General features: G+C 52.2%; 1 protein-coding gene across 1 annotated transcript; it reads left to right on the plus strand.

Moving 5' to 3' along the window:
• Nucleotides 1-17,919: 17,919 nt before the first annotated feature.
• On the plus strand, nucleotides 17,920-117,655 carry LOC308057705 (hydrocephalus-inducing protein homolog; the record flags this gene model as incomplete). Its single annotated transcript, XM_080411762.1, has 64 exons — nucleotides 17,920-17,927; nucleotides 18,882-19,044; nucleotides 20,678-20,797; nucleotides 24,201-24,335; nucleotides 30,985-31,184; nucleotides 36,674-36,798; nucleotides 39,376-39,577; nucleotides 42,785-42,968; nucleotides 47,607-47,706; nucleotides 49,218-49,336; nucleotides 51,392-51,615; nucleotides 51,872-51,939; nucleotides 53,900-54,135; nucleotides 54,943-55,043; nucleotides 56,295-56,430; nucleotides 56,915-57,079; nucleotides 60,371-60,523; nucleotides 68,744-68,982; nucleotides 71,346-71,601; nucleotides 72,704-72,847; nucleotides 74,601-74,744; nucleotides 75,572-76,006; nucleotides 81,458-81,880; nucleotides 83,821-83,925; nucleotides 84,587-84,796; nucleotides 85,669-85,806; nucleotides 87,489-87,666; nucleotides 88,187-88,317; nucleotides 89,036-89,169; nucleotides 90,174-90,310; nucleotides 91,153-91,280; nucleotides 91,366-91,554; nucleotides 91,956-92,105; nucleotides 93,180-93,419; nucleotides 93,695-93,879; nucleotides 95,083-95,183; nucleotides 95,808-95,981; nucleotides 97,132-97,253; nucleotides 97,812-97,913; nucleotides 98,236-98,419; nucleotides 98,850-99,048; nucleotides 99,914-100,073; nucleotides 100,845-101,474; nucleotides 101,925-102,098; nucleotides 102,424-102,626; nucleotides 102,805-102,987; nucleotides 103,232-103,351; nucleotides 104,567-104,855; nucleotides 104,960-105,132; nucleotides 105,646-105,844; nucleotides 106,705-106,804; nucleotides 107,682-107,781; nucleotides 108,278-108,446; nucleotides 108,647-108,963; nucleotides 109,286-109,400; nucleotides 110,044-110,248; nucleotides 110,606-110,841; nucleotides 111,454-111,605; nucleotides 112,566-112,758; nucleotides 113,300-113,408; nucleotides 113,994-114,257; nucleotides 114,842-114,984; nucleotides 115,326-115,547; nucleotides 116,726-117,655. 64 exons carry the CDS (start codon nucleotides 17,920-17,922, stop codon nucleotides 116,888-116,890), a joined length of 11,508 nt encoding a protein of 3,835 aa, XP_080267888.1. The 3' UTR covers nucleotides 116,891-117,655.
• Nucleotides 117,656-120,934: the final 3,279 nt, after the last annotated feature.

The raw sequence follows: 120,934 nt of genomic DNA on the forward strand, positions 1-120,934 counted from the left end.
AGTTGATGGGCGTGGGTATGTCCAGCCCGGGGTCTGGCAACAGCAGATAGAGATTTGCCTCCATTACATGTGAGAGTTGGGATGTGGGAAGAGGAGCGAAGGAGAAAAAGGCTTTGAAGTCAAGGTGTATGCATTAAAAAAACAAACAAACAAAAAGCCCCCCAAAACTGAGCATGTTTCTCTCTGTCCAGCATGCTTGAACTCCCCTGTCCCAGGCTTCTCTTGTACTGTGAACTCTGTTTTACTTCAGGTTGAACCTGTCTAAGATAAAAAATAAACTGGCTAAACTTTGTGCAGAAATCTCTAAGATCCCGATGGGTCTTAACCTATATGAGAAAACAGAGTGAAGTAACCCTATTGCAATGTCCATGTGGTAAAATGGGGGTGAGCAAGCTGACCTGTGATCAGAGGCTGACGAAGGCAGGCGCTGGCTGGGAAGAATGGTGGGTCCTGCCTTCCCTGCTTCCCTGCCCTGCGTTTGCCTCTGCCAAGTAATGACTGGCTCATCTCGGTGGCAGTGTAGGGAGCACAGGCTAAAAGTGAAGTGGCCCACGGGTAGCATGTAACTCTGAGATCAAAGTCCGGAGGGAGGAGGGTGAGCCCTGGCTGTGCTCGTGCTGAAGGCACCGGAGGGTGATGTGCTGCACATCGGGGTGCCTTTTTATTGCATGCCTTTGTGTTTTGTTGCTCAGTCCTTGGAAAAGACTGTGCTGAGGATCAGACGTGGCCCCGTGTCCCTTTCCTGTACCAGGCTGAGCCTTGCCCGAAGGGCTGCAGTTACCCAGGATTGCAATGCTCGTGTTCCCAGGTGCAGTGCGATAATGGCTGTGGGCCTTCTGAGGTCCAGTTATTTGGGCAGAAGCCTTTTTGAGAAGGAAGTATGGGGAAGATTAATATACAACACAAATTCTTTTTGGATGATTATTTCACACTCTGCGATCCCATGGCATATGCCCAAGGCTCAGGCTTTGAGGTGTCCTGCTTGGCTTCTTGATGAAATACCAGCGATGCTTCCTATGAAGTGGGAATAAGTCTCCAGCTGTCTGATTTGGAAGGGCTCTCGTTTGCCATCTTATGCAGCTTCATGTTTCCACTGTGGTCTCACCAGCCAAAGAAGCAGTCCTGTCCTCCTAGCTGGAGGAGCCTCTGCGTCCTTGAAAGGAACGTGAGGGATTCAAACAACACTCAGCAAGCACTGACCTCCCTCGAGCCCTGTGTCAGGCCCTGCACAAGGGCAGGGCAGAGGCGCCCAGGTGAAGTGCGTCTGTCTGAACGGACCACCGGTGTGCCTGGTGCCCGAGCTCCTCAGCGAGGGCGTAAGGGCACCTGTGGGCTCTGTCAAGAGTTGAGAGCTGTGTGTGATGCTGTGCTTAGCAGGGTTTGCTGGCTGCGGTGCTTCCCCGAGAAGGACGGGTCAGTTGTGCTGGTTTGTGCCCGGGTGTGAGCCTGCGCCGAGAGCCCTGCCGCAGGCAGGCTGCGAGGGGTGCGGTGGCAGCGCAGCGGGTGAGCTGCTTGAGCTGGGGTCCAAGTTATCCCAAAGTGAGCAGGCCAGAAGAGCAGCTGGTCCCTTCTGAGGGCAGTGCTGGCACCTCTGTGGGTTGTGTGGCTTGATTTTTAGGCTCTGTTGTCATAGTGGGTGTTTCCAGGTGGCGTGTGGCTCTTTGAGTCTGGAGTGCTGGCTTGCTTTCTTAGCCCCGGGGGAAACCCTGTGGGTCCTGCCATGAATTTCTCTAAGGGCTGCCGTGTTTTGGGGTGAGACGGGCAGGGCTGTGGCTGTGCTGAAGCTGGGAGGGTGTGTTGGAGGCAGTGTGGCTGCATGCTTGCTGTGGGCGTTGCACGCGTTCCCTGAACTGCTGTTGGTGCTTGGAGAGCAGGCTGTGCTAGCCAGGCCCCTGCAGTGCCTGTGCCCAGCAAGTGCAGGGAAGCGCGGCTGGTTCCAGGTGCCCTGGGGCAGGGGTAAGTGGGAGCTCCCTGCTGAAGCCGTGAGCTTGTGTGGTAGCTGGGCACAGCTGGGCTCCTGTTTGTGGGTCCCCCTGGGCTGGCAGAGGCTGGGTGGGAGCCGGCTGGGTGCTGAGCATCCCTGCAGCCCTCTGCTGCGCCTCTCCGCGTCCCGGCCGTTGCCGCGGTGGCATCGGCCACTGTCCCTGCATTAGCCACTGTCCCCGTTGAAGTGGCAGCCGGGACAAGGGGCTGGCTGTCAGCACCGACGGGCAGTGCGCGGAGCGTGCGGAGTGCGCGGGTGTCCCTGCGGCCCCGCCGGGTGTCCCTGCGGCCCCGCCGGTGAGGTGGTGGGTGGCTTTCGGTGCCGGGGCCACCTGCGGGTGGGAGGGCTTGGGAGCGGGGCTGGGGGCAGCTCGGAGCGGGGGACGCAGAGGCAGGGCTGTGCCTGGGCCGGGGTGACACGGCTCCTGCCAAACGCCTCCCGGCAGGAGGTTGTGCCCGTCTTCCGGCGGGGTCTGTGTCCCTGCAAGGAAGCTGCTTGTGGGGGGGAGGGTTTGGGGGATGTGGCTGCCTGTGTGTGTGTGTGTGGGGGGCTCCTGAGGCACCTGGAGGCTGCAGACATCCCTTGCCAGGCACCGGCAGTTGGAGCCCCTTCTCCTCCCCTCCCGAGCCGGACGGGGAGCGAGCTTTGCTCCCCCAAAGAAAACTTGGTTCTTCCTTGCTTCCCGTTCCCACGGGGTGTCGATGTGCCTGCATCCGGACTGGGTTAACCGTGGAGGGGATGGAAGCTGCCTGCTTAGCTGCTGCTGCTCTCGCCCTCCTCATCTTGCTTTCTCCCTGTGTTGCCCCGTCTGTAAATGAGGGGTGAGATGAGTTATTCTTGCTCTGTCTACAAAATGCTGTGAAGGCTCGCGATGAAAAATCGGACAGATGGCCCAGGTAGAAGTGACTGCAAAGCTCACTGCTTTCCTTGCATTTTGAATCCATAGGTGACTTTCTGAGAAAAAGCAATTTGTGTATACATCTAGAGAAAATGCAGAGGCTAGAGTGCTCCAGGAGGGAGCAGATGATTCTTAACAGGCTGTCCAGCCTCACCCCTTCACTGAAGGATGAGCAGTAACTTGGTGGTGAAGCCAAAGCTTCCTCTGTAACACCTTGGGGTTGCAGCCAGTGCTGTAGTATTACAGCAGCAACCCAGGAAATGCAGAATATTTACTCTTCTGGCAGCCAGTAATGTGTGTGTGTGTGCTGGAGAAGCAGGCAGAAGGCTGGAGCCAGCCCAGGCCGGCTTGGGGGGTTGTGTTTCTGCTTTTGGTTGTTTCCCTGCCTCCACTCTGGTGTCTTCAAACTGGGTTAACGTTTATGCTCTGCCAGAGGTAGAAGCTCCTGTGTGACAACTGGGCATGAATATACGTAACTTTTCACTGAGGAAGTTTTGAAGACTGAGATTCTAACACTTTGGGTTGGATTAAGGCTCGCAGGAGCATTTTGGACAAGTCGGCTGATGCCCGAGCTCTGAGGGCCCTGGCAGGTGAAGGCAGCTGGTGGGTACGTGAACACCGTGCAGCCTGTGCTGTGCGCTGCGAGTCGATGGTGCAGAAACTAAGAGATGGTGCAGAAACAAGGGGAGTGAGTGGTGTTTAGGGCTGCTGGCAGTGTCACTTGTTCCATCTTGGTGTGCACTTAAAGGGTGGATTAACAAATTCTTGCAGATCAGCAGAATGGAGGTTACTGGTCTTATGCTTTTTCACGCTGCCCAGGGAAGAGTCCCTGTTCCTGGAAGTATTGAAAAGGCACATAGACGTGGTGCTTAGGGACATGGTTTAGTGGTGGACTTGGCAATGTTAGGTTTATGGTTGGGCTCAATCCGAAGGGTCTTTTCCAACCTAAATGATTCTATGAAATGCGGTCGGGGTGCCAGAAAAAGAGTAAATAAAGAGGGAGTTGCAAATCTGCAAAGCTAGGGTAGCGGAGATCAAATGCTGGGTGAGGCAGCCTGGAAAGGGACAATAGTACTGTAAATACTTCAGGCAGGAACCAGAGTTACTGTAAATGATAGTACGTGAGGCTAGGGATCTCCAGCAGACCCTTGGAAGTGAGCTTGGTTGCTCTCACTGTCAGCTGGCAGCTGAAGTTTATTGAAAGAAATAACAGGAAGGTATAACATGAGGCTCCTATTAATTATCTCGGCTATGGCAGAGCTTTTGTAATAAATTGCAGGATGGCAGAATCAAAGTGATAAATTAGAGGTGGACTGGAATATAAAGGTGACAGGTGAGGCTTCCTGCATAGCAAGGCTTGATTTAGAAAGCACTCAACCACTTAGCAGCGGGCTGGAGGGGCAAAAGAGTAGTCTTGGAAAATCTGCTTCTCCTTTCCTGGCTTCCTTGAGATGCTGTTGATATGGTAATTATAGGTAAGCAGGTGATTTCTAAGCAAGAAATGTGATGATGCTACTGAAGCCTGACCAGGGCAAGATGGTTTAACTGAACAAAATTGTTCAATAGCATCCTGATTCTCACTTTTAACGGATCTCCTTGTCTTGCTCTTCCAGCAAAGTGTAATAGGAAAGCAAATTAAGCAGTTGCTCCAGAGAGAGATGGTTTATCTTTGCGGAAGGAAGAAGAGGATTTATTGTGTATGCCAAAGCAAGACTGAGCCACCAGTCTGTGCTCCTACCAGAAAAGCTGGGCGTAGTGTGTTGTAGCGCAGTGTGCGGGTCCATCCCCAGCCTCTGCCTGGAGAGCAATCGGCTGGTGTCAGACCGGCTCAGAGGCTGGTGGTGCTGCTGCTGCAGCACGAGTGACGTGGGGTCCTTCGGAACAGGAGCACTGACACATGGCATGGTGACAGCTGCAGGATCTGTATGGACAGAGCTGTGCCTTTCCGTCAAACTGCCCTTTTTCTCCTAGTGGGCATTAAGGATTTTGCTGTTTGTTCTTAATTTCCTGTCTTGTTTGAGCACAGTATCATCAGAGAGCGGTTCAGTTTCATTTATAGAGGGAAGCTGTTGGACATGCACACAAAGGGATTTGGATGCTTTAGGGCCATATCAAAGTGTTCCTCAGCACAGCTTTTGCCAAGCTCACGGGTGCTGAAGGGCCACTCTGTGCCTGCATTGGTTGAGCTTTCTGACTTTTCAAGACATGAAGCCCTGCCTTGTGCCTGCAGATACTTTGGCTGTACGGCCCTAGCCCGTATCGTGAGCCAGGCAGTGTTCAGAGGTTAATACTGCTGCCCTAAGGAGAAGAGGTGCTTTTATTTATCCTTAATGTAGCTCATGGCCAAAACACTCGCCTGGGAGTAGGATGATCCTGTGCAGACCCTTCTTTTCTGCCTAACCTGACTCAAGGAGTCTCTGTAGTAGCTGTGAGCCCACATCATGAAACAGATCCTTTTCTGTCACCTTGAAGATTGTCCTGATCTTTTTAATTTTTTTCTCCAGAGGCTCCTTATGTGCCGCACATGAGTCATTAGCTAAAAGACTTTGTAACCCAGGGAGCAGAGCCCCCCCAGCCAAGGGTTTTCCTTAGCTCTCAAGCATCCTAGCTGCTAGCCTGCAGATCGAGCTTTTTCTCACTTGCTTTCTGGAGGCAGCATTGCTAGGAGACGTGGAAGTGATCTTGTTACCGAAATCTCGGGATGAAGAACTTATCGACACCAATGTGATGTAGATAAGCAGACACTTTTTTATTAACGGCCGGGTGCGTGAGCGAGTCCTCTCACGATCAACGCACACCAGGTCCCAAACTCAGATTCCATATATAGAACTTATTCATACATATTCATTAAATATTCATGCATAATCATAACGTTTCCCGTAGATCATTAACATACTCTCCTCCTATATCCGATTCTGCGCAGTAAAGCTTAGAAAGGTCTAGAAATGGGTCTGGGGTACCATTTGGGTAGGTGGTATGTGAGTCGGTGGTCGCGATCTCCCCCTGCCGGAATTACCTTTTACTAAAGTTCACGGTTTCTTGGCAGGCACCTACAAGCTGTTCCAGTCGACTCTCCCCAGTTCCCATTCATCTCATATTCTGACGTTTCAATACACCTCTGCGTACAGAAGACTGGTTAAGTACAAAGGAACCTTTCAACCCTAGAGTTATTACCTAAGTTTTAACAATGGTTCCAGCCCCTTCTTCTAGCCTTGGTACAGGACGTACAGAAGATCTCATAACAACTTTTACTGTGCAGCTATAAGTTTCTTATAAGATTTTTTCTTATCCTTCTATATTTTAATTTTATGAAATGATTTTATAAAATCAATTAATCAATCAAATAAAATCAATCAATCTTAACTTATTAACAAATCAATAACATTTCCCCCCTTTGAAAGTGTTGAAAATCATTATTTCAATACTTTCACATTATTCATATATCTTTTGTTTCAACATATTTTGGTAATGGATCATGTCTTGGTGAAATAGTTGGTACTTCTCTCATAATCATACGATTCACTGCAATTCTATTGGTAAACTCTTTCTTGAAACATGCATATGCTAGCATGCTCATCAAAAAGACAACTAGTAACAGAAACAAAGTCTTAATTATAGATTGTATCCAAGAGCTCAAATTCCATCCCAGTTTGTTAAAAATTTTCCCAAGCCAATCTTCTGACATATCCTTTTGAATTGTTTCAGTTTCTTTTTCAATTTTTCCCAATAGGTCTAGATCATGTTCCACATCCTGAGTGACATTTGGAATGTGGATACAACAGTGGTCCAATTTATCCTTGAGATACCCACACACTCCATGTTCTTTAAGTAGGAGCATATCTAGTGCCATTCTATTTGTAAAGTCATTCTGGAAGTTGCCTGTAATTGTATATTCAATTCCTTAAACCCTTTTTTGGTAACGTTTGCTAATTTTTCCACTTGACCAGTTAAATGATAGAGCCATACTCTGTTTCTATATGAAGCTGTAGGATTTAAAAGTGATTCCAGTGCCCAGCCAATTTTCACTCCTGTAGATGGTTCATTCCAAATATCATCATTTATCCCAGATCTCTTTATTGGTTTCAATTCTAAATTCTCTAGAGATCCTTTAAATGGTGATTTCTTCCAGATTGGACACAATGTTGGCATGCCTAAAGTGATTTGTTTCACCTTACCATCTAATGGTAAGTGTGTTGTCCAGGTTCCATCACTTAATGCCCAAACTAAATGTCCTGGACTTCGAATAGTAGATTTTCTACAACTAAACAAAGTTCCTCTTCTGACTGTAAGAGTGCTGGTTAAATTGAGAGTATTCTTAAGACCTCGACAAAAACAACCATATTTCAAAGCAGCGGCCAACGGAGGAATTCTTTGGATTACTAAGTCTGCATTACTACAATCATACACTTTTTCACATTTCCACCATGGCACTATTTTATTTTCCTTCTCTCCCAATGTAGTTGACCTATCATCAACCCAGGGTAATACTGAAAAAACCTTTCCATCCCAGGTAAAACACCAAGAAGTTCTTGCCATATACTGAAAATGGGAAAATATGGACATAGACCATATAGAGTCCCACTGGTCTACTAATTGGGTGCTTTGGCCAGTTTTGTTACACTTCCATTCCATGACACTTTTGCTCACATTGATTTTAAATTGTTCATCATGAGAACACCATCCCACAGTCTTAAATCTCCCTATTTTGGTAAAAACATGATTTAACAATTTTTCACAATCCGCCAGACTACCTGGAGTTTTCCACTGTTTTCTAATGACTTTCACTTGCTCGTACCATTGAGTCACTGGCCTTTGTTCACAATAGTTGGTTTCATTTTTATGTTCCAGGTTAGTCAAATTCATAGTTAAAATTCCCCATGGAATAGATTCACCTACTGCCCTTGGTATTGGCAAACAAGCAGTGATCTGCGTGACATTTTGTAAATTGGCAAATTCTTTAATCAATCCTACCATCAAATTTTCCTCAGCCATTTGTTTGGGAATTTCAATCACTTGTTCTGTTTCTACTTGTCTTTTGTTCCTGTCCACCAAGCTGGCCCATGATCCTACCAACACTACCGACCAAAATAAAATCCAATATAAAAATTAGACATGTTTCAGTGTCAATTTTGAAGTCTCTGGGTCACGATTGACAATCTTCCATGGAGTAGGTGCTTTCTTCACTCGAGTATAATGTATCCAAGCATCTGATTCAGCTATCTTGATAGCCATAAAAGTGGTTAACAGTATCTGGAAAGGTCCTCTCCAGCGCTCCTGCAAAGGTTCGGAGGCCCAGGTCTTCACATAGACATAGTCTCCTGGTTGGAAATAATGCACGGAATTTTCCACGGGTAAAGGTCTATTCCAAATTACTACACTCCAAATCACAGCCAAAGTTTTCCTTAGAAAAAGCAAATAGTTATACACATCTTGTTTTCCTTTTACATGTATGTTTAGATTTGGTTCTGGAGACTCATATGGTTTTCCATATAATAATTCATAAGGACTGACTGAGGTTCCACTCTTTGGCTGTACCCTGATTCATAATAATGCCAATGAAAGTGCCTGAGGCCACTTTAGACTGGTTTCTTGACAAATCTTGCTTATTTGTCGTTTCAAAGTTTGATTCATCCTCTCCACTTTCCCACTAGATTGTGGTCTCCAAGACGCATGCAAATCCCAATTAATACCCAATACTTTGCTAACACTTTGGACTACTTCAGCCACAAAGTGTGGACCTCTGTCAGAGGAAATTCCAATAGGAACTCCAAATCTCGGAATTATTTCTTGTAATAACCACTTCACAACCTCTTTTTGCTTGTGTGGTGCGACAGGGAAGGGCTTCTGGCCATCCTGTAAAAGTATCAACCCTTACCAGGATGTACCGGTACCCATTTTGTCTAGGTAACTCTGAAAAATCTACTTGCCAATAATCTCCAGGTTCTGTACCAGACTTCAGTCTACCCATTTGAACCTTTTTCTTAATCACTGGATTATTTTTCAAACATACTTCACACTTTGCAGTTACCATTTTAGCTATTCCCAACATCTTAACTGATATTACTTGCTTTCGTAAAGATGTTACTAAGGCTTCTGCCCCCCAGTGACATTCTTGATGTCTCGTTTGAATTATCTCTCTCATCACAAGAGGTGGAATTACTACCTGTCCATTAGGAGTTATCCACCATCCAGCTACGTTTTTCTTAGCATTTAATAACCGACCCAATTTGTCATCTTCCTCTGAATATCTCGGTTTTTCCCTAGGAAGGGTTACTGTTTTAGAAGGAATTATTGCCATTTGCAATGCTTGTTTCTTTGCTCCCTTTTTTTTTTTTTTTTTTTTTTTGCGCTGTTCTATCAGCTAAATTATTCCCAGCTATTATTTTTGTATTCCCAATGTGATGTGCCTTACAGTGCATGATTGCTACTTGATCTGGCTTTTGAACTGCTTGCAATCATCGTAAAATTTCTGTTTGATGCTTAATGTTTGATCCTTGAGAGGACAATAACCCCCTCTCTTTCCACAAAGCTCCATGGACATGCACTACCCCAAAGGCATATTTTGAGTCAGTCCAGATATTTACTCTCTTGTCTTTGCTTATCTCTAAGGCTCGAATTAAAGCGATGAGTTCTGCCTTTTGGGCTGATGTGGTACTCGCCGATGCTCCTGCTTCTATAACTGTAGTCTCTGTTGTTACCGCATATCCGGCGTATCGGACTCCTTGTTCCATAAAGCTGCTTCCATCAGTACACAGTTCCCAGTCTGGTCTCTCCAATGGCACATCCTTCAGATCTTCACGACTAGAATAAACATACTCGATGGTAGCCAAGCAATAATGTTCCAGTCGTCCTTCTTCCTGTATGGAACTTAAAAACACTGCAGGATTTACCAGGTTGGTTGTCTTTAGAATCACATAATCTTGTTCAGTCAATACCGCCTGGTATTTCATCATCCGGCTGGGGGACAGCCAACGTCCCTCCCCCCTTCTGTTCTAGGACAGTTATCACCATGTGTGGAACATAGACTGTTATTGTTCTTCCCAAAGTCAATTTCCGAGCTTCTTGTATGAGCATCACTGTTGCAGCCACTGCTCGAAGGCAGTTTGGCCACCCTTTACTCACTGTGTCCAGTTGTTTAGAGAAATATCCGACTGGTCGTTTCCAGCTTCCTATCCTCTGGGTTAGTACTCCCAGTGCCAGGTGTTGCCTTTCATGAACAAACAGCTGGAAATCTTTGGTTAGATCCGGCAGTTCCAAGGCAGGTGCAGACATTAAGGCACGTTTCAGTTCTACAAAAGCCTTTTGCTGTTGTGGGCCCCATACAAAGGGAGAGTTCTTTTGGGCCTCGTACAGTGGTTTAGCTATTAGCCCATAGTTCATGATCCAAAGGCGACACCACCCAGCCATTCCCAGAAATGCTCTGAGTTCATGAATATTTCTCGGCTCAGGTATACTGCAAATAGCTTCTTTGCGATTTCTTCCTAATTGCCGTTGTCCTTTTGAAATCTCAAAGCCTAGATATATCACAGTCTGGCAGGCTATCTGGGCTTTCTTCCTGGACACTTTGTATCCATTTAGTCCCAGAAAATTTAAAAGGTCAATAGTCACCTGCATACAGGTAAGTCTTTCTTCTGTAGCAATCAGTATGTCATCTACATACTGTAGGAGTAAATGTCCAGGCCTTGATTTATCCTGTTTCCAGATTTCAAGTTCCTTTGCTAATTGATTTCCAAAAATAGTTGGACTGTTTTTAAATCCTTGGGGTAATCTAGTCCATGTCAGCTGCATCTTTCGCCCAGTTTGTGGATTTTCCCATTCAAAAGCAAACAGTTTTCTGGTTTCCTTTTCCAAAGGTATACAAAAGAAAGCATCTTTTAAATCAAGCACTGTAAACCACTGATAAGTCTCCCTTAATGCTGTTAACAGTGTATAAGGGTTTGCTACCACAGGATAAATATCCTTAACTATTTGATTTACTGCTCTCAAATCTTGTACCAGTCTATATTCACCCGAAGGTTTTCTGACTGGTAAAATAGGAGTATTATACTCAGATTCACATTCTTCTAAAATTTTATACTCCAAAAATTTATCACTCCATTTCTTCAATTCCTGTCTCACTTCTGGTTTGATTGGATATTGTTTAATTCTCACTGTTCCTGCGCCTTCCTTCAAATCTATTTTAACCGGTTCTGCTAGTTTCGATTTGCCAGGATTATCTGTCTCCCATACAGTAGGGATCACTGCCAAATCCACCTCCGGTGGAATTTCTTGTTCCTTTACCTTTTCTTGTATCATCAAAACTTCTCCCGTTTTTGACTTGGGAATTTTCAAAAAGAATTCTCCTTCGTCAAAAACAATTTGTGCATTTAATTTAGATAACAAATCTCTCCCTAACAAAGGTACCGGACATTCTGGTACATATAAAAATTCATGTGTAATTATTTTATTTCCAAATTTCAAATCTATGGGTTGTAGGAATGGCCTGTTTTCTTCTTTCCCTGTTGCTCCTTTTATATTGGCTGTCTTTGTTCCAATTTTTCCTTTACAAGTATTTAATACTGAAAGTGTCGCCCCTGTATCTACTAAAAATTTAACTTCTTTATCTCCCAGCTTAATTTTAACCAGAGGTTCAGCTGGGCTCCCCTCCGGTCCCCTTCAGTCATCTAAAACCATTATTTTGGCAAGGTCGTGAGAAGCACTCCTGTTTCTGGGGCAGTCCTTTTTCCAGTGTCCTTCCTCTTTACACAAGGCACACTGATTTATTCCTAAAAGGGTATTAAATTTCCGATCACCACAATTCATATACCCTCCTCGTCCATTAAATCCTCGTCCTCTTCCTCTGCCCCTTCCTCTATCTACTGTTCCTGCCATCACTGCCAATAAATCTATTCTCCTTGTTCTTCTTTCTTCTTTTTCTCTGTTATTATATACCCTCCATGCCACTTCCAACATTGCATTTAAACTTCTTGAATTCTCTCCCTCCAGTTTCTGGAGTTTTTTTCTTATATCTGGTGCCGATTGCCCCATAAAAATCAAAGCCAATTGTATCTGTGCTGCCTCTGTTTCCACTCGCAAATCAGTGTATTTTCTAGCAGCTTCCTTTAATCTTTCCAAAAATGCTGAGGGAGATTCATTTTTATCTTGTCTTACTTCATATAATTTAGACCAATTCAAAGATTTAGGCATGGCATGTCTAATCCCATACAAAACCCACTTTTGATACCGCTTCAATCTTTCTCTATGTGCCACATTATTTGGATCCCACTGCAGATCCCCAGATGGAAAATTCTGTTCTATTGTTCCACCTGTTATTCCACTCATCACATCCAACTCTGCCTGTGTTTTGCCAGCTTTTAATACCATTTGTTTCTCTGTATCATCTAACAAATTATCCAAAATCACCTGTAAATCACTCCAGTCTGGATTCTGTGTTCTAATTATAGTATCTACCACCTTGCCCACTTTTTCAGGATCTTCTCTATAGTTTCCTGCTGCCTGTTTCCAAGTCATCAAATCCGTAGCTGTAAAAGGTATTTTCACATAGACTGGTCCGTCGCTGCCAACTCCCTGTCGCAGGGGAGCTATTGTATGGGTCTGTTGCCGAGTTCTCCGTGAAACAGGAGTATGAATTACAATCTCCGATAATCTCTCTCCCACATCTCCTGTTCCACTGCTATCTGGTTCAGTCACCGGTTCTTGTATCCTTAATTCTCGACCCTGATTCATTTCTCTCCTAGGAGGGGATATATCTAACTCTGGTCCATCGTCATTCTCAATAGCAGTCCTTTTCTTCAAACAACCTTTCCCAATCTCACAAGTTGTACAACACTTTTTCACTTTCTTATTATCAGCGGTTACAGCCATTACTAAATTATCTCCAGTAGTTAACTTACATTCCTCCTGCCAATCCTTTCTTTGTCTCAAGTAAAAGAACAAATCCACATATGGCATTTCACTCCATTTCTCTTCTCTTTTACAATACAACATTAACTGCAAAATAGTGTTATAATTCAGTGTCCCGTTCATGGGCCACTTTTCCTGATCTTCTAGTATATACAAAGGTCACCAATTATTACAATACTCAAATTATTACAATACTCAATCATCTGGCTCTTTTGCAGATCATCCTGTAAATTTCCCCAACGTGCCAATAAACATCCCAACAAAGAATTTTTTGGGATTTTGTCATTTACAGCAAGATTACCCATGCTTTTACTTTTAAACGACCGAGTTAACTTAGTTGCCATGGTGTAATTACTCACAATACAATACACAATTATTCAACTCTGTCACTCCGATCCGCGGATCCACACTCCACACTCGCTTTCGTGCTCAATTATACGTCTCACACTTACAGCCACACTCACACTTTCCCACAGTTACTTTAAACAAACATATAACACAATATTATACCTCTTAATTTTCTTCTTAATACACAAACTCACAAAACAACAAAAAAACCCAAAAACTTCTTCTAACTTCTTGTTAGAGGCACTACCTTAGAGAACACTATAGCATATAGTTTCTCTTGTCTACACTTTTGTCCAACCCTGCAATAGCTTTCGTTATGTCTTACGGGCAGACTCCTAGTCCTACCCTGCGCAGCTCTTTCACCGCGTCTGACAGGCAGACTTACTCAGTGGCACTCCAACCCACTGGTGGGACTCCATCCCACTCTTTCCCATACACTTATTATAGTGGGACTCCTACCCACTTCCTCTAGTGCACTTACTTACTACAATTAAAAAAGAAGTGTCTTACCCAAAAATCCAGGGAACGTCGTGAAGAGCCTTACGGATCGGGGATCGATGGGTATCCCCGAGAAATCCTCGGTGCCGGCTGGAACCGATCAAGTCCCCGACTCCTCCGGTCTCCTTCAGGGAGGTCCCATATGGGTCGCCAAAACTGTTACCAAAATCTCGGAATGAAGAACTTATCGACACCAATGTGATGTAGATAAGCAGACACTTCTTTATTGACGGCCGGGTGCGTGAGCGAGTCCTCTCACGATCAACGCACACCAGGTCCCAAAATCAGATTCCATATAGAGAACTTATTCATACATATTCATTAAATATTCATGCATAATCCTAACATTTCCCGTAGATCATTAACATACTCTCCTCCTATATCCGATTCTGCGCAGTAAAGCTTAGAAAGGTCTAGAAATGGGTCTGGGGTACGATTTGGGTAGGTGGTATATGAGTCGGTGGTCGCGATCTCCCCCTGCCGGAATTACCTTTTACTAAAGTTCACGGTTTCTTGGCAGGCACCTACAAGCTGTTCCAGTCGACTCTCCCCAGTTCCCATTCATCTCATATTCTGACGTTTCAATACACCTCTGCGTACAGAAGACTGGTTAAATACAAAGGAACCTTTCAACCCTAGAGTTATTACCTAAGTTTTAACAATGGTTCCAGCCCCTTCTTCTAGCCTTGCTACAGGACGTACAGAAGATCTCATAACAACTTTTACTGTGCAGCTATAAGTTTCTTATAAGATTTTTTTTCTTATCCTTCTATATTTTAATTTTATGAAATGATTTTATAAAAAATTAATCAATCAAATAAAATCAATCAATCTTAACTTATTAACAAATCGATAAAAATCTTGTCTGGGCTGACGAGCAGGGCTGAGGAATGGATTTGGCCCTCTCCATCTCCCTGGGAGGGCGGAAAGGTTTGGGCTGGAAAACCAGAGGAGTTCAATGGCAGGGACGCAGCTGAGTGTGGGAGCAGGGTGGTTGGGTTTGAGAGCAGGCTGAGATGCCAGCATTGGATGCTGAGGTGCTTGCAGGCTTTGCACAGGTTCCATGTGGCTTCTGCCATGCAGCTCCATGAAGGCACTTTGCAGCTAGCGGTTTCCCTTGCTAAGCACCTGCGGCTGCTTTGTCAAGTCCTCTTGTTATCAATTTGTTAATAAGTTAAGATTGATTGATTTTATTAGATTGATTGATTGATTTTATAAAATCATTTTATAAAATTGAAAAATAGAAGGATAAGAAATATTTTTAATGAAACTTATAGCTGCACAGTAAAAGTTGTTATGAGATCTTCTGTACGTCCTGTAGCAAGGCTAGAAGAAGGGCCTGGAACCATTTTTAAAACATAGGTAATAACTCTAGGGTTGAAAGGTTCCTTTGTATTTAACCAGTCTTCTGTACGCAGAGGTGTATTGAAACGTCAGAATATGAGATGAATGGGAACTGGGGAGAGTCGACTGGAACAGCTTGTAGGTGCCTGCCAAGAAACCGTGAACTTTAGTAAAAGGTAATTCCGGCAGGGGGAGATCGCGACCACCGACTCACATACCACCTACCCAAATCGTACCCTAGACCCATTTCTAGACCTTTCTAAGCTTTACTGCGCAGAATCGGATATAGGAGGAGAGTATGTTAATGATTTACGGGAAATGTTATGATTATGCATGAATATTTAATGAATATGTATGAATAAGTTCTCTATATGGAATCTGATTTTGGGACCTTGTGTGCGTTGATCGTGAGAGGACTCGCTCACGCACCCGGGCGTTAATAAAGAAGTGTCTGCTTATCTACATCACATTGGTGTCGATAAGTTCTTCATTCCGGGATTTCGGTAACACTCTGAGTGTGAAGCCTGGCTCCAGCTGTGCTGCTTGCCTGCAGCAGGCAGGAGTCACTTCTGTGCCGAGCCGGGGAGGCTCTGGCATTGCTTCTGAGGTGGGGGAGCGGTGGGCAGGAGCACGTGGTGGCAGCCCTGTGAGTGCATCTGAGGCCAAGCGTGAGAGCCCTGATGGGTCTCACCTTGACGTCTGTCTTGGAGTTCTGCCTTCTGAGGCAGGAAGCATCACCCAGCGTCCGGTTCCCTTTCTTTAGAGCGCGTCTGTCTTGGAGCCTGGAGCGCACCGGGGTGTCATATCTGAGCTCTGCAGGTCCTGCTCAGGTTTGTGTCTGGACAACATGTGGGACACGTGTTGCAGTGAGCTGCCACAAGCTAGCTGGCTGGAGAGCCAGCTTTTATCTTCCCTGACCGGACTGTAAAGCTCCAGATAATGTATGCTGGTTTTCCAGCGGAGGGTTCCTGGTTCCCTGCCGAGCAGATGTGCTGATTTGGTTTCCTTGTGGCCGTGAGTCTCATGGGAAGCGTTTGTTTATGCCGTATGCTGCGCTGAAAATGTGTGAAGCTCCCTGGCAGCCGAGATGGCCTTGTAAGTTGGATGTCCTCGGCTGGCGTGTGTGTAGATGTGTGCACGGTTAATTGGAACAAGCTCATTAGGTGGCTGCTCACCAGGTGCAACAACAGAGGACACCCCAAAGGCATTGTTGGAGCTGTGGCAACACGGTGATTTGCCTGTTCTCTTTTGCGTTGATGTGCTTGGGGTCCTCCCCAGGCAAGCAAAATAGGAATTAAGTTCTTGCTTTGTAAGTCAGCGTGGAGGTTTTTCTGTACTCCTTAAAGAAATGAGTAGCTTGTCTGCAGTGTCTGGATGAATTTACCTGAAGCTGGGATCTGTGAGTTTTTGCTTAATTTCGGGATGTCAAAAAGTGTTAGGGTAGTGCCGGGTCTTTCAAGTCCCATAAAATAAGAAGTGGGCAAATCCATCCGTCCCTTGGTCCAGTTAGCCAGGAAGGGAGGGGAAATGATTTCTAGTCCAAAGTAGTGCTTAGTAAGTGCTGTACAGACCTCTCTTTGATTTTTGTCGGTGCTTGAGACCCGCTTTCTGGGGGTGTTTTCTCCTCTTTCCCTTTCTTGCACCCGCACTTTTTGAGATGCAGATGGAGAGGTCGTCAGCAGGCTGGTGGTAGAAAAAGAACGGCCCATGGACCTGTTGACCCATGCAGCCTGCAGGATGAGGATGCTGGAGAAGAGCTGCCATGAGGATAGCCTATAAGTGGCCCTGCTTTCACATACGTTGCGTTTCTATTTGAGCTAATTGCTCATGCAGCTTGAATGGTTTCATGCTTTTCTTTCTGCTGTTACAGCTTCAAACGCCTGTAGGGAGCCTTGAGTTTGGGTGTTAATAAGTGAAAAAAGGGGCCCTCGTTCTCCATGGAGAAAGGTTCTTGGTCACTGTGGCAATTTCATGCCTGGAGGGAGTCCTATTTGCTGGATCATTTTTGCAACTTAACCAAATTAGCTTTGAGAAACCATAGTTGATAATCAGAGTACTGAGCTCTGTGCTCCATTAGTTAAAACCATCACCAACCTCCTTGCACAAAGGGTGGGCATTTGGTTTGCAAAGTAGGAGAGCCGTCTGATTTTCATGCTCGGGGCAGCAGCGATCCCCGGCTTTAAGGTTGTTCCTAATAATCTGAGCGCTTAGTAGGGTCAGGCGCAGAGTCGCATTGGGTCAGCTGCTTTTGCAAAATGAAGCAGTGAAGTGACATTTCCCTTTTGTTCCCACCGAAAAACTTTTGAAGAGTAATAAAGGACAGTTTGGGTATTAATCGAGATTTGGATAAAAATTCCAGTAAATAGTTCCAAAACAGGTGGAAGTTGGGGGGAGAAGGTGAGAAATGCCAGCAGGCTCTGATGTGTGCGTGTGGCTTGTGAAAGGCTGTTTTGGCTCAGGGAATGTTTGTTGTGGGGTTTTACTTCTATCAATCTTCACTCTTCTGCTTCAACATGGTCTAATGATGAGACAGGGTGGGGAGGCCGCCTGCTGTCCAGTTATGAAGGATGCTACAGCCTGGAGACACAGCTGTCTCCTTTGGGTCTGCCATGAAGGGGATTCTGGATTTTCAAAGTCCTGTTGTTGTTCCTTGCAGGTCAACTGAGGCATGGCCACCGGAAAGCCCCGCTGGTTCACGGGGTCCTCCAGGATGGCCACTAGATTCCCGAGGCAAGTGGTAGTGCCTCGTAATCTGAAGCTAGCCAGAGGGACAGAGAAGCCCGCAACTGTAAGTACCTGCTGCGGCCAGGTAGGAGCTGTGTAAGGCTGGAAACTGCCCCCGCGTCCTTCCTCTACCTGCCCCTCCTGTTGTCTGGCCGCACTGTGAAGCTGGACACCACCTCCCCGTCTCTCTGCTGCCATGCTTCTGTCGGAGGTGGCGATCATGGTGCAGTAGGGGATGGACTGTGTGCTGCTTCAGGGCAAGCCCAGAGTCTGTCTGGATGTGCCACCGGAGCCAATTTAAATGGACGTACCGGGCATTGCACCGGAATAGCTGAAGCGTGAGCGTGTGCTTCGTTCTGTCCCCTTTGTGTGGGCAGCAATGTTTTGTCACGTCGGGATGCTTGCCAGCGCTGCTCTGACCATACCTGCCCTCCAGGCAGCTGGGCATGTGGTGGGCTGCTCGAACTCTGCCCAAAGGCTTTGAGAGGCATGGCTGGTCCCAGATGGAACAGGTTCCAGACCAGTTGTTCTGTCCTGTATCCCGTGTGGAGCACAGACCCAGCGCTGCAGGCAGCAGCGGAGTCAGGGCAATTCCTCCTTCCCATCCTCAGACGTCCTTTGCTGACCAGAGCTCACCTGACTGAAGGCGACCTGGTGCTGAGGCTCTGTCGAGGAGATCTCTCTGCATACTTCTGTGGAGGGGTCTCGGAGGCCAGAACAGAGAAAACAAGTGCTAATTCAAAAGAGATAACTAAAACTTGGAGCCATTCCTCTCCACCTCGGTCTTGGCACAACACTGCTTCTCTGCTTTCCTCTGACTCACCCAGCAGTGACGTCTCCATGCGTGTGGTGGTTGTAAGCGTTGTGCAAGGATGGAGTTAGGGGGTTGCTGGTAACTCCTCCCGACCTTCTTCAAAGGTCACTGGCTCAATCCAGCAAATCTGAAGAGGAAACAAATGCCCGAAGAGCCAAATCCCCCAACATGTCACATCAAATCACAAAGGAGAAGCTAATGGGACAGAGCCACTTGGTTGGAGCATGTGTATTCTGCTCTCTATCATTACTTTACTGATGTTAAATATTTCAGCGGGTAATTATGGGGCTTCCAGGACTATCCTAGTGGCTGTGATCACAAATTATTCATCGGTGGCTCTTGAACAAGAAAAGCCTTTCTGAATGAAGGCAGTTCTGTAGCTCTTGCTGGTGTTTTGCATTTCAGCTGACTCCCTCTGCCCTCCTGAAGGAGATGACTCTTAGCACCAAGCAGAGGCTGGCCAGCACTCGGGACATGCGGCGGCCCCAGATTACCCAGCTTCTCGACGTGAGCGAAGCCTCCCGTCAAAAGGTAGCCTTTTCTTGCCCTTTTCCTTGCTGTTTGACGTGACATTTGAAGTGGGCCGATGCTTGTGACAGGCTTGCCTCCAGCTTATCTAAATACTTTGGTGACTAAGTCCTGTTGTCGTTTCAAACTGCTGCTGGTGGTGGTGGAGTTCCTTCTGCTGGGGGAAAGGTGAAACGTTTTCCCCCAGTGAGCTGTTGAAGTCCTGGCCTGCACTAAGCCCATATAAAGCACCTCTGCTGAAGTTGGTGGCTTTTGCTGGAGACGAGCTTCTGTGGCTAAAGCATGATACTGGAGGAAGGCTGGGGCGGGACACAAGGATGCAAGCTTGCAATTTCCCACCCTCCTGCTGAAATAGGCAGCCCTTGGTTGGGTGTAGTCTCTGTCAAACGCTTGGGGTCATCGGATGCCCTCAGTGGTGGCTGCGTTGGCCTTTGGGGGCTGAGGGCCTACGGTAACTACTCAAGGTGTAGCTCAAGCAATTGCATGAATGCTTTGGGTTGGAACAACGAGTGGGACCCTTACGGGGTGTTAGATTTTGCAGGCTGCCAGGTACACAGGGGAATGGCGCTGGGCAGAGGGGAGCGGGTGTGCTTTATCTGGATCAGTGTTTGTTTACACGTATGTTGAAAGCTGCTCTTCTTACACATCTGCTTAGTGTAACGCACGTTCCAAAGGGGTAGATGACTGAGGTAGGCTGTTGAGTGGAAAAGTGCCAGCAAGAGACCTGTAACAAATTGGTTGGGGATTGCCCTAGACAGCGTGTGAGGTTGGGAACGCCTCGGACGAGCACGCACAGAACTGGCCGGGTGCTGTGGCTCCTGGCTTCAGCACGACCCTGACTGCTGTGCAGAAGCAGGAGATGTGCCTGTGTCTTGTGAGTGCGAAGAGTTCAGCTGGAAGGGGGGAGACAAAGCAGGGAGGGATTTTCTCCAAGTAATGCCTCTGCGCTGTAAGCGTTTGCTGTTTCTGTGTGTCGTCAGGCACGCTTCGGTGGTGGTACTAACTGACATGGCAATAATGGACTGCAATGAAGCATCCGTTGAAAGCTCATGGGAAAAGGAGATGCCAAGTCCAGCCTTACTCAAGTTGAGCAGTAGTGCTGGGGAAGGAGCTGAACCTTATCACCTCATCTGTTGCTTTCTTAACGGCGGTGTTCCTTTTTGGCCTGTCTTCTCTTCCTCATGGTTTCTAGGCTGTGTATCAAAAAAGAGATTTGAGGATGGGTTGGACTTGGTCACTGTCTCAGGGTAAAGATAATCCCCAGACTGTTTCCCATGGAGTCTCCTGTAAATTCTTGGCTTTCACTTGCTGCACGAGTGCTTACGGCTCTCGCAGTAAGTGCTCTGGAGCTGTGTGACTGTTAGCCCAGCGCTCTGCCGGAGGTAAGCGCTGCCTTGCCTTTTGGAGCAGGAAACCTGGAGAAACGGCCAGCAAAAGAGCTGCTCGCTTGAGCCTGCTCGGTGTGGCCCAGAAACTTTTGATCTGCTCAGAGCACAGGTGGGTGAGCTGCCGTTCCCCTGGCGTGAGCTGGGCAGGCGTACTCACCGGGAGACTGTACTTCACTGGGGACCGACGTAGTATTCTCTGATTGATGAATCTTTCTCCCAGCGGCTGAAACTCTGTTTTGCATCTGCAGTTCTCGGCACCTTCCCCGAAACAGCACTCGTTCCAGCCTTTCCCGTCAGAGGTGGTATTCCAGAGCTACGTCCCCTACGAGGTCTATGAAGTGCCACTGATTCTGAGGAACGAGGACAAGGTAGGTGCTGGGATGTGGAAGTTTAACCCTGTGCTGGAACTGGAGAGCAGTGTTGTCCGCGCGGTGCACAGCACAGCCAGTCACCTGCTGCAGCACAGCGCATCCGGAGTAAAAGGTCTCGCCACCTTTATTTTGCAAGATGGTGGAAATCTTGCCATGCTGAGGTTTCTTGCCCTGGTTTTGGCTGTGTGTTGGTAGTACCTCGCTGAAAGGAGCTTTTCTAGTCAGCACCTTTCCCCGTGGAAGCCCTGCACGGATGGGAATGTTGAGGGCTGTACAGTTCTTCCCTGCCCTCATGCTTTCCCTCGAGTGTGCACCGCGTCCTGGTGGCTCCGTGGTTAATCTTGGTTTCCACAGGGCACCTCTGCCTCTGGGTGAGCTGCACAGAGAGCTGAACGGGCTGTCAGAGCTCGGGGTGGGGTCTTCTCCACTTTATGCTGGAGTAAGTTATAATTAGTGGTAACAGCGCTTCAGGAAAGGCGTTTTGAAACAGCAGTGGAAACAGACTGATGTAGCAGAAGCAGTGGGAGGCCTTTAGGTGCCGCTTCAGGCTCCTGCTAAGCTTAATTGGGTTCTGCTCAGGTTTTTCTGAGGCAACGTGATGCTCTGTTTTCCCTTTGGAGAGCCACAGCACGTTCAGAGTCAAGTGCCCTCGGAGGTCTCCACCTTTGCTTGAAAAACCTGATCATTTTGAGATTTCCCAAGAAAGTTGCAAATGGAAAAGTTGGAAAATGTCAGCAGTTTTGTTCCACTGTAAAGAGGGAAGTTGAGACCTTTTGAATTTCAGTTGGGGAAATATTTGCTGGAATGAGGCATGTGCCAAGAGCAAGCTGGTGGGAAAAGGCAGAGGGAGGAAAGGAGCTGAGCTCGGTGTTCTCTCCCTGCGCGCTTTCCTACACGCAAGGGTTTCTCTTGATCTGTAGCAGTAAGTGCACTGGCAGCAGAGAAAGGTCAGGAAGAGAGGTGTAATTAAGGGTACTCTTCTGTAATGAAGAATAAGAGGTATGCGTGAGGGGAGGGTGGGATGGGAAGATGGAAGTGTGCGCAAGAGCCAGTGAATTCCCCCCAGATTTCCAGATTTACCTGCTGGGGGGGACAAACAGGTGGACAACAAAAAAAAGCTGCCAAGGTGTATTGCGGGTGGAAGGACAGCGGGAGAAGTCCAAGAATCTCCTGAGAGAACAGGTTTTGACAGGGATGTGGGCGAAAAGGGAAGACCCTTTGGCTAGGAAGGATGCGTGTGTGGTCCCTCAGTTATTCCTGGAGAGTACTGCACCATTCCTGGTCTGGCATTTAACTTGGGAACGTGGATAAGATGTGGCATGGGTGCCTGCACCCAGGGAATGCCACTGGTGTGGTCTGCACTGGGTTTTGGGCACCCCTTGCTGTAGGTATCTTCTTCCCCAATTAAAATGTGCCTCAGTTTCTCTCTTCCTACTCTCTGCTTCGTTCCCACTGAGTCTTTTGGCTTCAGCTGCTCCATTATCCATGCAGCACTTCAAAATGGTTATCTTTGCCAAGTACCAGCCAACAGGCAAACAGTTGATTTGCTCTGTTCATGCTTCCTCGGGTGGAAAAGATCATCTGCATAACATTTCTGCCCTTCCCAGTAAGGAATAATAAACTTGTCCAGCTGCGCCTTGGGATTTACGTGCCCTGTAAAGGGGGAGGCAATGTGTGAATGTGGGTTTTTTTCCAAACCGAACTAGTTTTGAAGCCGGTAAGACCTCAACCATTGGAGAGCGTGGGTGTAAAAGTAAGATCAGCTCTAAGGAAAATCCTTGGTATGTTCTAAATACAGAAAGGTAGAGATGATAATCCTGAGAGAGTGTTCTATTCTAATTTTGTTGGCTTTTGGCGATGTCCTGGAGAAGAGCAGAGCAGTGTTGTGCTCTGTCTCAGAGTTTTCGCGCTGGTTTCCCAGATTCTTCTGAATCTTATACTGCACGGCAGCCTGAAGTTGTTTGCCCCCTAAAAATCCAGCTGACAGCAAAATATATTCCAAATAGAGGCTCTGTAATCGTGCAACTACAGAAGTGCTTCGCTATATACTTACTGCTCTTACCTGTGTTGTACAATTGCTTTTCTGTCTTCAGGCTGTTCCTCAGCACCCTCAGGTGTTCCGGGTGGCTTTTGCTGAAGGTCTTAGCCACACGTGCTCCTCTCCTAAGGGACTTGGTGACCAAACTGCTTGTGTGCACTGTGAAACTGGCTCCTGGAACCCGCTGCCCCAGGACCCTGCTGGGTTCCAAGGGCGTTTGGAGAGTTCAGGACTGCCTTGGCCACGGGTTACCAGGCTCGGGTGGGTGGTGCAGAACGAGCCTCCATTTTTTCCAAGCCTCCTGTGGGTTTGTTGTTTGTCAGTGAAGCTGCCCGTCAGTCCAAATCACCTGCTTTAGACTTTGAGATTTGGTGCTCAGGCGTCGCTCTCAATGTGCTTGAGAAATGCCTGTGTGCTGTCTGTGTGCTGGTGGTGTCCCAGAGGGCAGAACCGTGCAGCAGGGTGCCTGCAGGGACTGCTGGGGGTGGGCAGGGGTCCCCAGGGATCTGGCTTGCCTGCGCTGGCAGCTGCCTGGCTACGGTCACAGGCAGCAGGAGCCTCCAGAGAGCAGAGGTTGGCTTTTAAAACCGAGACTCCAGCGCCAGTCAGTGCCGGTCATGTATCTCGAGGCAGAAGATGCCTTTGGAGCCCATAGTTGATAGGCACAGCCTGGGGGGGGGGTCGCCTGGCTTTCCATCACTTTGTCAAGTTGCTGGCTCTCATCCTCTGCATCAGCCTTTCCTTGTAGCGTATTGTGCTTCTCCCTTGCTTCTTTACAGCTCCCTGTGAATTTTCCTAGCCATCCTCAGTTTGTGGGGTTGTCTCTTTGTCTTCCCATGGTCCTCCTTTTGCTCTTCAGGCCTGCTTTTATTCCCAGTGAGGCCACAGTATGTGTGGTCTCCTCCTCTTGCTGGTCTGCCCGCATGACTGTAGCACCGCAGCTTGAGTGCCCCGCTCAAACGCAGCATGTTAAAGTGCATTTCTTCCTTCCCCCAGGATTAACACGTACTGTTTGGCCTTCAGATAACACAGTCCCCTTCTAGGGGCATGACTGCCTGGATGTGTACGGGCAGAAGACGGCAGGTTCTTTGGGCTTGTTGAATACACGGGTGGCTTGATTCAGATATTATATCTCGGTGCTGCTGGTGTCTTCCCTGCTTGGCCCTTCCTTCATTGCCCTGCTGCCTCTGGCCGTGAGCTGTTTTGCCCAGGCAGAAGGGATTAATGTTGACTCTTGTGTATTATGTGCACGTACCTCCAGAGCTAAAAGTGCTTTGGAAAGGTGGTTAAGGAAGGCTGTCGGCAGGTCTCTTCTCCTGTTTCCACGAGCTGCAAAATCATACTTTCTTACCTTTTCTGCAGGTTCCTCAGCTGCTGAAGGTCACCTTGGAGAGGTCACCTTATTTCAAGTTGATCAGCCACCATGCCGTGTGCCGCAAAGTACCGCCTGGCATGCTTGTGACTTTCCACATCGTTTTCACCCCCAATGAGAACAAGGTGAGACTGGAGGTCCCAAGAGACAGGTGCCTTCAGCGGGAGGCGAAGCTGCGGGGCTGGGTTCAGAACAGGGCGTCTGCTGTGGGTTTTGCGGCACTGCTAATATCTGTCCGTTGCTGTATGGTTATGGGTTTGTTCTGATAATTATAAATAACAAAAGCCTATTTAAAATTGACCTGTTGTTTGGAGGACACGAAGTTGAGCCTGATCAGAGTGAGGACCACCACCTTTGAAAACTGGAGTCACTGGAATGTGTATCACGTTGGACACAGCAGTGAGACAGCGGAACGTTCTGTCTGAAGCCGGCACTTCCCTTGCGCACTGGTTATAACCCGTGCCGTGCTGCAAGGTTTGCTCTAGGCTGTGGTCAGGCAGCCTGGCTGGCAGCACCATGCGATGCCACCGCAGCAGGGACTGACGGGCTGTGCGTTCCCTCCCTGTGCTTTCCTGGGCATTTGCAGGGGAAGGTGCACGTGTGACAGTAGGAAAATGGCCAGGAGGAGTGTTGATGTTTAGCCATCCCACCTCTCTACTCAGTGTTAGGGGCTTAATTATGACGGAAAAGACTAGAGGAGTGAATAGATGCAGAGAGCTTTCCTCTTTCCCATCTGGCAACCAGTTCCCTTCCTCACCCTGGGCTGGAGCGAAGGTGATGCTTTTTCATAGCCTCTGTGTTCCAGCCTTGCCGCTGTGCTGCCCCTGAGGATACTTGCCTGCCTGTGCTCCAGCTGTGATTCTAGGGGAGAAGATGCGCTGTGCTCGTGGCGGGGAGCCAGCCTGGCACAGCCGCACTGAGCTCTAGATGTCTTTAATCAGCAGGGGGTCGGTGTGCTGCAGATGACAGAGACATCTGGAGCACACCCAGGCATTGAAGGGGCAGGTAGAATCTGCAGGCAGACACTTACCCCGGAGCCTTTGGGCAGTCACGCTGGTGTGGCTGTGCCTGCGTGCATGTGGCTGTGGCTGCTGTGTCAGCTGGCACCTATTCCCTGCCCCATGTGCCATGCTTTTGCTCGGAGGTTGGAGCATCGGTGCTGTGGCCCTGGCAAGCCTTGCACTGTGCCGTGATGTGAAGGGGTGACAGTGTCGTCTGGAGGCTTGTTAATGCAGAAGAGTTTAGCACATGGCATGGAAGGGAGGAAGCATCGCAGGGGAACACAGACAGGCTGATTCTTTGCACCAGCACTCTGCTGCCTCTTGGCAGGGTTCTTTGTGTGACTTTGTGGGTGATGCAAGGTGAGGGGGTCGCTCTGAGCCAGCTGGCGTTTCCGCACCAGGCCAGAGGCGCAGGATCCCTTTGGGCACAGCTGTTCTCTCATCTTGCGTTCGCTGCTTAGATTTAGTTTAATGCCCTGTCCTATCCTCAAACAGCGTGGCTGTAGCAAACTAGAGAGGAAATGCCCTGCGGTCCCTGGCTCCCTGAGCTTGTGAAATGATCTGTTGCTTTGGGGAGGGACTGAGAAATGGTTTTACGTCATTCGTATGGAAGGTAAAAATGATGTTGGCCTAGGGCAGTTCTCCATACTGCCCAAGTGACACAAGAGCTTAACCTCACTGAGGCATGCTTTGCAGAGGACGCTGTTTCCTTTAAAATGTGATTTATTAGTATGAATTAGCATTCATTTTGGGTGTGGAAGTAAATTGGTTCCCATGAAGGGCAAATTGCTGCTCTTCAACTAGAGAGAAGCAGCAGAGCAACAGATGAACATCACCCCAAATAGAAGTAGGGTGAGAGAACCCCCAGGAGCACTCATGTCCAGTACTTTGTCCCTTGTCTTGCCCTTGAACTGGTGAGTGTGTGGCATTAGGGAGCTGTGCCAGCAAGGTCCTCTGCACAGCTGCAGCGACACCACGGTGGTTTCTGCCAAACTGGGTTTTGTGCTCCTTGCAGGGCATTGGGAGAGGGATGCGTGCTGCTCAGTGAGGAGCACATGGGGATTGTACAGCAGAACCAGAATTTTGTACAAACGGAATGTTTTGGCTCATACGTGATGGAGTGTGAATCAGCGAAGTGCCAGAGTGCTGTAGCTGAGCTAGAAATGCATCCACAGCGTGGTCAGGAGGCGCAGAGCACCTTGCAAAGCCCTTGGCCAAGAGGCAGGCTTTGGGAAATGGTTCTGTAAAGCCACCTGCGCTGGGCTTGCAGTTGCTTGCCTGCAGAGTATCTGTGTGTTAGTTGTGGAAGGCTCAGGAGTGCTGCCTTTGAACAACCCCTACATCCCTGATGCTGCACGATCCACAGGGACTGTGGGTAACCCAGTGAACTGGGATGCGGGTCTTCCTGATGGGGAGTTGGTTTGTATAATTCTCTTGCTTTGAATCTGTTCTTCCCTGGGGTAAGTCTGACTTCAATGAAGTCACTCCTGATTCAGAGGAGTAAAATTGTGGCTAAGCCCTAAGTAATTGGGCCATGTGAGTTGTTAGTGGCTGAAATGCCACGTAGCCCTTTCTTGGAAAATGAGCAGTTTCCTACTGTCTCGCAGTCATTTGGGAATGTGCCACGTGCTCGGACTGTCAGAAAATAAATAAACAGCTGACGTGTCTGTTGGTTTATTGGCACTTGTGTTATAAATGAACTGCTAATTTTTCTGCTGGGCAGCGTTTCCACTTAGTTACTCTTGCTGCTTCTGATTTGCACGTTTCTGTTTTGTGGCTCCAGTTGTACAGCGTGGGTGTTCTTGTGCCAGCCCACATTCCTGCGTGTCCTTGCATTATGGTCTGACAGTCTCTGCTGAACTGGGAACCATTGTGGCACTGACTGGCAGATTAACAACAGAGAGAAACACTTCCATTTGTGTGTCCTTCAGGCTTATTAATAGTTTATTGTAAAGGAAGAAGGAAGGAAGAAGCATATAAAACCAGCACAGCTTATTCTGTTTTGCCCTCTTGCTCTTTTCACTGTAGCCATACATTATTTTCCGGCAATGCCAGCTCAGTCTGTGAGGTTTGTGAAATTCATTACTGGTGCTCGGTGGAGACTGAATTAATGCACATTGATTAATATGAAATACGACAGGACAGTGAGTTACTGCATCGGTGAAATTAAGTCCTTTACAATTCAGCGCAGCCCTGTTAGATGCTTTGTAGCGCCCAGAAGCTATTCCAAGTATACTTTCCAGATGGCTCGTGTGGGGAGGAAAGGGGCAGAAGACCAAGGCAAATGGCCCGGTGCCAAACGAACCTGGAGCTAAGCGACTCATTTCAGAGTGCTGCGAACCGGCAGCTGAGGGGGGCAGGCGCAGGGGCACCCCCTTCTCCTGCGACTGGATCTTCATCCTCCGGTCCCTCCTCTCTTGTCATGGCCCTTATTTTCCAGCCTTTGATATCAGGGTTTCAGCGGGAGCTTTCCCTGCTTGGCTTGCCATGTGACCTCATGCTACAAGGATCTTTTCTGTGCAAGTCGTCTGCTGCAAGGAATTCAGTGCAGGATTTAGGATGGGTTATGCAGGAAATCTGACATCCGAGTGTGGTGTTGTGGGCAGCTAAGGTTGATATCGCTGTGGCAGTATTACCGTTAGCCCCTGAGTTTGCAGAGAGCCTGAAACAACATCAGAGATGAGCAGCTGCTTCAGTTCCGGCGGGTGCCAGTTCAGATGCCAGTGGTGATACCTGGAAGGCCAGAGCTTGTAACTTCCTGCTTGTCACAGGGGTGTGAGAGAAGGGGAACCATCGTACAACTGTCTGTCATCCTTGCAATGGAGAGGGGAGTTGTATGAAGGATGAAGTCATGTTTTCATGAAAATCTGTAGCCTGAAGCTGTGTCTAAACACAACAAACTTTAGAGCATAGATGGGTTGCAGCCCCTCTGTCATCCAGGCATGTCTATTTAGAAACCTGGTCTTAAACAGTCTGCTAAGGGTTTGCAGTTGCGAAGCAGAACGAGATTTTGAACTGGTCTCAACAGTTGCCCAGGCTGTAAGCAAGCGTGTAGCAGAGGTAGTGTCCCGGTAGCACGAGGCAGTGCTGCAGGGGAGACTGCAACCCGTTCCCCCCCCAGGGGGGCAATTCAGCTTTCAAAAGCTTAAGGGACCATGGGTCCACAGCGACACAAGCAGCCAGCTTCTGCCTAGCACCCCTCTGCCTTGGCTTTCCCCCTGTTTGGGCTGACGCTGCATTCAGCCTGGTGCAAGGTCCCACTTTGGTGGGGTGGTAGAGCGTGGCTGAAGGGTCAGCCCGCTCTGAAGTGCTGAGTCAAGCCTTGCACGGGATGCCATGTCCCACGGTGTCCCTGGAGAGGGGGCTTGGAGCATAATGTGCATCTGCGTGAATGGCGAGAGGCAGCTTTCTCTCCCAAGCTCGTGGTTTTCTCTGTGAAACCAAACCCTTGCTGCTTTAGCCTTGCCCTCAGGTCCCTGGAGAAAGAATTCCCTTTCCTTGTTCGTTGCTGTGCAGGTGGTCCCAGTGCCCCTCACCAGCAAGGGAGCTGGGAAGGCTGCCAATGCTTGCTTTTGGGGGGTATTTATTTCTTGGGCTCTTAATTGCATTGCTGTTGATCCATTTGCTCCTTAGCAATGACAATGACTTGACAATTACTTCCTTTTACTTCCCTCAAATACCTCCAATTGTTGAAGTTCCTTTTTTTTTTTAATCTCCCTGCTGATCTGTACTTGCATCCTCCTCTGTCTACCTGGCATCTGGAAGAGAGAGGTAAGTAAATATGGCATGCCAAGACTGACTAAGGCAGGTAGCTTTCAATTGGACTTGCCTTTGTTACAGTAGTGTGGCCGAAATAACAACAACAGCAAAAGCAAATGGCACTCTCCATTTGCTAATGCAGTTTCTGAGCATCTGAACAGTCTGGGAGGTGAAGTACCCGGGAGATAATGGGTGCTTTAAAGTCATATGGGCTGCCCATAGCTTTTATTTTAGAGGGCTTGGGCTGCACGATTGAGTACAAATTTGCTAATTCACAAAGACTTGCTGAAGATGAAACCCTTGCCTGCAATATGATGTTAAATCCTGCAGGTTGCTTGCTGCAGTTCCCTTGCTAGTATTTTACCTTCCAAATAGGAGAAGCAAAAGCCCTTGTGCAGTTTGTAGGGTGACTGTTTGAGATGTCTAGAAAAAGAGATCCTTCTTTATTCTTTGTGCCTTGGATGGGGCAGCACCTGTTTTGGCAACCTTAGCGGTGGGCGAGGCGCTGGGTGGTGGGTGAGGCGCTGGGTGTCAGCTGTTGTGTTGGAGCACTGGGTACGTGTCTGTGCCTGGGCTGGCTGCCTTAGGGCCCTTCCAGGAGGGGATGGGAGCAGGAAATCCCAGCCGTGGAGGAATCCGGATCAGTTCTGCTGAAGGGAGTTTGCCGCTGTGTGCGGTTCCTAAATCAAAGCGCTTCCTGCTTCAACAATTACAAGAATATCAAATGAGTTAAAAGCACCGGGGCAAAAATCAGGGCAGCCAGTGACTGATGAGAAGCAGAGCTTTGATCAGCTCATCGATAAGAGCCTGCTGGGGGCAATGGCTCCTGGCCCTGGGGCAACAGTTTCCTCACTGATTTCAATGGGGGCAAGGTGGTACTTGCAGCGCAGCCAGCGGTGCCTGCCATCCATCTGGGGTCTGATCTGCTCATCCCTACAGTAACATGCTTTTGGTAATTTGATTTGCCTTCCTGCTGCTAAACGCCAGGCAGCCGGGGTGGGGGGGGATTGCCTGGCTCTGTTCTGCAGAAGGCAGTGGCTGGGACTGCACAGCCGGCTTTGCTCTGGCGGGGTGTCTGAGTGTCCCCCGTGTGCAGCTCCCGATGCCGCCTGCCTGGGGTGGGTGTGCTAACCAGGCACCCCGTCACTTACTCCTCTAGAACAGACCTTACAGAGGGGTGTGATTAAGGCATCAGCCAGAGCTGTCTCTGTGTCCCCTGGGGCTGGGGTGAGATGTAAAGGGAAACTGAGATTAGGCAGAGAAGAACTCTCTTGAATTGCAGTGCAGAGCTGGCGTAGGCTGCTGGGGGCAGGGGTGGAGTTGTTAGTGCTTTGAAGTACCTGTGAAACATCTGGAGGGACACTTTGGGTGCAGAGCTGAGCCGGTTCTGGTGTGGGGAGATGGGTCAGATGGCTTTTGAAGGGTGCGTGTCCCCAGCCTTGGCCCTGTAAGGCTGTGGGAGGGGGTGAGAAATACAGCTGTACCCTACACTCACCTGGCATCGCAGCAATTACCGTGTCCAGCTTGTGAAGTATTTCACCAAAGACTGACCGTTGCTCACGTATGTGGTGAAGTCCTTTTGAAAACGTACCTGAGCATCCCCTGCCGAGCTTCAACGAGGTCGCCGCGTTGCTGGCATTGGAGTTAGTGCTGTGGCACAGCTGGGTTCTCAGTGGTGCTTCCAATAGTCTGCGGTGGCGATTGAAGCAGGTTCCATTAGTGCTGTGATCCCTTGCGTGAAGCGACTCTGTTTTGGTGCCTCGGAATCAAAGCATCAGGTAATTGTGGTGCTGCCAGCTTGCTGCGAAAGCGGGTGAATCAGTGGGCTTGTTTCTTCTTTGCAAGTTAACGACCCTGTGCAAGTCATGCTACTGGAATGAAAGGTCATGAAGGTAAAAGGTACTATTATTACGTTATTGAATGCTACTGCAACAGTCCTAGAAAACAGCAGTTTTCCTTCTGCCGTGGGAATGGTGCTAAAAGCATTGTGCTGAGATTGTTTCTTTCCCTGCAGGATTATTTCCACGAGCTCATCTGCATCACAGAAAGGGAGAAGTTTGTTGTGCCTATCCGAGCTATAGGTGCCCGAGCTATCCTGGACTTCCCCGACCAGGTGAACTTCTCAGCCTGTCCCGTCAAGTACAGCACCCAGAAAACGCTGCTGGTTCGCAACGTTGGTAACCGGGTGGCCCGCTACTGCATCAGCACGCAGAGGTAGGGAGCTCATCTCTTTTTGCGCAAAACACTGTGGTGTGATAATATAGTTGGGAAACAGCGACAAAAAGGAACCAGAGCATGTGAGCTGCCGTGCTGCTGCCGTGGCTGGAGATGGGCAGGGCACATGGGGTTTGCTGTTGATTATAGTGTTTGAAGCATGGCGCAACCTCTGCTTAAACTCTGCAAGCTGCAGAGTGGAGTTTTATAGTGCAACGGTGTCTTCCGTGCACAGTCGTGCAAGGCTGATTCTGTTAGACTGAAAGAGCAATTGTAAGAAGGCAGCTGGACTGCCCTTGGGCTGTGGAAGATCCTGCAGGGCAGACGACAGCTCTAGGAGCTCAGTTCCTGCAGACCAAGGGCAGTGTTAAGAAATGGGCAAGCTCTGAGCTGGTGGAAGAGACATTTAAGAATTTATCAGCAGCTTTATCAGCAGTTTGTCTAGAGTAGCGAGTGCAATCAGAGATGATAGATCAAAGCAATTGGTATTGAGACCCTGACAAAAACCCTGTGGGGTCCAGAACCTGGTTTTCCAGTAGGTTTGATCTGGTCCCTGGGATCCAATATTCCTCATTAGAATGAGCTGTTAAGTGGAGATGAGCTGGCAGCAGCTTCAAAGCTGCACTACAGCCCCAAAGAGGAATGCCTTACAGCGGGGGCACAGGCCAAAGATGCAGCAAATACCTGGTGCGTGGGTTGGGAGCCTCTTGTAGAGCTTTGTCTCTCTCAGATCTCCTGGAAAGTGCTCTAGCACTTTGTAGTAGCTACCGGCAAGCTCCTTGATCTTCAGTGCCTTCTGAAATGGGTATGTGGCCCTGTTGGCCAAATATACACGTTCCTTGGGAGGCCACAAGCACGTGGTATTTGGGCAGTCTCCTGGTCAAGTGCCTGACATGTGCGGTGTTGTGGACAGCCTGTACTGTTCCTGTTGGTCTCAGAAGACAGTCACTGTTTTTCCAGTTTGCTGAACTGGAGAGGGTAGTGCCTTTTTGACACTGCACCTGCAAGGAAACCAGTTCAGCTGGCTGGTAGTTAGCTCCGAGTTGCTTGGTCCCAGAGGTCTTGGTGCAGGAGCTGAGGTCCAGAACGCAGCAAAGACGTGCCGTCTGCCTTAGTGCACCTGAGTTGCTTCAGTTTCTTCCCCAGGAAAACAGGGGTCAAGAGAAGGCTCTTTGCTCTTTCTCCTGGGAAGCGTGAGGGTCCAAGAGGCTCCTACCAAAGCCTGGCAAGGCTGTTGAAGCAGGCTTCCAGGATGCTATTCAAGCAGGCTGCTGCTTGTCACTGTGGAAATACGTAGGCAGGACCTTGTAAATCCCTGTGCAGCTTCCCTCTGGGATTTCCAGATCTAGTCGTCACCACCAAAACAGATACCCAGTCGTGTCTGGCATCTCTTGGCAACGTCCTTGCCAACTGTTCCGTTGAGTGATCCAGCGTATGTTGAATCCTGCTTGATACGGATTTTATGCTGAACTTCAACAATTAAATTTTTCAGTCCTGATTTGCAACAGAGAGATGGGAAGCGTTACAAAAGTTTCATACGACACACAAAAAAGTAGAATTCTGAATAACTGGATTGTGTGTGTCTGCAGAGATCAAAAGCTGGTAAGATTTCCCATGTCAGCTGAAGGCATCAGTCATCTCTTCCATTTCATTACAAATTTTTGAAAGCCAGTTTGAAATTTCAAACTGATGATTTAAATCTTTGAGTATAAGCAGTGTTTTATTCTAATTAGGTCACCCCCACTTTCCTTCAGATTTCTTTTTAAATACTCTGAAGTTCCTGTGTTTCTGCTCTTTTTATTTTTTTTGCTTTAAGTGTTCAGCAAAATGTCATAATGAATTCTTCATTGGGAACTTTCTTAGAGGTTGAGTTCCTCCAGTGCCTGTCTGTCTACCATCTGTTTGCATATATGCACAGATGTATAGGAAATATGAGAAATTTGGGGGCTATGTGAAATGGAATCGGGCTGATGGAGAAGAGAAACTCAGAATAACTTTGGAAGGGACCTCTGGAGATCATCTGAGCAAACACGGCGCTCAAAGCAAGACCAGTGTCAGAGTTCGATCGGGTGTGCACACAACACGAGAAGTAAGATCGGGTAATACCAGCCTTGCTCTGTCCTCCTCCAGGCTGTGCAAAGCCCTTTATCCCAGCATCTCCCTGTGTGTCCTGTGCCGCAGCCCCTAAGCTCCCTTTCCGTAGAAAGGCTTTTGTGCCCACCAGCCTGTACTGCCAGGGATTCTTCCACCCCAAATACAGGTGTTTGCATTTCCCATCCCTCGGCTGCATGCAGTTCTGCTGTGTCCCAGTGAATGGCAGCCCAGCCCTCCAGTATCTGGACTGTAGTGCCCCAAGCTTGTATCCCCCACTCAGAATCCAAGTGTTCCCCCCTCTTGACCAGGTCAGCACGTTCCCTTGCAGCCCGAGAGCAGAACTCCCACGTTCTTTCTCGCTGTGTGATGAGGCCATGGTGTGCCAGGAGCGGTTCTTCCAGCCAGTGCTGGGGACTGCACTGTGTGACAGTGGGTTCCCTGCTGCTTGTGCTGTGAGCAGTTGCCCAGGTACCTGCCCCGAGGTCCCAGGTGAGCTCAGTGGCTCCAGCAACCCCAGCAGGAAAGAAGTGGCCTCCCAGCCAGCGTGACAAGTAGGCTGGAGAGTCAGAGCAGTACTAGTGTAAATATAGAAAGTCTCTTCCTGTCGTTCTCATTGTTAAGGCTGGATAACGAGTTTCTTCTCCATGGCATTCAGGGAGATAAATGTCACTCCAGTACGTTTCAGTTGAAAATGGCGTCTGGAAGCAGATCTCAGCGCAGCACTGCCTTTTCCTGATGTTACAGACCTTGTGCTACGCTGTGCTTTGGGGTCAGAGAGGATCCGTCTGAGAAGATACATTAAGGAATGTCCCACCAGGCTCTGAAAGCTCAGGAAATGATGCTACAAGGTGCAGTGCTAGGAGCCCCCTGTAGGACCCATATACGACATCGAGGTGTGGGATTGGAGAGTTACCACAGGATGTACAAAGACAGGACAACAGATGCCAGAACAGATCCCTATGAAATTGCTTACTAGTCTGGAGTTGCTCCCTTTCTGCAGGGCAGTAACGGGCAAGATCTCAGCAGGTTCTGCTGGGAAGGTCTCCCTCGGGCTGGTGCGGCTAGATGAGTTTATACAAGCCGGGGATTGCAAGGCACCGCTGGGAGATCTGGACCTGTGACAGTTTAGATGTTGTACAACAAAGCAAACGTACAAATGGGCATAGTTAAAAAGGATGTCAGAAGAAGAGCTATTAATAAACCTCCAAACCTTATCTTTCCTGTCGTTTCAGGAGCAGTAGTGATTCACTAACAGGGTAGGTCTAACAGGACAAGAATTATCCTAAAGAACAGCTCACAATTAATGGCTAAAAGGCCAGAGTTTAGCCTGCCAGCTTCATCTCTTGGCAGTGGCTTTCATGTGGCTATTAGTGTGTCAGGGACGTTTCCTTAGCATCTCTTATCTGTAGGCTGCAGGGAACAGCTTAGTGACGTGCACTGAAGTTCAGAGTTCAGGTTAAGCATGGACCTTGCATCCCTCTGGGTCTTGGAGAACCAGGTCTACGTGAGGGATACCAAGCTGCGACAGCAGTAACAAAGTTGTCCCGTGGGTACAGCATGGGGTGGGAGGCAGGAGGTGCGGTGTCTGACTTGTGCTCTGTTTCTCAGTCCTGAGAATGAGTCCTGACCTCGGTGGGATCCTCTTCTTCTGATAATTTGAAGATGGGAAGATACCTTCTTTCTCGGGCACCCCCTGAAGTCATCCTCAGGAGTGTTATTCCCATCCCAGCTATCTGAGGGCAGGGATATGCAGACAAGGGGACGGGATAGGAGGTGGTGCTGAATTGTGGCCCTTAAACAGCAGCTTTTCTGTTCTGGCCATGTTTGGGGCGGGAGGGGTGGGAGAAAAAAAAAAAAAGGTGGGGGGGAATTTTTCTGTGCCTTTCCCCCAGCAGGCAGTGATGCCAGCTGAGCACCAGCAGAGCCCTGCCCAGTATAACCAGGCACAACCCCCAGTGCAGGTGCAGGGCCATGGAGAGCAGTCCGGTTCTGAGGCTGGTGGCACCTTGGCTTTCCTCCTCCCTCTCAAAAGTCTCAGGTCCAGCACGTGAACATTGCAGGCCCAGTGCTTCCCCATTAGTCACTACCAAAGTTCTTGCTGTTGTCATGGGAGCAGGTCAGGCCCCTAATTGCAGCAATATCTCCTTAATGAGCAGGAACTCCAGCAATTTCATCAGCTGTCACTGCTTACATGAACGAAGCTCAGCTTGCACATGGCTCCAGTTTTTCACATTATTTTTGTGGGCTGCATTCCCCAATCACTGGGAAACTCTCTGGAAGGTGTTTTTGAGGTGACAAATTGACCACCAGCAAAGCACTAAAGCCAGTACCTTTTGCTTTCTAAGTGAGGCTGTACAGGAGCTGCAAAGCCCAGCTGCTGTTGTGCAGGAGCATGTTGCATCTGACTTTTCCCTGAGCGTTAAAGGACTGAATTATGTGTCTGTCAGCCAAGAGCTGTTTACCTGGCCACAAATCATAATTGCTCGTGTTAAATCCGAAGTACACCAACACCTTTTCATCATTATTTCCAACGCATTGCACAGAATTCCTCCAGCGGGCCAAGCAAACAGTTACCAAGCCTGGATCACAACCCAGAGCCCCAGACTGCATTGCTTGTGAATACACCGAAAACCTCCTGTTAAACTTGCCTCGATATGCTCCTGCTAATGGTGCTTCATTTAGCTAGAGATTTAATTGTTCAGGCTGTAAATGGGTACTCCTTTTGTGTCTTGTTTTCTTGTTTCTGTATCACTCTAATGTGCCTTTGCACTCCTACAGATTTTTCTTTGCTTAGAGCAGCTTTCACTGAAACACTGATAAAATGTGCCCTTTCTGAGGCAAAACCAGGATGCTTTCAAGGTAAAAAAAAAAAAAAAAAAAAAAAGAGTTGAATTCTGCAACTTAAACTCCAGTTATTCTCTGGTCTTCAAGAAGAAATTCTCTTCTCCCTGTCTGATTTCCAGGCTGCAATCTCACTGGGACAGGCATTGCCTTGACATTTGTATCTCTTGAGGTGTATAGGTGGCAGGACAAGACGGATTCCTGAGGAAGTCCGTGTCAGGCTGTGCATGCAAATAACCCTCACCATCTCTGTGCCCTTCAAAAACCCTCCTCCGATCGTACCGCTAGCAGTCAGACTCTTGAGCCTTGCTGCAGAGAACTGGATGCAGGGTATGGGGGAGACGAGGTCGTTTTATAGCATAGGATGTTCTGAGGGCTGGAGCTCTTCAGGAGTCGAGTTGGTGGCTCAGTTTCTGATACTGTCTCTTCTCTTTTTCTTCTGCTATCTGTGGTTTGTTTGCTTCTTGCTTGCGCAGGTGAGCTGAAGTGAGCGAGACAGCCACATAGTGTCCAAATGTCCCACAGTAATCCTGATGTGCCTGTCTGTGTTGCAGCCCTTTCTCTGTTGATCGCTCTGCTGGGACTCTTGGGATTGGCGATGCCGTGCAAGTAACAGTGGACTTCCACCCACAGAAGACGGGTGATTATTCCGGGTCCCTGACAGTAGACTACGACACAGGTAAGTGCTGGACACTGCATGGTGCCCACGCTTTGCGTCCTTCAAAGCAGAAGACTGTTAAACTTGCTTTGCAGGCTCCTTCTAAACTCTTTTCTTTCTAAACCCTTTTCTTTCAAAACCTCTGCATGTTTTGGTGCTTCAAGTGAGCAGGTAAGGGGCAAAGGCTGAGTGTGCCCTTGTTCTGTGTGGCTGCGTGCTGGTCTCTCCCTGGGGGATGCTGGTGTCAGCCAGGAGCGTAAGTGTAAGTGTGTCTGTGTGCCCGGTTCCTCTCCAGGAGAGCAGCAGTAGGGGATGCTCAGCAAAGCGTGTAGAAGCAGGCAGTGTATGTGCTTTCTGCCTCGTGGGCCCTGGAGTTAGTATTTTTCTGTGCTGGAGGCTTTATTCCCATCTTTGTTTAATCACTTCTGATGGTTTTACCTTCCAAGCCTTTGTCCAGTTGCTTTGCGGGTTTGTAGCTATGAGCTTCTGTAGGCTCCCATGGCAGTACGTTCCAAAGGAAGGAATATTCCTTGGGAAAGTGCTGGTACTACACTTCTGTAATTTCTGACTAATACTATTTCAGGCCCTTGGGTTCCTGTTTTACAACAAATGGTGACAAATTTTTCCTCCTTTGGATTTTCCCAGGCCGTTTGTGCTTTTACACTATCTCTTGTGTGATTTCTAGGTTGAGGAATCCTGTTCAGTCTTCATATAGAAGCTGCTCTGTACTTTGGAGAAGGGCAGAAAGAACAATTAAATTTCAAAGGCTTCAGCTTGGCTTTTTAAGATCAGAACTATACCCATTATTTCAAGACCCACGTGGCCATGGGTTTAGAAGTGAGACCATGATAGTTTTCGTGGAGTTTATTTTGCCGTAGTTAGTTGTCCCGTAGAGCATTAGGTCATGTTTCCATGAACCGGAGTTGTGCATGCTCGAAGCACTGTGCATGTCTCCCATTTCTTGGGTCCTGCTTCCTCTGCTTGCCAACGTATGCCGAGGATTCAGCGGAGGGGGAAGGCAAGGCTTATAAAGCACGCCTGCCTCTGTAACGCTTCTGAACCTTATTTTTGTACGCTGAGTTGTCTGTTATAGAAAGCAGGCTGTCCAGTCATGGGGACGTTGCTGTTTCTCTCGCAACATAACTCATGTCTGGCCACGAATCCCTCCCACTCCTCCTGGGCTCCCTTAAGAGCAGAGAAGTTGAGGTTATACAGGCACGAAGGCTGAACTCTCCATGTGTGGAGATGAAGGAATGGCTGCAGAGATCTGTTTGAAGGGTGATTCATTCCCCAACCTCCCTTCAAGAGAGGGGCTCTCTTTCTTCTGGCACGACTGTGATTCGCCGCATTGTGTCTGGCTTAGGGTTTAAGGAGTCCACCCAGAAGGCAGCCAGCTCTCCCCCGTGCTGTTGCGTGGCAGCCTTGGAAAGGCAGGTCCATCCCCTGGCTGCCTTGCTGTAACCCGTGCAGCGAGGGGAAGGCTCTGCCTCGGCAGGGGGATGCTCTCCAGGGATGGCCGGGTCGCTGCCCTTCTCAGCTGGGGCTGGCTCTGAGGCTTTAAACACGCTCCACAGAAGTGCCATTTCAATTGAGAATGTCTCGTGTTTGGGGTTTGCTTCTCACCTGGGAGACCCTCACCTGCAACAGGCAGAGTAGGCTCGGTGCTCAAGTTTGAGCTTAGTTGACTCCCGGGAGTTGCTTGGTTGGGAAGAATGAAGGTTTGGAAGCTCTGGCAGTGAGGGCGCTTTGGTGGGGGTCTCTTCTGGAGGGTGAAGGGCTGGCAGGTGCTCCAGCAAGACTCCAGGCGTTAATCGGCTGCTGTGCACAGCCAGGGGCTCTCTCCTCTTCGGTCTGAGGTGGAAAGCAAAGGTGTGCTCGCTCGGGTTGTGGGACAGCTTGGGAACACTCGGTGTAGACTTGCACGCTCGGGCATAGGCACCGACAGGCTCCAGGCAGAAGAAATGGACTTGCAGGGCTGTGATGGGCAGGTGGGTGTGGGCCGTGCCCCACCGGTCTCGTTCCGACCTATCTTCACAGACCCACAGCAAGTGAGGGCCCTGCTGCTCCAACACGGTGAAGTTCTCATCTGCGTCCCATCCTGCCGTGGGCTGTCACTTTGCCTGTTTCTTTTTATCTCCCTCTTCTGCCTGCATGCCCCAGGCACCTTCGCTTGTTGGCAACAAGGGATCAGGAGAGACACAACCCTGGTGGCGTGCTTGCAGGAGACTCTGGGCGAGCTGTGACCGAGGTGGGGCCTCCTCAGAGTCACCTGAACGACTCAGATGCAGAATTCCCTGTGACCCGCGTGGGATGGTGACCCAAAGGCCACCTGGGCACACTGAAAACGTCTCCCTGTAGATAGTGTCGCCTTGGGGATAAATCTTTACAAGCCCACCCAGAAATAAGGTGCTTAAGGTGGTGCCCAGGACATCCTCATGCTGTACACATGCAGCTCTCGGGATGCAATAAATATATTGATCTGTGGAACTGCTCACACAGCTAAAAGCTGTGACACTTCTGTTCCCTGTGGCTTCCTCCGTTCCTTGTACTCCCATCAGCAAGGGCGATGAGCAATGTCTGCCTTTTGCTTTGTTCTAGGTGAAGATACGCACACAAGCCTTCATGGAGCCGCTGAAGATGTCAACATTAGGCTGGACAGAAACTCCTTGGCAGTTGGGAAGACCTACATCACGCTGTCAAATCACAGATGTGTGGTCATCCACAACCGGAGTAAAATCATAGCCCACTTCCAGTGGAAGGCTTTTCTTACTCAAGAGGAGGAGGATCAGGAGAAGCTGAGGTTCGTTGGAAAGATTCCTTTCAGTAAGACACACTGCCCAGGGGTGAAACTACCATACGGCCTGAGAGGGATGTTGGTGCTTTTTTGGATGGTGTAGGAGAAATAAAGCATCCACCGCATCCGGGTCTGTGTCCCTGGGCTTCAGGGTAATGGAGCTCGGTGCTTCCCATTCTGGTTCCATCCGTGTTCCAGCTGATGTTTTGGGGAGGAAAGGCTGATTGCAATGACTGCATTTCCTCGGAGAGCAAATTCCCACCTGTGGGAGCCCTAAATCAGTGAGGCCTGGTCCCTGGGCTGGCAGGGGGTCTGTGAGGCTGAGGAAAGTGTCGGCACTCCTTACCTGGGACGGCGTTGAGCAGTAGCACCTAACAGCTGCAGGCAGCGTACCTGCTGTGATATTCACTGCAGTTTCTTCCCCTCCAGCTCTGGTTGGACAGCAACCTCCTTCAGCCTGCTTTTGCAGTAGTGCGCAGGGCAGGGTGCTTTGCTGGCCCCGAACGTTGAGGCCATCCGGCTGTAGGATGCTGAATTGCCTCGCGCTGTCCCGGATTCCAGCACAACGAGGTATCCCTGCCCCTTCTCCGGGGCTGGGGAGAGTTTGGAGGTGGAGGGTTCTGCGGGGAAGTCAGGGACAGGACTTGGAAGTGCCTTTGGGTGTCAGCACCTGTGTCTTCACGGTGCTGAGAGGTGGGGCAGGCTCTCCAGAGGGTGTCTCTGAAGCTTTGAAATTCCGTTTGGGGCAGCAAGGAAACGCTTCTGGCCCAGGGGGAGGCACTGGAAACGACACTTCAAAGCTGGGGTGATTTAGGGAGTCCTTGTGTGACTTTTCAGAGTTGGACGGCTGTAGGTGTATAGGAGTTAGTCTGAACCCAGAGCTGATCAGGAAACTGCCTTCAACTGGAGCACTTTTTAAGGGCTTCTGAGCAAATAAAGTTCAATGTAATTAGGTCAGAAATGCCTTGAAGGCCAAACCTAGTTTTCCACTGTTCTCTGATTTTAATTGCACAGTGTGTGACTTTGGTGCAAGCGCAGTGTGCTAAAGGAAAAAATCTCATGACCTTCTCTTAGTACTTCCCTGTGCCATTCTTTTCGCATCTCTCCCCAGCTGCCCGTCTCAGACAGGACCCTGAGTGATCCTCTCTCCCCTCAGAAGCAACCAGCTTTCGCCAGAGTTAACGTGTTTCCCCAATTTTTTTGCAGTGACGCTTGATCTCATGCCAGCCTGTGTTCTTTACTGTGACCAGGGCGCTTTGTTTTTCCTTACTTGCAGTCTTAGGGGTGGTCATGGCTCTGAGGCCACTGTGCTGCTGTCGGAGCAGCTTTTGAGATCTTTTGAGAGCAGAGAGGACTTTGACAATGGGAGGAGGCAGTGCAGCAGCCTGTGCTTTGCTGTCACCCAGAAAGACCTGGCTCGTCACAAGGTCTACCCAGGGGCTTGCTCTGTCTCCCTCCTGCAGGACTTTCTGGGATGTAGTGGTGGAATTCTTGTCCGTTGCTGAAGGCTGAGTTGAGGGTTGCTCATGTCGGTGGCTGGAAGCCCTCCTCATGCACAGCGCTGTAGGTCAGCCATGGAGAAACATTTCCCACGACACTCCACTGGGAGCGAGCCAAAGAAAGTATTTTTGGCACCGGTGACAGCATCTGCCCGAGGCTCTGTCTGTGTGCCGCTAGGAACGTCCGTGACTGTGTTTCCTTGCTGATTGTATTGGAATTCAGCTGGGTGGTGACTGCTGTCCTGTTTATAGCGTGTTGCCTCGATTTTCTGTGTACGGAGCCTTCCCCTCACCCCCCTCGAGTAGTCACCTGCTGGTTCTTGGTGGCCAGGGGACTGGAGCGTGAAGGGGGCACAGCAACGTGCCAGCTGGGAAGCAAGTGCTCTGCAGCAGTGCTCCCTCCTCACCTCTCGGTTGTGAGCTTTCAACGCTGCAGTGATCGCTGCTACAACTACCAAGTAAGGCAGAGGTGACCTGTGTCAAAGCTCTGTGGAGAAGGCCCAAAAGAGGAAAAAGGTGAAGTGGTTCAAGGCTGGATGTAGGGGTTTGGATTCAGAGGTGCTGGTGCTGACTTCTTTATTGGCTAATGCTGATGCCAAAACGGCACAGAGTAACAGCTCGGAGACTAATTTTGTCTTTAAGCAGCAAAGGTATTTATTTCGTGCAACACTGGGGAGCTACCGATTCGCACCGGACAAACCAGCTCCGAAATTTTCAGTGAAAAGTCGGGTAATTTATACAGTTTTTGTGAGAGGTTACAACATCTTTACATACATATTCATTTGATTTCGACATCTAATCATTCTATTCATAATAGGTGGGATCTAGGTGGAGTAAACCTTTCAACTTTCTTTGTTCAATGATCTTCTGACTCATGGTTTTCCTTTAACATCCTCAGTGGAACCTTTCCTAATTATTCAGAGTACAGGCCTTTACCTTTTCTAATCATTCAGAGCACATTCCTCTACTTGAACGTGGTCAGTGGGAGGGAATAGGCCCTGCCATCTCTCTCTTACCTCAACACAAAGAGAGCATCACCCAGAGCACAGTACCAAACACATCCTGACGAATCTTTTTAAGACCTTGCTCTGTTTCAATGCCAGGCAAGGCTCTCAGGGCCTCTGGCTTCATGCACCTAAACCCGTTAATTTCACTCAAGTGATGCGATGCCCGAATGCATTAGTTTGCTTTGCAAGTGCTCTGGGATCCTCTGCTGGATGGCAGTGTAGGCAACGGAGCAGCCAGTTCGCTTATCCCTGCCGGTGCAAAAGGGAAGATAAACAAGTGATGCTGGTAACCTGCAGCTGAAGCCCGGCTGCTTCTCCGCTTCCCAGTGAAGCACTGCAGTGGGTGCTCCTTCATCTCCATCCGTCTCCCCCGAGCACCTCTATGGGCGGCAAAGCCATCTGAGGGTGTTGGTGGGGTTGTGCATTAGTCGTGGCAGTAGCTTTGAGCCAGGAGGCTCTCCGGAGGGCTGCTAGCTTTCAAACCCCTCTTCTTAGCTTGTGAGTGTGGCGTAAAAGTGCCTGCCGTGCCAGTGCAGGAGTGATAACCTGATCTGCTTGGGACCCCGTGGCCTGGGGTCAGCCCCTCGCTGAGCTGCTGCTGCTGTTCCTCCCCCAGTGCGTTGCTGCTCCTGCGCTTACATGACAGTCTCTGCAAATATGTTGTTTATTAAATGATCTGCTTGGTTTGTCTCTCCCCATGGCTGCAGGCGCTGTCGCAGGCTGCAGAAGCAGGAGGAGAATGAGAGGAATTCTTTTCTCAAGCAGCGCGCGGTGGACCCCACGCTCCAAGAGCGCCTTGCCCTTCTCTCCCGTGCCTTCCAGAACCAGAGGGCAAAGGTGCAGGAAGACTCTATGCTTTTCTCTGATGATATTTTTGCCATTGAGCCAGTGGTAAGTGATAGCTGAGAACCTCCCTTCCTCCTCCTCCTCTTCCTCCTCTTCCTTCTCCCTGAATGAGGTCGCTTGGCAGATCCCCGCATCAGTGTCTTGATGTGCCTAGAGGGAGACGTGAGGTTTCTAGTGAGGCTGGGAGAGATTGTTGCAAAAAGCATTTCTAAACTGCGAGCTCCGGGCAGGTGTTGAGAGCCTGCCTAAAGCTGAGTTCTGCTGCAAGGGCTGTAAATTAAGGGCACTTCCTAAGTGTCCTGACAGTGTTCCGAGGTATCGATGGTTATATATAAGGGCACTCCTTACACGTAGTGTGTGGGGATTAACCATGAGTATTAGTTCACATACTGAAGAATGAAAAGGTCCTCTATGGAAAGGAGGGCAAGTTCAGCCCAAGTTTAATTGCGGCAAGACCAATCCCTTCATATAATCTGGACTTAGACCGTGCCTGAATCTCCCTCCCAGTGTCGTCTGTGAGCCTGCACGCAAGGCTGGCAGGTTTAAACGGACTTTTTTGAGTTCTATTGCACGCTTAGAGAAAAGTTTTTGCTTTTGTATTTATGCAAACAAAACCTCATGTCCTTCAATTAACTAGAGCCCTGATTCTCAATATTTGCATGGTCTGAGATGATGAATGCCTGCTGCCTGAGCAGTGTAAAATCCCTTCTCATCTTGGAGCAAACCCTAGAATAATCTTAGCCTCTTCTTTCTTGTAAAATAGGGGAAACTATTGTTTTGTTATTTATTTTTAAGGAAGGGGATCATGTTCTCTTCTTGGTTGCTCCTATAGCCCGTACAAGGCTGAGAGCCCCCCATGTCAGCACAGCTGCAGTTTCACACCGCCGCAGCTGAGAGCAGTGTGATGTGACCAAGAGCCTGTGTCGGAGCAGCAGGGCTGTAGCAGGGAGTGGGAGCTGATCAGCTGAACATGAAGAGCATCCTGCAGTGTGTCAGCCGGTTTTGGAGCGTGTCCCAGGGCTCCTGCTCCAGTACAGCCGACTATACCTCCATAACGAGCTTAACCTGCTCTTGGGCTCCTGAAGTGCATTAGGGTGAGGTCCAGCAGCCTGGCTGCCCACTGAGTCCTGGTGCTCCGTGTAGCGCTGTACGGAGCCAGAGTGTAGCCTGGCCTCAAGTCTTGAGTGGAAACCTTTCCTAAATGGCTGTGTTGATGTTATAGTTTGCTCTAGGACTGAGCGTAAGTGGGCTACTGCAGGAGCCTCTCCCTTCTGTCCTGTCCAGCATTATCAATCTTCTGATTCCCATTAATTCTATGATCTGTGGAACAATGAGTTTCACATTCAGAGTTTCGCTGGTGTCTGTCTTCCCCCCCGGCATATGGGTGTCTTCACATCAAATGTTAGTATTTTTTCCTCTTTATCAAGTGTAAAATCTAAGAATGCACTGCCGCCGACTTCCACAACCTTCTCCCCGGTGACAGCCCCGTAACTTTTAGCTTGGGCAGGCCCCTTCTGGCAGCGCCGTGTAAATCTGCTGGAGGGGCCCCGCCAGAGCCTGGACATTGCTGCCTCAGACCTTCTGGCCAAAAGCGGCTGCTGCTCTTCCCACCTATCACCCTGGGAGCACCCTATAGAAAGAATCAAACCCTTGGAAGAAGCGGCTGGAGGTTCCCAGAGGTTAGGAGGCCGCTGGAGGGACGATAGCCTTGGAAAGGCTCTCTGGGCAGGGTGGCTTTGCAGGGTTTGTGCAGCAGCTTTGCTGTGTAAGCGGGCCGGTAGCTGCCAGGTGTTGCTCTCTGTGGAAGCTGCAGCAGGTTATTTCAGCCTGTATGGGGTTAACTTGTGGATGAAAATAGTAACAAAAAAGGAGGCAGTGATTTTGGAATTAGCATGTGAGCATGAACATTCTGAGCAGCCATCCAAGCCTGTGGGAGACAAGCTGTTGTGTAAGTCTGGCTTTCTGAGCGTGTCTCCGATTTGATTTATCGGAGATGTCGGCTGTATTTCTGTCACAGATGTGCTGGCCTTGGAGTTCATCGAATCCCAAAGTCAGCTAAACTCACTCAGCTGGAAAAGCGCGCTGTTGTTAGCAGATACATATTCACCAGGCCAACGGTTCTTTTTAATTTTCTTCCTTTCCTGCTTAGCTTCGTTTTTGCTTATGAATTGTGTTACGCTTGCTTCCGTTAACGGGAGATGTATTGCCTCTGTCAGCCTCTGAGTAATAACCAAACTGCCCCGAAGCGTCCACAAGGCCAATATATCTGATGGCGGCACATAAAATAGACCAGTGAGTACCACTGACTTGTGATCCAGCAGAAACGAGCAGCAAAAGAGTACTTTGTTAGATAGTTGACCTGAAAGACTGATACTGCTGCCTTAGGCTGCCAGAAGCTTGTTTTCTGGCCCCAGTGGAAGGAGAGATTTGGTTTGAAGGCTCAGGATGTGCTCTCCTTCCCCGCTTGGTGCCCCTCTAAGATGAAGACCTCAAGCATCGTCACTACTCTCAGCATGTCATTAACGTCCTTCCTCAGCACAGCAGCAGCGATGGTTTGTGTGGCGGGTGGTGCTGGTAAGCCTGGCAAGGCACAGTTTGTCACGCAGGAGCCGAGCAAGGGCTGTCAGCAGCTCTCTGGGCAGAGGACCCCAGCAGCTGGAGGATCTAAGGGCACCACCGGGCAGCTCAGCCCACGCAGCGCCCTTTAAGGAGGAGCGCAGAACGCCGGTGAGCCGGGGTGTGTGTTCAGCTACAGCTGTCAGGCTGGAAGCAAATGCAAGCAGCTGCCTAATGCACACCCCACCCCCCGCCCCCCCAGGGACTGCCTGCCCAGGGTGAGACCACTGAATTCAGTCTGTTAAACATACAGCAAGCAGCTGGGTGAGGAGCGCTGGTGAGTTATTAGACTCTAATTAGCCAAGCCAGGGAAATCCGTCATCTGAGTGTTTCTTCTCAGTGGCTCGGCTTAGGCAAGCTCCAGGTGTCGTAGCAGAGCTTATGTTGTTTGGAGCAGCACCCCAAAGGCTTTTATTCCTATAAATTCAAGATTACTCTCTGGACGCTTTTGAGTCCGTGCAGCATCCCAGCAGGACCCGAGGGATCTGCTGTCTCGTACGCTGACTGTGGGTTGCAGGCTGGTGTCCCCAGTTTGCTTCCTCAAGCGAGTGTGTTATCGTATAGTAATGCTTCATCTTCCTCCAGTTGCTCGCTGGGTAGAAACACAAAGTCCATTTGATCTGGCAAAGTGTTTTCTCTAGGTTTTGAGAAAAATCCAGGTGACTTTATTGTTTCTTCTGTGTTCTTACGCTTGGTTTGTTGGAGTTGGAAACAGTTCTTTCTACCTGTTCTTCCCTCTGAGCAGGCTGTGCATTAGGGAATCATTGTAGGTGCAGCCCAGTAACTCAGCATGTCATAGCTCTTTAATTTTTGTGGGGGCTGGCCTCTGAGCTCTTATGTGCTAAGTTGATGGGAAGTATTATAGTTGTTTAATATTTATGCTGCGGCAGTGCTGGAGGCTCCAGTCAGTTCAAGATTCTTCTGGACAAAGTACGGAGAATACCCAGCAGCAAGCAGAATCAAGCTTTGTGCATAGAAAAATAACTGTTCTTTTTGTGGTCTTCCTTATTTTTTTCATTGCTTTAAAATATTATTACGGTTGTCAGAGACGCATATATTTATGCCAACAAATGGATGAGGAAGCATTTGTAGTGCTGGGGACGGAGGGGAATGTCAGTGGTGCCTTTGTTGAAACCGGTCGCAAGAAGCAAGAGCCTTTAGAAGCCAGGGATGTCTCTGAAAACACATGACGAGGCTCCCTGGGACTGAGCACCAGTGCCAGGACTCTGAGAGAGGGGGAGAGAATGAAGACCCTGAGGAAGCAGCGGTTGCGCACACACTGGTACCATGGGCCGGACTTAAATCCCGGAGCAAGAGCCTGGCAAGGAAAAGAGCTTGCTGGTTGCAGTAGGTGTGGAGCTGTAAGCAAATGCCATCTCTTCTTGTTTGAGCCTGTGTTCAGGGAAACAGGGATGTACGCACCTTGCAGAGAGAACCGGGCTGCATGTGACTCTCAGCTCCCTTCTCAGGTCATCCATCAGCTGGAGGAGCCTGCAAGCTGGCTCAGTGCTGGCGGCACAGGGCAGGAGGAACCTGGTCTTCACTGCTCCCCAGGCAGGAGGGCTTGTTCTACTTGGTGCCGAGTGCCCTGACTCACCAGAATCCATTAAAGAGTTACATGCACGTACAGGTTGAGGGTATAAGAGGCAGCACGTTTGTAACGAAGAGTGGAAAAATCCCTTTGACTTGCTGACTCTCTTCTGATCTGGGTAAAACATTCCCATGGCCATAGGGAGACAGGGATGCAAGGGAAGGGTTGGAGGAAAAAGGTGCCTTGTGCTTAGATCAGCTGGTACTTCTGAAGAAATGCTTGATTTGCTGAAGCCAGCCAGTTGGGTTCCTTTATTAGAACCCTAATTAAGGAAAAAAAAAAGCCTTTACCAGGTGCTAGTAAAGGTAAGGGACTGACATTTTTTGCAGCTGCTTCCAAAGTCTTACAAACCTGGATAAGTGCTGTTTGCTTCTTGCTCTTCATTGATGCTCTAAATAAAGGCTTACAGGGCTGTGGTTGCAAACAAGAAATGTAGCGTTTGAGGATAAATGGTTTGTTGTCTGCTTCTGTTTTAGGAGGGAGATGTCTGGCCAAATTCTTCAATTGAAGTTAAGGTGATCTTCAAACCCCGAGAAGCCCGAGTCTATCAACAAACAGTCTACTGCGACATCTCAGGTACGGCTCCTTTCTCCTCCTCCTGCCACCCACCGCAAAGGCAGGGCACAAATACTCTTCCAGCCCACTTGGTCCCCGTGGACTTGCTAGGAAGGGCAGCGCCAGCACCTTCCTGCTGTCCCTGTGGCTTCCAGCTGGTCTGTGCAGAGCCAGGGCTTGGGATGCCTGGCTCTGACCACTGGTGGCTCTAGAGCAGCCAAAGCAGTGAGGGGATAAGCTTTCCTACCAGGCATTTGCTCTGCTGCAAGGTGTTTGTAAAGGCCAGAGAGCTGCGCCGCAGAAGAGCTTTGGTGGAGGAGCACTAAGCCCCTGTAGACCTGCAAGATGAGCCTTGGATCCATGGATGCACTGCCAGGCTCCTGAGGCGGTAGGAGCTGAGTGAATCGTGCTCCCTGCCCCTGGGTCACCTCCCGCTCTCCAGGCGCTGCCAGACCGTAGGTGGCTGAGCCCCGCTGAGCGCAGGGTGTCTGTGAAAGTACCAGGCGTGTGCCGCTCTCCCTGCGTGGGACCGGTCACCTCGTGGCTCCAAGTCCGTGCTGCATCTGCGTAGTGTTGTACAGGGCTCGCTGCCCTCAGCAGGGTGAGCTCCCTGCCCAGGAAGCACGGGGCGAGCAGTCTGCTAGACAAGCTTTATGCTCCTCCTGGCTGACAGAAGTGCTGTCACGTCTTTTGCTGGCAGCGGTTATCACTGACCCACCCAGTTACGCTGCCTTTGCCCTTACAGAGGTGATGGCTTTGCTGTGCTGGCACGGGGCAGGGAATGCTTGCAGCAAGCTCCGTGGTTCAGGTTACCTTGTCCTTCCTCTCCGTCCGTGTGGTGCTGCTTGAGGTGGTTTTCAAGAGCGGGAGGTCCCTGTCAGGTTTCCATCTAGAGAAATGATTTTCCCCATCTCAGAGGAAGGAGGTGCGAGGCCCGTGGTCCCCAGCAGCCAGGCTCCCATTCTGGAGGGTGCTGAGATCACTAACCCAGCTGCTTTGATCCCTTCCTTACTGCTCCAAGCTGGCGGATGCAAAGGCCATGAAACAGCTTTTTATTGATACGGTAACTGGGCAGGGTTCCGCAGGCTGCTGGGGTGCGGCTGTCAGCCGGCTGCTGGGCCGTGCTTGGGCTCTTCTTTCTCAGCTCCTGTGCGGTCGTCTCTGATGGCAGCGATACAGACAGCAGGTTTTTATCTTTGGTTCTGTTTTGTGAGCTTTGTGCCTTCACTGAACGGCTTTCAAAGCTTGTCTAAGTGCATGGGAAGGAATTCCGAAATCGTCTTTTATGCGCAGCGTATCTTCTTCAGGGTGCAAAGTGATTGCTAAGTTATAAAGCAGCCCAAGGACTCGGTTAGAAATGAGAAGCCAGCCCCAAAGTATATCTCCTGAGGGAAGAGAGGGGTCCTGTATCTTCTCGCGGAGCATCTAGTGCTGGTGCCACCCATCCCGGAGTCAGGGACTGGCTCCGAGGCTGCCTGGAAAATCCAGGCGAACAGAAGGAATTCCGTACTGACATGGTGATCTCTCCCCAGGCCGTGAGACCAGGCTGCCCCTGCGCATCAAAGGGAGCGGCATAGGGCCCCAGCTGCGCTTCAGCTTTGACCAGCTGGACATCGGGAAGGTTTCTGTTGGATCAGCCCAGAGCTATGAGGTGAGCAGTGGGGTTTTCCGGGGTTGGGGTGGATCCTGATGGCTCCTGGGGCAGCGGTGAGCTTTGTGGGCCTGTGGGATTTCTGGCAACGCCGGCAGTTGTGAGCACGGAATATTTGACGTGAGTGAAATGTGGGAGGTTTTGTGGAACCTGGATAGTTTTGATGGGGTCTGAAGGGTGTGTCTGTTGTTCCCAAAGCCCCAGTCGCTGCTTTTTGGCAACCTCCCTTTGAGACCAGCTGGGAGGCTTCGTGCGGAAAAACCAGCCCTTGACACATGAAAGCAACACCGGGTCAAAAAGGTCGGGATCCAGAGGCTTTTGTTTCAGCCCTAGAGTCACTGCACCTTTGTACCCTGGCGGTTAAAAAGCAGCTGGAACAAACGTGTTGTGTTCCAACTCGAGTCCGTTGCAAACACCTTTCAGTGAAGTGCATCCAGCTGGTTCCTGGCGCCGGAGGGAAGCCGGGCAGCCTCCCCGCGCAGAGCTGCCCGCGCAGGCACCGGGAGCGCTGTCCCTGCTGAGCAGCCTCCTGCCACCCTTCAGACCTGGTGCCCCTCTGGCTCTATGAACAGAGCAGAGCAGTTCTGGAAATGAAGCAGAGGAGCTTTCCCTCCCCCCACCCATGGTGGCAAGTTTTCTGTCAAAAAAAAAAAAAAAAACCCCACAAAAAAACCCCCACCCAACCCCCCCCCAAAAAAACCCAAAAAACAAACCCCCCAACCCCCAAAAATCTAACCCCCCCAAAAAAATACAGCAACTGAAAGAGGTAGAAAATGAGGCAATACGTCGTGCCAGACACTTTCAAAAGCTTGACTGTGGCAGGGAAGGACATGTTAAGGGGTTTTCTTGCCAAAATATTGTGCGCTCTATGCTAATGCTGATACTTTATGGAGGAGTCTATTTATATAAATTATTTTTTTTTCATTACTTGAGAAAATGTGAATAAGTAGATGATACTGTAGGTGCTGTATGGAGCAGCCAGACTGGAGGTAAACCTCAGCATAGGATCCCTAAGTGCAATTTGTAACTAAGGTGTAAAACACATGAGCAGTTTTCCAGTTACCAGTGCAGAGTTGGAATAGGTGAATGTTTTCAACAGCAGCTGCAAAACTGGAAAATAAGGGCTGTATGTCTGCTTCTGTCTCAGTTTTTCTGACAGGTTTTGTGGGGACAGAAATTAGGGAAAAAACCTCCAGATCAGGTAGTTGGGAGCGCAGAAATGGCAGGATGTCACCTGCAGCCATCGGAAACTGTAGAGCTTTGCTTTTGGGTAGGTCTGGTGACCAGCAGCGTGCTGGTACTCACAGGCAGGTGTGGGCGCTCCTTGCTGAACGTGAAGAGAGCTGAATCTCACCAAGCGCCGCAGGATTGCGTCGCTTGTTGGAACAGCAAATAATGGTAAATTAGCAGATGATGGCTGCGAATATTTGTGAAAGAGAAATTCTTTAGACTAGGTGGAGCTGCCATGCACCTCACTCTCGCCCTTTCTTGACGTGTCTGGTTGAGCAAAGACAGAGAGACTCTCAGATGAAAGAAAAGAATAAAATGAGCCTCACTGACGTACCCTAGCAGAGCCGGGGAGTGCTGCTGAAGCTGGTTATAGGGCTGTCCCGAGGTATTTTCCACATCAGATGAGCTTGTTGGCGGCAATGGGAGCTGAATGTGTTTTGCCCTTGGCGGGACTGGGCTCGTCTGGAGCAGAAGCAGTGAGGTGGCGATGCGCTAGTAATGCTGCGACCGCCCTTTGCTGCTCTTTGGGGCAGGTCTGCATCGCCTTGGTGATGCTGAGCACGTCCTCTGCACTGCAAGGCCCAGTGGACTGCTCTGTGTCAGTGGAATAAGCCCAGGGTGACTCCGTTTCTGTGAAGTTGTCGCTGTTCTGCATGCAAAAGCCCAAAGGAAGAACCTGTCCCGTTGCGTGTTCTTTAGCTTCAGCCAAGCAGCAACACACAGTATCTTCTGCCTTTTATAGATGTCTAATTAGAGAAGAAATCAGCCTTCTGTAAGGAAGGAAGATTCCTCATGTATTTCCATTTTGATTTCTTGCTGCTGCAGGCGATCCTGTTTAACAAAGGAGTCATCGATGCCCCCTTCAGCTTGGTTCCTCCAGCAACGGCTCTGGGCTCCTGCTTCTCCTTCCACCCCCAGGAGGGCATCATTTCACCAGATGGCCTCCAAATCCTCCGGATCTCCTTCAGTTCCACCGTCCTGGGGCCATTCACAGAAGAATTCCGGTTCAGTGTGGGTGGATCCCCTGAGCCTGTGACCTTGACTGTCAGGTGAGGAGGGTTCTAGGAGCCTGGTGGGCACATCTGTAGCCATCTCTGGGTAATCATCTCCCACCTACCTCATTTGGTGATGGAGCAGAGCAAAAAGTGTTGTCTAATGTCTTAGTCGAGCACGAGGGTGACGGGTTGGTTTGAAACCCACTGTGGTGCTGAGACCAGCTTTTATCTGTCCCGGTGGTAACAAAAGCTGAATGCTTTGCAGTTCTTTTTAACCAAGCCAGTTCCTCCTCTGCCTTTGTCCTTACAGGGGCTGTGTCATTGGACCGACTCTCCATTTCAATGTACCTTCCCTCCACTTCGGTGATGTCTCCTTTGGTGAGTGTGCCCTGGGCTTGGACCGCAGGTCGGGAGGTCTGTGCCTTACTGAAATGAAGCACTTGAAGAGCGTCTGTCGCTTGTGTTCCTCCACAGCAGCCTTCAGGGTGTTAAAAGCAGGGCTGGTGCTTGCTCAGGTGGTGTTTTGCTGTTGTGAGAGCAAACAGGGCCAAAGGAATAGCAAGCCAGTATTTTTCTGGTGCCCTCAGAGCCTGCTCAGCCCCAGCCTGCCAATCCTTGGCGGCAGAATGATGGTGAAAGCCCTTGTCCCAGAAGGGCCCAGGGGTTGGGGCTGAAGGAGAAGGGCGTTTGAGCCACACGCTAGCCTGTGGCTGCTCGGGGCGAATGCTTACCCCACTTGACCTTTAGTGTGAGCTGTTGATTTGTGCCGTGAGGGCTCCTCGTTATCACCTGCCCGGTAATAAGCCCAGGCAGTAGCTCTGCGTTGGGCACTGATGTCCCCAGAGATGTGGGCTCCTTCTCCTTCCCCAGCTGAAGCGCTGACGGGGCGGGTGGCTGAGCCCCAGTGTCTCCATTGAAATGCAGATTCTGATTCTCCATCTCGAGTCTCACAAAAGGCTTTTTACTGAGACGATCTAAAGCTTAAATGTGAAATCAATTGTGGATTGATTGAAGGGCCGTTATCATTCTGCGCCCTGGATGCCTCTGTGTTTTCATGATGTTTGTGGGCTTTTTAAGTAAGCTCATTACCTTCCCCGAGCCACTTCCCCCTCTCCCTGCGTCACCACTCTGCCACTGCTGTGTTTCCTTTTGAATAAATAAACCCACAAGAAACGCACCGGGCAGGAATACGGTTGTGTAATAGGAGGTTCATCCTACTTAATCTGATTTCGTTAACAAGGCCTTTTCAGCTGAAGGCAGCTATTGTATTTTTGCTTCTTGGAACTGTGCTGCTGACTGTTGTCTGCCTCTGGCGACTTCGGTCCCATTTGGGGCTGTGCAGTCTGTGCGTGTCCTTTCTGTGCCCCCCCTGCCCCCCGGCCAGAGTAATTGCTGGCGGTGGGCAATGCTCACTGCTGATGGGCACGGGAGAAACCTCTGCTGTGCCTGCAGGTGGTTTTCCTCCCTGTCTGTATGCAAATAGCGCTTGGTAAGCAGGGCATGGGAGGTGTCTCCTTCTGGCAGAGCTGGTGTCCGCTCCAGAGCAAGCTGCGGGCTGGTGTCCTGCCTCTGCAGCACATCCCCTGCCACCCAGTGTGGTTGTATCACTGGTTTTCCATTAGGGAAAGCAAGTGTCAGAGCTAAAGTGATGTCAGGCGTTGCGGGCAGTAATCAAAGGCAGCGAGGATGTGATGTCCCCGTTTGTTAGGTAAGGCGAGACACGTTCCTGCTCGTTTCTAAGGAAGCGTCAGGTTTGCCTGCAGTGGGGTGGGCTGAGTTGTCCTGTGCTCAGTCGTGCTGTGCTCAGTCTGGCTGCCCCGAAACAGGAGCTGCCTTAAGGATCCTGCCTAGGGAAGCTGCATCAGAGTGCTGTGCATCATGTTGTAGTGCCCAATTTCGTCCTTCCTTGTTATTGAAGAGAAGCTACAGTAAGGAAAATCTGCTACTTTCATATATTGAAAACCGGGGGAATGTTCATGGAGTTAATGGGGAATTTTACAGGCTGAATTTTCAGGATAAATGGTCTGTCTGGATGCACGCTCGTCAGTGAGAAAGAGTTGGGGCTGGTTTGGGGGCAGGTGAGAGGGTTCCTCACAGTTAAAGAGAGACTTGTGCTCTTCAGCACCAGCACCGCTGCCCATTGCCCAAGGAAGCAAGCTCGGCCGTCGAGAGAAAAGGCAACTTCAGCCACAACTCGCTCCTCCCTGAGCTTCTCAGTTACCTGCCGTGCACATTGACAAGAGCTCAACTCCAAGCAGGGTTTTATCCTAACAGGAGAGTTGCAGCAGGAATCACAGCGTAACTGGGGACTTAACTGATATTTGTCTCACCTTCCCAGGCTTTCCTCACACCCTGTCGTGTCGCCTCACTAACACCTCCTTGGTGCCTGTGACTTTCAACCTTCGCATTCCTGGCGATGGCTCGGGACAGCGCAGCGTCACCAGTTTTGCTCAGATTTCAGACAACGCTTGCCTGTCCTGGAGGAAGGGAGCCCAACATCACGTCAAGCCAATGGAATTTACCATAATGCCTTGCAAAGGCATCATCCGCTCCCAAGGAGCCCTGGATATCCAGGTATGGGATGAGCCCGGCCATACGTGCTTCAACAGGTGGAGCTGCAGCGTCAGTGACGCGCGCGAGGGCTGCAGCGCTGCTGGCTTTGGGCATAACCAAGTAAGAGACGGGCTTTTGTTAGCTGAGGGACTCTGGGATGGAGCAGCGTTTTGTTTCCAGAGTCGTAAGCCAAGGATCACGTATCGTGTGGTCAAGCACAGAAGCCGTGCATGTGTTTCTGAGCTGCTTAGAGCGATTTGTTTGATTTGAAGGGGGCCGAGGAAGGGTGAGGACGGAAGGTGGCTGTTGAAAAGAGAGATGCCATTGCATAAAGCAGTTTGCTTTTCTTCCCGGTCTTATTTTTCCTCTCCTGTTGAGCAGGATGAGTTGCATTCACTGCAGCGGGGGCTGAGAAAGCTCCAGCAGCCATGAACAAACTGCACAGCTTTTGCTGGGCCACGTTTTGCCCTCAGCTTCCCACTGTAAAGCTGAACTCATTCTGGGAAAGTCAACAGATCTCCCCTGGGTTCCCGCTATTGTAGTTGCGATGAAAAATTGGTCCCTTAATACGGTGGTGAGTAGACCATGAGTTGTGCTTTGATTTAGCTTACACGTGCCCTGGTGTGCAAGGTGTATTTCACAGGTGGGGTTTGTCAGCAGAGTTTTGTTCCTGGGAAAGGCAGTGGTCCACACGTGGAGCAGCAGCAGAACCAAGGCAAAACGCTCCCTTTCCTTAGCGTGGAAGGAGAAGTGCAGGACACCACGCGTGCGTGGCTGATGGCTTCTGGGAGTGCTGAAGTATTTGACGCTGCTCTTCTCCTCTACCAGGTCACCCTGTGTTCCAACACGGTGAGGCAATACGAGCTGGCGCTGGTGCTGGACGTGGATGGTGTTGGCCAGGAGGTGTTGGCGCTGCCTCTCACAGCCAGGTACCGGCGCTTTCCTTGCAGCTGGCCACCTTTCCCCACGTAGCCAGGCCCAGCACGCTGCCTGGCGTGTGGTGTGCTGGCTGCCGCCCCAAAGGAGAAATGGTGCTTCATGAGCTGGTTCTGCCCAGCTCGCTGTGAGCACAGCCGTGCTTTGCCAGCGGCCGTGTTGAGAAGCACCTGTGCTCAGTGCTCAGGGCTGTGCCTTTCTTGTTCTGTTTTGAAGGCAACAGTGCTTATATTCCTTGTTGGCCTGTCGTCTGGGACTTGAGGAGTAACGAATCTGCAAAGGGCTGCCCCTGCTTCTCCCTGCAAGCGGTGGGCTTGTGCTGGGTTGGCCCAAAATGCAGCATTTGTTTGGAAGGCAGCGAGCAGCCTGCTGAAAGCTGGGGTCTGGCTCGGTTAATGAAGGCGTGTGCAAATGGGAAAGGGGCTTATGGCAGGACTGGTGGGGGGAAACTAAAGGGGAAACTCGTCCTTGGTGTGGCAGGTGAGCTCAGCTTTCTCTGGTTCTCTTGAGCATGAACATTCCCAGACTTAAGCCAAAAGCTGCTCTTGCTGCAGCCACGCTCAATGGCGTTGCGCCGCAGCGGGTGCCAGTTTAATGACAAGAGGGACGCAGTTCGCTGGTGCTGTTCCCTCTCCCAGGCGGTCAGCCAGGCGGTGCCTGGGCTGCAATTTTGTAAAACGAGTGGGAATGGGAAGAGTCAGTGTGTGGGCTGGTGGGTGGAGGACCCAGGCAGCTGCAGGAGCTGGGAGAGGCTGGTCACCCAGTGCGAGAGGCAGGCAGTGCTGGTGCCCTCCATCGCGGGGGCAAGCGGCTGAGGTTTCAGGCAGGGCGAGAGCGGTACGGGAGAGGAGGGAGTTGCTTTTACTGAGATGCTGGAGTCTTGTTTTCCTTGAGCTTTGGGGAACGCTGATCCTCAGCGGGAAGGCTCCCGCAGAGCTCGTGCCTTGCTGGGACTGTGGGAGGGTCCTTGCCGGCCTCCCGGGGCAAAGGAGGGGCAAAGCTTGATGAGAGAGCACTGGGGCAGGGCACTGGGCAGCCTCTGCCACGGGAGTCTCGGGGTCTGCCCCTCCATTACAAGAGGCTGTTGAGAAAAAAGAAGTTAGAGGTGAGTGATTGCTGTAGAGGTAGGAAATGTCTATCTGGCAGAGACAAATGCTTTGTGTCTATTTCACGCTGTTTGGGGAGTGAACAACTTCTACAGTCTCTCAGTGTCTCTAATTCCCTTTGGTCATCTCTTCACCCAGGTGTGTGGTTCCTCCGCTGCACGTGCTCAGCCCTGTTCTGAGGTTCGGACGGTGCTTTCTGAAATTCCCTTACGAGCGGACACTGACCCTTGTGAACAACAGCGATCTTCCAGGCTGCTATGCAGTCCTTCCTCAGGTTTGGCATTGCGTTCGCCTCCTGCCCTCCAACGTCGTTATCGAGGGGTTTATTAGGAAAAAAAGGGGGGTTTGGAGAAGACCTTGCTGTTTAGTGTTCAAACCTCAAGTTTTGCAGAGAACGGGAGGCTACCTGAATATGAACTTCAGGAGCGGTTTGAACTCTTTAGGAAGCAGTTTTGGTTCTAGTCTTTGGGGTGCTTTCATGCAGGAGAACTTTGAAGGTTGTGAAAAGCGGCTGCAAGGAGGCCACCAGCACCGGAGTGGGTGTTTGTGGGTGCAGCAGCTTTTGGACCCTGTGAGGATGCTACTTAGCCCCATATAAATCTTGCACCTTGTGTTGTGCTTTTCTGCTTTCTCCTAGGGATTTTTAAAAATGTGGGTGAATTGCTGCTGTGGTAGATGTTAAGGAGCTTGAAGTTTCCTCAGACTCTGAGGTTCTGTCACATTCTGACAATTGTTGTCTTTGATTCTGTCCCTTACAGGAGCACAAGGAGGATGCTGCTGTGTGGTACTCCAGCCCTGTGCCGTGTGGGATTATCCAGCCTCACAGCTCGGTGGAGATCCCGTTTACGCTGGAAGCCCAGGCGATAGGAAGGCAGGACACTATTGCTAGTGTCTCAGTGTTTGGGAATGAAAGTTTCCCGCTGGTGAGTGCTAGGCGAGATGCATGCCTTTGTGTGACTCATCTTGGTGGGGCATAAAGTGTACAGGGGTTCTGCCAGGGAAAGGGAGAAGGTCATAATATGTGGCTGGTGTGGACAAGGAAAGAAGGGGTTCGTGGCATAAGTAACAGCTAATACCTAGAGAAGGGTGGTGTCCTCTTAGGTGTCTGAGATGTGTTTAATTATGGGCGTGTGAGGCGGGATAACAAGCCCAGCCTGAAACCCAGAACAATTCCTGGGTCTCTCGCTCTCCTGCATTATTAGATGAGCAGCAACTGCTGCTTCATTAGAACTTTTGTTCAGGAGCACACGGGGACATTGCTGCATGCCGCTAAAGCAAGGGCGGTGTAGGAGGCCGTGCTGAAATGATGAATTCTGTAAAGCTGGATTTAAGCTTTCATGAAAGTCAGGTCCATCCCGCCTGAGAAATATCCATCGTATCTCTTTGCCAAAAGCCCCAGCCAAAGATGCATGAGACTCCACACTGCTTGCATCTGGAGCACAGACTGTTTTTGTTGGTTTTTTTTCCCTACCAAACTTGGAAAGGGGTGAGGTGAAGCATTCCTGGACTAAAGCCTCCTACAAGACATTGGCATTCAGGCATGTACAGCAGCAACAAAGTGTAGGCAAGAGAATGTTGTATGTGGTGTCCTGGCTTCCACTGGCTGAAACAGAGAACAAATTTAGTTAATAATTTAATTTAAAAACCTTTTGAATTTAAAAGGAGATTAACTTTTGAAGCAGCTGTTTTAAAATGTCTTGTCCTCTCTCTGAGCATGGAAGGGGATATCAGAGGATTCCTGAGAACCTGAAGCTTTCTGTAATGGAAAGGAAGGCTGGCATTTTGAAAGCAAATGCAGGGATATAAACTTTTTATAAAATGAATTGAAACGATGATGCCAAATCCCCTGGATGCTACTGATCATCTCACCCCAGGCTGCTGGGGATGTGCATGTAAACCAGTCAACAGCAAGGCCAGGCAATGCAGGCTTTGCAGGGAAGTCTCACGTTTGACAAAACAGTTGCTCGCAGATAGAAGGCATGCTTCCCTGGAAGAGGAGGGTTTCTCCCCACTGGAATAGCCAGTTGTTTAACTGTCACCTGGTTTTTGAGCTGCAGGTCCCTTGAAAAGCTTTTACCCTTGGGCTAACAATTTATAAATTGAAAGTTGACCTTACCGTAATCTTTTCTATTTGGACATGAACGTGTTGATGTTTTGCCCAAAGGGCGAGCATTTCAGCTGGAGAATCATAGCTGTCCCTAAAGAAAGGACTAGATGTGCTGCATTTTCTATAGGTCTGTCTTCTGGTTGCAGTGCAGTTCCAGCAGTTCCCTGGTAGCTGACGCACCCAAAGCTTTCTGGGCTGGCAGAAGAGCTGGCTGTCTTGTTACATGTCCTGCGCTGGTGGCAGATCCTACCCGTACGGCTGCAAGTCTGACCTTGGGAATTGCAGCGTGTTCCAATAGAACTTCAAAGCTCGTTCTTGCCTTAGGCTGGGGTGCCCAGTGTCGATGCCTGGTCTTTACCACCGTTTCAGGCGGAACGTGGTACAGATCTTTCATCCAGGTTGTGCAGAGTCCCTCCACAGCTCTGTTGTCAGGTATTTTGTTTGCAGGTGACCACGTGCCAGCTCCAGTCTGGTGTGTATCATCTGCATGAAGGAGCTGGTAAATCCCAGCCCTGGCGTTACTGGTGGCAAGGCAGCCTCGTGTGCCGCGGGCAGGGGGTTTGGCAGCTGGCCGCTGTCAGAATAAGCGGGCACTCGAGCACAGCTGTCCGCCAGGGTCAGATGCTCTTCGTTCCTAAGTGATCAAATGTGACATGACCTAACTGTTGACAAAGCCAGCGGTGCTGGGGGGGGCGTGGGGGGGTGGCTGGTGGCTGTGTCTGTAGCTGTGGCAATACTGCCGATGGCAGAGCTGCCATCTCTTCTTGCTGCCTTCCTTTCCCTGTGCCATGTTGCCTGTAACGCTGTTGCATGGCATTTTTCTTGTCCCTTTTAAGAACCCTGTAGACAAAGGGGTTGGGGTTTTTGAAGTCCTCTCCTTGGTGGTGAGGGTGCCTGGTGTTAGTACACAGTCTGACAGAAGCCAGCTCACCTGGGCATCCTCCAGATGTTGTTCTGCTCATCCCCAAAGGGCTCTGCCCTACCTTTGCTGCTGCTGTCCCGCTGTCACCAGGAAGCTGAGCTGGCTGGCGAGGCGCAGCTCTTCCCTGCAGCTCCTCCTTCCTGGGAGCTTTGGGCAGCATCACCCAGACATGCATCGTCGTGCATGGCTTCAGTTCCTTATTTTTGAGGCCCCAGCCTTGGTAGGTGATTTTTTTTGGTGCTTAGTTGCACGCAGCAGTGCCCTGTCAAGGGATGAGCATTTCTGGATGCTGCTGCTGCTTCTGGCTGAGTTGGGCTGGTGATTCTGACAGCTGTCAATACCACTTCCTTGAGCCAGACATCATTAAAGGTTGTACACGGTGGAGGCTGGTTTCTTTTTCGGTTAAATCGTACTCTGTGCCCTCCAGTGAATCATACAGCGTCTGGTCAGCATTGGGAGTTTTATGCATTCAGATCCTGTTGAAGTGTTGAGGTGTTTGGAACCAGTGAAATCCACAGCAAGACTGGACAAATTCTCATTGTTTTTAATGATGTGGGAAGGTGGTTTAGCAAAGGGATCTGTGTTCCTCCTCCAGTAGTCTGTGCCAGTTCTGCAAGGAGAAAGCTTTTTGGGTCTGACTGTCAAGAGAAAAAACACCGCTTGAATGATGTAATGAATAATTAATGCCTGTTATTCATGTCATACCGGCAATACACCTAGGCACACATCAGAGGCCATAACTTGCACGATCTCTGCTCTGAAGAGCCTGCTTCGCTTCTGGCTTGTGCTGGTTTGCAGAGGTGCATTTTTGGGAATGTCAAAGAAGTAACTGTCCAAGTGTCGCTGTGCAGCAGCAGCGATCAGGGAGGTTTGGGGCAAGGCTGAGCGGCAGAAGGAGCGGGAGCAGGCACAAGGCAGAGAAAGGAGAGCTAACTGTGGAGGGGGTCTGGAAAGGAAAGCGTGGGACCCAGGGTTTCTCTGTCCCCTGAGAACGGGAGCTTGTGGCTTTCAGATGGGATCGCTCCCGAGCCTGCACTTGCCCCGGGCCTTCTGTTTCAGCCTTGCAACGCTGAAAACTTCCAACAGCCGTACTTATCGCCTCGTCGAGGAGGACCCTTAGAGCTGTCTCGTATTTTTTAACTTCCCCTGCTTTTTTTTTTCTTTCCTACCTGCTTCCTGGAGCAGAATGTCTCTTTAGTGAGCGTTGGAGAAGGACCAGTTGTCTACGTGCATCCGAGGGAGATAAATTTTGGCAGTATTGAAGTTCTGCAAGATGCGTCCAAAAGTCTCCACCTCTCCAATCAGGCTGTCATCCCTGCATCCTTCTGTGTAGAGATGGTAAGTATCTGTGGGGCTGTTTCCCAATGAAAATTGACTGGTCTGTAGCAGCCTGTGGCTTGATTTTTACATGCAATGTTTCCATATTGCTGTCTCGGAGAGAAAGCAAGATATTCCGTCCCAACGCAGCGAGAGGAGCCTGGCTCTGGGGGCAGTTTTAGCTGGGGCACCCCCTCAGTAAAGTAGACAGCTTGCATAGACGTTTGTGCAGAAAGGAGTCTGGATCATCTTTACAGGTTTTCCCTTTGTTTTCTGGAGGGTATTTAACGGAGAGTCGTGTCTTTGGAGCTCAGAGATCAAGAGGCCCCTGTGGCCCTTTGCTCCTGGAAGGGCATGGATTTCCCGACGCTTTCCCCATTAGGTCTGCGTTTGCTTTGTGTCAGACTGCTGTTTGTGACAGAGTCTGGGGTGTGAAGTTTGTCCTCGGCCTGCTTGTGGTGAGGTGAGTTTCACACCTGCTGGGGGCCCAACCAGCTGTGGCGTTGCACAAACACAGAACGGTAAGGGTTGTGTAGCTACAGAGTCTGTGGGCTCCGTCACGTTGCAGAGCATCTCCGGGGGCCAGCCGCAGGGAAAGGCTGTTTAACTGATGGAGGCCGCAGCTGACAAGCTGCGTGGCAGGTGGCAGGAGGAGGTTGGGTCGCTGCCCTGGCAGGGGGGGCAGGGCTGGTGCAGCCAGGGAGGGCTCCTGTGCAGAGGCTGGGTGGGATGTGCCGCTCACTGGAGGTGGGATCTGTGAGGGGCTTAAAAACAGGGTTGGGGGGAGGTTTGTTCTGCTCCACGCTGGGTGTGTTGGGTTTGTGGAGCTGGTTCACCCAGGCCTGGCTCTGTGGGCTTGGCTGGGTCTGCGGGTAAAGCATCAGGCAGCGTGCGAGAGGCCAGGCTCAGCCCCCTGGGCCAAGGAGGAGGGGGGCGAATTTCCTCCTTGCGGCTTTTCCAGCTGTTTGGGGGACAAAGGTAACCTCCAAGTGGGGGAGGGATTCCCAGGGCAGCTTTCTTTGAATCCACCATGAAAACCCGCTTGCCATCTGTGGCGAGAGCAAGCCACCAGGGATGGCTGGTACTGGTGTTGAAATGATGGGTTTGCATGCCTGTCGCAGGCAGTGACCCGCAGAGCTGTTGGGGTCCTGCTGCCCCGGTGCAATGCCTTCCCTCCTCCCCGGGCAGCTCGCGGTGTCGCCGGGGGGCTTGCAGGGTACATCTGCCCCTCCGTTGCCTCAGGGCCCTAACCCATGGGACTGGGCAATAAAGCCTGTCGTGCTTCACCGCCATCCCTGCCAATCCTGGGGCTGATCGATCACTAGGGCAGTAATACGAGGTGGCTCAGGGACGGTTTCTTTCCCTGCAATAAAGACGGGCTCTGCTTGAGCAGTGTCTTGGACCAGATGGTCTCCAGAGGTCTCGCCAGCCCCAGCCGCCCTGTGACTGTGTGTGTGTGATGCTCCCCCCTGCTGACTCCACGGGGCTGAGTTCCCCCATGGTGAGCATCTCTGCTTTTCAGGGCAGCTGCTGCTCTCATGGAGACGTGCCAGGAGGCAGGTCCTGGGGACCTGCTCCATCAGCCGCTTCACCAAGGGCTCTTCAGCCAGACTCCGGGCACGGTGCTGCTGAGGCTGCCTGATGGGAGCAGCGCGGGCGTGGGCGAGATGTGCCCGAGCTGCGCCCTGGCCCTCAGCAGCTGCCTGCTCTGCTGCTCTTTTGCTGCCCCAGTTGAAGTTTTGCCCTTGGCTGCCTTACGCTGCCTGGCAGCTTCTTGACGGGAAGCAGAGGGGACTGAATAATTGTGGAGATAAAGCCCGAGATGCAGTCGGGTGTCAGGGTGATGCACACGTGTCCATCTGAGAGCGGAGCAGGCTGGGCTGTGCCTTAGCCCAGCTGATGGGTGACACGGGCATCCTTCATTCCCCCGTGTCCCTGAACCCAAGCCTTGTGTCCTGTAAAGCGCCAAAGCCGCTGCTCTGATTCCTGCTTGGAGGTTGCTGCAGGGTGGTGAGCCGTGATTTCCCTGTCTCCCATTTGTTGGCCAATCTGCAAACGGTGGCTGTGAGGCTCAGAGGTCATGGTCTCCACTTGAAAGAGCGAGTTATTGGCTGAAATTTTCACAGGAGCGTTGCATCGGGAATGTTATGCGCACTGACCGGCAGCTTGACAAACTGAATGAGGTTAACTGAAGGGGCAGCCACAGGGCAAACAAAAGGCTGGTGTCTTGTTTGAAACAGAAAAGGAAAATGCTGTAATGCAGATGGCCGTGCTGCCACCTCGATGGTACTCTTAACCGTCGAGTGAAAATTGCTCTTCCTGTTAAGGCAAGCTTGCTGCTCGCTTTGGGGGAGACAAGATCATTACCTGAGCAAGCCAGGATGATTTGTGGTGAACTTCACTTTGGGATAGTGACTTCAGGAATTACTTGCAGTTCCCCTCAGGCACCAGCTTCCCTGTACCCCTCTCCTCTCTGCTGGGTGAGTTGTGTCTGTTCTGTTCTCAGTTGCAGGGAGCAGCAGGGAGCATCTCTGCCACCAGAAGAAAATAAATAAAAACCCGCCAAATCTGTGTGTTGAGATGGGGCTTTTTGGGTGGGAAGAGGGGTGTAGGGACTGCATACCTGCGTCCTCGGTTGGCTTATCCCTGCTTGCCAGGGTGTCTGCAGATCTGCGACCCTTGGGACCAGTGTGTCGTCCTGTGCTCACCCAGCGAATCCTGTGTCTGTCGGGTGTGCTTTTCCCTGTCAGATTGCTTTCCCAGCTGCCAGGCAGCCCAGCCTGCTAGGGAATCCTCTGGATCCAGCGAGGGGGGGATTTGTGTCTGTCTTGGGTAAAAATGACTGGAGCAATGGGTCAACATGAAGGAGCTGTTGCAGCTTAGCTGGGGGTTGATGTAACCTGCTGACAAAAGCGGCTGTTTCTCCTCCTTGCTCCGCTGTCATTTTCTTTTCCTGCCTTCTGAAGTGTCTGATTTTTGCCGTATTGACAAGTGCCAAAGGCTTGTTATGGCCTGATGGAAGTGTTTGCTCTCCCTGCAGAAAGGGAAAAGCATCGTTCTTAGATCATTTCCTACTTGTTCTTTGTCATGCTGTCTTCTCAGGTATCTTTTGTGTGATTGCTAAGGTTGTCATCTCTTGGCATCACAGAAGGCAGCTGCGTATCACGTCTCTGTGATCAGGAAAGAAAAGACAGGCCTAGGGTGTAATTTTTCTTAATCAGTGGCAGCTTTCTTCTGCCTGCATAACCCCCGTGCTGGGTCTGTTATGTGCTACCGCAGGGTGGCAAATGGTTTCCCAGTGCCTTGTAACAAGGAGGAGAGAGAAAACCTTCCTTGGGGTTTCCTCGTCTCATGACAGTCGTAATGCGGGGTCCTGTCTCCTTCAGCCTGAGCCCTGAGCTCCCTGATCCAGAGCCCTGTGCTCCAGGTGAAGCTCACTGCTGCCTGGTTTCCAGCAGTGCTTGTACAGCCAGCTGGGTTGTCTTCAGGAGGGTGCCTGGTGGCTCAGTGCAGATCCCCTTCTGCGTTCCCAGGGATGAGCTGCTGCCACATTCAACTTAGACCAAGATTTGGTTGGTTGGTTTTGTTTTTTTTAAAAAAAGCTGTACCTGGTTATCTTGTCACTGGTATTCGCTGTGGATAACTCCATGGATTTTTCAGGCAGCGTATAAAGGCTGTTGGTCAGGTGCGGTGTAAGCAAGGGCAGAACACACAGTTCCCATACTCTCTGCTCCCCCGTAGTGCAGGATTTGTTTCATTTACTAATTTCATTGCTTATTCCCTCAAGCTTTTGATGACATTGCTTTTATTAATGCAATGGCCATATGGAAAGACCGCAAAACATGGAGATAAACTTCCAAACGGTGCCGATGCTGCTTTAGTGACTCTGTTTCTGGGTCTGGCTGACGGGCGATTCTGTTGCTCTCTGAGCAAATCGTGCAGGTTGCGGGCAGTGAAGGCTTTGAAGAGCACATCAGCATTGTCTGCAGTTCTCCCCTGCTACTCTCGCTGAAGTCGGAGCAGACTTCAATCAGCAAGAGGGTGGTTTTCAAATCTACTGTAAATCACTCCCCCCGCCCCCAAAGCAGCTGAATAATTAGCCAGCCTGTCAGTGTTTGCTCATAGTGAGACAGAGGCAGACAGTGCTGCGCCCTTCTCATGATATCTGCAGTGCTGTTTAGAAATTAGGGTTAAATTAACTTTCCAGGGTACGGGCAGCACTAGCCCTGCATATGTGGCCTCTTCCAAGGTGAGCAGAAGTTTTGAAGATGGATAGGCTTAACTCTTTCCTGAGCTGTCCCACCAGAGCCTCATGGTGCTCCAAAAGCTCACCTTTAGAATGAAACCCTTGGTTTGGGTTTAAAGGCTGTGTTTTGCTTATACAGCAGTACCAGTTTGTGCATTTCCACCCAGTTTGGTTTTGCCGGAGCCCTTTGTTGTAGCTGACAGGGCCTGGAAACACACAGCATCAGTCGTGAACATGGCTCGTGGCCAGGAGTGTCCAATCTCATGCTGGTGAGGGGTTGTACCAAAAGCCAAGGAAGGTAGAAGGCTGTGTCCCTCCCAGTGTCACTCAGGCTTAGGTCCAGGGCACGTGGGCCTTAAAAGGGGGAGCAAAGGTTTGGAGGAGACCTTGGAAAAGGTGCCTGAAACCTGGCCTTAGGGAAGAGTTTGGATTTTATGGCATCCGGTATCTTCTATGGGTTCATGGTCTTTCAAAATTGCTGTGTTTCAGTAATGGAAGAAATTGTTACTCTGCTCATCTAGGAAAAGTGAACTTGTCACGTTGTGCTGCACCCGCTGGCCAACAGGGTTCAAGAAGGGTAGAAGTCTTCAAAGCAGTTACGCTGCTACAGGCCAGAGTGACTCAGCTGAGCTCTCTTCCCGAGGGAAAAGCAGGAGGATTTTGGTTGTTCAATCCTGTGCTTGGCAGCAGCTGGCCAAGCCGTGTCCATGTCCTGGCTGGAGAGCCCCAATGTGCAGAGTGGTGGCACTGGTCTCCCCAGCCCAGCGGGGAGGGCAGATGGGACCTGGAGGGCTGAGCAATGGCCAGGGGACACAAATGGAGACAAGCTTCGTTGGCTCACTCAGCAGCTGCTGTTAGCTGAAGCAAGTGTGACAAATTGGGCTCCGTTGTTGGTGGCAGTGAGTGCCACACTTTAATTCTTTTTTTTTTCTTCTTTTTTTTTTTTTTTTTACTGGCTTTAGAGGCTCTGCCTCGATTTCACAAAACATCTCCTTGCTGGTGCTCTGGGGCAGAGGCTCAACCAAAGCGGTCCCCCTGATTTTGCTGAGGAGATGCTGGTGCCGAGGTGCCAGGAGGAGGCTGGTGGCTGGTGGGAGCATCCGGCCAGCCTTGTGCTCTGATCCCCACCCTGTGGGCCTTAGGGTGCTTCTGGGCTCTTTCTGCCACTGGCCGTTTGTGCGGGTGAGGAGTCACTCTGCTATGAAGAGCACAGGCTCCCGCCCCTTAGGACAGCTAAAGCCCCTGGGACAAGGCTCCGTGCGCAGCTGATGTGGCGAGGGGTTATTTCCCCTTCGTGCGTGACCCCCACCGGGGTCGGTGGATCCGCCTGACGAGGTGTGAGCACTCTCTCGCCAGAGCTATGGCTTGGTAAAGTACAGCCGCATTTTTCATGTTGAGTTCTGCTGCTTCTTTCACTCGTGCAAGGCCGGAATGACCAGATGACTTCACTTAACGGGCTCAAAGTAACTTGCAGAGGGCAGCGTGGTGGCTCCTCAGCCATCCCTTGGGGCAGCCATCCAGCCGTCCATCTCTGATGCGCGCTGATGCCCGCTAGAAGCAAACGTTGGCAGCTCTTATTCCCAATGAAATCTGTCCCAGGAGAAGCTAACGATCTCAGCGCTGAGCTTCTCGAAGCGGTTGATGCCAGCCCTTGCCTGGCGCTCTGACTCTGGCGTCCAGTGGTACAAGCTCCTGCAGGGACAGAAATAGCCGCTGTCTTTGTCTGCCCAGCACGTGCAGCTATTGCATCGTGTTCTGGAGCATTCAAGCCTAAGCGAGGAGCAGGGATCTTGTCAGAAGTTAGATTTTGGCCTTCAGAGCAGGGGGATGGATGCTTTTAGCGTGTTCCCAAGGGATTTCTTGTCTCTGGGACACAGCCTGGACCGGTGTAGGCAGAAGCTGACCTAAAAACCTGAGCGGAGCTGGTCTGGCAGAGCCTTTTGGTCCTGGCAGGTCTCCTGTTCAGTGGTGCGCTGTGCTGCCCCTGGGACCCACACCAGATGCTAACGGAAAGGATGAGGACGCGATGCAAATCGTGCTCCTCCGGAGTGGGCTGTTGGCCTGGCAGGGCACGGTGGGTCTGCGCTGGGTCACCCCGGGACACTGCGAGTCTGGCTCCATCGAGACAGCCTGTCATTATTCCTCAGTAATAGTTCCTTGGGTACAATTTCCTGCCCGGCTTGTTGCCAAGCTGTGATAAATGAGCTTTGTCAGATAGCAGACTTGCAGATTCACCTCTGGAGCAGCGCTATCGGGTCTCCTTTTCAAGCAAGCTACCCTGTGTCAGCGTGAATCGGAGGAGAAGTTGTACATTAACGTCAGTGAAAACCTGACGCCCACTGGCTCGGTGTGAATGAGCTGGCTGGGTAGCCCTTGGCTGGCGGCAGCGCAGCCGATGCCTCCGAGGCCAGCGACCAGCTGCAGGGACCACAGGGGAGGGTTGGTGGGAATCCTCCGTGGTCAGTGAGGCCCCAGTGTTTACCCCGTGGCAGCCACCTGCCTCCATCCCAGTCTCATCTTGCTTTTTTAGAAATTTTTTTCAAGACTCTTTTTTTGAAGCCCTAGAGGACAAATGAAATGGAGCTGAGTGTATAAATGTTGCTGGTGCCCGGAATAGTTTTGATGCCTTTGGCACACTCTGTTACGGGATGCAGGCATGCAGCCCTGACCTGCTCTACATGGAGGGCACAGCCAGCCTAAGGAGTTAGCGTAGCTGGAGCACCTACGCTTGCTGCTGGGACCCTGAATGCTCAGCAAGTTATCGCTTCCCTGGCCTCCAGCTAGCCTTCACCTTGTCAGCAGAGGTCATTTTGGGGTGTTATTTTAAATGTTTCTGTGACTTCAAAGTGCTGCTTGGTTTTCTGCTGCTCTTCTCCCTTGGGCTGGCTGGTGTCCTGTTAGAGCTCAGAGCTGCCAGCCTGACGGACGGAAGCTCGAGCTAACTTCACCTGGATCGAGCACTTGCTTTTATCATGTCAGGCCTCTGAGCACACCGTTGTTTTCTATTTAAAGGGAAAAAAAAAAGAAAAAGAAAAGGAAAGTAACCCTCTTCTCGACAGTACTGTAGAGTTTTGGATGAGTGGTGCCTGCCATCCCAAACACAGCGCTGAACTGTGATGCATGTAGCACCGATGCTGTGACGGACACTTGAAAGCCACGTGTCTGCATCCCAGTGCATTTCCTGCTGGCCCAGGAGCACTGCGTGCATTTCTCTTCTGCGAGCTTGCTCCTTGTGAATGTGGCTTTAGGTGGGCTGGAGGGGTCCAGCACCTCTGTTGCCCCATCCGTAGAGGGAGGCCCGTGAGGAACCAGAGGAAAAGAGTGCTTGGGAAGCCCAGGCCGTGCCCACAGGGCACATGTCTTGTGGTTTTCTTTCTGCTTCTTGTTTCGCTGCCCTGCTATAAACACTTAGAGCTGACTTTGCCAAAGCAGAGGGCCTTGGGGCACCTCACTGCAGGTGATGATCTGTGGGAACAGAGGGCTGCAGCCCTTGAGGGGCTGTTGAGAAGCCTGACTCTTGGGAAAGAAGACTTTGGGGTTTTATCAACCGCTTTTGCAAAGTTATTCTTTGGGGTCTCAGCAGTATCCCCCAGCCGTGTGGCTGCTGCGGGGGGACTGGAGCAGTCCTGGCTTCCTCTGGCCTGGAGCCTTTACGGCAGAGCCAGCCGCCGTTGTCGGGAAGCCAGGAGATATCAAGTGGCTTCCCTGGGTGTGCCCTCCAAGAGGGAGGCTGGAGGGACAATAGCATTCTCCTGAGGGTGAGCATCCCTTGGGTCAGACAGAGCTGGGTTAACAAAGTGAGTCTGTTAAGGGAGGGTAAAATAGAGGTTGTATGAGCTCCTGCACGGGTGCTGTTTCCAGGCACTGTAGCTCCGAGTTGGGGAAAGGAAGCCTTCATGGTTTTTACCCTCATGTCTTTAATCCTTTTTCTGCATCCCGCAGGAGACCAGGGTCCATGGTTTCCATCCTAAGTTACTGTTTGGCTCATCTTACAGGCTGGCAAACGCTCGCGCTGGAGGATTGAACCCAGTAAAGGAGTGATCCCCCCCGAGAGCGAGGTGTCTGTGGCCATCATAGCAAACTTGGACGACACCGAGAGATTTGAGGATGAGGTGAAGGTGTCCATAGAGAACAGCCACACCTACGTCATCCCTGTCCAGGCTGTTGGCACGGGCACAACGATTGTCACCGACAAACCCATTGCTCCAGAGCTCAACTTGGGCCTCCACTTCAGGTAGGGATCTCTCGGCTCCCGCTTCCCACATGGGCTCGGCAAGGAGTTTTGCTGTAGTCCTTCAGGCTAGTTGTTCTTCAGTGCTCGAGGTCCTGGCTCTGCTTCACCGAAGCCACAGGAACTCCTTTAGGAGTGTTCTATGGCCGTTTGAAAGTTGTTAGATACCCTCAGAAACGACCAAAATGGAAACCAGTTGCTAGATTGTCCCCGATTTGTTTTTAGTTGGAATATATTTATTTCTGTACTTTATCAAAGAATGAGCTGGAGGAAAACAGCAGGTCCCAGAAGCCTCCTGCTGGAAAATGCTACATTACAAGTATAAACATATTTCTGTTTGCAATAACGTTGCTTACCTTTCCACTCGCTATGGACTATTCTCTCGCAAGAGTGGAAAACCTTGGTGGTAGCTTGTTAGCAACTCCTCGACTGAATTAATGGTGCTGGTTTATTTCCCTTCTGCCTGGGAGTCCTGGAGGAGCTGCAGAGTTTCTTTGCCCTGTATCATCCATCAGTCTGCTCGTCTTCCCCGGTTCCCCTGCTGGGCCGCTCTTTATTAGAGGCGCTCGCTCTTCCCTCGTTTCCCCTGCCCGCGTTCCTTGCGGTCTGCCAGCACTGCGGCGGCGGCAGCCCGAGGCAGAAGCGAGCGAGGGTGCCTGCAGGAGCAGCTCTGAGCGGGAGAAGAGGAGAAGTTGGCTGAGGTTGGGTGGGATAAATTGCATGTGCTACCTGAAAGAGCTTAGCTCGGAAGGGGGCATTCACGGATCCTAGTGCGTGTGTCTGAAACTGGCTACATTCTTACAAATGGGAGAAAAAATAAGCCTTTTCAAAGCGCTGTTGCTGTCGGAGTCCTCTTGGGACGAGAATAATACTCTTCTCCAAGTGCCTGTTCCTTTTGCTGGCTGCAAAGAGGCTCCACAGTGCTCCGATACCTAAATTTTGGGCTAGAAAGAGGAGGTTGATGCTGCCTTAAGCGTTTAGGCTAGACTAGTGGGGTGGGGTGGGGTGTTGGGGTGTGTTAAATATGCACCCACAAGCCCCCCAGGTAAGCAGGGACGTTACAGGGAGATTGGCACTTGGCCAGCGTGCCCTGTGCTCTGTGCAGCCACAGATGGGCTGCACAGTGGAGGGGAGAGCGTGGGTGGGATTGGTGTCATTGTCCTCTGCCCCCCTTCGTGTCTTTGCCCGCAAGCTAGTTGGGAGCCGCCGTTGGCAGTGGGTGCAGAGCTGCCACCAGGTGAGCTGGGGGGACCCAGGTGACATCCCAGATGAGGTGGGCTTTCCCAGAGCCACAAATCAGGCACCTACCCAGAGCTTCCCCCAGCCTTCATCTGCCGCTGTCCACAACAGAAAACCGGTTCATACTAAGCCTTGTACACATCATTTGTAAAGTGTGTTTCAAAGACTCGTTTGTTCTAATCTGTCACTTCTGTGTTGGTGTTTAGCTGCTTGTGGCAGATGTGCATTTTGCAAGACACGTGTTCCGTACCTTTCAAAAACCCAATAATTGTTGTAGGAACAATTCTGTTCCTGGTGGCGCTCAGATTTATAGAGGGTAGAATAATTATTCCACGCTGGCCTGCAGTTAGTGTTTCTTTACATAATGGAACCAATTTCCATTGAATATTCGTTTCGGTTTATATCTAGCTGTAGTGATCAATCTCTTGTTGTCACTCCATTCCCTCAGCTGGTAGACCGGGTCTTGTTGCTGTGTTTGTCTTGGGGGAAGCTTATGCTGATCCTGCGTTCTCACAGTGCATTTACCTTCCTAAGACACAAAACCAGCTGCCCTGTTCAGCTGATGCGTTGGGGGCAGGGAGAGCTGGATGCTCCCTAAGAGATGGGGGAGTGAGGGGGGGGGTAAGATGGGCCCCGGCGGTGGGATAACTGGTGCCCAGATCTCCAGATGAGTCTCTGCACCCTGCCAGCTCCCCAGTAGCATCTTCAGAGGAAGCCACCTGAGGCAGCAGCTCCCCAGGAGCAGGTGAAATGGCAGCAGAGCTGCTCGTCCACCCACCTGCAGCCAGGTCAGACCAGCTTCGTGCCTGGTGCAGGGAGACCTGCAGGACGCACCTTGGGAAAACCCTCTGAGTGCTGAGCACCAAAGGGTGATGCTCTGCTCACGAGTACCTGAGGTGACGGATCTTTGCGAAGCTTTTCCTTGCTGTACACAAACTGACCAGCTGCTGGCTGCTGAACTTAGGGCCAGCCGGGGTCTGGCTTTGGCTGAAGCTTCGAGCTAGGTCAGCCTTTTCAGAGGTGGTATTATTGCTGAGCGTGCGGTCAGATAACGCCATTGGGGTGCTGAAGCTGGGTGACCGCTGGGAAATAGCAGCCCCCATAACGTTTTCCATCTCTTCTTCTAGCTTTGATCGCTGCTGTTACCATTTCAAGGTGACAAACAGAGGACGACGCACCCACCAGCTGTGTTGGTCAACAGAAGGCTTCCCCATGTTCAGCCATCGTGACCGTCTCCGTGCCGTCAGTAACACCAAGGGCACAGATTCCTTCCAGAGCCCCAAACCTGCCTGCCCTGTGTTTAAGCTTCAACCACTGAGGACAGAGCTGATGCCGGGCAAGACTGTGGAGATGGTGCTGGAAGGCTCCTCCAGCACTCCCCAGGTGAGTTGCCCCACGAGGGCTGCGCCCTCCCCACCAGGTCACCTCCGCTGGGGCTTCTTCCGACCCCTTGACATTTGCCTTGGGAAAAGGAGCAAGCGCTTTCCAGAAACTGTTTTAATGCCACAAGTTACCATGGCAGCACCGGCTGCTTTCCTTGCTGGCCACCATCAGTGTTTCCATAGTCACCATAAACCCAGCTCGCTGGTACCAAAATGCTGGCTGAAGGGAATGTTGCTGCTTCAGAAGCAGAGGGCAGGTTACAGGGTGTCATGTGCTGAGGCAGAAAGGAAGGGCGGAGAAAATAAGTTACACTTAGGCTAGGAGCAGAGGCTGTAAATAAATGAAAACATGTGAGGTCATAGATGTGGTGAAAAGAGTGAGTTAAAAAAACCCAAGCACTAAACCTGTGAAGAGAGGGAGAGTCCGAGAGCAGCATCATTTTTCCTCTGCAGACAAACATGGGCAGAGGCTTGTCTAGCGCTGAGTCCTGGAGGAGAAAAACAGTGCGTGCCAGCCCTGATGGTCAGAGTGACGTTCATCCACGTGGGAAAGTGTTCCCAGGGACCGTTATAATTGACAGCTTGACTTGTTGTCGGTATTTCCATACCAGCTCACCCCAGACTCTCAGCCAGCCTTGGTGTCCCAAGGGCAGCCGGGTCTGGCAGCACCCTTGGGTGGCAGCTCAGCAGGGTCACGGGGTGTTCTCCCCCCCGGGCCCTTCTTTCCAGGCCAGGGGAAATCCCACTCTGCAGAGGAGCTGCCAGCTAACCCTGGTGTACGTTCCTTGGCTCTGGGACCGCTGGGCCCAGGTGTTTAAGCAAATGTGGAATGAATCTTCAGGAAGCTCCTGCTGTTCCTAATGATCTGAAAGGTGCTTGCAAGGGTTGCCTCAGTGGCAGCTTGCAGAAGGCTTGATCGCTCACCTAGCTGAGTGCCCTCATAAACAGGATGCAGCATAACAAGAGGAGGGGGCTATTGAGGAGGGCAGTGGCTGTAAGTTGCGGCAGGAATAGGGTCCGTGGTTGGGTGGCTAGCAACTGCAGCGTGTTTTGTGGATGCCCTGCCAGCACCTGCTTGGGTGACGCGTGACTCTTGCATGCAGGTGGTGAAGGAGCGGCTGCTGTGTCACGCCGTGGTGGGGAGCAAGGCGGGGAAGGCACAGATAATGCAGGTGGACGTCACGTGTGAGTTCGTTGATCCCGTTCTGCAAGTGTCTACCAGAGAAATCGCATTCCGGGTGGAGAAGGTAAGTCTCAGGATTGCATCCTGGCATTGAAGAGCGTGGCTGATGGCCGAAAGCCTGCAGGGTGTGCGTGCCTGTTAAACACGGGGGGGATGGGGACGGTTAAACCGCTTCCCCAAGTCCACGGGGCTTCGGCTATCGATTCGAGCCAGAGCAAGCTTTGGCCGTTACCACGAGATGGTTCTACCGCCGAGATGGTGATTTTGCTGCCCTGGGGTCGGGGACAGTCACAGCTCTGCCCTTCTCGAGGTGGAGGCAGGATGGAGCTGCTGCGCCAAGGGCACAGGTGAGGCAGTGGGACCCGCGAGCGCAGCGTGGCCGTTGCACAGCCGCCTTGTGCGCTGGGGCTGCCGGGGGGAGAGCCGATCGCTGCAGCTGAGCGATGCTAAACCCCTCCTCGCCCTTCCTGAGGTGCTTTGTGAAGTAAGTGAGGATGTTCTTAGCGATGAGATGGTTTTCTGACTTCAGCGAAGTAACGCTGAGATTGCAGCTGCTGCGCTGAGGGGGGATCGTAGCCACTTGCAGAGAGACACGCATTTGTGTAGTCAAGATGAAGGGAGGTTTTTGAGGCTCCTCCAAGGCATGGGGATGTCTGAACACCGATCCTGCAGGGAAGCTGAGAAGAATGGAGCTTCCTGCCAATTCCTCAGGCTGGTGAAGGAAAACTGTCATCTTTTGTCTCTCTGCCTTCCCTGCTCTTGGCATGGATGCTGGCTCTTTGCGTTTCCCTCAGCCTCACCTCCTTCAAAGGACCTGCAGTCATCCCTCAGCTGCAGTGATGACAACACCGATGCAAAACAGGAGCCCTTTAGTCTCTGGGTCCTGACTCCTCCATCATCTTTCCCTCTCCCACGCGGTGTCTGAAACAGAGAAGATGGTTCATTATTTAGTTTCTGTATTTTCAGGCCTCTCCTCTGGTTCCCAGGCTTCCAGAGAAGCACAAAATCCTGTGAGCGGGTGGTTCACACTTAATGAGAAGCTTTTCAGCTGTTCCTGATGTCTGCCTGTGTTCTGCTTGATGCCCTGTGCTCTAGTTTATCAAGTGCTATGACGCTGCAGCTGTTGGATATCGATACAGCCAGAACTAGTTTCCCAACCGCTGCCTAGTTGATGTGAACCCTACAGGAAGGCCAGAGCGATGCATAAACAGAAAGAAATAGCTTAGGCTGAGCTTAACTGTGAGGCTACAGACACTTTGTCACTGGAGCAGGGACAGCAGGACACACGTTGCAACCAGACCGTTGAGGTTTCTAGCTGGCTGTTTGTGCGTGTAAATGTTCCAAGCTAACCTTAGGCTACTGCAGGCTCTCTGCTCCAGGCCAAATCCTGCTTGCTTTTCTCTTCTGACTAGCATCCCTGCTTTTGTGAGGCTCCTGGAGCCACTAAGGCTGTAGGAAATGACTGGGGGTGAAAATCGTCTTGTGCCATTCTGCCCAAGAGAGGGTAAACTGGAGACAAGCGCTCTGGGTTCGCTTTCTGCTTTTGACCTTGGTCAAGCAGCTGCCTCCTCTCAAGGTGCTGTTCCCTCGTCTGTATGTGAGACTGTTTCCCTGCCCCCTGGGGGATGCTGTGGTTTCTAAACGTGAAAAGCACCTGACATTCTGAAAGAAAAACCTTGTAGAAGGGTAGAAACTAATACAGACAGTGACTAAGAGATGTGTGCAATTTTGGGGTTGAAAACTCTGAAATGCGTCGGAAGGGAAGGGAGGTGCGTGGCCACTTCAGGTTGTTTTCTTCTTGTCTCCTCTTTCTGTAGCTACCCAGTGACGTCCTCAGCCTACAGCATAAGCCTCTTTCTTTAAAAAACATGTCCTCCCTGCCGCTGAGTGTCGTCCTGGCCTTAGATCAACCCTTCAGAGTCTGTGATGCGGCCCAGCAGCCCCTCCCTGCAGATGTCCAGGTGAGCAGGACCTTCCCGCGGTGGGCTTTGAGGAGGAGGGATGTGGCGGTGCGTTCCTGTTGGGAAGTCCTCTGGCAGTGTCTTCTGCAGAGTCAGCAGTAGCCTGGCCCCAACTCAATCAGATCTGAAGTGAGCTGCTGGAAGAAACAAAAATACCCGAGTTGGGAAGATACTTCGTGGCTCAAAGCCATGAGGAGAAGGGAGCAGGCACCTAGGGCTGGGCAAGCCATGGAGTAAAGGTATCTCCTGGGACTTGCAGCAGCCGTCCTCAGCCAACCTCAAGAGCAGCTTGCTCTCTGTGAGGGCAGCTCTGCCTTCGGGAAGGCTGAGGATGCTCCTCCCGCTGTCGCCTGGCACCTGCCCTGTCGGTGGTGGAAGGTGCTGGACGTGGGCTGTGCTGGACACGTGCTGGTGGAGGTGCGGGCACCGTTCCTGTGCCGTGCCGGTGACTGGCCCCTGCGAGGCTGAGGCTGCCGTGCCGGTGCACTTGTGCTGTGAGGATAAAGGAGTTTCTCTGGAGTCAGGGCAGCAGCCCTGGCTTGCCGGAGTGCTGGTTCGGCTGTGTGTTTAGCACAGAGCCTCTGTGGGTCCAGAATTCAGTAGGACAATATTTATTTCCCCCTGGTATCGATGCAAAGCACAGAAACGTGAGCCTGCAATAGTCTGAGGAGAGCGTGGTGCTTGCAGTCAGGCACTTGCTGTAAAGAACGTGCAGGGTGGGCTGAGAAGCCCACGCTGAGGTCATGCTTTAAGACATTGACATGTTCCATGCTATCCAGCCTTGGACTTCATTACGCTGGTGTTTGATCTTTTTAATCTCCTTGCAGCCAATGAAGCTGGAGGTAGGGGAGGAACGTCATTTCTCCATCGGATTTAACCCTGCTCACGAGGAGCATCTGAATAGCTGGGTGGCAGAGAAGGCTCTGAAGATACAGCTGCTCGAGCATCCTCGCGAGGAGCAGGTCACTGTTCGGGGAGAAGTCTTCTTCCCCAATCTCCAGTTCCAGACTATGGCCGTGGACTTTGGGTGCATCTTGAATGACACTGAGGTGGAGCGTTACATTGAGATGACCAACTGCAGCCCGCTTCTCGTCCGGTACCACTGGTCGTTCCTGACGGGCGGCCACACGAGCCAGCTGAGGTATGTGCACCGTTGCCCTCTCCTTGAAGCTCCTCTTCCTAGTGTCCTGTCTGTACCTGGCGAAGACCCAGGCCGTTTGCCTGGGATCTGGCAAGCAGCTGTCAGCTCTCCCTGGTGGGAATAACACCTGCCAGCCGTGGTCAGGCTAGATGCTCAGGGAAAAGGTGATCTCCGCCAGCTGGACGCTGGGGGGGAGACCCTGTTCTCCAGCCGAGCTGGGGCTGTATGACACTACTAACGCTTTTTGCTTAGCCCATACCCTGGAGTCCTGCTGTGCCTCTGGAGCTACAAAGCCACGCTTAGGCAGGTGGACGGTAACATCACCGGTTTTCCATCCCTGCCGACCCTGTACGTTGTCATTTCATCCTAAGAACCTACATAGGCGCTGCCACCAGAAGGACCTGCTGCTGCCCCGGTCCCTTGCTGCTGCTTTGCTGTAGCTCCCGTACTGGTTCCCCGGGAAGGAAAGCTGCTGTGGAGAGCTGTGCTCGCAGACCCTGGTGGCCTGAGGCAAACACCACCCTGGAGAAGGGAGTTTTTGTCTGTTAGCTGTTTTGTGAATGCGATGTGCAGTTGATTCAGCATTTTTCGCCAAAACGGCAGGTTCTGCTGGGGCTGTAGGTCCAGCTGCAGGTGTCGGTGGGAGCGCTTGTCTGAGCATCCTTGGGAGGCAGGGCATCCAGCCCTGGTCAGTGGTTTCCAAGCCCAAGAGCACTCTTGCAGTGGTGCTGCAGCACATCTATAAACACATTTCTAGCAGTTCCTCCCGCTGTGGCCTCTCTGCGTAGTACAGAAGCCTAGTCTGGGCGGTTTTAATGACAGTAGCAACTGGTTTTTCCATAATGCCCTGGGAAACCGAGCAAAGTTAACCACTGCGCGTTGAAGTGCTGCTATTGCAAATAACAGAGATCATAAATAAACAGTTTTGTTTAGGGAGTTGGAATTTGGCTTAGAGGAGACTGGGCACTGGCATTAGCCATGGCGGTGAGGAGGGCTTGGGGGAGAAGCTGTGGACACTGGGGTAGCCCGTTCACAGCGGGGTCTTACCAGGTAACAGCCAGTCTGGTGTGGCCCTTCATGCGCGGCGCCTTCAAGAACAGACCCTAAAATGCAGGGGAAAGTCTGCAAAAGCAGGTGCAAGGAGGTGGACAGGGAAAGAGTAACAGGGCTGTAAGCTTTGCTCGGAAGCCCCTGTCATCTCCTGGTAAATTAGATTAGGGTTTAATTACAAGCTAAGGGAAAAATCTAACGTTGATGATAGAACAATGCATATATTTTATGATAACAGAGAAACACACACATTGGAGCAAAGCCTGTGTGGAATGAATTTCCTCTGGGGCCACTTATTGGCCAGTTGCCTGTTTGTATCGACTTTTTTTTTTTTTTTTTTTTTTTTAGGGTTTTGGAAATGTGACTGCTGAATCAGTTTTCAGCTTTTAATTCCCCCATCTCCACTTAAGTTGGCTTTGCTGGACCTGAGCCTGCAGGTTCTTCCGGCAGACGCTGAGTCACCCAGCTCTGAGTTGGTAGCAGCTGAGGGTCCTGAGCATCTGGCAGGATAGCAGCCCCTGCTCCAGAGGGTTTGGCATAGCCCCTTTGCTGGCTCGTTAGTGCTGTGGACGTTAGGACAGCTCCCTTTTCTGCTCTGCATGTTAATTAAGCAGTAATGTGCTCGCTCTGGGTCCCTCGGCAGACACCATGTGATTCTCCATGTCAGGGCTGGAAATGAAGATGGTCTCCAGGCTATTAACACCTCAGATTGCTCATTAAGAGCCCAGCAGAAGGGCAGCATGTCAGATATTATTTCTGGTCTACATTAAGCACTGTTGCTATTCTAAATTATCAGATCAAACTAACTCGGTCTGACATCGAGGGAATCAAACATCAGGTCTCGTGAAGGCGAGATCGATAGAATTGAAGCGTCCACACTTCTAACCTTGCTGGAGCTGATTGCCAGAGACTCCCAGCATCAATCAGACACACACATTTATTTTGGCCAGGAGAGAAAAATGTTGTTTCTCTGCCTGGACAAGACTATTTGTGCTTAAAGTGGGTTTGTTTTTTTTGTTTCTTCTAATTGGTCAACCCATTTTTTCCTCCTTACTCTTTAGTCACTGCTGCTACTTTGAGCAATCGTATCAGCAACACAGTCCAGCCATTGCTGTGCGATTAGTCATTTCCAGGGCGCGCACAGTGACAGTTGGAGGTGTCGGATCTCACTGCAATGATGTTGCTTCTCTGTCTCCGCGCTGCCTGGTCTGAATGTCAACAGGTGGTTCAGTAAATGCACAAATCTTAGCTCAGCAGAGGAATTTATCCTAGCAAAGAAATAGGCATCAGGGCATTGGGACAAAATGCAGTTTCGAGTTTGCTCTTGGCGAGGGCAGACCATCACCACCACCTTCCCCAGCTGCTGGCCAGGTGGCCCAGCTCAAGCCACGTGTTCCCACAGGGTGCACTGGGCAGGTTTTGAGTTTACTTCTGTATCACATTGTTTTGTTTTCAGTTTCAAACACCCTTGAGCTGTCTTGCTTGTTCCAAAGTCCCTTTTCAATCTAAGTCTGTTGGCCTGCAGGACAAATCAAAGTGCATCGTCGGGGTCCATAAGCCTGTTTAGATGCCTCAGGGGTGCATGGTCTCTGGTGCTTTGCCCTGTGACAGAGCTGGGGCTTTGTTGGGGGGCTTGTTTTCCCCCGGTACTTCGGCTGTGCCTAAGGGATGCACCAGCGTGTGGTTCCTGGGGGCCTGGGCAAGGATGCTGGGCGTGTGGGTGCCACGCACCAGGGCAGCAGCCTCAGCGCTGTTAAAACTCCTGCATTTAATGCAAAGGGGTGGTGGCTCCTGGCACGTGTCCTTGGTGCTGGCAGGACCTGCAGGGACCTCGGGCCTTCCGATCACCGTTCTGGGGTGTCTGTCCTGCTGGTGGTGGCTCTCGCACAGCCTGAGCTGGCAAGGTCACGTCATCCTGCCTGAATCTTCACGTGCGGTTTGCAGAAGCGGTGTGATTTCTGGCTCCTCTATTTTGGGAGGTGGGTGTGGGGAGTGGTGTGAAGCTGTGTCCTTAGGAGGCTCAGAAACCAAGAGACAGGCTGAGATGATTTTTTTTCCTAATGTCTCAGCGGTTTGGATGGTGGGTGGCACAAGGCTGTCCTGGCCCTAGCAGGAAGGACTCTTCTCTCCCTGCTGTCAGTGTGCCTGTGCTGCCATTGAATCCCCCCTGTTAATACCTGGATCCATTTTGTCTCATCTGACGGGTGGTCAGGTTGGGTGAGATGGACGCAGGGGGGTTAACACCTTGCTGTCAGCCCCTCCAGCCCCAGGCTGACCTGCTTATGTCAGGAGGCTCCTCATCTCCACTCCAGCGTGCTGGTGGAGGCACTTCCGCAGCCCTTTGGCCCCTCTGCTTTGGGGCTGGTGCCTTCTGCAGGTGGAGGAGCCGCTCTCTGCTCCTTGCCTTCATCCCTGCGTTCACAGCCTTGCTCTGAAAGTGCTGGAGGCTGCCCAGAAGGTCCCGATTCTGAGAAAGGGTTACCTCAAGCCTGGGCTGATGCCGAACATCTCATCATCTTGCCCTTCTTTCCCAGGACCAACCCCCTTTCCTTCAGTGCCAGGAAGATGTCGTGTCCTTGGGGTCAGCTTTCTGTTGACATCTCAGGTTCCTCACTCCCTTCCTTTTCATGTGATGCTCATTGTTGTTCTTTTTGACTTTCCCCCACTGGAAAGAGTCCCTGGCTGTGCTGCTTCACGCTTCTCTGCAGCAGGACTTGCTAATCACATCATCTCCCAGCACTGGGTCCCGGAGGGCTTCTACTTTAGAGGGAAAAATACTGTTGTTGTCTAGGCACCACGGTCTGGTGAAGTTGCCTCAAACCATTCTGTAGAACTAGAGGTACCTTAATAAATGATTATGGCTTTTCCATCTTGGGGGTTTCCCTCTCCTCGGGAGCTGTTACTAAGCCGCATTATTTATCACGAGCCACTCTAAGAGCTGCGGTTTCATTTCCTCACCATGTGCATCGTAGCGAGCGGTTCTGGGACAGCTGCCGCGATGACAGCCGGACCCAGGCGCCCAACGGGTGCGTGGGCTGGTGCGTGGCTGGAGGGTGTTGAGGTGCTCCTCTTGGTGGCCCGACACTGTGGGCATCTCCCCTGCCGCCAGGGAAAGGTAGCGTGCAGCTGCAGGCTGCCCAAAAGCACCACTGTCCCAGCTGAGCTGGATTTATCTCATCCTTACGGAGCTGCCCAAGTCAGCAGCCGCTGGAGGTGTTGGGCAGTTTGGTCGCCCGTCAGGGCCCCCCAACATGCACCCGGGTGCCTGGGCTGAGAGGAGCAGAGGTTGCGTGGGTGGGACCGTAGGTGGGCGATGCGCTGCAGGGCTGAGCGAGCGCCTTCATCCCCTCCAGCCCTGGTTTGTTCTTCCCCACGGATGGTGCCGAGCTGTTGCTCGGGGTCCCCGTGGCGTCCCAGCAGCAGGCGGAGGGAGGGCTGTCAGGGGCTCACCTGGGCGAAGCCGTGTTCTTGCATGTCGCTGTAGGGAGGGCAAGTCAGGCGGGATCTCTTCCAGGTTGTAAAGAGCAGAGCCTGTAATCCAGAAACGAAAACCAGCCTTAGATACTAAAGACAAATCTTTGTTTGGAGCCCGTGGTTCAAGGCACTGAATTCCCAGCTGTAAAAAATGTGCCGTGTTTGACTGCGGGGGGAACGTTTACGAATAGGAACAGCGGCAGGTAGGCATGGCCCGAGCGCGTCCCTCCACGTGGCGTTGGAAATCCAAGCAGAGCTACTGTGAGCACCTGCTGCAATTTCATACAGGGACCATAGTTGGAGTCATTTGGGAATTCTGAAAACGTTAACCCATACGCTTTTTACTGGCTGCTGTTGCTCAAAGGATAAACTCGGCTCTGTTTGCAAAACGAGCGGTTGAACTGCTTTGCTGAACCATTTGTCAAATTTGTCCTCCAACAGTTTGTGTTTAGAAAATGCTGGGGAGGTAATGATGGCATCAGGACGTGCCACACCGGTTAGAAGCTCGTTTCAGCAGAGCTGCAGCCTTTTTGGCGCGAGGTGCGGTTCGAGCTGCTGTTTTGCAGCCAGGGAGTACCTGCGGCACGGCAGGGAGCTGAATCTCGGTGTCGCGATTGGAATAGATTGATTAAAAATGACCAGCGTTTCCTTCCCCAAAGCACTAATCGCGGCTGCTTTGGTGCTCATCGGGGATCAATGGGCTGTTTAATTGTGAGTCTCTGCCTGGAGCCGCTTGACATGTCTTCCCGTGTTCCTTGCGTGTGCGAAGGTGTCCCGTGCTGGGCTCGTGCCGGCTCCGTCGGGGTTCAGGCACAGCAGGCGGCGGGCTCCGTCCCTGCTCCTGCCATCGCCACTGCTGGTCCTGACCCGCAGCTGTGCGTAACCGCCCAGGGGAAAATTCAGGGTGAATACCTAGAAGAGCTGAAAACCTCCTTGCGGCACTGGGTCTGTGCTGGCTCATCACCATCCAGATCTGCCCCTTTGTGTCTCAGTCCCACCTTTTTGTGCAGTTTGTCCTTTTGTCTCCCTGCAAGGTGTTCACCTCTGATATCTGCAGTTCCTCATTGCAAGCAGTTGCCACTGCTGGACCGGCGTTGTCCCTGGGCAGCCCCCAGCATTGACCTGCTGCATCCTGGTTCTGGAGCTGCCAGGTCGGATCCATTCCTGGGCTGGCGGCACCAGTGCCCACCCAGGGGCCACGTCCTGCCAAGGAACTGCTTCTCCAGGTCTTCCTCCCTCCTGCTGCAGCTTCATGATTGAAGTTACGGTTTCTTCCAGGTTCAGCCCTCCAGCACCTAAACCTTTCATCAAACCCCAGCCACCAAAGGAGGAGGGAGCCTGCTCGGAGCACTCGGCATCTGCAGAGAGCAGTGTCACTGATGGATGCGTAGAGGAGCCAGCTGAAGCCCTGGGAGCAGTGGGGGATCCTGCCCAAGAGCCAGCAGATGCAGAGGACTCCCTGGAAGCAAAGGTAGATTTTCTTGTACACTCACTGTTTTGCGTTGCCTCCCCCAGCTTGCCACCAAAAAGCCGTGCTGGTGCCAGCGTCCCTTTTTTGCTGCCCTGCTGCCATGTGCCTTGAGAGTGGGCTGGGCAGCAGGGCCAGCAGCTGGACACGGGGCTTATGGGGAGGGACAAGTAGGGTAGTGTTGTTTGGAGAAGCCCATTCAGGTCCTCCTGACCTATGGTGAGGTTGGGGTTTTTTGGTTGGGTTTTTTTTGCACTGTGAAAGGAGGGGTTTTACCTGCACCGTGATGTGGAGGCTTCCAGTTCCCTTCCTCTGTCAAGCCCTGCCCAGTACTGGTCTCCATGTGCCATCTTCTCAGCCCCAGCTAGAGCCACCCGTTGTCACGTCTCTGCCTTCGCCCGAGCCCTGGTATTGCAGCGATGGCCACAGAGCTGCCTTTTTATAAATGGAGACTTGACAAAGTTGCTGTCTTTTCCTCTTCGTATGGAAAACAGCCTTTGGTCTGCTGACCTTCCTGGTGAGCCTCGGTGCTTTGGAGCTTGGCCTCGGTGCTAGTGGGAGCTGATGGCGCCTTTTGCATCACGTGGGACAGAGGCTGCTCCTGGGGCAATAAAAAAGGATATAGGAGAGCACAGGAGGTTCTGAAAGTGCCGGAGTTGGTGTTAAGTTCAAGGAGGGGGGTCGCACCTGCTGACATCTAAATATCAGTGGTTTTAATGTTGTAGCTCTGCACGTGTTTTCTGAATCAGGAAAAAGGATACCTGGTAGGCATAAAGAATAGCGCGGCTGAATGTTTTCAGATAGAAGCATGAAATCATTTTTGTGCCCTGCTTTGTTGCCATGTATGCACAGATAAAGCAGGGAAATTCAAGGGGATATGGCTAGGTAGGATCCAAAATTGCTTCAAAGGATATATCTGGGTTGCAGCGTTGTCTTCTGCTTGTGTCACTGTATCAAGGCAATGCCCATGTAGCCTTCCTGGGGAGGTGGGAGACCATAAGCCTGGGAAAGATGTGGGTTAGCGTCTTTGGGAATATGCCCTTGGCAAAGCTTTGCAGGCTGGAAGATGTGGAGACAACAGAAAGAGCACTGAGATGTGAGAAGGCTCAGCCCTCCCCAGTGCTTTATCTCCTTGGAGAGATGTAGCCTCTGGTTAGGTCTGAGGATGTGCTGTACATACCCTGCCCATGTCAGAGCCCCAGCGCAAAGCCCTCCTTCATGTTACCGAAGCAGCAGGTATTCTTAAACTTCAAGAGCAATCACAAAGCCCTTGCTTATAAATAGGGGTCAGAAGCCCAGGGACGAGGTTCCGTTTAAAGGATGGCACCTCTGAGGTTAAACACCAGCCCTCAGCTGCTGCAAGACAGAAAAACATCTCAGCTGCCTTTTTCAGGATGGTGTTATTCGAGAGAAATGGCGATCCTCAGCCCTCCAGCACTGATGAGTGCACAAGGGGAAAGCTAAGCACCACCTGAAATGGGACAGCTGTGCCAAGGACTTCTGAAGTCCTTATTTCCCATTTTTGACACTTCTCGCTTGCAGCTGCATTCCTATTATTGTCATGGAGAACCTGAGCTGTCCAGGGGTGGGGTGTTTGGTGCGTTTCTTGGGCAGGAGTGAGCAAAGCTGGGGTGGCATGAGGGTGCAACGTGCCCTCGAGGTCCCTGCCAGGACAGGGTGCTGGGAGCACCCCGCTTCCTCGTGCAAGCCGGTGGGTCCGAGCCCGCCTGCCGGTGTGACACGGGCTCCACCTGCACCTCGTGTCTCATCCGCACGGGTCTTGGACCCACACTCGGCTAATGGCACAGGCGTCCCCGTACTTGGTGTGTGCCTGTGTCCCATCTTAGCTGCTCTTGGCTCGATGAGGCGGTGGAGCCTGCAGCACAGTGATCCCCCTCAGCCCAGCCAGCTGCCTCCTGTAGCCCATGGTGCTTGTTTTCCAGCTGCTGCCGTCCGCTGCTGTGGAGCTGGAAAGTCGGAGGCCAGTGAGGACCCAGGAAAGGATGCGGTTTGTGGAGGTGGAGCCCCTCCCCTCGGGACCGGAGGAGGTAAGTGGGCATCTGTCTCACTTCCCCGCTGGGCTCCCAGCGTGGCAAGCAGTTACGTAGCCCCCGCTGCCACTGGTGGCCCTCGGTGCTGCTCACGGAGTGGCCTCGCATCCCTCCCAGCACGTTGCGCAGCGCTGCTGAAGCAACCGGCCATGTAGGGCTGACCGAGGGTCCTGCCTGTGCAGCGCCTGTGGAGGGTGTTATTCGTCTTGTTACTCATCAGGTGCTCGGTAGGAAATTTTTGCAGTAGCTTTTGCGAGAGCAGTGTGCGGGTCGGAGAGAGAGTGAAAAGTGTCAGGAGTTAGACGAGCTGGGCTGGAGTCCACCCCCAGCTCCAAGGGCTCTCATCTCCAAGTCTTGTGTTTTTCTGAAGGCAGTAAAAAGTGTTTTTAAAGGCAAGTTCTTCAGCTGAGAGAATGTCTTGCTGCCAGGAGACATCCCAAATTAATTTAGTGTATTAATACATTAATTAGTATGGGAGAAGATTTTTCCCAGGGTCTCTCCCACCGGTAAGTGGAATGGATGCAGAATGAGATTAGGGTGATCTCGCCTGTGATGAAGAGGCCCCTCCAGCCACATCTGTACTTTGCTCCAAGCCACGGCTGCTCTACTGCATCAATTTCCACGCTCGACATCTCCATCTCTCCTCCCCTGCCTCCAGGTTTTTGATGTCCTGCCACTGTACGGCGTGCTGCCGCCGGGCAAGAGCCAGCGCGTCACCTTCACCTTCGTTGGCCGCACAAACATTGCTGCCCGTGTCACGGCGCTGTGCAGTGTGGAGGGAGGCCCGACCTACGAGATTGCGCTGAGTGGGGAGGCTTCGCTCATCAACTACTTCCTTGACGTGACGGAGATCGACTGCGGGCTGCAGGTACCGCACGCTTCTCTTGGCAGAGGTCCTTGTCTTGGAACTGTCGCCGGCGCGTTGCTGCCCACCTAGGTCTAGGGCGCTCTTCCCTTCCCAGCTACTCTGTTGGCTCTGTCGCTTGGAAGTACTGCCTTTGGGTGATACGTTCTGCATCAGAGTTGTTTTTTAATGGCCATCCCTACCCCCCAATAGTTGGGATTTCCTCCTCTTCAAGGTAACGAGCGCTGCCTCCCGGGACAGGCAAGGACCCTGTGGTGATCTCCAAAGGGACATGTCCCCAGGACCCTCATCCGCCCATCCGTTCCTAAAGCCTGAGGTCCAAGGAGATGCTTTCTTTTAATGCTCTTGATTAATCAACAAAATAAACTGGGGAGGAAGTTAACTTGGGCTTCCAGTCACTGCAGCTGGAGAGAATGTCCCAGAACAATTGGCACTTCTTTTCAGTTAAAATCCCCACAGACCCTTCCAGCTGTTGGCCCTGTTTGGCTGTTGCCCTGTCTGTCTCTACTTTTGCTTCTGTTTTGCTTGCAAATACTTGTATGCAGGTGCCTCTTATTCTGAAATGCCTCGATGCCTCCTCTTTTGTTTCAGCTGGCTGTTAGGTGACACCTTAAAGAGCAGAGGGCTTGTATCCCCTGGTTTATTTATTACTGCACCTCTACGTGCTGCCGTCAATAGTGTTCCTGCGTAGGGCTAAGGGGTACCCTGTGGCTGGGGGTCGCCCAGGTTAACCCAGGACACCGCAGTGCCTGTACCTCCCCTGCGCTCCCTGCTTCTGCGCTGTGTTCATGTGCTTTCAAGCCAGGGAAAAGGGAAGGAGACTCCCAGCAGCAGACCTGCGTCTGTAACTTCCCGCTCCTCTGTCTTCTCTCCAGCTGTTTAACAAAGTCAAGGAAGCGGAGGTCACCCTGCAGAACAGAGGGAAGGTGGGATTCACCTACGTGGTGCTCGGCTCCAGCGCAGCCGCTGCGGACAGCCCTCCGCTCGGCGTGCCCCTGGCCGTGCCCAGCACGGTGAGTAGCACAAGTGATTCACCCTGGCCAGGCTGCGCAGGAGAGGGTTATAGGGAAAAAAGGTGGTGGGGCAGGTGGAAAAAAAGAAAAGGAAGACAGAGCCACAAAACCGGCACGGAGAGCCAGGGCTGTAAGCAACTGCTGCTGGGTGGCAGAGAAGGTCGAGCAAGCGCGGTCCTACTAGAGCCCCTTCATGGCCTTTGCTGGTGGGTGGCTCTGGCATCCTGCAGCAGCCGCCGGCGGGAGGCACGAGGGCTTCGGTAGCTCTTTGGACCCCGAGTGCTGAGCTCTGTGGTTGTGCCGACACTGGAGCCAGACGGTGCAGGCTCTTGTGAGGGTCACCTTCCCCAGGTTGTGTGGTCAAGCAGGACGTACTCCCTGTCCCTGCCTGTAAGAACTCACCTGCCCCCTGCCAGCACTAAGCAGGGCTGAAATACTGTCTTGCCTGGGCATGAAGCTGCTTTGCCAGAAATTTTAGCAGCCCTTGTATTGGTCCCTCCTCCAGCTTTGCTGCTTTGCAGCAGTTTTGTGGGGCAGCGAGGGGGTCAGGGAGGATCGGGGCTGGAACAGCCAGGAGAGGAGTTTGCAGCATCCCGGCGCCCCAGCTTCTTAGTCCCGCGTGGCTGTCTTTGAGCTGAAGCAGCGTTCCTATCTTTGTCCCTTTTGCAAGGGGAAGAGGAAGCCAAATGGCTTTCACATTGTTTTCATGCCCGTCTCCTACAAGGGATGACACACTGATGCCCTCTTCCCGCGGGCTTCCGAAGACGCAGCTCTGCTTGGACCCGTGCAGCCAGCTGCTGCAGCAGCAGCGTGGGTGCTGGCAGCTTGGCAGGGCTCACCTTTGCTGCAGCTGCGCTGTGCGCTGGAGTACGGGCTCAGGGGACCAAGTGGCAGGAGCTGTCCCGCTCAGCGGCTTCCCCTGCAGCATGCAGGGGAGCGGGGAGCCGAGGGTCCAGCCCAGCGTGCAGACGGCGAGCCAAAGGCGTCTGCGTCTGTGCCCGGTCACCCAGAGCCATGCTGCTGTCTGCTTCCATGTGCTCTCAGTGTGGCTGGTGTGAGCCCAGCCTGAGGCTTGGAGAGCCTTTCTGGAAGCCCAGGGAGGAGATGTCCTTCCCAGCAACACCTTCTTCCCTAGAATTTGTCCTGGTCTGCTCCTGCATTTCCAGAGATGTATGTTTGCAGGTCGCTGTGAGTCTGGATGGGCTCACGCACCCCTGGTGTAACCACGCAGGCAGGAGATGTTTGGTTGGGATGATGAATGAGTCAGGCCCTTCAGCAGCAGCCTGGCAACCGCTGACGTGCAGTGTGAGGAGCTGCTGGCCCTGCTGAGGGCATGGGCCTTAGCTCGTCTTCCGCAGCAGCTGGTAAAAGAGCTTTTCTTTATTCAGTCTGGCTCTTTCTAGCAGAGGGTAAGCACTGTGAGCAGCAGAGCTGCGCTCCCGCTGAGCAAAGGGCAGTCTGTGCTGTGGGAATGCAGCCTTACGAGCCCTCTGAAGGACATACTGCACCCTGGTGTAGGAGGCTCGAGCTTTTAGGATACGAGAAAGCTAGAAGGCCGTGTTGTCTGACGTTTTCTTCCATAGGAGAAGCTGTTTTCTCTTCTCAGTGTGCCTATCGCCTGAGCCGTCCCCCCACCAAACGCTCTTTGGTGCATTCCCTCTCTTGTCTCCCATGCCCTGCAGGGTTACATTGGACCTGGCAAGGAGCAAGTGCTCAAAGTCTGTTACCTGCCAGGAGTGCCTGGAGTCTTCTGCAGGGCTTTGCAGATTCAAGTGGGTCACCTGGAACCAGCAAGCATCACCCTGAGAGGAGAAGGGACCCTTCCCAGGATCTGCTTGGACCTGCCCAGGAACATCAGCGGTGAGCACTGCCTCTCTGCTCCACGGGAAGGTCCCCTGGCTTTTTCCCCATGCCATATGCCCACAGGGCAGCTCACCCCCACCCCCACCGAGCCTGGAGGTTTCAGGGCTGTCAGAGCAACACTCAACCCTCGGGTTGCTTCCTGGGTCTCTAGCAGGTGAGCCCATGTGGGCTTTGCCCCAGGAACCACCCTGCAGAGCTTGCCAGCATATCTGTCGGAGGCCTGGGAAGGAGGCGGCCGGGCAGAAAAGCTTGGGGAAGCTGTAACGCGGGCTGGCAGGGATGTTGGCAGGGTTGGATTTGCCATCGCGTTGCAGGGGATGGGATGCTCCTCTGTAGGGGGGAAGGTGGGTGGTAGTGAACGTCAGGATTCAGAGAGGAGCAGCAGCATCCACTTCCCATAGATTGCTCAAGGAGTTTGTTTCTGGGAGAGGCCAGCATCAGGGGAGTGGGGCTTCCCAGCTTAAGTGGGATTGGCACGGCGTCCACGCTTCTATTTGTGGATCGCTTCTTCCTCCAGGAAATGCAAAATATGAGAAGGTCCTCAAAGAGGCCAAAGAGAAGATGGCAAAGGACAGCCAGAGAGCTGAAGCAGTTGCTCTGGGGGAGGCTGCAGCCGCGGAGCCACCCAGGGACGACGCGGACACCGCAGTGAGAAGCCCCATTTGGCATGTGCCACCCTGCCCCTGTGTCACTCGAGCCCTGGGCACCTCACAGCAGGCTTCCTGGGGCCCTGCTGGCACTTGGGACCTCCCTGCCCGCACCTGGCCACGAGCATGTGTCAGCTCAGCGCTGCCCCAGGGGCTGCCCAGCTCTGGCTGTTGTCCCTCCAGCAGATGCACCAGCTCCCCGACTGCCTCAGGGAGAGCTCCTGAAGGCCGTGCTCAAGTGACTGAGTTCCCGGCACTTTGAAGGAGCTGCGGGTCGTGTCTGAGGGGTTTGTTGCTCACGACCCAGCTTACCAGCAGCAGCCTGACTGCGCCCTGGGGCTGTGCTGTCAGCGGTCATCTCCAAGAGGCATCAGCTTTCTCGTGGCTCCCTTTCCAAGAGAGCTGCTGTCCAAGCTGCTCTGGCACTGGTTGGGGGCAGGCAAATACTCGGAGCTCTGGAAGGTTCCTGGCCTGCCTGTCTGTTTGTCTGGCCAGATCAGCTTTTATGGCAGTGACTGGGCAGGCGAAGGTGCTGGAGTCTGTTTCCCTTGAGATCAGGTCTTGACTAAGGGAGCAGGAGGTGTCACAGACGCTGAGCAGCGAGGCAGAGGGACTCCATCGCCCCTCTCAACAAGATCAGGGTGGGATCCTCTCTCAGAGACAAGCCTGTGCCTTGGGCAGGACCTTTGCTAACCAGCCGCTCTCTTTCCTTGCCTCAGTGGGACACGCAGCTGCAGCTGCAGGTGGAGCAGTTGCTGATAGAGGAACATGCCCTGGAGCAGCAGAAAGCTCTCAGCTCCGGCCCCCCAGAGGAAGCGGCCTTTGACCAGCGTGCTCGTCGGAGGCTTCTCAAGTTAGTAGAGACTCCAGGTGCCCCGAGGGTGACACCCAGCAGTGCACCCCTGCTCCCGAGAGCTCCTGGTGTCTGCAGAGCTGGCAGTAGCTGGGCACTGCAGAAAGGGTCTGACCCTGGTAGCTTTGACGTGCTCCTTGTGAGCAGCCGAGTGTCCTCACTTCATAGTGCCACCCTGGGGTGCTCAGCTCCCCACAGATGCTGGGTTCTGCTCTTAGTGCTGAGGGGGTCCAGTGCAGACCATCCAGCCCCTCCAGACAGCACAGACACCGTCCCTGCTGACCAGCTCTGAAAGAGGCAACTCAAAGCTGGCATCTTTGTTCCAACTAACAGGCCACGCTAAGCAAAGCCAGCAGGGAATCGCACGGGCTGAGAAACCCTAAAGCAGGGGGTGTAGATGCTGGTGGGACCGTAGGGCTTGCCTGGGTGACTTGGTCCTTCCCTCTGCTCCTTCCTGATGAGGCAGGGGCACGGTAGGCTCCAGTTCAGGAAGAAAATGCTCTGCAAAACAGACCACTTATGCGCTTTCCCGAGTGGGATTGCTCTGGAGAAGGAGCTGCCCTTGAACGCTGTCGGTGCCGATTCCTGCCTTTCCCGGGGCTGCTCTGGGGACAGACCTGGCTGCAGAGCGGGGAAGATTGCCTGTGCAGGCGAATCTCATTGCAAGGTCCTGAAGCGATTTCAGGCTTGGGCTGTACACCAGGTTAGCAGTTCCACTGAGGCCAGTGGAGGTCTGGTGGACTTAGCCACAGTGGCTCTTTGTAGCCGAGGAGCTGTGACCAGTTAAACACAATTTTGTGTTGAGGTCCCAATGGTAGCTGATAAAACCTAGGACCTGCACCCTCCATGACTTAACTGAAGTGTTACTACCAGGTGGTCAGGCCTTGGCTTTCACAGGCTTGAGCTGGGTTTTTACAGCAGCAAATACCCACTTTATTTGTGTCTTCTGTCCACCTGGAGATGTAGCCGGGCTGTGGTTTAAGGAATGTCTCTCTTCCTTTCAGAGTTCAGCTGCCTGAGTACATCCTGGACTTTGGCTGTGTCATTCCTGGTACCGTCCGCACGCACCTTGTGAAGATCACCAACCCCGGGCGGTTGCCTGTGTCCTTCCTCGCTGATAGACGTGCCTTGTGTGGCACAGGTAACCAGTGCTGGAGGGACTTCCCGTGGGCTTGACAGATGAGCTTAAGTCACTGGGTGTGTGGGGGCGTGTTGCGTGCCTGTTTGTACAGCTTTTTTCTTCCTGACTGCCCCCTGCTCGGTGCTTTAGAGCCTGAATTCTCCTGGCCAGCAGTGCCCAGAGACCTGGTCTGCCTGGGACTGCCCTGACACCTCATTTCAGGGACTAGGTGGGCTGATCACCTTGGTCACCTCTCATCATCTTCTGCTCTTGGCTACCATGAGTGACAGCCGAGGTTTTGTGCTCTCTGTGGGCTCGTGTTGCAAACGGACGGGACCCTTTGTGGTTTGGAAGTGCTTTGTTTAGACTTCATGATGTCATAGCCCTTCAGTTGAGCCTTTATTGAGAAAAGAGCCTGTGAGATCCTCTGGTGTATCAAAACAGGCTTCCACGACAGGCCCTGAGGCAAGGCTGTGTCCCATCAAACGGTGACTTGCTGTGTCTGAGGGGTGGTCAGGTGTCTTCTCTAAGTTGTTGTCCAGGGAACACCGCAGCATGGCGGAATCTTCGTTGGAAATTCTCCTTCGGGGAGGTCTGTGCATCCTTCCCTGAGATGCCCAAGGAAGGAATTGCTGAAGCTCAGCCTGATGGGTTTCATTTTTACCATGTGGACCTTGGATTCTGGCTGCGAAAACGCTTTCTCCTTGGGCGGTGACAAGGGAGAAAGAGCAGCAGGCTTCTCCGGGGATACAAGGGGGTCTTTCGCAGAGCTGCCAGCCAGGACGCCCGCGTGGCCTTAACGTGCTTGTGACACACAAGCGACATGAGATGTATCTCAGCTGCTTTATTTTCATCTGTTCAAGGTTTCAGTGTGGATCTGGACCATGTGAAGTGCCTGCCCTGCTGCAAGACTAAGACCTTCAGAGTGCGCTTTGACCCACAAAGCGCCAACCTGCCACTGGGAGAGGTGGACGTGCTCCTGCCCATCAAGGTACCACCTTTTGGGGCAGGCAGCAGGCTGGACACAGCAGCAGATGTCACCTGGTCTCTCAGCTGGATGTTCTGTCCTTCACTAGGTAGCAGGTGGCCCCACGTTCCATGTCCGCCTCCGTGCCGACGTGACTGTGCCGTCCCTCTGCCTCTCCAGGGACAGGCTGGAGTTCTCCGCTGTCCAGTGTGGGCAGTGTCGGGAAGAAACTGTCCAGCTCCACAATCAGCTCCAGGTCCCCTGTCAATGGTTCGTCACCGTGCACGAGCCTGTTAAGGTAAAGCACAGACAAGGTGTGACACGTAACTTCTTGGTTGGGTTTTCTTTGCCTCTCTTGCCCTTTCTGCCCCCGTGGCTGCCGGGGCGCTTGGGCTACAGCTCGGCTGAGGAAGCTTCTGAGGGTACGGGGCAAGGCTGCTTCGCCTGGACCTGTTCGTTAGCTGATGCTTCACTTCTCTGCCATCTTCACCCATTCCTCCTCCTCTGAGGACAGCGCCTCCCCATCTGCCTGCCCTGCCTACACATCTTTGCTCCCGTTTATGGTGCCACCAGGTTATGGTGGCCACGTCTGGTTTGGACGTGGGTGCTCTTCGCACCGTGGCAGTATCTCAGAGCACGGCAGGAACCAAGAGTCTGTCCCCACAAAGGCCACCTCACACGCCTGGTTTCTGTGCCCAGGTGGACAAATGCTTGTCAGCGAGCATGCGTCGGAAGCTGCTGCAGGAGTTGGAAGCCAAGCCCCGTGTCTTTGAGGCACTGCCCTCGGCCGGAACCCTCGCTCCCGGACAGCGATGCAACATGCGAGTCAGGTTTTCACCCGTGGAAGAGGTGAGATTGGCAGGTGTCACCCCGCGGAGGTCTGGCAGGGCAGTGTGGAAATGAGAGCCCAGCGCAGGGGATGAGGTCTGGCCTCCGCATGGAGCTTTCTGCCAGCCCCGTACCCACTGTGCCCCAGTTTCCCCTGTAGCGCGCACTTCTGAGAAGCGCTTTGGAATCCCCACGGGGAGTTGCACAGGGAGCATCCAGGCTCGGCGGTGTGGCTCCCTCTCGGCACGTGGAGGAGATCCACCTGTCTCCCCTCACCTTCCACCTCGTGTGGGCATATCTGCAGGCTGCAACGCCCCGGCGCAGAGCAGCTGGCATGCTCGCGGGGGACAACCCTGGAAGGGCCAACCTGGGCTAATCCTGCTGCCGGTACCAGCAGACAAAACAGCCGCCAGACACCTTCCTGGGCACGGCGGGACTGTCACCTGTAGCGGTACACTGCCAGCAGTCCCTGTGGCTCTGGCCCAACCTGCCTGCGTGTTCCCACGCGGTCTGGGAGTCAGCTTAAGCGATGGAGCATTCCCAAAGGCAGTTTGCATGTGGCCACAGTGACTTGGAAGCTGGCAGTGTGTGACAGCATGGACACAAGTGCTTCCATGCCTGGGAACAGTCCCAGGGACGGTATAATTGCTAGTAGGGATGCCACCAGCTTGTGTTGGGCTTTGGCCAGAGCCAAACGCTGAGCAGAGAAGATGACCCTTATTTCTAGCCAGCGAGAGCTCATCTGCCTCTTGCGTGGCTGGTGTTTGCCTGATGCAGCAGTGCCACAGCTGTGTCTGGGCAGCGTAACCCCGAGGACCTTTCTCATGAGCGCTGCGCTCCCTCGTGACTGGGTGAAAACATGTGACAGACTGTTTCAGATCTGACACCAAACAGCCAGTTACACCTCACCCAGGATCCATCCCAGTTACCTGGAGCCAGCATGCAGGTGCTGCAGCCTCTGCTATAATTAAATACCTGTTTTCCATTCACCTTAGAGGTACCGATGACACCGCTGACCTTGGGGCAAGGGTTGAATTCCAGGCCCTTGTCACCTGGGACTTAGCGCAGGACCTTTCTGTGCTTCTCTCTTTTCAGAAGTCCTACAGAAGGAGGCTGAAGACTAACATTTGCCAGAGCAGCCAGCACCTCCAGCTGCAGGTCTCGGGACAAGGTCTGGAGCCGCAGCTGGAGTTCAGCCCCCCAGTGCTTGAGCTGGGACCGGTGCTGCCATACAGCCATGGGGCGGAGGGGACAGTGGTGGTGAAGAACCCGTGCGAGTTTCCCATCGAGTTTTACTCGCTGGAGTTTGACCAGCAGTACCGTGAGGAGGAGCAGGTGAGCGGGAAGGTCTGGTCCCCGTGTGCGTGCTGCCGTAGCTTCACAGTGCTGTGGTGGCATTCCCGGGCTTGCGCCAGGGAGATGGAGGCAGTCCCCAGGGCACAGCCTGGTGGCACTTGAGGGGCAGCCAGCCCTGCTGCCAGGCCGAGGGGGGTGCTTGGGTAGTCCGTGCTGGGAGGAAGGCATGAGGGAGAAGACTGGTTGGCTGGGCAGTGTGTTCGTGTGGTCAAGAAACCCCTCCTGTATGTGGTTTCTCGTCCCTCCACGCACAGGTCCTGCGCATGCTGAAAGACTACGACAGCCGCAACACCTTGTTGCTGCCTCTGCGTGGCCCGGGTGAGAAGCTGCCCCCAGAGGTGCTGGAGTACTCTCAGGACCAGAAGGGGCTGCAGGATGATCAAGCAAAGCCCAAGACTGGGGACCCAGCGGACCAGGACAAGGGTGAGGGTTTGGCATGGTCTGTCCTGAGTGTGGACACAGCAGGGAGTCCAGGCTGCGTACCCTGAGTTCTCCATGACCTCATTCTCCACGGAAAGCCCGTGCTTTTAGCAGCCGCCTGTTCCCCAGCTTGGTGGAGGAATTGCTAGGTGAAAACCTGTGGCTTGTAAGACGCATCCTCTCGCAGCTCTGAGTGCAGCTAAAGCAAGCTCATATCTTACTGCCACACACTGGGGAAATCATCAGGGTGTCCCCTTGTGTCCCTCAGCCACAAAGAGCAGGCTCAGATGAGTTCTTCAGCCTGTAGGACCAAGTCTAATATAACGAGCTGGTTTAGATTTGTTCCTTCGCGGCAACACAAGCACAAGCTCAGAATACCCCTGGACAGGCTCCTCGGTGCCTTGGGAGTCTCCCTCCTTAGGAGAGTTTTGCTTTTGCTTGTGGCCCTGCAAAGTGGGAATGGCCAAGAGCAGGTTGCCATTCCTTCCCCACGTCCTTCCTCCTCGGCCAGCTCTGAAGGTGCCTGGCACCTGTCAGATGGGGGCAGAAAGCACTCCGCTGGGGTTGTTGGCAGCACCTCAGCCCGTAGCTCGGTCGTTCCCCCCTCCCTTTTCGATGAAAGCCAGTCCAACAGGGTGAATTCAGAATCTGAATGCGGGGAAGAGGAGGAGGAAGGTGTTAAGGAAAGACGCGGGACGGGTGGTAACCCGAAGCTCTTCACCTATTTTGTCCGTTGTGGCAAAAGGGCCCCAGCGGTGGACTTCAGTGCCACCTCCATTGCTTCACTGCAGCCTGGTGCCATCTCCCTCGGGACTGTTCCCAATGCCCAGTTGCACCTGTCACCCCCCTTAGGCACCAGGACCCGGGACCAAACTCCCATGAGGACCGTGGGGAGGGTTCATGGAAGATGTGGCCCAGGCCTCCTGGGTGTTGCCAGATGCTCTTTCCTCCTCCTGCCACCCCACTTACTGTGCTCTGAACAGGCCCCTTCGCCAGCAGCTGGATCTGCGCGAGCCTCGAGGACGGGCACGATGAGATCTGGGCTGTGACATTGCTTTCAGCAGTCTCCTCTCCCAGGGTCTGAGGGGATGGGGAGGGCGATCAGGGTCCCAGGGAGGCAGGAGGCTGACTTTTCTACCTGGTTCTACACAGCAGAGCACCAGCAGAGCACCAGCAGCAGCAAGGAGGCTGCAGGAGAGCTGGCCGACAGCCCTGTCCGTAGGGCCATCGCCCGCCACCTGGGCATCGATATCTCTGCCGAACGGCGCACAGGCGGAAGCCGCAGAGGGATCGTCATCATCGTCCATGGGGCACCTCGGACAGGTGCGTGAGCTGTTGGCTGCAAGGAGAGCGGGAAGCAGGAGAGACTTATCCTGGTGGGCCGTGGTGCTTGGTCGGCCAGTTGAAGCGAAGCGAGGCAAGCCACAGCTCTGCTGGTCCGTGAAACGGTCCCAGGCCTCTGCCTAGCTGGTGCCAGTGCTGTGGCTCATCTTGTGTCCCTATAGCTAGGCTCTTGTCCCCCCAGATGGGGTGGCCATGTCCCTCTTGCTGCATGGGACCACATTGCCTGGTGCCCGTGTTTCCTCATGGGAGCAGCCCCTAGCCCATGCTGACCCCCAGACTGCGCCCAGCTGGCACCCACCAGCACAGGGTAGCGAACGGTGGTGGTGGGCCAGGGCTCGAAACAATGTCCTGGCCCAGGGCTGAGGTCACACCACAAGGGACAAAGTCCTGGGCTGAACCGGAGGTGGAGGCGATCCACCTGGCTCTGGAGTTCAGCGCTTCTGACCGTGCTGAAGCTGCCTCCCTCGTGGTGTCCCCTAAAGGGACATGTGCTTTCTGAACGTCCTTGAAACCTGCAAAGCCTCTGGGGGGGCTTTCCAGAGCCTGTCGCTGAGAATGCTTCACCTGCAAATGTCACCAAGCCGCCTTCCTCTCTCTCTCAAGGAAAGACAGCGGCAGCGGTCGCCCTGTCCAAATATTACGGCGCTGCCTGCTTGTCCATCGACGCCGTGGTGACAGAAGCCATCTCTGACGGGAGCAGCGCGGCAGGGCTCCGTGCCCGGGAGCTGTGCATCAGGGCTGCCGCTGAGCAGAGCCACAAGGAGACAGAGGATGAGGGTAAGGAGGAACACTGGGCGCAGAGCGGCGCTTTGGAAACCCACCATGGCCACCTGCTTCTGCTTGCTCCAGAGGAGTTTGGCAGCCCTTGGGTCTCTTGGGGAGCACGGGTGCAAGCGTGTAGAAATGCAGAGCCATTTCATAACACAGCTCGGGTGAATAAGAAGCTCTGTTTTGAGGGGTCAGACAAAGGCATTTTTACTGCCTCTGGGCTTCTTGACACACGTTCCTTTTTCTGGGAGTGGTGAAGCACACCCATACCTTTCTCAGAGCTTTATAAACACATTTTCTCCGAGCTGAATCCAGCTTGCTCCCTGTGGCCATCAGGCAGAACTGCTGCCCGCTTGAACAAGGAATAACCCTCCGAAGTGGCTCATTAAGCTCTAGGTGACTGACTGTGAGTGTGGCTTCACAGACATGAGAGGAAGGGAAGAATAACCTCTTGGAGGAGTTTTGGATGAGACGCACTGCAGATGAGCTCTTTTTCTCTGGAAATGTATTTTTTTTTCCCCCTATACTGACACTGTCAGGTTGCGGAGCTGGCACGTGCTGTGCTGTGCTCCATGTGAGACTGGAGACTTTGGGGAAACTTTCTTGGGCAGTTGTTGCCCTGAGCTCTGCAGGGTGAGGCCAGACGCTGGCCTTGGCAGGGGACGTTTTACATTGCTCAGCTTTGAACCTGGGTGGTTGGGAGCTGGTGGAAGGGAAAAGGCTCTGGGTGCCAGGTGGGGTTGTCCCAGGCAGAGGGTTTAGCTTCCATGGAGATGGGTGATGCTGCTGGGGCAGGGCTGCCCGTTACAGTCTCCACGGGAGAAGGCAGGATGGGTGCAAGGTAGGAAAATGATGGTGCTGGGGGACGAATCTTTGGCTTGATCCATAGGGGAGCTGCTGTGCAAAGTGTCACCTGTGTGCATGTTTATTAAGGAGGGACACGGGGCTGTGCACGACAAACTCTCTGGCCTTTCCGTCCTCTCTCAGCTTTATCGTGCTAGTAAGGGAAGCAGGGCAGGAGCTGCTTCTGGAGAGCAGCGCTGCTAGTGCCCAGCAGGCTGGGGGACAAGTGCTGTGTCCCTGCCAGGGGTGGAAGGTGCCTGCTTGCTCCCCGCAGCACCCATCGCCAGCCCCGCTGAGCCGTCTGTCCCCTCTGCAGGTCACAATGCAGATGTGTCTCTCAGCGTGCAGTGCCGCGCCAAGGCCGGGCACAGCTCAGCGCTGCGCCAGTCCAGCTCTGAGGAGGACGGCAGCCTGCAGTCCCCGAGTTCCCAAAGGCCGGTGAGCACTGCAGCAAGCAAGAGGAAGCCGCATGGCCGTGCATCCCAATCCCGGGAACAGCATCGAAGGGATTCGACAAGCTGCCAGGTGAAGCGTGATCTGCGCTGGGTAATGCCTGGGTCCTTTCTGTTGCATCTGAGAAGCGAAGGGGCTGCTTAGAGTGGGGGCTGGTGTGTGGGTGTGTGGTGCAGAGCGCCAGCTGGGCATGCTTGGGGTGGGAACAAACCCCTGTGCTCTGGCAGAAATCTCGACTGGGCCTCAACAGTTTGTTGGCAAAGTGCAGTCCTGGCTAATGTGGCCGCAGGCAGTGGGCAAAGCTGCGGGATGCTGTGCCGGGGGCTTGCAAGCCACGGGATGTGTCCTCCAGGGTTGTCCCCTGGAGCTGCTGGCCTGCAGGGTTGGTTCGAGCCTCCCGCTAGTGGGAAACCCTGGCTGCAAGCCCAGCAGTTGGAACTGTTCAGGGGTTACCCAAGTGGTTTGGTTTACTTGTGGCGTTCAACATTGCAGGGCTCCTCCATTTCTCATCTCCACCCTCCCCTTCCCTGCGTCCCTGCGCAGCGATGGCTGAGCATCGGTGGCAGCACAGAGGGAGGGCTGGGCTGTCTGAGCTGCGTGCTGCCCGAGGACTTGCTGGTGGCCATCCTCTCCGAAAGGCTCCAGGTACGTGGGGTGGGGTGGGGTGGGGGCAGATGCTGCGTTCCTGCTCCGCAGAGACAGGCAGCGAGGCAGTTTGGAGAGGAGGTCTGTATCTGCTCTCGGAGGAGCCCCGAGCTGCACGCAGGGATCCCTGGGGGAAGCTGCAGATGCCCCAAGGTGGCAGAACGTGGGGAAAGATCAGAGCTTGTCTGGGCCGATGTGCTGGACACAACGATGGCTGGTGTCCTTTGACATCTGCTGACAGTGGACATTTACTGACTGGCTGAGAGCCCCGTGTGTGCCACAGCTGGCTAGAAAAGCTGTTCCTTTTCAACTTTATTCGCAGCTGAGTGACTGCTACCAGGGCGTGGTGTTTGATGGCCTGGAAACCCTCTTTGCGCACAACATGGCATCTGCTCTCCTCTGCCTGCTCAAAGCTGTTGGAAATCGGCCTCACATCTATGTCGTGAACCTGTTCCAGGATTATGTGTCCTTTAAAGCCAGGGAGACAGCTGCAAAAGAGCAGGAAGGTGAGACTTTTCATCTCCGCACCTCTCAAATCTTCCCTGTCAAGCACTCAGCCTTATCTGTGTGTATCTGGGTTACCAGCAGGGCTTGTAAGAAGTGGTCTTATTAATCCTTCCACCTTCTGCCTGGGTGTAGCCAGCGCTCAGCTCACAGTTGCTTAAAATGCAGCAGAGCAGAGCTGAGGCTGTGAAGACTTCCCTTGGTCTCTACCGTGAAAGCCTGGGCACAAGTGCCAGCTGTTGTGGCTCAGGACCGAAGCAGCAGCAGCAGCTGCCCGCCACGCTGGTGCGCAGGAGCCAGGCAAGGCGCGGGAACTCGCCGTGAACTGTTGATAGTTCAGGGGCTGATCTGAATTTTGGAGCAGGGCTGTGAGCTCCCCAGCACCTCCTGGCAGGATGATCGGCTGGCTCGGGACACAGCTGTGAATCCTGGCAGCTCACCCCCAACAGCAAGCTCTGCTAATGGTTTCTCCTCTGGCCTTGGCTGAAGGACGGGAGCAGGAAGAAGCTGCCCACAGGGAGAGAGAACGTCTCTGGGAGATGGACGAGGATGAGTATGATGCCCTCACTGCGGAGCAGAAAATTCAGCTTCATAACCAGATACGCCAAGTCCAGCGCGAGAGGAGGCAGAGGTCTGTGCGCCTGTAACTCCCCAGGAGGGTGCCCCTGCAGGGTTTTCCTGCTCCGGAGACCTCGGTTGAGCTCAGAGGGGTCACGGAGCGAAGGCCCGAAAGGGTCTGCTCCAAGCGGGCAGTTCCACCCCCAGGTTCCCAGCAGAGGAAGGCCCTTCCTCCCGGGAGAGAACATCTTCTCTCCAGCTGAGCGGGGAGCCCGCGGGTTTAGACGGTGGCTGCCGGCACCTGGGCTCTGGGCTTGCCTGGCCGCTGCTCCTTAGAAGTGTCTCTAAGTTAATTACGTTGATTCTCATCTTCACCCCCCTTCTTCCCCACACCAGAGGGGTTGTGGTGTGGCTTGGTGTGAGGCACAGCCGTGCTGGCTTGGTTTAGATCCCAGTCCTGCCGTAGGGGAAGTCCTTGCTGATCTCCCAGGTTTTTCCTTCCTGAGCGACACCGGCCATAGAAGCCGGTGGCTCTTGGGCTCACCCTCAGCTGCAGCAGCAGGTCAGCCTGGGAGAAGCTCTGATCCAGCAAAGCAGCCCAGGAGGGGAGGCCGCAGGGGTTGAGGAGGATGCGCAGGCTAAGTCCGAAACTGGGAGGGGGACCCGCTTAAAGCGAGCGTGTGTTTCCGCACTTCGTTCAGCCCAGGCTGACCTTATGAAGCAAGGCTGAGGTTTGGCTGGCCCTGGAGGTCCCCTCCCACCTCTCCTCACTTGGGATATTCCCAGCCTCCCCAGGCTGAGGGAGGTCCACAGAGATGGCCTAACGGTTCTGCCTGGCCTCAGGGTCAGGGAATGAAGTGCAGGACCAGCTGGGATGGCGGCAAGCCCAGACTTCTGGTGGTGACTCTCGGGCGTGTTTTCTGTTTGGCTTGCTGAAGGGAGATGGAGCAGCTAGCTCGAGAGCTTGAGGAAAAGCGTCGGCAGGAGCTGGAACGCTTGAAGGAGGAAGAGCTGAAGAATTCTGAGCAGGGGAAGAGAAAGACTGGAAAAGACCAAGAGAATGCTTTGAGGAGGAAAAGCCGGCCTGGTGTCAAGCAGGTGCGTGGTTGTTTACAGAGATGACTGAAAGCCCTGGGGACCTTCCTACGGAGCTGCGCCGTGCCTCAGGGAGCCCCACGCAGTGCTGGGGACGAGCACCTGGCAGGAGCAACATGTGGGGCTGCGCTGGGAAACAACCACCGGGGTCTGATCGTGCTGCTGCTGCACCGGGGTGTCTTCCCATGGGTTTGCTGCTAGAGCTGCTCTACTAAGATCATGCTGCCTTTGAGTCCTGGCTTCATGTAACTCCACATATTGACTACTGAAGCCCTAGGTAGTTTTAGTCCAGCGTTTCTTCCCACTCTGCCTGTGACTTACACCTGTGAGCCATGATCTGTCTGGGATGTGGGGTCTTTTCCTACATGTCTGGCAGGAGATGCCCCCAGGCCTTAGGTATTCATTAGCAGGCAGACTTTGCAAAGAAGCAGGCAGACTTTGCAAAGAATCAGCCAGCCACAGGGATGCTCAGCGCACCAGAAATGAACCCAGAGGACTGCACGGGAGTAAGGAGGTGTCTTAAGTTCTCTGCTTGGTTTGGGAACCTGTTCTGTTCCTCAGCTGGCTTGCAGGACCCCTCATCAGTCTGACACTGAAGAGTTTGGTTTGTTGAGCTAAACTGGGTACCAGCTATGTTCTGAACTGGGATTTGTAGGGTGCCTAGCACAGGTCTGGAGCGAGGTTTGGGGTGCTATTGTAAAGATCATTGCTGCCCTACAGCACCTGAGTCAGTGCTTTGAAATGCTCCCTGCTTTTTTTGCTCTTCCTGCCCAGGGCATGAACAGTCCCACCAGCAACACCAACACATCCAACAGCCAGAGGTCGGAGGTCACCAAGGGGGTGGTCAAGACACGATCTGTAAGGAAGCGCCTGGGCTCTGTTGCACGCTGCACAAAGGAAGATGAGCAAAAGCAGAGCAAGGTCACCCTGATGGATGCCCACCTGGCAGCGGCTGCACACCCCACAGACCTGGAAGAGGGGGAAACAAAAAATGAGGCCCAGAGTGACAGCGAGAACTTGGCCCTGAGGTTTAATATCTACGAGACGTCGCAGAGGGATGTTGCGCGTATTTTGGCATCCTGGGACAGGGTTCAGGGTATCCTGCTGTTCCCCCTGAACCACGAGGACGCACGGCACCCAGCAGAAGAGCAGCCCCAGCACGCATCCAGCCCCAGGAGCTGGAGGGACAGAGAGAAGGAGCATCAGGAGAGGCTGGAGAAAGAGCATCTGGCAAAACTGAAGGCTCTTGAGGATGCCAGAATACCTCAGCTGGAAGGGGAAGGTGCAAAAGGGTCAGCCAGAGGCCAGGGTGTCGGGGTGCCCTGCTTGGACATCCAGGTGCTGGGCTCAGAAGATATGACTAGGAAGATCCTGGAGAGCAGCGAGCTGCCAGCGGCAGAGCAGGTAGAGCCCTGTGAGGCTCGGAGGCTGAGCCTGCCGTGCTCCTGGGCCCCGGTCCAGGCCACCGATGATGTTCCACAATGGCTCCGCAGCAGCCCCATGGCTGGGGAGGTTCTCACCATCCCTCAGGTGGGTGGGAAGCAGGAGTGCTCTCTGTACAAGCATCCCGTCTGTTGAGAGAATTTCCCAGCCTGGAAATCATTGCAAATGGTCCCAGGGCAGGGCAGCTCAGGTTTCCTTCAGCTGAGTCACTCCGGGGAGAGGTTTCTCTCGAGGTCCCACTTGTAGGTCCTGGCACTGCTCTGGAGCCTACCCACTCCACTGGGCATGAAGAAGCGCTGTGCCCCATATAAATAAAGCCCCACCACATTGCCGAAAGCTCCGTGCCTTTAAGGAGTGAGTGTGAGGATGAAGGTGACAGGGGTACAAACAGGGTTTTCTCTTACGCTTTAGGTCCTGGATAGCCTTGGACTGGGTCCCTCCGGGCTTCCCATTCCCCCTACTGCTTTCTACTCCGTGATCCACTACCCGGCAGAGCGGATGGCCCCTGCAGCAGGAGAAGCCCTCAAGCACTTTGTCTTTGTTGTGCCAGAAGGCGCCACTGCAGAAGAAGACAAGAATGCTGCCGTAAGTCTCGTGGATGCCCCCGTTGTGCCCGAAGTGAAGGTGCCAGGGCAGGGGGGTGGGTGGGGAAGGATCACTGTGATGTCTGTAAGATGAGAATAACGGTTTAAAAAAACCCCTCAAGCCCTCGCCTTGCCTTGAGGTCCTGGGCAAGGAGAGTGTTGTAGGCAAAACTAAACCTGATGAGGAAGACCAAGTCCCTGGGCAGATGTGGTTGTTTATTTAGTGCTTCCCCTAATTGTTAACAAACCCACAGCTTGCTTTCCCGGAGGGGGATGTCTCGGGGCAGGTCTCACCTCTCTGTTTTCTCCCTCCCCTTGTGGCTCAGACCGCAGAGGAGCAGGTCGCCCCTGTGAGGAGCCAGTCGAGCGAGGAGAAAGCTGCGGGCAGCTGGGAGGCTGCGAGAGAGAAGCAGAGCTCCAGTCAGGGCAGGAGATGTCTCCAGGGGCTGGACAGGGAAGGACCCGTATCTTCTCCTGGGGCGCACCAAAGCGGCGAGGACACGGTCCCATCCCCGCCGAGACATGTCAGGTGAGCTGAGGGCTGAGGAGATCCTTCTGCTTCGCGGCCACCCTGTCAAGTGAGGTCTGTCATCCCCAGCTCCTCAGGGCCCCTCTGCTGGTGCCTCCGTGGGATGGCGAGTCCACAACCCTCCTCCTCGTCTTGTTTGCTCATTAGCCGTGTCTGAAGCCCTCTCTTTAACTGCCAGGCTGAGCAGCTGCCGGTGGATAGTGCCTGCCCGCGGCGAGGTGGAACTGAAGGTCCACTTCAGCTCCACGGTGCTGGGCCAGTTTGAGCAGACGCTGCGTTTCGAGATCCTGGGGACAAAGCGACTGTACCAGCTGCCCTGCAGGGGCACCTGCCTGTACCCCACCATCAGCCAAGACCCACGGTAAGGCTTGCCCCTGGGAGCCTCCCACGCTGCTCCCCCCTGGGCTCAGAGCCAGGGCTGCCCCTTGTACCCCGGTGACCTTCTGGCTCGGGCAGAGCGTGCTGCCTGAGCCGCCCAGCATCTTGTCCCATGCCTGGAGCTGGGCGTACTGGTACCGCGGCCACCAGTAAGGGTTACGGCTTTCTGACCAGGTTTTCTACTTGGAGCATCTCACAGCTCTTCATTCCCTGTTTTCTCTGCCCAGGCTGGTGTTTCCCCACCGAAGGAAGAGCAAGGGAGACGATGACATTGTCTTCAAGCAGTATGTCACGGAGACGGGTGTCTTCCACTTTGGACCGCTGCTGTGTGGGAAGTCAAGAGACTGGTACGTGCTCCCCGCCCTGAGTGAGCATCCTGATGTGCTGCCTGCACAGCATGGGACGTTGGGATGGCACCTCCAGGGCCTCGTGCTGTCACGGACACGTCTGGGGACGAGCCGTCCCAGAGGCACAATTCAGGGCAGGCCCAGGTGGAGACCTGCCTGGGAGATGCAGGGGGCTGAAGGGCCACAGATGTGTGAACTTGAGCAGATGATGGGCAAGTGAGTCCTGGAGGAGCAGGGGAGAGACGGAGCTGATCTTCCTCCCTGGTGGGTGCCTTGGTGGCCAGAGCCATGTGCTGCTTCCAGCCTGAAGGTCACTTGGAGCAGCTTGTGTCCCCCCGCCACATCTCAGCTTCGCCACCTACGAAATGAACTTTATGGTGTTTTTTAAAAGTGCTTTGAGCTCTACAGGTGGACTGAACAAGCAATTACTCTGCTGATGGTTTTGTAAAACATTCATCCGTTTGTAATATTAGTAAGGCCTTATGATTCGACCTGCCGATATGGGGGCGTGGGGGATCTGCAGAGGAATGAAAATGGAAATTCTGTTTCCCCGTCCTCAATGCTGGACAAAGTCTGCCTGAAAAAGTTGCCATTGTAGCTGCTGGCGCATTTCTATTTTTAACATAGCTTTTTTTTTCAATAGTAGAAATTAAGTTGTCCTCTTCATGGGAGCTCTGGAGAGCTAGTGGTATTTTGACAACCCAAGCAAATGAAATCAAAACAGTTCAAAAACCAAAAGAGGATCTTTAGTCAGGCTGCTGCATGGCCTTGGGTTTCTGTTTGTGCTTTTTAACCCTTTAACTCCCAAATCTGCTCCATACCCGAGGGAAGGGACGTTTTTTTTAAATTCAGCATTCCTCTTGGGAATGAATCCTCTCTATTTCCTTCCCTCAGGCTTTGAGCTAACCTGTGAAATACAAGGCAATCTCGTGACTGTTTTGGAAGACAAAAGCTAAACTATTTTTAAAAGCTCTTTCCAAGAGCATTTCTTTCTACCCTGCAGGGAAGGAAACCCAACAAAGAAAGGGGGAGAACCCACGTGCCTGCAGTACCTCTGTTTTTCCAGGCATCTTTGAATTTCTAATTTGTAAAATGCTCTTTAAGTGGCCTGTGCATCATCACGTGTCTGGGCTGGAGGCACCAAGTACAGGGGTGGACATCAAAGTAACGCAAGGATGGAGACACATAGCATCCAGTGTGCCCCTGAAAATGATCCTTTTTCTTGGCCTGCTTGTTGGAACATGGTCTTGCAGTGCAGCCTCCCGCTGCCAGGACATGGCGCTTTCCTTGGTGTGGGATGAAGGCGACGGTCTCCTCTGCAGCCTTCTCCCCTTTTGCGGACAGGTACAAGGCACTGGACTGTCCCAGCAACTGTGAGACGATAACCATCCTCAACGTCACCCCCTTGGAAGTAGAGGCTCATTTCTCCTTTGAGCGCGCTCTCAAGGCGGACACGTTCCTTGTAGAACCTCCCAGCATGAGGCTGAAACCGAACGAGAAGCAGGTAGGGGACAGCAGGTAGGGCAGGCACTGGTGTAAGTGCCCAGGAGCCATTCCTCCTGCTCACTGAGTGCTCTTCTGTATTTCTTGTTTCGGGGACGGGGCTAGAAGCTGAGCATTTGGGCGTACCCCACTTCAGCTGGTCTGGTGGAAGACAAGCTCGTCTGCCGCATTAAGGAGAACCCAGAGCCGGTGGTCTTCCCCCTGTGCTGCCAGGGGGTGAAGGTGGAGCTGAGGGTCAGCCCCAAGCGCGTGCATTTCAACAGGCTGCTTCTGCACAGGTCAGTCATCCCGCGGCCCCTCTGCTGGGGACGGGTGCTGTCGGTGAGCTCCCCTTCAGCCTCTCTGGCTGGCTGCATGGCCCTTCAGGCTGGATGTTGGGCTGGCGTCCCTCTTTCTGCCAGCAGTTCCCGGTCTCTTGCTCACCGTTCCTTGCTGGCTTGGTTCTCTCAGGACAGCCGCAAGCTCTGTAGCCCCCCAGCAACGTGGTGCAATGGGCATCTTGATTCATTTGTATCTCGTCTGCTGGTTCGGAGAGCAGTGCAGTTGCTCCTCCTTATGTCCCTTCTGTTGGATACACCGTTAGCACCCAGCCCTTCCCCAGGACCTCACCTCTGAGACTTGTGACACAGAGAAAACACTTAACTAATGTTATGGATACTATAAATACTGGATGTGTATAGATAAAGATATATATATAAACTAATGCATAGGGCTGCTCCAAGATGCATTCAGTTGCAAGGCCTATCCTGACCATCGAGCAGCTGGTGCAGGGTGTCTTTCTGCCTCTGCAGGGAGGACAGCAAGACCCTGGTCCTGCGAAACAGCACCCTGCTGCCTGTGGCCTGGCGGCTCTGTGGGCTGGAAAACCTGGGCGAGGACTTCTCCGTGTCACAACGTGAGGGCATCGTTGGTCCGCGCACGGAGTTTGACGTGCATCTGTATTTCAAGCCCACAAAGGCTCTCAACATTGAGAAGAAGATCCGACTGGAGGTGAGGGGGACTGTGCCCTCCCTGGCAGGGCAACGAGATCTTTGGGGTGGAGGCTGTGCTTGAAGGGTTCCCTGCAAAGAGGGGGACAAAGGATGAGCCTTCCCGAGGTTCCTTTCTACCCGCATCGCCGGGGGGGCAGGCCCTTAGCGGCAAGGAACTTGCTCTTATAGCTGAGCTTCAGGGGGCATGTGTGCTGCCGGGCCAGGAAGAGCTGCACCTGAGGGACACAAGGCTGCTGTGACCCCAACTTCTGCTGCCTCAGCCTGGGTTCACCAGAGCACATGGTGCATCCCTGAGCATCTGCGTCAGCCCAGACAACCAGGCGCTGTGTCCTGAGCCCGCGTTACAGCCACCTTGCCGCTGTGTGTGGTTGAATGCTGTTGTTTGGTTGTCCAGACCTCGGCGTGCTCCCTGCGCCCATGCTGGAGCCTGTCCGGGGCTCTTAACGGAGAGCAACAAGCTGTCACCCTGGGCTTTTGTTCCCCGTGTTTGGGGGCTGCACTTCAGTGAGGATGCTGGGTGATTGAAGGGGAGAGGGTTGACGGTCAATGCCACCTGCTCTGGGACACCTCACAATTCTTGAGATTGTTTTTCCATCGCTGTGTCTCCCCGGGTGCTTCCGCGGCAGCACTGCCTGCTGAAGGAGTGCCGAGCTGGGCTGGTAGGGCTTCTTACTGCAGCAGCATCTCGCTGGGTCAGCCCGTGAGATGAGCAGGTTGGGAGAGTTTGGGAATCTACAAGTGCTTGTCAAGCAGGGGAGGCCATGGTGGAAGCAGCCAGCAGAGACAAGGACTCGTATGTTGTCTACCAAAAGAATTTAAGAGAACGGTCTAAGCACTGTTCGTTTCTCGCTGCCTCAGGTTTCAGATGCAGAAAACATCCTGGGGATTGTCCAGACCGAAAATATCCTCATTTCTGCAGAGGGCTATGATGTTGCTCCAATCATCAACATTCCTAAAGGTCAGTGGATGCCCCAAAACAAAGCAGTCTGGGTGCGTTGCCTTGCCTTGGCAGGTGAGCAACCAAAGCGCTTGGGATGGGGTAGCATGCAAGCGTGGCCCGGTCACATAAAGCGCGTATCCTGCAAGTTGAGTGGAGTGAAGGGCTGTCAGGGCACAGCCAGCCTCGAGTCTCTCGCCCCTGAGCTTTGCAGTGTGCAGGTTGGTCTGGGGGCTTAGAAACCACAGCGATGTGAGCGAGCAATTGGCAGCTCCTGAGGGCTCAGCAGGGCACATAAAGTTGTTGGATCAGTGCTTGGAAGCAAGAAGACAGAAACCCAGCTCCTCACCTGCTAAACCCTGCAGATATTCTCCGAGTAAGAAGAGCAAGGGCAGCAAAGTAGCTAAAGAAAATTTCCAAGAACGGAAACTTCCTGAGAAGGGTTTTGGGCTGCCTGAGAACTCCCGGTGTCATAGAACAGTTTGGGTTGGAAAGGACCTCAAAGATTGTCTTGTCCCAACCCCCCTGCCATGGGCAGGAACACCTTCCACTAGTCCAGGTTGCCCCAAGCCCCGTCCAACCTGGCCTTGAGTGGGGCAGCCACAGCTGCTCCGGGCAGCCTCTGCCAGTGCCTCGCCACCCTCACAGTGAAGAATTTCTTCCCAACAGCTCATGTAAATCTCCCCTCCTCCAGTTCAAAGCCATTGCCCCCTGTCCTGTCACTACAGCCCCCCAGGAAACACCTGTCCCCACCTTTCTTATAAGCCCCATTTCAGTATTGAGAGGCCAATTGAAATGGGCCTGGAAGTGTTGAAATATCTGTCTTGTCACTTGGTGTGGTCTGTAGCAGCTCACTAATACTCCCCGTTTCTTGCCTGGCTCTGCGGGTTTTCTGCAGGTGCAGGTGGCACCGTGGATTTTGGAGTCCTGAAAGTCCTGGATGATGCGAAGCAAGTGCTGACTCTGAGGAACAAGGGGAAGTACGAGATTGCGTACAGGTGGGTCCAGCTGCCTGGTCTGTGAACGCGTGGTGCCACCATCTGCCCAGGCCTGCCTTCTCCTCCTGCCCATGGCTAGAACCGCTTCCCGTGCTGGCTGCCTCGTGGTCTGGTTAAATAAAAAGCCCGGGCTCCCTAATCTCAAAGACTTTAAGGGAGAATGCAGCCCCACACCAGAAGTCCTTCACAGCTGAGCAGGAACCAGAAGGAGAGGCCCTGAAATTGAAGCCACTCACTGCTGAGATCCATTGCCTTCCTCTGAGGGGCAGCTCCTTTCTCTTTATGACTCTTTAAAGGAGGGGATGAGAAAATTGGCTGTCGAGGTTAGTTTGCAACACTCATGATGGTCTGCACTCTCTCAAGATCTGAGATTCCCCAAGCAGAGCTGGACTCTTTCCCTTTTAATTTTTTTATGGTCTTATGTCAAGTCCTGGCTGTGCTGGTGGCACTTGTACTTTTAACTGCAGAGGTCTTTGTTCCTTCCCTTTCTCCCCAGTTTCCAGCTGAAAGCTGCAGGCACCACCATACCAGACCTGGCAAGCCACTTCACTATCCAGCCGCAGAAGGGCCTGCTGGCTGCCTCGGGGCGCCCTGTGCAGGTCCAGGTGTTCTTCCACCCCAAGACGGAAGTGAATATCGAGGACAAACCCGTCCTGCACTACCAGGTGAGCTGCCCCAGCCAGGCAGTGGTGGCACAGCACGTCTTGGGAGCGTGAGCAGGACAGGTGCCTTCTGGAAGGAGGGCTTTAGCTGGGTAATTCTCATAGGTGACAGCAATGTCTCAGAAAACATTGTGATGCTTCCTAAGCGGAGCTGAAAGTCTGGCTCCGGAGGAGGCGTTGAAACAGGGAGGGTGAGCTGATGGGGACCTGGGATGGGATCAGGGAACAGAGTCAGAGGCTGGCCTCTTTGCTGGTTTTACCAAGCCCTCCTCTGGCTGCAGGTGATGGAGCCCAGCATCTGCGGAGGAGGCGAGACCGTCGCCGTCATCCCAGTGAGGGTGTCGGCGAAAGCTGTGTTCAGCAAGTACAGCATTCACCCCGCCTCGCTCATCAACTTCGGTGCCATGGTGAAGGGCAGCAGGAAAACCTGCACCTTCATGCTGGAGAACAAAGGCAGCCTTGACTTTAAATTCCTCATCTACCGAGCAGACCAGGACGCATCCCGATTGCAAGAGAAAAGGTGAGAGAAGACCTGCATCACCTGTCCTGCCTGAGGAGGCACGACAGCGTGGCTGGTGTGTGACAGGCAGCCCAGACACCTGGGTTATTGTCCAGTTCACGTCACCTGCTTGTGAACAGGGAGTGGAGAAGTGCCTCAGTGTCCCCGTGTGTCGGGCAAAACTGGTGATACAGCTGAGCTGTCTGTAAGCTGCAGGAGGTGCCGCCGGGGCTGCGAGGGGCAGGGAGGCTTTCCTCTGTGGGGAGGGGAAGGTCAGCTTTGGCTTCAGAGGAAGGCAGGGTGGGGGCTCAGCATGATGGGTGTTTCTGCTTTCTGCTCTTAGTGGATGTCAAATGAAATCTGCCCACTCTGGCAAGAGTGAGAACTTACACCAAAGGACTTCCTCAGCCAAGAAAAGCAAGCGCTCGCTGCAGAAGGTTGCCAGCCCCTCCATGCAGGTGGGTGGCTCCCGCTCCCCAAGACACACTGCTGCGGGTGCTGGGGGAGGACGCTGATGGGGGCTCATCACCGTGGGGTGGGACATGGTCTGCACGATGGAGGTCCGTCATCTCCCAGCCACAAGCAGAGGCAGGAGCTGCTCAGTTGCACTGACAGTCCCGTGCTCTGGCTCAGACTTGGAGTTGTGGGGTCAAGAGAGAGGAGCAGGTCCCGTGTTTTGGTGGCTGCTAGCCAAAATAGGACTGTGAATACCACAGATGTGGGCACGTTCCTGTTTGAAGTCCCACTCCATAGATACCAGATGACCTTGTGTTTTCGTCTTCCCAGTCCCCTCCCTTCCCTCCCGTCACTTCTCACAGTTATTTCTGCTCTCCTGTTTTACCCCTGAGGCTGGAGGATCCCAGCTAGCACCTTCACCTTTTACACCCAAACTCCGTCCTCTGTGCCAGCCAGGATAGGCCTGCAGCTCCTCCTGGCTTGTCCCTCTCGTCCTGGGGCTGCCTCTGGGCCGTGGAGTCATCCCTCCCTGCCCTGGGACTGGGGGCTCGGCCTGGCTGGAGGTTGAGGAGCGGCGTACTCCTTGCTGGGGATGCTCAAGGCTGGGCTGCTGGACGTCAGCCTCTCCTGGGACTCTTTCTGCAGGCTCGCCTCACTCTAGGCATGTTCACGGTGTACCCTGGCTTTGGTTCCATCCCTCCTGGGGGCCAGCAGATGATCACGGTGGATTGCTCTGCAGAATCACTGGGGACGTGCGAGGAGCACCTGCGCATCGATATCAGCGACAGAGACCCCCAGGACAATCCCCTCGGCATCCCCTATACCCTGCTGGCTGAGTCCTGCCTCCCAGGTACGCCCCGTCCACAGGTTCCCACAGCCAGACCTGCTGCTGGTCAGCACCTGAACTTCTTGCTTGGTTAGAGAGGCGCCCTGACCTTGAAGCTAAACCCTAAAATCCTCAGAGGTTCCAGTTCTTTTCAAGTCAGCCAGCGGGGAGAGGCTGGGAGGGATGCATGGAAGGATAAAAGGAAAGCAATACTCCTTGACTGGGACTGAGCTCCATCCTCGCAGCCGACTCCCCGCCCAAGGCTGGGTTTTGCAGTGACCTGGGCAGAAAGGGTTTATCAAGCCTTCCGAGAGGCCAGCAGGGTCCCGAAAAATTCATCAGGAATTCAGCATTCAGCCCTCCCTCTGCTCTGCTCCGCAGCATTTGTGGTTGATGACATCGAGTCCATCTTTGAGGAGCATCGAATCTGCAGCAACGTCAACCTCTGCCAGACCCCGCAGACGGTGCGAGACAAGGGTGTGTATGTCAGAGATGAGAACAAGTTTATCTTCACCGACGTTCGGGTTGGGCACCGGGCCACAGCTCGCTTCAAGATCCACAATGTCAACAAAGTCCCCTGCAATGTGGTCCTTTCCATCAAACCCATCGCCGGTGAGGTAAGAACAAGAGGCCAAGGTGACCGTTGCTCTTTACAGGCTGCGCTGCCTTGTTCTCCAGACTCGTTGCTTCCTCTTGCCCGCCCTAGTCCAGCTCCGTGCAGGTCAGGCTACAGGGGGGAGCAGCAGTGCCAGGGTGGCAGTTCTGAATTTGGCACGTCTCGAGCAAGGCTTTGGCTCACCGCTCTGGCTGGGTCTTTGGTGGGAGACCCAAACCCTTCTGCACATCTCTTGGAAGCCCGCTCAGAGGGGGCCTTTACTGGCCTGACGTGCCTGGGCTCAAAGCAGACCATTCCCTCAGGCTCCCTGGCCTTTTCCTTCTCTTTAAAGGCCAGTTTGAGGTTAGTTGCGGGGTTTCCGTGCAGTGCCCCCCTCCCTTGTGTGCTGGGGTGGCTGCCCAGTGCTCAAAGCCAGCTTTTGCGCTCCTGGGCTCCCTGTGCAAGGTCAGCACCGCTTTGGAGTCACCCCTGCGATGGAAGGAGCCTGCCCAGGGCAAGCAGGAAGGGAGACACGCTGTCTGGGGCTGTTCCCGGTGACGCATATAAGAATAAGACTGCGTACGAAACACTGAAGGATGTTTCCTCCTAACACGGCTCTGTGGGTTCCCCCAAGTTTCACAGCCCCATCAGTGACATTTTCAAGGTGGATCCCATTCGGATGTGCGTGCCCAGCTGCTCCCACGCCTTTGCTACGGTGACCTTCACTCCACAGATGATGCAGAGCTACCAGTGCACTTTTGAGGCTTCCCTCGATGTCCTGGCGAGGTAACTCCCCCTGTGAAATCTGGGCGGGGGGACCTGCCTGATGGGTGCCCCTCCTCTGGGAGGACCCCGACCTCTTGTTAACCCTGATGCTCTCGGTAGCCTTAGGCAGAGTGCTTAGCATTAGAGAATAGAGGAGGCGGTAACTACTAGACAGAGTAGAAAGAGAAGGGGTTATAGCTTAGCCTCTGCGAGTGACTGTGAAGACAGTGCAGCATTTGGTAGCCAGCTGGGAGTTAGTGAATCAGCAAGAAATGGAGATGTGCAACAGTTGAGCTGGGGCTTTCCAAGGACAAAGGTTTAGATGAAGCCGTTTCTGTGCCAGCCAGCCAGCGTGCATTATTTCCTCCTTGTTTCTGTTAAAATGAGATGATTGTATGTGATTACCTGGGGTATGTTAAGCTATTCTCTGTCAAAGGAGCAACTGGAGCCCTTCTAAAAGAGGAGCCCAGTTCCCCTGTCCTGGGACGTGTGTACCAGGGCTCTGACCGGCTCTTCCCCAGCCGTTTAGTGGCTGAGTCAGGACAAGTCAGCTTTCTGCTCTAGTATGCAATTCCTTTTTTAGCGTCCTTGGAAATAATCATTACTGATGGTGCCATTTATTTTTCCCTTCTTGCTTTTATACTATTTCCATGCTGCGCTCGTGCTTTTTGCATGTGTCTCATATCATCGCAGCCAGTGAATTTGCCATGTCTCACCTGTCGCCTCATTATTTACCTGCTGTGCTGCATGATTCGATTCAGTGACATGTTCTTTAACTGCTACTCTGGAAGGCTCTGGCTCTTCAGAGCTCTTGTGAATGGCCCTGATTGGATTGGGAGGAGGGGGGTGGAGGAGACCTGTGTCGTGGGGTACAGGAGCACCAGCCAGGGAAAACGCAGTGGGTGGCCCCTCTTTGTTGCTTGCCAGGTGGGAAATTGGTTAGTGCCGGCCGTCACGATCTCTCCTCTGCCTTTCCTGCAGCCCTGCAGCAATTAAAGCGCAAAGCCTGACCTTCCGTGTCAGTGGAGATGGGACTCTGCCTCGGGTGACAGTCCTGCGCCCGGTACTTCACAGTAAGAGAGGGAACCCTCTGCTGGTCTTTAAGAAGCTGTTGCTGGGTGATTCACAAAAGCTCCCTCTGGTCCTTCATAATGGTGGCACCCTACCTGTCCAGGTGAGGACCTGCTCAGGGAACGCTCTGGTCTGGGAACAAGTGCTTGTCTCGTGGAGAAAAGGTCCCAGAAAGCATGGCAGACCTGGAAACAGCTCTCAGAAATTCTTTTTAAGCAAATGACTGACTTGTAATTTCCAGGAAGAGAGTTCCTCTTGGAAATGCGATTTTTCTGACTAGCCTATCCTTTTCAGTTAAATACAACGCAAGAAAGTTGGTGGGGTGTTTTCCCCCCATCTCTCTTCTCACGCTTTGATTCTCGGGTGGGCACGTGTGATGTCCTAGTTGCATTAGATTGTATTTGATCCCATTTTACTACACTTTAATGAAAAATTCTGTTCATTACTTTTGTATCCCAGCGCCTCTGAACGCTTCTTTTTTCTGTCTAGTTTTACTTGAACTTTGTAAGTTTAGCTAAGAGCTGTGTTTGAAGCGGGGAAGCATGCTGGATGCCCCGTGCTGGACCAGCACCAGTACGGTGCCAACCCACGTGTCACCCTGTACCCACAGCAGTGTGGTTGTGCTCTGTGTTCCTTTTTCTCAGTTGACGATAGACCTGTTGGATGAAGCGGGAGTTTTCTTCTTGAAAGCCAGGCCCACCACACAATGCGTCTACCAAGCTGGGGGCGTGAAGGAGGACTCTCCTGCAGGAGGTAAATCCAGTAAGCGTGAAGCGCGGTCATCCACACAGGGGAGAAATGTGTGCCCTGCTCTTGGCTTGGCCAAGCAGCCGCCAAATGTTAGATGTTGTTTCTTCGCTGGGGCTCTCCGTACCCCCAGCTTTTCATGTGGACTCTGCGCACGGCTTCCTCCTAGAAAGTGGTTGGAAGTTTTTTCTGTTCCTCTGGACATGGTGGGTTGAGTTGCAGGGGGCTGTCACCACTTCAGCGGACCATCTGAGGTCTTTGCTGCGTGTGGGAGTAGCAGCCTGAATGGAGGCAGCCCCTGAGCCCACAGCCAGCCAACAGAAGCCAAACCCATTCTTTGGCTCAGCTTTACGTGTGGCAGGAGCTGACTGACTGCAGTTTGAGTGAGCGCTGGGTGTTAACCTGTGTTTAAGGCACTTCAGCAGTGATACGCGTGGTGCTGTCGTAGCCTTGTGAACATAGGAGGAGGGTCTGGCACCATTGGTGGGAGAACCTGTGCTTAGAGGTAGCTGGGTTTCAACCCCTTACACCCCACAGAAATATTTCAGCGGTACAGCTGTATCACTTGTCGCTGATTTCATTGCTGTGCAGAGAGGAAGCCTCACACCGCTCTCCTGGTCCTGCTCCGTGGGGAATTAGCAGAGTTTGACGTGCTTTTCAAACCCACCCTGGCCCAGCGTGTGGAAGGCAGGATCCACTTGTCGGTGGTGAACAACCCGTATGAGGAGACCGACATTCAGCTGGTGGGCGAAGGCTACGAGGATGACTTCACGCTAGATAACATCCATGGACTGGTGGCAGACAGTGAGGAGGAGAAGAATGCTGAGGGCAATCTAGAGGAAGACGTAATTGAGGGTAAGAGAGGAAAGGCTGCCCAGGTGGATCAAGGAACAGGAAAACAGACGTTTCTGCTCACCCTGTGCCACGCACCTGCGGTCCAGCTTTAGCAGCCAGATCCTGCTGCCTTCTGTAGCCTGCAGAGGCTTAAGAGGCAGCTTGAGAGCAGAAGAGAAGATCGTCTGTCAAGGGAGAAGCTTGCAGGCTAGCAGGGAAGGGTCAGAGATACCCGCGTTCAGCTGAGTATCTCCAAAAGGAGGGCTGCCAGCCCATGGTATGCTATGGAGATGAAGCCCGTGTCTAATGATTTGTGCCCTCGATATACGCAGCCTGTGCTGTCACCCCCTGGCCTGGCGGTCTGGGAGCGTGCTGGCTCTGTGCAGAGGGGCAGTGCATGCTGTGCTGCGTGGCTCTGCACAGCCACAGCCACGGGTTTAGGGATGTGGCAGGGCGCTTCCATGGAAGCGGTAGGATGGGGAACTGCGTCTCCCCAGGGAGGAAGGCTTGGAGCAAGGAAGAGTTGGCCACGCCTGTCTCTGTGGATGTGAGGAGGGTGGATGGACCTCAGGCACACTGAGACCTCCTGCTCTCATTCCTAGCAGCTCCCAGAGTGAATCACATCCCATTCGGGGACTGTCACATCGGGAAACCCTACAGCGTGACCTTCACCATCACCAACCGCAGCAGGACGGAGGCGATGCGGTTTGAGTGGCTGGCAGACACCCCATTTCACTTCTCCCCCAAGGTGAGTTTGGATGGCTCTGCCTTTTCCCATTGCTCCAGCCCTGCCCGGCGGGTTCCCAGGAGCTGGCAGGGAGTCACCACGTACCGGTGAGAGCCTGTTTCAGTGCCACAAAGGAGCTGCAATCCCTGGCTTAGCTGGCACGGGGCTGTCAACCCCACAGAAAAGGCTCAGTGTTACGGGAGGTGGCATCTTTTGTATTTTCCTCTGTCAAACCCCAGATGAATACACGGTAAGAGGCAGATTCCTGGCACAGCTGCTCACCACATCGATCGATCTCTTTGCTGTCAGTCCTGCCCTTGCTAGTGATTCCAGTTAGGTCTTGGCTCTCTGGTTCTCCCTAGGTGGGACACCTCCATGCTGGCTGTGCTAAGGCCATCACAGTGACCTTGAAATCGGATGTCGCGGTCACCTTCAAAATGCACCCTGTGAAGTGCAAGGTGGCTAGGATCACCTTCCCGCTGCCACCGGAGCAGATTAAAGACTGGGATGACTGCCTGCGCACCATCAAGTGGGTGGATACCACCATGAGGGGCCCAGGAGCCACGTGGCCTGTGAAGAAGAAGGTAAGAAACGCAAACAGGAAAAGCTAACGGAGCTGCTACAAAAAACCCTGGCAGGCCACCATCTCTGCTGGCTGAGCAGCTCCTGCGTCCTCCTGACGTTTAATCCACCCGTGAGGTTCACCCGCAGTGCGTTTTGGGGGAGAGGCAGATGCAGTGACCTGTGACACCAACACAAAATGTCTTTTGACAAGACATGTTTAGCCACATGCAAACTACCGGTCTCTGCCAAAAGCTGAAGTGTTGCAACCTGTGTTGAACGGGAGGGCACATTTTACGATTTTATCACGTTTTGTGGTGTTAAAATTTCTTCGTCGAATTCAGTGCCTTTTCACCAACAAGGAGTTTAAGGCGCTGCACTCTGACTCTTGTTTTGGAGTGGAGAGCCACACTAGTGCTCTTGTGTGTGCGCTGGCCAGCCCACCGGCACATGGTGGGTGAGCTGTCAGCTCTGCCTACACCGATAGCAGAGATTTTGGTGGTGGTGCCCATGTTGTGTGGGATATCTCATTGTGGAGCAGCCCAGGTGCTGCGTGGCAGTCGTGCAGCAGTCTGGAGAAGCATCGCTCCAGAAAGTGCCACACACACGTACCTGGCACGTGTTCCTCCCTAGTTTCTGAGCCTTTTTAAGAGCTGTAAACCCCTTCTTCTTCCCCATCAGCAGCAGCAGTCGGAGGCTTTCCTAGTGAGTTCGTCCCCATTCCAAAACGCCCGTCCCCAGCCCTCACCAGCGTGGCTGTTGCCCCACACATGGTGTCTGGAAAGCACCTCCCGCTAAGACAAGAGGGAAAAGGTGCTTTCTGGTTTTGTTCAGTCTTGGGGTTCTCCATCCACAGAACTCCCACAGGGGAACTTAATCCTAATTTAGAGGCCTGCTGGATCTGTAGCGGGCCATGAAAAAGGTCTGACACTCTACAGGGTTGAAACACAGGGACAGGTACCTATGACCCAGTCATTGTCCCCATGGGTGTATTCTCAGTCATGGTGGTGATTATGGTGTTCAGTTGGTAGAAACAAACACTGTAATGGAAGGGTTAAATTTTGTCACCTTCCCGGGGAAATAAATGGGAATGGTCCTTTCTAGCCCCTGTACGAGGCTGATCTTGGAGGCCAAAAGCCTCCTCTTGCTCAGCCAGGCTTTCTAGGCTCTGCTCAGTGATTCTTCCCTTTCCTGTTTGGAGGTGATTGAGACAGACCCAGAACCAGCTCACACTGTCCTGGAGGAGAGCAGCCGTGAGGTGGAGCTTTGCCTCAGTGCTGTTGTCGACTACGCTGAGCTCAAGCTGGATACGGACACGATTCAGTGCAAGGAGACCTTGCCCTTCCAGACGAGGACATTCACGTGAGAGCCAGAGGCCAGGCAGGGACCCGTGCGTGGGAGCTGCCTTTGCCCAGGGCTGACCTGGTGCCTGCTTCGCCGGAGCTGTGCCGTGCTCTCTGGTGGCCTCTGCTTCTCCTTCTGCTCGTGGTCTGGTGAAAATAAAGGCAATAAAGTGCCAATAAAGGCAAAAAATAAAACACTGACATGTTTATTGTTTGGCCACTTAATAAACCTCTTCTAATTTCTAACTGGGTGATTAGGCCTGGCGGGGGGTGGGGGCAGGGGTGTGTGTGCTGCTGCCTGCTGGTTCTGAGGTTTCAGCTTCCACACATCCTGGGCGCCTGGAGATGCCTCACATGTGGACTCGAGTCCCTTCTAGGGCTTTGTGTTCAGTCTCACCTGCTGTTCTTCTCTTTAAACAAATCATGTATTGTTTCATCCTGTCCAAGTCCTGGCAGGGTGCTGGGGCCTGCGTATCTGCACGTAAAGCCAAGCAGGAGATGGTGGCCACCGTCCTGCCAAGGCGTGCCAGGAAAGGTTCAATTCTGCCATGCCTTTCTGCTGACAACAACCATGGATTTGCTTCCACTGCGTGTTGCCTGTCCTCATCTGCTCGAGGACAGGTTTGCAGTCAAAATAATGTCAAACTGAGATGTAAAGACCAGAATAAGACCCTTGGATTAAGTCTCCTGGGCACCATGCCTGCCCTTTCCTCTTTAACCTCCAAACTTTGAAACACTTTGTCTCCGGGTAGCCCAGGGCAGTGGTCTAGACATGGCAGAGTTGCCTGGGGACAAAGATACTCCTGAGCATCAAGGAAGGGGTACCAGAAGCTCACCATACAGTGTTACTTTTCTACCTGCTTTGTATTTATTGGTCATTGTCTTTTCACTCCTCCTTCTTGCTTTTCAGTTCCATGCTGTCCAACACGGGGAATGTGGCCCTGGAATACAACTGGATGGCGGCTGTGGAGGACGAAAGGGCATTGAGCCACACTGGGGAGCTGCTTCCACCCAGTCTGGATGGTAAGGTGCTGCAGCGAATGAAGAGACGGGACACAGCTTGATGCAAGCAAGTTGTCCATTTATTAGTGATTTTCTTACAATTACATATGTTTCTACCTTCTACATATTACACACTGATTGGTCAAATCTTAAGCGTAAAAAACACTGATTGGTTGATATTTAAGGCACACCGTTAGAACAATAGGAACTTATTAGTTTATCTTGACATAGCAATAATTTCTATTCCAAGGTTAGGGAGTTTCTTTCTACGCGGCTTTCTTGATTACATATCGGCGCCATCCGTTCCCTTATCTGGCTACTTGTTTCTCTGTCCGCCTGGCTGCCTCCTCAGCTGTAACGGCTCAGGGGTCTGCAGTTGGCTTGTTCCTTGGTTCCCAGGGCTTGTGCCCTGCAAGTTCTAACAAGTCTCTATTCATCAGGCTATCAGTACTTGGACTCTTTTCCTTGAGGCCTTGTCCTACATCTCCCCCTTCCTGTTGCACAAAAAGAACCCCTGAAATCAAATGAGTTATTAATTTTTGTAAGCATTGTAAAAGACAAGGTATAAGTAATAAAACAAACAAAAAAGCAACTAAAGCATATATAATCATCTTCACTAAACTTCTTAACCATCCTGAAATGCCCCAACCACTGAACAGTTTATCTAACCAATCCCCAGTATCACTTTGTTGAAGATGACAAACTCCATCCCTCAATCTTTGGATGCTAGCATGAATTGATTCCGAATGATCTGAAAGGTTCATGCAACACATCCCTTCAAACTCTTCACAACCATGACCTTGTGCCAGAAGCAAAAAATCTATTGCAGCTCTATTTTGTAATGTCGCGTGGCGAACACTATCAACATCTAATAAAAGACCAGACAGGGCACTGCTTGTGGCATTAGTTTGTTTGGCAAGCCAACAGCCAAGCTTATCTAATGCTGCCAGAGCCTTTCCTGCAGCAGCTCCAGGCAACAGAAGAGATGCAATAAAGCGTTGGCCAAAGGACCAAAATTGCATGTTATCATCACAGTCGGAGGCAAATGCATGAACGCCACGCTTTGTCCTTCGAGAGTAGCAATGTTGTAAAATCATAGATGTGTTAGGAGTCAGGACGGAAAGTCGCCCTAAGCTACACGGACCTCCTTTTATATGAGAAGGAATGACAGGCCATGCTCTATCACCACAAATAAAAAATACTCCAGCAGGTAGTGAGAGCAGAGCATTGCTAGATTTAGACAAGTCGTTAGCAGTGTAATTACACCAGATACTTGCATTTCTAAAAACAGGATGAGTAGGGGAAACGTCCCATGCCCTAGATTGATTCTTTCCCATGTAGTTAAATTTTATGCAAAAATCCATTTTTACAGAACCAAGGAGTTCAATTTCTTGTGGTTCCAAAGTGGCCAGTGGGAGATGGGGTATCCATACATCCCAATTGTCTGTCACATTTTTTGATACGTTTTTGGGTGGAAAAAGACTTTGAAGGTCCCTAGGTATAGGCCATTCATCTAATGGTAAGCCCACAAGACGTGGAAAAAGGCTGATCCGGAGTGGCCATAGCAAGACACAGAGTATGCTGTCCAGTCAAGTTCGCCAACGTGACCCAAATATTTACCTTTGGTAGAAAAGGGGGATAAGAGCCACCTTCAATAGGCCAAGGTCCAGATGTGAACATCTTTATCCATATTACTGACAACGCTTGTTTCTCCTTTTCTTTTTCCATCGTCTTTTTACAACCAGCCATTCTTCTGGTCGTACTGTCCATGACCGAGGCACTGCAATTGATTGTCCACACTCTAATCCTACAGTAATGTTCTTGTTAATAATATAAATTCTGCTTGCTAATACAATATATTGAAACAACAACCGTGCAATAGCCCGTACTTCTAGGCTTTCAATCAATGATAAAAAATTTGCAAAAACTAAGTCTGGCAAAATCTCAGAACCTAACCCTATAACTCCCTCTAATTCCAAAAGAGGTTTTCCCATAAAACGTTCAGCCCACTGTATATGATTAAACCTTAATATTTGATTATTACACTCAGAACACATCCAATGACCCCATCTGTCCCTTAGTCTTACAACTCACCAGCGATCGTGATCACAGAGTTCACGATGAACCTTGATCCACGGTCGACAAGATGGTCCATGTTCATAGCAACATAACTGTAGAAATCGAGACGCTGTCCAATCTGGTTCATGACAGTGTCGTTGAAAGTCGATGTAATGGAAGATAATATCTGCTAGCGGTGCCGTCAGTGCGTTGGGGATCTGGTCTGGTCCAAACGTATTACCTTTGTTAAGTGGTTTAATCCAGGGCGATATTGTCCGTTCCAAGCGCTGTAAAAAGTGAAATCTAGATGCTATATCCTGAATTTGGTTACCTGACATTAATGCAAAACAGAAATCCTCACACAGTTTTTATTTCATTCTGTAGGGTCGGTGTCGGTATCAGTTGTCTGCGGTAAAGGTTCACGGAAAGGTCTTACATTCTTTGCTGGGATCCATCTGGGTCCTTTTTCTGTGGAGACACAAGCATAACCTTTTCCCCATGTAACAAGAGGATATGGTCCCATAATTTTACCTGTTTCTGGATCTCGAACCAATACTGGGGCTTTAACCCGTGCCTTGAAGAAGGTATTTGCAGTAAAATGTCGAACTGTCGGTGGGTTGTTATCTATTAAAGAACAATTTAAAAAATTGAAAACATACAATGCTTTCTGTAACCGTTCCTCTGGAATAGCCATTCCCATTCCCCCTTTTTGTTGTTGTAATAGATGTTTTAGCGACTGATGAGACCGTTCAATGAGAGATTGACTGGTGGGGGAATGAGGAATGCCAGTAATATGAGTTATACCCCATAGGGCAAAAAAGGTTTTTATAGTTGTTGAAACATAAGCTGGACCATTATCTGTCTTTATCTTTAAGGGAATACCCAAAGTAGCAAAAGCACGCATTAAATGTCTACGAACATCTCGTGCCTTTTCCCCTGTGTGACAAGAGGCAAACAAGGCACCTGAAAATGTATCAATGGAAGAGTGGATATATTTAAGGTTACCA

This window comes from Falco punctatus (assembly GCF_963210335.1).
Source record: "Falco punctatus genome assembly, contig: scaffold_49, whole genome shotgun sequence".
NCBI lineage: Eukaryota > Metazoa > Chordata > Aves > Falconiformes > Falconidae > Falco > Falco punctatus.